The sequence below is a fragment of the Littorina saxatilis genome, linkage group LG1 (assembly GCF_037325665.1).
Source record: "Littorina saxatilis isolate snail1 linkage group LG1, US_GU_Lsax_2.0, whole genome shotgun sequence".
Lineage (NCBI taxonomy): Eukaryota > Metazoa > Mollusca > Gastropoda > Littorinimorpha > Littorinidae > Littorina > Littorina saxatilis.
This window is the reverse complement of record NC_090245.1, coordinates 79,394,827-79,512,326: the sequence shown is the minus strand read 5'-3', so window position 1 is coordinate 79,512,326 and position 117,500 is coordinate 79,394,827. Positions and strand designations below refer to the sequence as shown.

The 117,500-nt window shown below is 40.8% G+C and overlaps 4 protein-coding genes across 4 annotated transcripts; all 4 read right to left on the bottom strand.

Moving 5' to 3' along the window:
* Positions 1 to 43,181: 43,181 nt before the first annotated feature.
* LOC138980805 (uncharacterized) lies at positions 43,182 to 53,657 on the bottom strand. Its single transcript, XM_070353696.1, has 10 exons — positions 53,516 to 53,657; positions 52,441 to 52,639; positions 51,639 to 51,704; positions 51,036 to 51,210; positions 50,450 to 50,485; positions 48,023 to 48,253; positions 47,256 to 47,338; positions 46,462 to 46,518; positions 44,872 to 44,934; positions 43,182 to 44,234 (listed from the first exon to the last, which is right to left on the bottom strand). The coding sequence occupies exons 1-10, from the start codon at positions 53,567 to 53,569 to the stop codon at positions 44,065 to 44,067; spliced, it is 1,134 nt and encodes a 377-aa protein (XP_070209797.1). The 5' UTR covers positions 53,570 to 53,657; the 3' UTR covers positions 43,182 to 44,064.
* Positions 53,658 to 70,278: 16,621 nt separating this feature from the next.
* On the bottom strand, positions 70,279 to 89,567 carry LOC138980796 (uncharacterized). Its single transcript, XM_070353688.1, has 16 exons — positions 89,299 to 89,567; positions 86,370 to 86,850; positions 85,374 to 85,491; positions 84,759 to 84,988; positions 84,020 to 84,148; positions 82,847 to 83,017; positions 81,923 to 82,059; positions 80,828 to 80,933; positions 80,416 to 80,499; positions 78,798 to 78,978; positions 78,221 to 78,301; positions 77,845 to 77,919; positions 76,245 to 76,302; positions 75,684 to 75,737; positions 73,897 to 74,078; positions 70,279 to 73,230 (listed from the first exon to the last, which is right to left on the bottom strand). The coding sequence occupies exons 2-16, from the start codon at positions 86,838 to 86,840 to the stop codon at positions 72,590 to 72,592; spliced, it is 2,718 nt and encodes a 905-aa protein (XP_070209789.1). The 5' UTR covers positions 86,841 to 86,850; positions 89,299 to 89,567; the 3' UTR covers positions 70,279 to 72,589.
* Positions 89,568 to 92,401: 2,834 nt separating this feature from the next.
* Positions 92,402 to 95,521, bottom strand: LOC138950823 (uncharacterized). Its single transcript, XM_070322544.1, has 2 exons — positions 95,242 to 95,521; positions 92,402 to 94,742 (listed from the first exon to the last, which is right to left on the bottom strand). Exons 1-2 carry the CDS (start codon positions 95,519 to 95,521, stop codon positions 94,303 to 94,305), a joined length of 720 nt encoding a protein of 239 aa, XP_070178645.1. The 3' UTR covers positions 92,402 to 94,302.
* Positions 95,522 to 98,044: 2,523 nt separating this feature from the next.
* Positions 98,045 to 105,585, bottom strand: LOC138980788 (uncharacterized). The gene is made up of 5 exons (XM_070353682.1): positions 105,269 to 105,585; positions 104,669 to 104,760; positions 102,855 to 103,078; positions 101,351 to 101,499; positions 98,045 to 100,003 (listed from the first exon to the last, which is right to left on the bottom strand). The coding sequence occupies exons 1-3, from the start codon at positions 105,444 to 105,446 to the stop codon at positions 102,914 to 102,916; spliced, it is 435 nt and encodes a 144-aa protein (XP_070209783.1). The 5' UTR covers positions 105,447 to 105,585; the 3' UTR covers positions 98,045 to 100,003; positions 101,351 to 101,499; positions 102,855 to 102,913.
* Between the last annotated feature and the right edge of the window lie 11,915 nt (positions 105,586 to 117,500).

Here is a 117,500-nt window from a genome sequence, read left to right as displayed (position 1 = left end):
CGAACGTTTTTTTCATTTTTTTGGATAAATGTCTTTGATGACGTCATATCCGGCTTTTCGTGAAAGTTGAGGCGGCACTGTCACGCCCTCATTTTTCAACCAAATTGGTTGAAATTTTGGTCAAGTAATCTTCGACAAAGCCCGGACTTCGGTATTGCATTTCAGCTTGGTGGCTTAAAAATTAATTAATGACTTTGGTCATTAAAAATCTGAAAATTGTAAATAAAAATAAAAATTTATAAAACGATCCAAATTTACGTTTATCTTATTTTCCATTATTTGCTGATTCCAAAAACATATAAATATGTTATATTCGGATTAAAAACAAGCTCTGAAAATTAAATATATAAAAATTATTATCAAAATTAAATTGTCGAAATCAATTTAAAAACACTTTCATCTTATTCCTTGTCGGTTCCTGATTCCAAAAACATATAGATATGATATGTTTGGATTAAAAACACGCTCAGAAAGTTAAAACAAAGAGAGGTACAGAAAAGCGTGCTATCCTTCTTAGCGCAACTACTACCCCGCTCTTCTTGTCAATTTCACTGCCTTTGCCATGAGCGGTGGACTGACGATGCTACGAGTATACGGTCTTGCTGAAAAATGGCATTGCGTTCAGTTTCATTCTGTGAGTTCGACAGCTACTTGACTAAATATTGTATTTTCGCCTTACGCGACTTGTTTTTAATAATCACTGAGACTCGGCATGTAACCTCTACGTATTCGCCATGTGCTGGATTTTGACGGCGAGCCCAGACTTGATAACTTTTTCAGATCGGAGTGATCGGCATGGTCGTCGTAAAAACGTAGAGCTGTGTGACGGGGGCCATACAAAAAAAAATCTACATCACGACTGCACTGCGCCCAGACACGGCTACGCTTGTTTTATGCAGTTCAAAATAAGCGTAGGGAGAGCGTGCAGGTTCGCGACCTAGCAGATCCCACCCCGACCAAACCACGCTCATGGAGATCCTGCCACGTTTGGCCCACGATTGGCCACGCTCTCCGACAATTTTACAACGGAGTAAAAGCGGCGTCTCTGTGTGACCGGGGTGAGCGCCGGGGAGGTGAAATTCGAAAGGTCATAAAATGTACAGTTACTTAACGTGTTATTCAATTACTCCTTGACGTCATTGCCAACCAGTGTTAACAATCTTCAACATGTGTGGCGACTTAGTGTAATCGTGTCTACTTCCACTTACATGCTGCTTTGCTAAAGTGTGCAACAAATCTGGAAACAGTTAGACTGAACTTTGACGAGCTTCACTAAGGTTTGTGTCAAATTTCGTAACTTTTCCTGGTGAACAAAAAAGACTAAGAGAAACAGGGTTGGGTGGGTTTTTTTTTTTTTTTTTTTTTTTCTCTTTCTTTTTTTTTGGATCTCAGTTGCATGCAGGCTGCTTCAACCCTTCCTTGTTTTCTTTTCTCTTTTTTCTTTCCTTTTTTTTTCTTTTTTTTTTCTTCTTGTAAATAGGCGGTGAGCATCCTTCTTCATTGGTCTTTTTTCTTCTTTTTAACTCAAACATAGAGGTATATTACACTCACGAGACATGGACATTTTCTCTTTACAATGGAAATATTCCTTATATATTTACAAATCAAATTTTCTACTTAATATTTGAAACTCAAAAATTACAAACACTGATCCCCGACAAGTTGTCTTTCTAAACATACTAACACACATTTTCCCAATTAATATTACGTGATTTACAAAATTTCTCATCTTTTTACAACAACTTGAATTGTGTCTTGTCAAGACACAAGAGAAACAGGTTAAACAATGCGTTACTATGTGCCAAAATGCGCATCAACATTGAAAACAATGCTAAGGCCCAAAAAAAAAAGGTCTGTTTACGGTAACCCGACCGACCCTAGTTTTTTCGCGCGACCCTAGACTTTTTTTTGGCATTTGGGGAAAAAAAAAAAAATCTTGTTTTTTGGGCAAAATAACGTAAAAATATGTTTTTTTGGGAAAAAAAAAAGAAAAAAAAATCCCGACCTACCGACCCTATTTTTTTGGCCTATGTTACCGTAAACAGACCTATTTTTTTTTGGCCTAAGACTTGTTACTTTGCTGTGAGTGAAGTTTCGTGACTTAGTTTCAACTCTCGACGATTTAGTGAGAGACGCACCAGAACTGAACAGTGTCTACAGACTGAACTTTTTGTAGCTTTGCTTCGCGGGGTTTGAGTCCAGTTTTGTAGATTTATTCGGAGACAGGGGAGGGTATTGGAGACGAAGGCCGCACTCTCTGTTTTGTCATCAAATGCGCACCATCACTAACAACTTTGTCTGGGCTTTTTTTCTCTAATGTATTTTGATGCAGTTAAGTTTACTCATTTTAGCAGTTTAATGTGTCTTTTTGTTGTTGTCTTTTTTCTTTCTTTTTTCTTTTTATATAGCTTTGCTTTGAGTTAAGGTTCGTGACTTAGTTTTTCTCTCACGGAGTGCGTGACAGAGGCTGTTTAAGATACGCATCTTGCTCTCTATTTTTGGCTTTAATTAGCCAGAGATACTGTAGAAGAAAAGAGAAACACAAACACGCGCGCGCGCGCGAAACATACCCACACCCACACACACACACATACGCACACTAACACAAACGCACGTACACACACGCACGTACACACACACACACACACACACACACACACACACACGCGCACACACACACACACACACGCACACACACATACACAATAAGAATGACATAATAAAAAACACAATTGCAAGCTACAATCAACGTATTATGTTGTCAATAAGACTGATTTAACAATTTGAGACACATTATATGAGATACTGTGGATCTATTTTAACACGCCTGTGCATCTTCCAGTATAGCATTGTAAACCCATCTTTTTTCAAAATGTACAATACAGCACATATTTTATATATATATTTTTTAAATGGGTCAACCATCATAAGAAAAAAAGTAACTCGATCTAACATATAATTGGGTCACAATTCACAGCACTGAAGATAAGTGGGATTTACGTCACACGGGCCCAGATAATTGTAGGCTTAGGCTGAACAGGAGAAGAAAACAGTTCTCTCTCTCTCTCTCTCTCTCTCTCTCTCTCTCTCTCTCTCTCTCTCTCTCTCTCTCTCTCTCTCTAGCTCTCTCTCTCTCTAGCTCTCTCTCTCTCTCTCTCTCTCTCTCTCTCTCTCTCTCTCTCTCTCTCTCTCTCTCTCTCTCTCTCTCTCTCTCTCTCTCTTGATTTATCTGCACCAATCCAGCACACAAACACAAGCGTAAAGTAAAGTGGTCTCATCCGGGAGGTCTTGCCCAGAAAAAAAAATTCTTGGCCCAGATTCGGCACCCCATAATTATTATCTAGGGCCGAACGTCTTTGAAGTTTTAAAAGCACATAATACGAGGTAAGCACTTGCGAAAAGCCATAATACTCGAGCTTATTTGGCATACACTCTTCAAAAAAAGTTAAGGATCGTTTGAAAAAACGGATCTAATTATAAAAAATTGCCAAAAAATTAAACATCGACATAATAATTAAAATATTAATGTGTTTGAATTAACAAATGAACAATGAGTCTTGACCTAGAATTTTGTTTGGCAGGCAGAGTTATTTCCCTTTGTGGGACTTCTCAAAAGCTTCTGCATTTTGGAAGAAAAAGGGTGTTTTTAATAGCCCCATGAAATTTGCGGAATGCATGCCAGGGCAAAAGGTTGTGATGCACGTGCTACAACAGGGTCCTGCCTATGAACATCGCTCACCAGCTTGTGTTAAAAGGTTGACACGCTGACACAATTAAGCACAGTAGCAACATGCCCCCACGAAGAAAACTGAGCGATTTGGATAGAGGAAGGGCAATAGGATGGCTACAAGACGGTGTTGCTGCCAGGCAAGTGGCCCAGAGGCTTGCAGTGGCTCCCTCTGTCATCATCAGACTAAAACAGAGATTCCACGCAACTAGAAGAGTGCAGGAGCGACAACGTTCTGGTCGGCCCAGAGTCACCACACAAAGAGAGGATCGCTTCATTCAAAGGCAGACCCTGCAACAAAGAATGGCTACGGCAAACAACATTAGACAACGCCTACAAGCTACCACCAACACTTTTGTTAGTGGTCAGACGATCCGAAACCGCTTACACAACTTTGGCTTGCGTGCAATGCGTCCAGTCCGAGGAACAACCCTGACTGCTAATCACCGAACAGCTCGCCGAGCCTGGTGCACTCAACATGTGAGGTGGCAATGTCAGCAGTGGGCTCAGGTGTTGTTTACAGATGAGTCCCGCTTTTGCTTGGAACCTGCTGATGGTCGCATCCGAGTGTGGAGGCGTCGCGGAAGGCGCTGTTCTGAAACGACAGCGTTTTGGCGGAGGCTCTGTGATGGTCTGGAGAGGGATCAGCACACGTCTAAGGACACCTCTGTACCATGTAGTGGGCAACTTGACCGGTGTCCGCTACCAGAATGAGATCCTGCAACCCCTGGTCGTTCCAGCCCTCCAAGCGATCATCCCTCGTGCGATTCTTCAGGATGACAACGCACCTCCCCATCGCTCTGCAGCTGTAAACACCTCCATCCAGCAGGCCAGGGTCAACAGGATGCTGTGGCCAGCCAACAGCCCGGACCTGAACCCCATAGAGCACATGTGGGACGAGCTTTGTCTTAAATCTTAATCCTTGTTAAATAAAGTTCAATTCAATTCAATTCAATTCAATTCTCTCTCTCTCTCTCTCTCTCTCTCTCTCTCTCTCTCTCTCTCTCTCTCTCTCTCTCTCTCTCTCATCACTTTTTGTTGTCTTCAACTCTTCGTTTAAACATTCATAAACGAGTAGTGTTCAAAATAGAAACTAGCACTACTTTGTTCTACCTTTTGTCCCCAAAAACCCATACAGAAAGTTTCCTACCTCCCACGAAGAAGATCGATTTCTTTTAAAATGCATCCCTTCCATACCCTCGTTTCGACCGAAGACCGGAAGCCTTTCAAGTCAAGTGGTGTGTTGTTCATGCTTTGAACAGTGAGCAGAAGTTTTGGAGATGAAGTGTTATCCAGTGTGTGTGGTTTGTGTTGTTATTTTGTCCAACTCCTTACTATGAGAATTTTGTTTAAAGATGGATGGAACTAAATACAATCTTGTTTCTTTCAAATAGGAATACAGTTGCGATTGGTGGAAGTACGATGTTCTCAACAAAAATGTTGCATGTGTCCTGTTATATTTATAGTTATAGATTGTTTTGAATTTAGCAGTAAGCTAGGTAAACAGACAAAGCTGTTTCTAAACTCTATTTTCTTCGGCATATAATTTTGTTAGAATGGACATGTATACACAATTTGTTAGTTTTCTGCGATTTGAGATCATGTAAACGTTTCAACGACTGCCGACATCAAACAACATCCATGTGGACTGTACGGATATTAGTTGATCAGACAAAAGATATATTAAGAATGCAAGGACGAAACCAAACCATTACGTGGTATTTACACACTTGTATGAAAAGACGCACACACTTGAACATATTCAAATATGATCACTGACCGTTACAATTAAACCAATGTGAGATAGCCCTAGCTTGAGTATGGAGGTTGAAATGCCTTACAATCAATCATAATTTCATCTTGATTCATGTGTAACAGTCCAAGTCAAGAGTAACGAATTCTAGTTCAGATAATATGAAAGCACCCTACTGGCGGCCATACCTTTCAATGAGCCTTTACTAAAGGAACCAAAGAAGAAGAAAACGAGGAACAACAACAACAACAACAACAACAACAACAACAACAACAACAACAACAACAACAACAACAACAACAAGAAAAAGAACAAAAAAACGCATGCAGAGCGTCACACACAAAAAAGGAAATGATGGGGTGAAAAACGACGGATAAGATGCACTGAGGTAACGAAGCGTGCAGAGTACACGTCACACTGACGTCAGCGACACGTCAGCCTCACGTCAACAACGTTCCTGTGACGGATGGCTTCATTAAACGTTCAATCGCGACGAGCATACTGCTTCAAGGCACACTCTTTCCCGTGACGGGTGGCTTCATTAAACGTTCAATCGTGACGAACATACTGCTTCAAGGCACACTCTTTCCCGTGACGGATGGCTTCATTAAACGTTCAATCGCGACGAGCATACTGCTTCAAGGCACACTCTTTCCCGTGTAAACTGGTATGCTCACTATCTCAGATCTGGCCAGACTTTTACATATGATAAGAGCATCCTTCCACTCAACACATCAAAAAGCAACATTCTGGCTGTCTCATGTGCCGATGAGATTTTTTTTCTTAAATCAATTTCACAGACTGCCTTTTAAGAAATTAATTAATTGATTTAAAATGAATCCAGCTCTGCACAGAAAACACCCATGATGTTAACTGTTTGTAATTGTCCAAGTGTAGGGATGGTCTGAACTAACGTAAAAACCTGTGTAGATCTGAGATGGCAAGCAGAACAGTTTTAACGAGAAGGCCTGTGTGCCTTCAAGGTAGATGGCTTATAACGCCAGGTTTCGTGCCTCCTCTACGCTTCGCTGAACGAAGAAATTTCACTTACGGGGCGTAGTAATAAGTCTCCGATAGCGAAGAAGCAGTGGGTGGTGTGTGGGTTGTTTACGGTACGTGTAGAACTTAGTTAAACGAACACGATTCGCGTGTACCATTTAAGCCTCCGGCTGATTGAAAAATGTATGGGGATTGGGAAAGCCCTTTGACTGACTGATGATGATGACGGAGTATTTATTATCCACAATCTTTCTTGAAACTGTGTAAAGTGAATGTTTTGATTGATGAGAAGATACGTGTGTACAACTTTACAGGAACTTTATGATCAGCAAGTCCGGTAAAGTGCTTGTCCCGAATTGTGTACAGTGCATTTCAATGTTACGTCCAGCAGATCCAGTACTAACTTTCTATAGAACTGTTACTTCTGTTTTAACTCTGCGTAGGCTTTAAATCTTCTTCTTTTTCCCTTTCGCTGCCAATCAAAACTTGCGTATGTGCACTTCTGACTGCCAGGGAATATTGGAGTTCGGGGTGTAATAATTCACAAAAAATTCTAGCTCCAAACTGGCACTAGGTAGGTAAGTAAAACCTATGTTATTTTTAAGGAAAATTGAACCAAGAATCTGTTTTTAGTGTCTAATCATGGAAATAATAATTAGTTTGGCTTATAATGATGTTTAAATATGAACTTTTGAAAAATCAGTCCGGCGCATCTTCCGGTGCCTGTGGATCAAACACAGGTGGCTGTTTTGCTCGCTCCAAGAAAGGATTATAATCACCTGTTTCCAACGAATCGTCCGAAAGAAGATCTCCCCCATCCCCTGTCAGTATCCATAATCATTTGCACCGCCTGTAGCGTCAGTCCGGCTTTGTTTTTCCCTACTAGGGCCCGGTCGACTGTCACCGTTAGCCATTTTGACGAGTCGAGATTTCTCTCCCTTACCCTGTCGCCAAGGCCGAAAATAGCCTTCAGACGCAAAACCGCGTCACCATTTATGTTTATTCATGAGAATGAGGTATCCTACCAAGCCATTGGCTGCTATTTTTGTGTCAGCAGTGACAGCATTTCTGGAAAATCCCGGAACGGAGAGGACGGGTAAACCCGTCCTAAGGCGCTGCGGCTGCACAAGCGCATGACGGGTATACCCGTCCTAAGGCAGTCAAGTGGTTGGAAAACACCTTTTCTCAAATACAACAAATCCATATTGATATATTCTGTGACGTAACAGGTACTTTTATTTAGGTTTCTCTGTGGTTATAATGAATGACAACTCACGTTATCTAGGTTTTAAAATGGAAGCAAAAATCGCATTTTGTCTGTGACAGAACAACGCACGCATTCATATCATTTTCAGACAAGAATAGTTCACCTCGTCCTCATTAACTTTTTATCTCATCACAGTAATAATATGCTGTTAGATTGGATGGAAACTTAAAACTTCACTGTCCACTGATGAGCAAATTCACTGTTCTGATTCGATCTGTAAATAGCCACGGTTGTGCTGTGTGTGCTAGATTTCTTTGACGTCCTAAACGGTCTGGGGAGTGTGGTGGTTGGGGGAGGCTGTTTGCATGGGGGGGGGGGGCTCTGTGTGTGTGTGTGCGTGTGTGTGTGTGGGTGGGGGGTATATGCGCGTGTGTATGTGTTCATGCGTGTGTGTGTGTGTGTGTGTGTGTGTGTGAGTGTGTGTGTGTGTGTGTGGGTGGGTGGGTGGGTGTGGGTGCATGTGTGGGTGTCTTTGCCTGTCTGTCTGTCTGTCTGTGTCTGTTGGCGTGCGTTTTGAACTCAACAACATCACCGCCCACGTGTATGGAAATGCACTATACTGACACAATCAGTGAATTGCCAATCCGCTGCTTCTGCTGTCGTCAAGAATTTCTGTCTGTACTTTCTTTCGTGTCATCTGTAGTCTGAACTGGGCCATGGTCAGTTCGTGAGACGGGAAGATCGATGGTGATGACCTCCTTTAGAAACAGCTGCTGAAAGTTGCAAAGTTTGTACGTTTCGATTACTGAATAAGCAGCTGGATTTTATTGCGCTGCGATAGTGTGTGTGTGATAGTGCTTGCGAGAGTCGATCATGTGTGTGGGGAGAGGGGGGGGGGAGGGAGGGGTTGTTTGAGTGTGAGTGTATTTTTTGGGTTGGGGTTGGGTTTGGGAGCGGTAAGGGGAAGGTGCAGGTTCGGTGGAGGGGGTTGTGTGTGTGTTTGGATCTATGCGTATGTCGGTCTGTCGGTCTGTAGATCTGTCTGTCTGCCTTCTGTCTGTCTGTCTGTCTGTCTGTCTGTTTGTCTGCCTGTCTGCCTGTCTGCCTGTCTGTCTGTCTTTTTCTCCCTCTGTGTCTGTCTCTTTTACCGTCTCTCTCTGTCTTTGCACCCACCCCACCCTCGACCTCCTCTGTTTCCCCCACACCCACCGCCTCTCTCTATTCTGTCGTCCGCTGTCGGGCGGGGAAAAAAAGAGAAGTGAATTGATGTGGAATATTTTCAGCAACAATTAGGCTTATGTTTTTCGTCCTTGTCGAGAAAATCAGACGTAGACGCCTTTTGTCGCCGAATCGGATGACTTCGATTTTTGGCAGGTAACTCTTCAAGCACTGAGATTACAAAAGACCCTCTGGAGCCCATGACCTTCATATGAAGGTGAGGAAAAGTACCTTAGGAGTGTTTGGTCTTTTGAAGGGGGCGAGGGGGGGGGGGTAAAGATCTGGCAGGAGAGAGGAGGAGGGGGGAGGGAATAAACGAGAGAGAAAGAGAGGGGGAGGGGTAGAGAGAGAGACAGCCAGACAGGAGGAGAGGAGAGGAGAGAGGGAGGAGAGTAGGGCAGAGACAGACAGGCAAACAGACAGACAGAGACAGACAGGCAAACAGACAGACAGAGACAATCACATGGACAAGACAGACCGACAGAAATATGGACAAATGGACAGCCAGACTTTGGTTGTGCATTGAGAGAACTATAGAGATATCTTCTAACCTTATCGCATATATATATATATATATATGTACAAGCCATGGTTGATATGTACACGGACAGGACTGCGCCTTTCAAACGACGCGTACCTGCTTGAACCTCAAGAGGTATACGGTGCTACAAACGCATAACTTTGAAGTAGAGCATGCTAGACCATTCAAATTGCAGAAGATGTCAGTAAGTAATCAATCTTAATCGATCATCGGGTCTACTTGTATGTAGACATACACACTCCCACTTACACCTACACACATACGTACGCGAGGTATAGCTGGTCATTCACAACACACTCAAAGCACGTTCATGTGTTTGCGCTTATGAAACTAAGGTCGGTCGATCGACTGGTCTACAAAAAAATTGTATTAACCACAGACAGGAGAAAATTAAAGAGAATGAAAAGACGGAGACAATTCGACCATATCATAAAACACCCACCAACACACGTACATTCGCAAAGACCGGACCGACCGACAGTCCGACAGACAGACAGACAGACAGACAATCAAACAGAGATAGAAATCGACACTAGGGAGAGAGCTAGAGAAAGAGTAAGAAAACGAGAGAGAGAGAGAGAGGGGGGGGGGGGGCTGGGAAAAAGGAACAAAAAAAGGGAAAGACCGATTTTGACATTTTTGTTGGATGTCTGTCAGAGACCATCATTATCGAACGGAGGGAGACACTGCCCTGTGTCTGGTCAATACTCTTACCTTTTGGTAAACACGCATTAGACAAAGAAGGAGGGGACAGAACGCTTACACAATAAAGGTTGGGGTGGGTAGGTGGGTGGAGGGGAGGGGAGGGGAAATGAAGGAAGGAAGTTAGAGAGTATGAGAAAGGGTGTATGCAGACGAACAATAACATCTATGTGATAGTGTTTTATCGCCGAAAAACTGTTTTCCCGAGACAAACAGATAGACAGATATACTGACAGGAAAGCACGCACGCACGTATAGGTAGGTATGCACGTGCGCAAGCTAACAAACACACTCTCTCTCTCTCTCTCTCTCTCTCTCTCTCTCTCTCTCTCTCTCTCTCTCTCTCTCTCTCTCTCTCTCTCTCTCTCTCTCTCTCTTTCTCTCTCTCTCTCTTCCGGACATACACGTGCACAAACACACACACACACACACACACACATACACACACACATACATACACACAAACACACACACACACACACACACACACACACACACACACACATACATACACACACACACACACAGCAATGCAGAATGAATACAAATGTTGTATAAAATCAATTCGTGTGCTGTTGCTGCAGGTTCACAGCTAACAAGCTACCAATCTCACCCACCAGACCATTAAGTCATTATCGCGTACACCTAAATGGACTAAATTACCATAACCTGGTTGATTAGGTGCTTTCCAGAGCGCCGTGACGTTTTAAGTATTTCCTATTTGTAGTGTTTGCACGTGTTTTGAATTTGTGCAGTTTTACAAATTGTGCAAAAGTGTAATTTATGGGCTCTTTTCGTATGTATGGTACAATTTACGTAGAACGGCGCATGGGTACATGGTAGTATTATCATTCTAATTATTTTTATATTTGATATTGAGACAATATAGTACGATCTTAAAATCCCTCTTGGGTTTTCTTCTCGGGCAAACTTACGACACTTTCCTGTGCAGGTGAATTAGACACACACCCTCGCTAGTGGCTGGGCTGTAATGTCCCTTGGGAAACTTTCCCCACGTCAGTGACATTATTTTCCACGTGACATTATATATATGATTGTCAGTAGGAAAAGGTCCAGGCTCAAATCTTCATCCTTGTAAAATAAAGTTCAGTTCAGTTCAATTTTGTTCTCTCCCCCCTCCCCTCTCCCCCCTCCCCCCTCTCTCTCTCTCTCTCTCTCTCTCTCTCGCTCTCTCTCCCTCTCTCTCTCTCTCTCTCTCTCTCTCTCTCTCTCTCTCTCTCTCTCTCTCTCTCTCTCTCTCTCTCTCTCGCCTTTCCTCTGGCCTTCCATTCTTCCTTGAAAACATCTTCCTACCGTAAAACTGTTTCGTAACAATTTCAGTTCAGGTTACCTTGTACTCTTAGCAGCGTCTGTCAGTAAGCAGACATTCCGAACCTTTCTAGACAAACACACATATCTACAAATATACACCTCGCGCTTAAGTTTGAGACTACAAAGACATTAGGAGCATAAGAGCATCTTCGCCTCCTACTTGCAAACATACCGCAATTCCATATTATGTAAAATAAAATTAAAATACATTTTTATATTTAGTCAAGTTTTGACTAAATATTTTAACATCGAGGGGGAATCGAAACGAGGGTCGTGGTGTATGCGTGTGTGTGTCTGTGTGTCTGTGTGTGTGTGTGTGTGTGTAGAGCGATTCAGACTAAACTACTGGACCGATCTTTATGAAATTTGACATGAGAGTTCCTGGGTATGAAATCCTTGAACATTTTTTTCATTTTTTTGATAAATGTCTTTGATGACGTCATATCCGGCTTTTCGTGAAAGTTGAGGCGGCACTGTCACGCCCTCATTTTTCAACCAAATTGGTTCAAATTTTGGTCAAGTAATCTTCGACGAAGCCCGGGCTTCGGTATTGCATTTCAGCTTGGTGGCTTTAAAATTAATTAATGACTTTGGTCATTAAAAATCTGAAAATTGTAAAAAAAAATAAAAATTTATAAAACGATCCAAATTTACGTTTATCTTATTCTCCATCATTTGCTGATTCCAAAAACATATAAATATGTTATATTCGGATTAAAAACAAGCTCTGAAAATTAAATATATAAAAATTATTATCAAAATTAAATTGTCCAAATCAATTTAAAAACACTTTCATCTTATTCCTTGTCGGTTCCTGATTCCAAAAACATATAGATATGATATGTTTGGATTAAAAACACGCTCAGAAAGTTAAAACAAAGAGAGGTACAGAAAAGCGTGCTATCCTTCTTAGCGCAACTACTACCCCGCTCTTCTTGTCAATTTCACTGCCTTTGCCATGAGCGGTGGACTGACGATGCTACGAGTATACGGTCTTGCTGAAAAATGGCATTGCGTTCAGTTTCATTCTGTGAGTTCGACAGCTACTTGACTAAATATTGTATTTTCGCCTTACGCGACTTGTTTTTTATCTAATTGGTTTTTTTTGGTTTTTTTATATTTAGTCAAGTTTTGACTAAATATTTTAACATCGAGGGGGAATCGAAACGAGGGTCGTGGTGTATGTGCGTGTGTGCGTGTGTGTGTCTGTGTGTGTGTGTGTGTAGAGCGATTCAGACTAAACTACTGGACCGATCTTTATGAAATTTGACATGAGAGTTCCTGGGTATGAAATCCCCGAACGTTTTTTTCATTTTTTTGATAAATGTCTTTGATGACGTCATATCCGGCTTTTCGTGAAAGTTGAGGCGGCACTGTCACGCCCTCATTTTTCAACCAAATTGGTTGAAATTTTGGTCAAGTACTCTTCGACGAAGCCCGGGGTTCGGTATTGCATTTCAGCTTGGTGGCTTAAAAATTAATTAATGACTTTGGTCATTAAAAATCGGAAAATTGTAAAAAAAAATAAAAATTTATAAAACGATCCAAATTTACGTTTACCGTATTCTCCACCATTTGCTGATTCCAAAAACATATAAATATGTTATATTCGGATTAAAAACAAGCTCTGAAAATTAAATATATAAAAATTATTATCAAAATTTTTTTTTCGAAATCAATTTAAAAACACTTTCATCTTATTCCTTGTCGGTTCCTGATTCCAAAAATATATAGATATGATATGTTTGGATTAAAAACACGCTCAGAAAGTTAAAACGAAGAGAGGTACAGAAAAGCGTGCTATGCAGCATAGCGTAACCACTACCCCGCTCTTCTTGTCAATTTCACTGCCAATGCCGTGAGCGGTGGACCACGAGTATACGGTCTTGCTGCGTTGCATTGCGTTCAGTTTCATTCTGTGAGTTCGACAGCTACTTGACTAAATATTGTATTTTCGCCTTACGCGACTTGTTTTAATCTATTTTATCTATTTATTTATTTATATATCTGTTTATTCTATTTGATCATATATTTCATTTTATCATGGATTAGTGTTGCCGATTGCTGCACAGACAGCAGTAGGTTGTGTGTGAGCGCAAATGGAAAGATGCTCATATTCCATTAACAAAAAAAATGTTGACGGAAATAGTTGTGGTTGCTTACGAAAGGAAGAAGGTTTGTATAATCCACAACCTGACACGCACACTTTCAATATACAATATATATTATTATTATATAATGAACTTGTATATAACGTCTTTTCCTGAAAAGTTCAGTGACCAAGGTCATTGTCTGAGCCGGGAAACCCCAAACTACACGGTCAGTTGTAATCTATGGTTTTTCTGGCCTTTAACTGATAAGCTGTGGAGGTCACTCCAAGCGACTCATGCACCTACACTTCAACACAGCAAGACCTGCCCACACAGCACAAGTATTGAAAACATCTGTGTTTGGACATCTTTTTAAATAGTAACGAGTATGTTCTTGTGTGTGATGAGTATCAACAAGGTTGTTGGGGGATAAAGGTAGCCTACAGATCGAGTGCGTAGGGGATCAAAGGGAAACGGAAAAAGAGGGGGAAGAGGAGGAGGAGGAGGAGGAGGAAGAGGAAGAGGAGGCAGAGGGGAAAGAGAAATAGACAAAGAGACAGAAACAAAAAAAACTGTTTGGCCATATATAAATAAAAAATGTCCACCAAAATACCCGTGTGACTTGGAATAATAGGCCGTGAAAAGTAGGATATGCGCCGAAATGGCTGCGATCTGCTGGTCGATGTGAATGCGTGATGTATTGTGTAAAAAAAATTCCATCTCACACGGCATAAATAGATCCCTGCGCCTTGAGTCCGAGTCTGGAGATACGCGCGCGATATAAGACTTCATATAACATTCATATCGAGTGTGTTTTGTTTCCGATGAAACCCACACAACATCAACCAATAGGCTAGAATGAGAAATCAGCAAGTCATGAAATTGCCGGGATGAGTTATCACAGCTGACTGCACAGAAAGCGAAAAAAAAAGGGTTTTGCTACTGCCAACTGTGTATAAATGATGCGCAGAATAATTGAAACAAGTGAGCAAAACCTTGCTTGTTGACAGTGGAACAGAGCCAGGAAAGAAACAGCTGGTGATGCAAGTGCAAAGAAAACATTATAATGTGCTAAGGATAAAACATTCAGACGGGGAGAGAGAGAGAGAGAGAGAGAGAGAGAGAGAGAGAGAGAGAGAGAGAGAGAGAGAGAGAGAGAGAGAGAGAGACAGAGGGGGAGAGAGAGAGAGATATATATAGAGAGAGAGAGCGCAAGAGAGAGAGAGAGAGAAAGAGAGAGATAGGGGGGAGAGAGAGAGAGAGAGAGAGAGAGAGAGAGAGAGAGATGGGACAGAGAGAAGGTATGAAAGAGAGGCAGAGAATGAAAGAGAGAGAAGAGCGAAAGAGATAGTTAGACAGAGAGAGACAGAGACAGAGAGAGTGAGAGTAAGAGAGAGACAATGCAGGTATGAAAGGGAGAAGCAGAGAGAGAGAAGGAGAGAAAGAAGGAGAGAAAGAAGGAGAGAAAGAAGGAGAGAGAGAAGGAGAGAGAGAAGGAGAGAGAGAGAATGTATGTGCTTGCGTGCGTGGGTGTGTACGTGTAGTTGAACACATCGTTGACAGCACAGACATAACTTTGAAAATATAAGACAAACAGTCGAAGGAAGTTCCAGAACAGACGCCCCCCCAGCGACAACAACGACCATATATAGTTATAATTCGACCTCCACCACAGTTACTGACAACAATAATAAAAGTGCCTTAAATAAAACTACTGTCAAAAGGATCCCAAATATATCAACGGGAAGTCGAATTGAAAGAACGTACGTGTCAGACAACAGCACAGAGGGGGTGAGGGAGGGAGGGAGGAAGGGGTTAAAGGGAGGAAGAGAGAGGATGGAGGCAGAGAGAGAGAGGGAGAATAAGAAAGAGAACGGAGAGAGAGAGAGAGAGCGAGAGAGAGAGAGAGAGAGAGAGAGAGAGAGAGAGAGAGAGAAAGAGAGAGAGAAATAGAGAGAGAAACAGAGAGAGAAAAATACAGACATACATACAGACAGACAGACAAACAGACAAATAGACAGACAGATAGATATACAGACAGGCAGGCAGGCAGGCAGACAGGCAGGCAGACAGACACGCACGCAGACAACCAAACAGAGAAAGAAATCGACGGGAGAGAGAGATAGGGAAAGAGAGAGAGGGATAGAGAGAAAGGGGGGGGGGGGGGGCAGACAGATACATAGACAGACAGATAGACAGACAGACAGACCAGACGGACAGAAAAAATGTCTTGCTTTCCATTGACCATCTTCTAGATATCGCAACAGATCCGTCCAGGTTTGTTAATGTAAGAACAGACTTCCACTTGCACACACACAAAACATATAATAGAGAATACTACATGGCTTGCTGTGTCGTACCAGATTTACACGAGTTGTTTTTATAAATATTGAACTGCGAGCGAAAGCGAGCTGTTCACTATTTGAAAAAGCAACGAGTGTAAATCTGGTACGAAACAGCAAGCCATGTAGTATTCTGTTTATCCTACATACTGTACTTACGTGTATTTTACTGAAAATTTCCTGCTAAATTGAAGACGCTTGTTTTGGAACCTCGATCTCTTCTAAAGCCTCGTGCAATCTATTACGTCAAAGCAAAGAAACGTCACTCTGAAAGTGTGGCGTGACGTGTTAGTTCTAAAAATTCATCGAGGGTAATTAGTGAGCGCAATTTTGTTTCTATAATGACGTTTGTCTCGGTGACTTTGGCATCATAAGCAGTGGAAAAACAGGTCCCTGCCAGACTTGCTTGACATGACCTCATGTACATGATATACACACGTGTGATTTGAACGATTATTATCTCACGAGTGTCTCTCTCAAGTATGTAGGATAAAGCCTGGTAGCTACTTTCCGTGCAGAGTGGGAATTATTTTCTATATATATGTCAACCTGCGCAAAATATGTCAGCAAACAATTCTCACTCTTCGCCAAAAGCAGCCAGGTCTGAAATTATTGGCATATATACATATATGTTGAAAGAGAAGGGTTTTCTTATTCCTATGAAAAACGAGTGTTGACAAATATATATGGTGATTTTTAAAGAGCGTTGGTATAGGAAAAAATACACCTTTAACAGCTGATACTTTGACAAAAGTATTCCAAGGCAAATCAATATACTATGAAACATACTGAATAAACGAGACATAGTAGCGCGTTATACAACAACACATACTAAAATACGAAATGGTCAGTTCACTAAACTGTCTTCTTTTTTTTTTTAAACAAGAACAACGTACACACAAACTGACACAGCCAGAGACAGAATGACACGTAACAAGTGACTTTAAAAATACACTGAAACCGACAGAAAAACCGCAGACCCAAACAAAATAAGACAAATCAAGAGGTTGACACAAACAGAGAACTTGAACATAGTTAAACTTAAGGGCAGACCAAAAAAGAGAGAAGAACAAACTGAGAGGTTGACACAGAAGAAGACCTTGATAAGACCAAAACAACACGAGAAAGGAATGTGGGATCAGCAAACCAACGTCTGAAAACAATGAGCAAATCTACCAATATAATATGCCTTCACATGAAAGCAATGAGCAAATCTACCAATATAACATGCCTTCACCTGAAAACAATGGGCACAACTAATTCGCAAACGCCGAAAAACAATGAGTCAAACTAATCAATAAATATAGACAAATTCCGGAAATCACTCTGTCGGGTTTGTATAGGTTATGAAAGAGTGAGTACCCTTGCATTTGCGCAGACAAACATTGCCATGTACTTCCTGTCCACGTGATTGAGACACGCCCTCTCGCTAGTGACTGGCCGGTATTGTCACGTGGGAAAGTATGCCCACGTGACATTAATTTTCACGAGACATTATAGGCCGTTGTTAGCAAAACTAATGAATACACTGACAAGCAAGAAGAAACGACCGTTCGAAAGAAAGGCAGAGGCACAGAACATGATGGACACGCCGAGCGCACATTGGAAGTGCGACGGAAAATCACATGGACAACGTATTCAACACAAACAAAGAGGAACTCGCATACCGATACTGACATGCAGATTGATTATCAAGCGAAAGATGCAATAGATTGACTGCCAGGAACCGCCCAAGGGACAAACCATAGAGAATCAAAGACATATAATTAAACAAAAGACTGAAATCATTGAATAAATGGCGGCTTCATACAAAAGCAAAATGCCTTGGAGACGAACACAATACAGATAAAACAAAAACGTTTTCGAGAGATAAGTTCACCAGAATCGTCATATCAAAACATGAAACACATAGCATCAATTCAGGCAAAATGTTCACACCCACTCCGACAGAATGTTCACATCATATATGTAACATAAAACACACTGGCACCAGAACAAATAGTAGTTTTTCACGACACAAAACAGAGAACTCACGTTTTGACAGAATGTTTACACAACACAAAACACAGAACACACGTTCAGACAGAATTGTTACACAACACAAAACACAGAACACACGTTCAGACAGAATTGTTACACAACACAAAACACAGAACACACGTTCAGACAGAATTGTTACACATCACAAAACACAGAACACACGTCCAGATAGAATGTTCACGACACAAAACACAGAACACACGTTAAAACAGAATTGTTACACAACACAAAACACAGAACACACGTTCAGACAGAATTGTTACACAACACAAAACACAGAACACACGTCCAGACAGAATGTTCACGACACAAAACATAGAACACAGTCACGTTCAAACAGAATTTTGACACAACACAAAATACAGAACACACGTTCCCACAGAATCTTTACACAACACAAAACCACACAGCAAGCCCATCCAGATTGTTAGCACAAAACAAAACACCAACACCGGCTCAAACATCATGTTTGAATAAACATTCAAAGTGACTGACCTGCCGCGCGTCATCATGGAAGTCCACTTCAGCGTCCTCGGAGATTCCGTTGACCAGTCTCGGGACGGAGCGACCCGTATAATCCACTCCCTCAGTATCCGTTATTTGACACGCCATGATGAACGGGTAGATTCCAAATAAAATAAATATCCCCTTCTGTTATTCCCTGTGAGTAAGGTGGCAGTTGTAAAGTAAAGAAGTAAACTCGAGCAGTTGTAATATCAAGGTAGAGATGACATCAAGCCAGTTGAATCCAATGCAAGTGAAACTTCAGCTAGTCGCATTATTCCTTGTGGTTGTTGGCATGAAGGTATATTCACAAGAACAAACTCGGTTGGCACTATCCCTAAAGTAGGTTTGACATGAAATGTGAGCGAACAACGTTAGTAGAAGCTAGTATTGAAGTAGATTTGACATGACATGTGAGCGAATACCTTTAGTAGAAGCTAGTACTGAAGTTAATTTGTCATGAAATGTGAGCGAACAACGTTGGTAGAAGTACTGAAGTAGATTTGACGTGAAATGTGAGCGAACACCTTCAGTAGAAGCTAGTACTGAAGTAAATTTGTCATGACATGTGAGCGGAAACGGTTACCAGAAGCCTTACTGTGGCAGAAATGACATTCACAACAAACGACAATTGGTGCCAGTCAAAATTCAGCGGGACACTTTCTCGCTTTCGCTTTCTCTACTGAGCAAAGGCGGTTCTACTCACTGCAGTACCACAAGAAAGCAGATTCAGACGAACTTCAAAGACTGTAATCCAAGCCAAGGACTTGTGAAAGGAGGCAGTGCCAACAGCAGAAGCAGAAGACAAGAAAGTAGATTCCGATGAACATCGAAGTTTGGAATTCCGTCCCCGAATGTGGCGAAGGCTTTGCTTGTAGCTTGTTTAAACACAGGGTTATTTTATGCCGATGATTTGTGCTTCTGGGATGGCATGAAGCAAGCCACTTATCACGTCTTTAACAACTTTATGGCCAGTTTCTTTCTTTTGAACGAAGAGCCTTCGGCTTTTTCTCGAACAAAATCAGCACAGACGTATTGCTAAATCTGGCGTCTTAAATATATCTTCTTCTCCGTCTTTTTCTTCTTTAATTTAACTTATCAAGTATCTCTCATTTCATGTTTTTGTCGTACCACTCCTGAGGTTTTCAACCAGGAAATTCTACGACTGAGCACTTTCGGATACACAGAAAATGTCAGTGTTGTAGTCAGTTACTGCAATGCGATTGTATTCAATGTTTAGAGTGTTGAAATAACCGACATTGCGTCCAAAGTAATATCAGTGTTGTAGTCAGTTACTGCAATGCGATTGTATTCAATGTTTAGAGTGTTCTTCTTCTTCTTCTGCGTTCGATGTTGATGGCCGTGCTAAATCCTCAGACCAGTAGCTGCCAGGAAGTCCGCAGTGTTTAGAGTGTTGAAATAGCACATTACGTCCACAGTAACCATTAGGCACGTGGTTCACAGTTATCTTCTCATCACAGAGGCCTGTACCTGTTAACAGCAGAGACTAGCCCGACTCTTCCAAAAATTGTGTGAAACAGTCACATCACTCAGGTTCCCCTGCGGAAAGCACAAACATACGTGTTGTCTGTATGACGGAAATATCCGCCAACATTCAATATTCCACCATCAGCGAGATGGCAAGCAATTTCCCCTGGACGACGAATCAGTGTCGACTTGTTTGACAAGCATCAACACTACCTGTGCATGTCGAGAGAGAGAAGAAAAAAAAGAAATGCACAGAATTTGAGACGCATTAATTTTTGTAGAGTGAACTACAGCGATACCTGGAACGTGAGGGCCTTTTCTACAAGATGACACATGCACATAAAGGACACATGCTATAGTTCCCCTTTTCTATAATCTTGCCTGAATTATTATGCTTGTAATATTGAAAGGCAACATGTACTGCATTAGAGACATTTTCGACTGATCCTAAGGGATTTCCTTGTATCACAGGTACCACTGTACATGAAAGAGGATAGCGGCCGTTGGGGGTGCGTGGGTGGAGGGGTGTAACGCAGGAGGGAAGGGGGGGGGGGGTCCTTTGTTTTGGGCGGTGGGAGGTGGGGAGAAGGTGGAGAAGAAGGGGTAAAGGAACGAGGCGGGGTTTTTAAGTGCTGTTCGTTCCTCGTTGAATGGATTGATCCAAAAGCAGATTATGAGTTGTGCATCGAGTATATAAAAATCACATCCTCGTCCGATTTAAAAAAAAAAATCATTGTCAAGGGTTTCAAACTGTCGTTACACGGAATGTTTCAATACAATTAAAAAAACAATTATAATTTTATTTTTAATTAAATCATATTAAATAAAATAAAGAAAAGAAAATAAGACTCAAGAATTTTTTTTTTAAAGACAATAAAATCAGTGGAATGAAAAAATATAAAGTGAAAGAAAATGAAAGTAAAATAAGAAATATACAAATGTCAATATCTAAAAAAAAAATAAGTAAAACTATATTGTACAATTACAAACCCCACAGTTAATTTTATTTCTAGTTGACATCCGAGGCAAAGTTATCGCTACGGGCAGTTTGTTTGGAGAGGGAAAATAAACACGGATTACAGAACACGAACACGGTCAGCTGCAAGATGACGAAAGACGGGAGTTATGCCCCCTCACGGGGGATAACCGGTCAAATGCCGAACAGAAGCCGAATGCCGCTCATGACACGTGTGAAGGCAAGTTTTGTCTGTTTTCTAGGTATTGTTTGATTTATGTCGGGATTTAAGGTAAGCTACTGATTCAGCGATGACTAAATTTGTTTCTCGATGCATAAAAAGTCAGGGAGCGATTGATATTTGCCCGTAAATATCCTTCAAAGCTGAAAATGTCCGCGATCGAGCACCGGAAATGGCTGTTCGATGGGTTTTGCAAGTAGAAATGTGCTTTATTTCACCAAATCAGCTCGTATTTGGTGTGGGTACGGGATTCTAGAGGACGAAGGAGTCATAAGAGGTGCAAAGAAGTGCTATTTGGGAGTAGAATAAATCTTCCGAGACAGTAGACAAGAGAAGGTCATATTTGAGAGAGGAGCGCGTAGGCCGATTGTCTTTCCGACAAGCGAATGATACAGCAGATTAATCATTCGTTTTGACCAGAAACCTAGTCTCTAGTTTTTATGAATGAGTTTTTTAATTAAAACAATCACGAGAACTCTCTCGCTTAGCCTAATGGCTGTTCGATGGGTTTCGCAAGTAGAAATGTGCTTTATTTCACCAAATCAGCTCGTATTTGACATCGGTTTGGTATATATATATATATTTTCTAATCCTACCGCGAACTGGATAGCAGACGCGGTACGACTGTTGCACCACACTTTGAAGGGGATATAGCTCAGTTGGTAGCGCGCTGGATTTGTATTCAGTTGGCCGCTGTCAGCGTGAGTTCGATCCCAGGTTCGGCGGAAATTTATTTCAGAGTCAAATTTGTGTGCAGACTCTCTTCGGTGTCCGAACTCCCCCCCCCCCCCCCCCCCCCCCCCCCGTGTACACTACATTGGGTGTGCACGTTAAAGATCCCACGATTGACAAAAGGGTCTTTCCTGGCAAAAATTGCTTAGGCACAGTTAATAATTGTCTACCTATACCCGTGTGACTTGGAATAATAGGCCGTGAAAGGTAAATATGCGCCGAAATGGCTGCAATTACTGGCCGTATAAAATTTCATCTCACACGGCATCACTGCAGAGCGCCTAGAACTGTACCCACGGAATATGCGCGATATAAGCCTCATTGATTGATTGATTGAAGTAATCCCACACTTTGAAATAAATTACTTCAAAGTGTGGGGATGTGCCCCACACTCTGAAGTAAACCCATTTTTTACTTCAAAGTGTGGGGGGATCTTCCCACACTTTGAAGTAAACTCAGTTTTTACTTCAAAGTGTGGGGGGATCTTCCCACACTTTGAAGTAACTTACTTCAAAGCGTGGGACTTTTGCATCGCCTGTTTGAGCCTGATGATTTTGTCAAAAAAAATGACAAAGTCTTTTGGATGAGTGAACAGAAAAAGTGAGCGAGCCAAGAAACATAGGGATGTTTGTTATCAGGCTTTAAAGGCATATGTACTCGATGACTATACACGCTAATTGCTTTACCAACAGCTGGAGACATGCTAAATTAAGTTCCCTGCAAAATATTGTGGTCTAGGACCCCTTCAATGTTGAGATATGTTAATTTTCATTTTGATCTGGATCGTCCTATTTATAGATTTGGCAACACATGTAACGTTGATGCAAGGGAGCTAACACCGCGGCTTTGTTGACATCCTCACTTTTTCAGAGGCTAGAACAAGCTGTAATGCATGTATTATGGTCCGCGCATGGTGACATATCGTCATTATATGGTCTTATGGTGCGTTTGACATCGATTATGGGCAAACTACACTTTGTAAACACGGGAGCGCGTACATATGCCTTTAAGCAATGTCCCATTGTTGAGTATGACGAAAACTCAAGGTGACGATTTTAAAACATGTTGGGTCACGCATGGTCCAACCTTACATGGTCCAACCTTACATGGTCCAACCTTACATGGTCCAATCTTACATGGTCCAATCTTACATGGTCCAACCTTACATGGTCCAATCGTGCATGGTCCAATCTTACATGGTCCAATCTTACATGGTCCAACCTTACATGGTCCAATCTTACATGGTCCAACCTTGCATGGTCCAACCTTGCATGGTCCAATCTTACATGGTCCAATCTTACATGGTCCAACCTTACATGGTCCAATCTTACATGGTCCAACCTTGCATGGTCCAACCTTGCATGGTCCAACCTTACATGGACAACCTTACATGGTCCAACCTTACATGGTCTAACCTTACCATGTCCAACCTTACATGGTCCAATCTTACATGGTCCAACCTTACATGGTCCAATCTTACATGGTCCAATATTACATGGTCCAACCTTACATGGTCCAACCTTACATGGTGCAACCTTACATGGTCCAATCTTACATGGTCCAATCTTACATGGTCCAATCTTACATGGTCCAATAATATATATGGACCATGTAAGATTGGACCATGTAAGGTTGGACCATGTAATGTTGGACCATGTAAGATTGGACCATGCGTGACCCAACATGTTTTAAAATCGTCACCACGAGTTTTCGTCACACTCAACAATGGGACATTGCTTAAAGCCATATGTACTCGATGACTATACACGCTAATTGCTTTACCCACAGCTGGAGACATGCTAAATTAAGTTCCCTGCAAGATATTGTGGTCTAGGACCCCTTAAATGTTGAGATATTTGAATTTTTATTTTGATCTAGATCGTCCTATTTATAGATTTGCCAACAGAGGTAGCGTTGACGCAAGGGAAATAACTCCGCGTCTTTGTTGACATCCTCACTTTTTCAGAGGCTAGAACAAGCTGTAATGCATGTATATGGTCCGCGCATGGCGACATATCGTCATTACATGGTCTTATGGTGCGTTTGACATCGATTATGGGCAAACTACACTTTGTAAACACGGGAGCGCGTACATATGCCTTTAAAGCCTGATAACAAACATCACTATGTTTCTTGGCTCGCTCACTTTTTCTGTTCACTCATCCAAAAGACTGCCATTTTTTTGACAAAATCATCAGGCTCAAACAGGCAATGCAAAAGTCCCACGCTTTGAAGTAAGTTACTTCAAAGTGTGGGAAGATCCCCCCACACTTTGAAGTAAAAACTGAGTTTACTTCAACGTGTGGGAAGATCCCCCCACACTTTGAAGTAAAAAATGGGTTTACTTCAAAGTGTGGGGCACATCCCCACACTTTGAAGTAATTTACTTCAAAGTGTGGGATTACTTCAAAGTGTGGTGCAACAGTCGTGCCGCGTCTGCTATCCAGTTCGCGGTAGGATTAGAAAAAAAAAATATATATATATACCAAACCGATGTCAAATACGAGCTGATTTGGTGAAATAAAGCACATTTCTACTTGCGAAACCCATCGAACAGCCATTAGGCTAAGCGAGAGAGTTCTCGTGATTGTTTTAATTAAAAAACTCATTCATAAAAACTAGAGACTAGGTTTCTGGTCAAAACGAATGATTAATCTGCTGTATCATTCGCTTGTCGGAAAGACAATCGGCCTACGCGCTCCTCTCTCAAATATGACCTTCTCTTGTCTACTGTCTCGGAAGATTTATTCTACTCCCAAATAGCACTTCTTTGCACCTCTTATGACTCCTTCGTCCTCTAGAATCCCGTACCCATACCAAATACGAGCTGATTTGGTGAAATAAAGCACATTTCTACTTGCAAAACCCATCGAACAGCCATTTCCGGTGCTCGATCGCGGACATTTTCAGCTTTGAAGGATATTTACGGGCAAATATCAATCGCTCCCTGACTTTTTATGCATCGAGAAACAAATTTAGTCATCGCTGAATCAGTAGCTTACCTTAAATCCCGACATAAATCAAACAATACCTAGAAAACAGACAAAACTTGCCTTCACACGTGTCATGAGCGGCATTCGGCTTCTGTTCGGCATTTGACCGGTTATCCCCCGTGCCCCTGGGAGAATCAATTGATGAGCATTGTTGCCATGGGAACAGAAACACAAGTAGTAAAAGACGTCAGACTTCTGGCCAAAGAATTGCCTTGAAATTTAAGAATAAAAACACAAATAACAGATAAACGAACTAACAACTAAATACATGGGTGGGTTTGATGGGAACCTTAATCAAAGCGTCCCGCAACCGTACTTCGAGTCCCGTTCAAACCTCTATTGAAAACGCTCTTCTCCATCAAGAATTACAATGAATGGATGATCGAATCGAGATACGTACACAATGTAGAGAAAATACCCTGGTTTTAATGGCACCAGAAAGAGCTTATGGTCTGCTAATGTGAATCATACTTTTTTCGATCAAGACTTTTTAACCGAATACGCGAAAAGAATGATCTCCATCGTTGTTAGAACCCGGCATTAGCATTCTTCCTTTGTAACATACTTGGATACACCTATATCAAATACGAGGATTTACCGCTGAGACAGTCTAAACGGTATATCATTGACCAGTACTGAGAAAGACGGAAGTTCCCGTCTTACTTTCGATATCTCCATAAAATCATTGTGACTTAGCAAACATGGCAAAACACAGAATGAAGCCCTTTGCTTCACAAACTGAAGCACAAGACGAAAGTGCTCAACGTATTCTACTTACCTATTCAAGTGCACATCGACTTCTGCATTCTAAGCATTTCTTCAAGCGCAGTAATACGAATCACTCGATCGTCACGTTCGAGTTTCCCCCGACACACAACACACTTATCAAAAGGTTGGTACGATTGCCTTCAGTCGTACATTACTGAATGACGAAGTTTAAATTCCCAAGCAGAAAATCGCTACTCAGTCGAGGAAGAAGAACTGAGACGACCTTTATCACAAACACACACGCAGGTTGTAATTATTGTGTGTCACAATGATCCTCGGGAATTTAAATCCAGTGCATGCTTCCTTCACAGCAAGGGTTGCCACATAAAAATAACAGCCACACAAAAAAAAGTAAATATACCACGCGCAATGACTTCAGCCAACAGAACCAAAGCCGCTTTCTTAGTTTCACTCTTTCAACAATAACAACAACCCTCGCACAAAGAGAGAAAAGCGTTTCCAGGTACGGGAAAAAATGTAAACACAAGTCCAAGTCACCACACTTCAAAAAGCCTTCGCCGCATACAGCTGAGGCAAAGAGACACTCTGTGAGCTCAAACGGGGTGACTTTGCAGTGACCGCAAAAAAGAAGCACAGAAGGGGGAAAAGTTTCTGTCACAAACACATGGTTAGTTTAGTTTTGTCGCAGGCGGGTCTCCCATTGCATGCACTGAGTGTTGCTGTCGAAGTTGTTTCAACCCTTCTTCGCTTTGCTTCTTAACTAGGTCGCCTTACGCGGCGCACACACGCAATGCAGAGTGCTTTGCAAGCTCGCTCAACTGGCATAGTAGAAGGAAAAGAGTGAGCCAGCCAGCGACATGCATGTATACTATACTACCAAAGAGTGTGATACTACTAAGTCAGACTCATTTCTCTCTCTTGTTCTTTTTCTCTGTTTTGTCGAGAGTTTCCAGACATCCGTGCGTTTAGCTGGGATACCAGCTCTCTCTCTCTCTCTCTCTCTCTCTCTCTCTCTCTCTCTCTCTCTCTCTCTCTCTCTCTCTTTTCTCTCTCTCTCTCTCTCTCTCTCTCTCTCTCTCTCTCTCTCTCTAAAGCGGGCGGATGTTCACAGACACAGTCAGACACGCACACACACACACATACACACACACACACACACACACACACACATGTGTGTGCGTGCTTGCGTGCATATGCGTAAGCATTGTGTGTGTGTGTGTGTGTGTGTGTTTGTGTGTGTGTGCGTGTGAGTGTGCCAGTTTGTGTGCGTGTGTGTGTGTGTGTGGTCACTAAATTATATCCTTATAGAATCGATATTGTTCACACACACACACACACACACACACACACACACACACACACACAGTGACACCCACCCACACCCCCCACACACACACACACAGACACCCACCCACACACCCCCCACACACACACACACTGACACACACCCACACACACCCCCCCACACACACACAAGCACTAGCACACACACATATACACACACACTAACACACACACACACATACACACACACACACAAACACACTATCACACATACACACACACACACACACCAACGCCATCGCCACACCATTCTTCCATTACCACCGCAACAACACGTACGCCACACCCTATACACTACATAACACAAAACAAAACAACAGCACAGCACAGCACAGCACAGCACAGCACAGCACACCACAACACCAACACCAACACTAACACACACACCAACACCAACACACACACACCAACACCAACACCAACACACACACACCAACACCAACACCAACACCAACACACACACCAACACACACACCAACACACACGTCCTACACATTCGACACTGAAGAACACCCACCAAATCACAGCACGTAGTCACAACCACAATTTCACAGCCGTCAGGATCTCCTAATTCCTCGATCATTGGATCATAGGTCTGTAACGGAGCACATTATGTTTCCACCTTCTTCAGTCTTATTCCTTCCACGGAAATAACCGAAAATAACTATTTCGGGGTGTGTATGAGTTGTGAAAGAGTGAATATTCTTGCTTTTGGTATAGTAAGCTTTCTACACGTGCTCCTTGTCCACGTGTTTTGGACACTTCCCTCGCTAGTGACTGGCCAATAATAGGGAGATTTAAAGGACAGCACGTTTCGTTTTGCAGCTCGTTTCGTTTGGTGAATGAGTCACCCCGCGAAGCGGAACGTGAAACGAGACGGCATAGGCCGCAGACAAGATTTAGATGTATTCACGTTTCGTTTCGGAATGAAGGAAGGGCGATAAATCTTCAAGTGAAATTATCACGTCTGTCCTCGATCAGAATGGAAAAAAAAACCCTAGGAGGTGGTCCAGAATCGGGCATACTTTGATTATTTTCAGTCCAAATAAATCACACAGACTTTGTTTATACAAAATGACATACGAAGCCAGAATAAAAATTCGATGCGATGACCTACTTCTGCTTCGCCATTTGCTTTCTCACCATGAAGTTGGATAAATGTACCAGGATCAGCACCCTTCAAAATATTTCAGTTCACAACAGTTGTCTACCTCCAATGAACACATTCTCAGCGCTGAAAGACTGTGAAAGGGTTGATGAATCTAGCAATGCATAAAATGGCCAACAAATAAAACTGTTAGTGTGCAAAAATACTCACAAAAGTTGACGAAATATTGTTCGTTTTTTGGGGGTGGAAAACGTGACTGCGTTTTGACGTTCCACGTTCCGTTTCAGTTGACCTTCACCTTTCCAGCGAGAGACCCCCGAAATGATGACGTTTACCACAACTTCAAAACGAAACGTCCCGACGTTTCGTTTATTAAATCTCCCTAATGTCACGACCGGCACGGATGGCCTAGTGGTAAGGCGTCCGCCCCGTGATCGGGAGGTCGTGGGTTCGAACCCCGGGTCATACCTAAGACTTTAACATTGGCAATCTAGTGGCTGCTCCGCCTGGCGTCTGGCATTATGGGGTTAGTGCTAGGACAGGTTGGTCCGGTGTCAGAATAATGTGACTGGGTGAGACATGAAGCCTGTGCTGCGACTTCTGTCTTGTGTGTGGCGCACGTTATATATGTCAAAGCAGCACCGCCCTGATATGGCCCTTCGTGGTCGGCTGGGCGTTAAAAAAAAATTTAAATAAATAAATAAATAATGTCACGTGAGAAAGTTTGACTCAATAAAAGAATAGTCACTCTTTCACAACCAATGTAAAGCCGACAGAGTTAGTTCCGAACATCGTCTAATATCTTTGCTGGAACAATGTCTCGTGCTCCGTTTTTAGTGGAGCTTGATTACGCAATTTTCTGTCATGTATACATGTATTAGGCCTATAATTGGCAAACACATATTATTTATTATCATTCTCTTTATATATATACACATATACAGGTTGTCTCAAAAAAAGTACCCGATTTTCTTTCAATACTACAGACAAGTCAGTAACTTTATTTAAATCATTTTTGCGTGATATTGTAACCAGGTCATAGATTTTTTTTTCTTTTTTTTTGGCCAAGCACATCATTGTGGGGCTTTTAATCAATAACATGCATCCTTCTACAATGTATCATCATTCATTCTTCAACATTTATAAAAAATAATATGTAAATGGCAAGTATACAAGACATACAACATTAGGACATAACAGACAGACGGACATATAATATACCGTTCGCCTACAAGTAAGGCCGGAGCTTAACATAACATTCAGATTACAATACTTGACATTATGGACGTATTACCTGCTTAATAATAATACAGTCAGTTAATAATACCGTCAAACAAACAAACAAAAAAACAAACAAACAAACAAAAATCAAAACAAAAAAAACACAATAGAATTTTTGGCCCCAGTTCACAGCTTTCAGTTGAGATCTTCAAACCACGTGATCAATGTAGCCACCCCGTTTTCCAATGGCAGACTGCATCCTCATTGCCATATTGTTCATTACACTGGGGAATGTTTCCTATGGGATGTTCTGGATTTCTCTGAGAATGTGGTGGGGCTCCATCCTGTTGGAACCACTGTGTTGTCATTCGGATTTCATTGTCCCTTCTCTTAGTTTTTCCATTTCTAGGTACTGATGTTTCAATGTCTTTTTGGGTAATTTTTTTTTAGACACCCTATATACTACTGCTTGTGACTGTTTGTGTAAGGCCGTCTATTTTAGGTCACGCATTAAGGCTAAAATCGTTTGTCGGCAATTTAAAAGACACGTGGTTGATCCATTATGCATACTTGCACAGCATCCTGAACTCAGGTCAAAAATGAGTTACTTTCCTTCGGGTCTCATTCTATTCCTGACAGGATGCCTTGGTTTTCTTTCTGTGGGTAAGAAATCGATTTTTTACATATTTAGATCTTTTCGTAATGTGTTATGGATATAAGCAGATTCGCGATCGTCGATAATGATTTTTCATGGTGTTGTGTAATTTTTAAATTACAAAGGAATTGATAGACAGTTTCAACGAGCTATTGAAGGATGTATTTACATTTTGTTTGTTTGTTTGTTTGCTTAACGCCCAGCCGACCACGAAGGGCCATATCAGGGCGGTGCTGCTTTGACATATAACGTGCGCCACACACAAGACAGAAGTCGCAGCACAGGCTTCATGTCTCACCCAGTCACATTATTCTGACACCGGACCAACCAGTCCTAGCACTAACCCCATAATGCCAGACGCCAGGCGGAGCAGCCACTAGATTGCCAATTTTAAAGTCTTAGGTATGACCTGGCCGGGGTTCGAACCCACGACCTCCCGATCACGGGGCGGACGCCTTACCACTAGGCCAATCCAAATTCGGTATGTATTTACTGTGCAAACAACTCTAAAGTGTCACGTGATAATCAACTTTGGCTTCGGCGCGCGCCGGAGCAGACGCTTTTTTCTGTAACCAGTTGAGAGTGATACAACCAGATATCACGGTCTCCTTCCGACAGCAGTCTCAAAATTTCGACTTGTTTTGACCTTAGAACGATGTCTTTATCATAACTGTGAAGAACAGAACGGAGATCACTGTCGAAGTCGGCCAATCTGCAATCATTTTCGTCTCGCGAACACTGATATCAAATTTAGATCAGTGCTTGCGAAAAAACATATGGGAGATAACTCTGTATTCTTGTTTTGATAGATTCGCGCAATAATTCAGCATGCTGTCAGAGAGAAACTGGCAATAGCCGTGGACCGATGATTATCAGAATGACTTGCACAGGCGCTCAGATTGACACTTCGAGTTACAGGCTTGTACGTGGTTTAAGAGCACTCTTGCCCTTGGACACACACACAAAATAACAGTGTGACTGCTTTCTTTGCTTGCATTTCTGCTTGGACAAGAAGAAAATAGTTGTGTTGTGAACCTCACCCCTTGTAGTCGTATGGTGCTCGCGAATATGAATGTGTGCCACTTTTTGTTTTGAGACTGTCTTTCCCTCTTCAAGTAAGCTACTCGTATACTTGCTTTTTGAAGTTTGCTTATTTCTTAATAGTGTGCTCACTTGCTTGTTTGTTCTCTTTTTACTCGCAGCCGATTTCCCACCGTTCTCTGCTGACTAGCTAAACACTTTTTTCATTCAAAAATCCAACAGCATAGCAGCTCTTTTGAACAAACATGAACACCCTCTCTTTCGCAGGCTCGGTAAACTAATCACACAAGGGACTAATTCGACAAGAAAGTATTAATTTTGCTGCCCCGAAAGCATTTACAGGTACTAGCCTTCTTGTGTAAGTCCTCATGCGTATCGCCTCAGAGGTGTACTCCCGGTTGACCGTATCTCGTTTGACCGTATCTCGTTTGACCGTATTTCGTTTGACCGTATCACGTTTCCCCGTATTCCTTCAGTGGAACGGACTCATAGTGCCGTTTGACCGTATTTGCTAATACACACACACACACACACACACACACACACACACACACACACACACACACACACACACACACACACACACACACACACACACACACACACACACACACACACACACACACACACAAAACCCAACTTTCTCCCTTTCGTTAAATGGCAGGTGTATTCGCTAATAACAAACAGTACATAGATGCACAAACAGAGATAAAATGTGAATTGAAAGAGCATGCTACGTTGTTTTTCTTTTCTGTTTTGTTTTGCCAGTGACTGCTCGCACACACACACACACACACACACACACACACACACACACACGAACCTACACACACACACACACACACACACACACACACACACACCACCACCACCACAACCACCACTTTTCTTTATCCACGACGCCCCTCCCTCCTGCTCCCCCCCTCCCCCCCCCCCCCACACACACACACAGTTTATACGGACTCAGAGCCACAGTCCTGAAAACTACACTCGTCACACACAACCAAGCACCAAACGGCATGCAACTCTACCCAGAGAGTTAATCGGGTTAGAAACGTAAACGAAGGTCAAGCAAGCTGTGAAGTTACGCCGAGAGATGAATGAACAGGTAGGCAAAGTCTTATCGCAATACATATTACACACAAAGCCCTGTATGGTTCGGAAACAACAAAACGCTATTGTTAAAGACGCATTCTAATTTCTCGTGTAACTTCGTGAGCATGTTCACCACTAAACAGATCTGTCCAGGGCTTTTAATTTTTTTAATTTTTTTAATTTTTACCATGGGATAAGAACATCCTTCAGCTTGAACACACCAAAAACAAGTCGCGTGAAGCGATATTAAAACATTTAGTCAAGATCAACACCACAAACCAATCATCGCCGAGACTTCATTCAGATAGTCTCGGCTAACCATACCGAAGACCGAGACGGTTCACGCTCGCCTCCGCGAAGCGCGCTTCCGTAGTACTTACTGGACCTTTTTTCTTTCATTCTGAGCACATTTTTAGAGTAAACGTGAGATATCTATATATTTTTGAATTCAGGAGAATATGAGGAATACAATGTTTTAATCTGTTTCTGAAAAATCGATTTTATTGACAACTTTAATGAGCAAACTCATTAATTAATTTTTAAGCCACCAAGCTGAAATGCAATACCAACGTCCGGGCTTTGTCGAAGATTACTTGGTTAAAAAACAAAGGATTACTGTACTCACCAATACAAAGACGACACAAGACGATTACGAATTTTCGCTTCTGGAAGACCAAAATTTCAACCAAATTGGTTTAAAAATGAGAGCGTGACAGTGCCGCCTCAACTTTCACGAAAAGCCGGATATGACGTCATCAAAGACATTTATCAAAAAAACGAAAAACTTGACTAAATGTGATGAACACCCTGGCTGCTGCTTGTGCAGATATGGATTTATGTTTAACTGATTTCGTAACATACATGTTTAGTCATTGAATAAGCAACAAAACACCAGTCTGCACAGAAAGCAGCATAGCTGTTGATATATTTTCTTTAAGTCCAAGTCATGAAAAGGTGCTTTCATTTGCTGTAAAATCCGGGCCAGATCTGAGACAGTAGGGGTAGGGTCCGGTTGACCGTATCTCGTTTGATCGTACTGTTGATGTAGCCGCCGCCCAGTTAACCGTGACGGTAACCGAAGCGTTGTATCGTTTGAAAGTATTGGAAAGTCTCGTTTGATCGTATGCTTTTTACCTGATCGTGCGTGTACATGTTGCCAAACTGATTGAGTGTGTGTGTGTGTGTGTGTGTGTGTGTGTGTGTGTGTGTGTGTGTGTGTGTGTGTGTGTGTGTGTGTGTGTGTGTGTGTGTGTGTGTGTGTGTGTGTGTGCGTGCGTGCGAGCAGTCACTGGCAAAACAACACAGAAAAGAGAAACAACGTAGCATGCTCTTTCAATTAACATTTTATCTCTGTTTGTGCATCTATGTACTGTTTGTTATTAGCGAATACACCTGCCATTTAACGAAAGGGAGAAAGTTGGGGTGTGTGTGTGTGTGTGTGTGTGTGTGTGTGTGTGTGTGTGTGTACCCCCGTTTCCACATGTTTGGTTGCCTAAATCACCATAAGGCAACCATCCACACGTGGATGGCAACCTAAACTCTGGATGGCAACCTAATTGTGTGGATGGTCGCTTCATTTAACACCGTTAAATTGACTTTTTTGACGGAAAGAATGTCATAACAATGTTCAAAATGACATTCTTTCCGTCCTCTATAGGCGACGAAATAGGTCAAATTTTGTGCATTTTTTAGTGCAAAATTCTTCGATGCCGGAGCGAGTACTGCACCCAGTGCTGTTGTAGTGCAAGTGCACTAGAAAGGCACTACACCCAGTGCCGCCTCTTAGGTAACCATCCACACTTTAGGTAGGTGTGCGTGTGTAGGAGGGTGTGGGTGGGTGTGATTGAGTGTGTGTATGTGTGGGGGGTCTATGTGTGTGTGTGTGTGTGTGGGTTTGTGTCTGTGTGTGTGTGTGTGTGTGTGTGTGTGTGTGGGTGTGTGTGTGTGTATGCCTACGTGTGTGTGTGTGTGCGTGAGTGTGCGTGTGTGTGTGTGTGCGTACTCGCGCGCGTTGTAAACATAGGTTTATCTCTTAGACAAAGCTTTCCTTTGAATGTCAAGCTTCGAGGTTAAGCTGAAACAAGTCGCGTAAGGCGAAATTACTACATTTAGTCAAGCTGTGGAACTCACAGAATGAAACTGAACGTAGTCCGCCGCTAGTGCAAAAGGCAGTGAAAGTGACGAGCCTGCCAAAAAACAAAGACCTTTTTTTTTCTTTCCCCAAATGCCCAAAAAAAAGTCCAGGGACGCGCGAAAAAATAGGGTCGGTCGGGATACCGTAAACAGACTATTTTTTGTGTGTGCTTTAGAGTAGGTCGGACAAAGCCGAAGGAAGAAAGGAGGAAGTACCCTACCAGGTCCCGCACATGAACAAAATGACGTCAAAAGCCAACAATTTGCTATTCAGGGTCAGTCATGGTCATTACCGTGTGCCGACCTACACTGGTGTGGAGTTGAGCCCGTAATAATGGACAGTGGTCGTATATTTGTTATAATTATTAGTAGGAGTTGGTAAAGTAATACTGTTCCTAACTTCAAACAATTTAACCCTTCACAAAACTTTGCATGGAAGATGTAAAGAATTGCAGCACATAATTATGGCTGATAGTCATGTACGTAGAACCAAAGTTAAAAATCAGAACGAAGGTTAGACGATGTGAAATATATAGTACAAACTGTATTAACTGTATGACACAACGGTTCTCAAACACAACAACAAAACAAACAAACAAGCATAAACAAACAAACAAGCATAAACAAACAAACAAGCATAAACAAACAAACAAACAGAGATCATTCAAAGAAACTAAGTTGAAGTCAATGTGCTCCATGCATCTTTAAACCCTTATCTCCAGTAGCAATGTCTGTACTGATGAAGTACACACACTAAAGTACACATACTTATCTCTTGGCAAAATTAATGTTATGTCTTTATGGTCGTAGTACTCAAACTAAAGTCCACATACTTATCTCTTTACAAATGTAGCCATCCGACGGCAGCTGTGTACGCCAGAGCTTGGAGAAAACGGGGGCTGGATGTAGGAGCTCATAGCTACTTGTGTTTGTGACAACATGTCAGTGTTTAAAGGTACCATCCCTCCCGTTGATACGATCCTGTTGACCGCCACAGGCCTGTCTAGGCTTTCACATGGAATAAGAGCATTCTCTCATTTTGGACACATTCCAGAATTCAGTAGCATGGCCGTGTTTTGTGCATTTAGAGAATACTACATGGCTTGCTGTGTCGTACCAGATTTACACGAATTGGGTTTTTTAAATATTGAACTGCGAGCGAAAGCGAGCTGTTCACACTATTTGAAAAAGCAACGAGTGTAAATCTAATACGAAATAGCAAGCCATGTAGTATTCTGTTTATCATACATACTTTACTCACGTGTATTTTACTCAAAACGTCCCGCAGTCAAGAAGACGCTTCTTTTGGAACCTCGATCTCTTCCATAGCCTCGTGCAATCTCTTACGTCAAAGCAAAACAAGTCGCGTAAGGCGAAATTACTACATTTAGTCAAGCTGTGGAACTTACATAATGAACTTGAACGTAGTCCGCCGCTAGTGCAAAAGGCAGTGAAAGTGACGAGCCTGTTTGGCGCGGTAGTGGTTGCGCTGTGCTTCATAGCACGCTTTACTGTACCTCTCTTCGTTTTAACTTTCTGAACGTGTTTTTAATCCAAACATATCATATCTATATGTTTTTGGAATCAGGAACCGACAAGAAATAAGATGAAAGTGATTTTGAATTGATTGGAGAAATTTAATTTTGATCATAATTTTTGATTTTTTTAATTTTCAGAGCTTATTTTTAATCCAAATATAACATATTTATATGTTTTTGGAATTAGAAAATAATGAAGAATAAGATGAACGTAAATTTGGATCGTTTTATAAAAAAAATTTTTTTTTTACAATTTTCAGATTTGTAATGACTAAAGTCATTAATTAATTTTTAAGCCACCAAGCTGAAATGCAATACCGAAGTCCGGCCTTTGTCGAAGATTGCTTGTCCAAAATTTCAATCAATTTGATTGAAAAATGAGGGTGTGACAGTTCCACCTTAACTTTTACAAAAAGCCGGATATGACGTCATCAAAGACATTTATCGAAAAAAAAAATCATCCGGAGATATCATACCCAGGAACTCTCATGTCAAATTTCATAACGATCGGTCCAGTAGTTTACTCTGAATCGCTCTACACGCGCACACACACACACACACACACACACACACACACACACACACACACACACACACACCACCTTATTCGGACAGGGTACAATGACTCAGTCATTATAAAAAGGGCCAGAGTACGTTAGTCACTAATGGACACTGTGGCCACTGGTGGCCATTCTGCATTACTCAGTCACTTCAATGCCAAGTGACGGTATTGTCTCCCTTGTTTGTTCTCATGAAAGGAGACGATTTCTTCGGTAGTAAAAGGGGCTTGTAGGTCGATGAAAATCTCACTCGAAGAATACATTCACATACACACACAGACATAAAACACAGGTGCGCTTAACATATAGTCAGGGAGGGGGATGCGTGTGGCATGTAAGTAGTACATTGATTTTCTGACAGGTTGTTCGTAGCAAATGTTCTCACTCTATTTTGCCAAGCATACGCAGGTTTTTTCGTTTGTTTGGGATAACCATGGCAACTTCGACGTCCGTTCAGTGGTAGCTTATTTTGAGAGGTATTTGGTACGTTAGCAATCTTCTTCTGCGTTCGTGGGCTGAAACTCCCACGTACACTCGTGTTTTTACACCGTGGAATTTTACGTGTATGACCGTTTTTACCCCGCCATAGGCAGCCACACGCCGTACGTTACTCACTAGTGGACACTGTGGCCACTGGTGGCCATTCTGCATTACTCAGTCACTTCAATGCCAAGTGACGGTATTGTCTCCCTTGTTTGTTCTCATGAAAGGAGACGATTTCTTCGGCTGTAAAAGGAGCTTGCAGGTCAATGAAAATCTCACTCGAAGAATACATTCACATACACACACAGACATAAAACACAGGTGCGCTTAACATATAGTCAGGGAGGGGGATGCGTGTGGCATGTAAGTAGTACATTGATTTTCTGACAGGTTGTTCGTAGCAAATGTTCTCACTCTAATTTGCCAAGCATACGCAGATTTTTCGTTTGTTTGGGATAACCATGGCAACATCGACGTCCCGGTTCAGTGGTAGCTTATTTTGAGAGGTATTTGATACGTTAGCAGGGGCGGACGAGGGGGGGGGGTTTCTGGGGTTTCCGGAAACCCCCCCCCCAGCCCCCCCCCCCCCCCAAATTGTGGTTTTTGTGGGGTTGTTAATCAGTGACAAAATCTGCTGCCTGAAACTGGTAATGATCATCCTCAGAATGCATCAGATTGTACCATTTTGCATCCTTATTTTCAAAATTTTACGGGGGGGCATGCCCCCGGACCCCCCTAGCAAGCTAGGCGCTTCGCACCGTCGGCTCGGCGCTTCGCACCGTCGGCTCGGCGCTTCGCACCGTCGGCTCAGCGCTTTGCACCGTCGGCTCGGCGCTTCGCGCCTTCACACCCATTTCTTCACAATATACTTTTGGAAACCCCCCCCATAAAATGAACTGATCCGCCCCTGGTTAGCAATCTTCTTCTTCTTCTGCGTTCGTGGGCTAAAACTCCCACGTACACTCGTGTTTTTACACCGTGGAATTTTACGTGTATGACCGTTTTTACCCCGCCATACGCCGCTTTCGGAGGAAGCATGCTGGGTATTTTCGTGTTTCTATAACGCACCGAACTCTGACATGGATTACAGGATCTTTTCCGTGCGCACTTGGTCTTGTGCTTGCGTGTACACACAAAGGGGGATATGCCACTAGCAGGTCTGCACATAAGTTGACCTGGGAGATAGAAAAAAGATCTCCACACTTAACCCACCAGGCGGCCGCGGCCGGGATTCGAACCCTCGACCTGACCACCCTGCCACAATCAACATCGAATCCATTTAATATGTTATCCATTTAAGAATATCGAAATTAGTTTTTTTCGGCTGCACACATCACATGCAGCTATAAAGCCGGCTTTCAGTTTATCTCATATAAACTCCATACTGACTATCCCCCTTCCCTCCAAAATGCCGCCAAACAAACTTTGGACCTCAAGTTCCACGTATGGAGTCTTATTCCTGATGAAAAATTGTCTTTTGACTTTGAAAGTTGCTTCAACGCAAAATCAATCTTTTGTTCTCATTCAAGGGAAGTAACCGCATGGTGATTTTTAAAATTCATCGAATTTGGGGGGAAAATCTACGTAATTTCATCACAAATCTACTTCAATTGCAAGATCTTGACATCCTTTTTTTCGTCTTCATAATTGGACCTCTTGAAATTGGCGCGGAAACCTCAATCTGTAGTTTATTTTGGCAGCAGCCTGGCTTACATACCTATATAATACGCTGTACCCATCATTAACAGTGATTGCACTGGTATTTGTTCAAACCGGTACGCAAACTTTATGATGCAAACAGTCCAGAAACAAACGGTAGGCTGTTCATTGGAACCAGTAAGAGTCCGACTCGGAGTGCTGTGTTTTTTTTTTACCAGCGAAACAAACCCGGTAGTTCTAAAAATTAACTCGGGTACATGTAGGTCATACCAGCAGCCACTATGTTCCAGTATTGTTCTCGTTTGAACCGGTAAAATACCAGTAATTACTGGTTAACGCCAATACAGATAAAAACAAGTCGCGTAAGGCGAAAATACTACATTCAGTCAAGCTGTGGAACTCACAGAAATAAACTGAACGCACTGCATTTTTTAAGCCGCTTGTGCAAAACGCAGTAAAACTGACGAGCCTGTTTGGCACGGTAGTGGTTTCGCTGTGCTACATAGCACGCTTTACTGCACCTCTCTTCGTTTGAACTTTCTGAGCGTGTTTTTAATCCAAACATATCATATCTATATGTTTTTGGAATCAGGAACCGACAAGGAATAAGATGGAATTGTTTTTAAATCGATTTCGGAAATTTAATTTTAATCATAGTTTTTACATTTTTAATTTTCAGAGCTTGTTTTTAATCTGAATATAACATATTTACATGTTTTTGGAATCAGAAAATGATGAAGAATAAGATGAACGTAGTTTTGGATCGTTTTTAAACAAAAATAATTTTAATTACAATTTTCAGATTTTTAATGACCAAAGTCATTAATTGATTTTTTAGACTCCAAGCTGAAATGCAATACCAAAGTCCGGCCTTCGTCGAAGATCGCTTTGCCAAAATTTCAATCATGAAAAATGAGGGTGTGACAGTGCCGCCTCAACTTTTACAAAGAGCCGGATATGACGTCATCAGAGACATTTATCGAAAAAGACAACTGGGGATATCATTCCCAGGAACTCTCATGTAAAGTTTTATAATGATCGGTCCAGTAGTTTACTCTGAATCGCTCTATACACACACACTCACACACATACACCACGACCCTTGTCTCAATTCCCCATTTATGTTAAAACATTTAGTCAAAACTTGACTTAATGTAAAAGCAGAGTGTACATGACATAGTGTCGATACAGTGGAACCTACACTACAAACACCCCCCAAAATCAAATTCACTAAATCAAGGTGTGTGTGTGTGGGGGGGGGGGGGGGATCTGTGTTGTAGGTTCTACTGTAAACTTAATCTGTTTTTATTAGGGGAATAAACTGCCTTTTCAGTCATGTACTTGGTTTTGTAATCAACAGCCTCATCAGACAGATCTCCCCTAAAAAGCATCTGCCTAGTTTTTTTATGACACGCACAGTCAAACATGCCCTGGAGACCACCTGTCCATGAAGACCACCTGCCCATTGAGACCACCCCAACAGGATCCCCTACGAATTTTATGACTATGTAAATCACTTGTCTAAAGTTACCACTTTTGCTCAGTCTCTAGGATGGTCTCTTTGGACAGGTTCGACTGTAGTACTGAAGCCGCATCGCGGCATGTCATATATCAAGATGCATTTAAGATGGGTCTTTGCTGGGATCTTTTTAATGATCCTTTGATCATAGGGCATTATTGCCTTGGAAAAATACTATTTTACAACCTCACAAAGGAACCAGCCAAATATGGTTGTGGTGGAGGTTTGTCGCAAGTGTCTAATTTTTGACTGGCGTTTCCTGTGCATCATATGTAGATATTGAGTAGAAATGTGAGTTCCCAGGAAGTCAGCTTGCCTCCTACAGGCAGTGCAAGGGTTAACAAATATTTGTTAAACATATGAAAAAAAATTCCAAACATTTGTAGCTAGGAGCAATAATTCTGCATTATCACTTCAGCATTTCATACATAGTTTTACTTTGTAAACAATTTGTTTCAAGTGACCATAAAAGAAACAAGTCAGTTAGTTTTCACGCAGTACATATTATATTGGTGTAAAAGGGCAAAGGATGTGCATTGCACTAATTCTCATGTAGGAATCTGGTAACTTAGTACTTGAGCCCTTTTGACATTTTTAAAACAATTCAATTAGTGAAGGGCAATTAGAGAAGCTTACCTGTAACTTTTCTCCCATCTTAAAATATTCATTCAAAAAGCACAGTGAGCTTTGATTAACGTCACCTGTAAGTTGTGATGTGTGAACAATGTATGTGATTTGATTATTGTTTGCTTTGTAGTGACAAGATCTGTTCAGCTTTACATAAGCTATGTGCAGTAAGCATCAATGCAAAGAACACACACAGACACATACATATACTGAACAAACACTCGTTGTGTATGTGTGTGTGTGTGCAGATGTATTTGTCTGTGTGTGTGTGTGTGTGTGTGTGTGTGTTACTTGTTTTTGTTTAGGACTGTCACTTGTGATAATTTTGCCTGTTTTTACAGTTTAACAATTCATCCAAATTTTGACTGTTGTAAGGAAAACATTTGTGATTTATTTTTACATGTGAGTGTTTATTTCTGCTTCGAGTACGAGACCACATTATACAAAGTGTTGCTGCAAAAAGTTCTTTACAAATTGCTTCATACACAGGTACCCAAGAGCAAAACATCATACATTATGGTTCACAAGTACACAACTGTGCGCCACTTTTATTTTGTCAAATGTAAAAAATGTAATTGACATTTTGAGGGCACACAATCTTCTGTAATTATAATATTCAACATTTGTAACACAAAATCCTATGCAATTTTACGAAGACTTTTTGGTGAAATTGGCCTCAATTAAGGGAATCATTTGCTGTATTTATATTGGACACATTTACTTCAAAATGCTCAGTAACTAAGGCACTAAGTGAAATGAATTGGAATGTGACTCCTCTGAGACAGACAGGGTTCAGTTCAAAAACATATTCAGTGATGTAAGCACTTGAAATATTAGGAATCAAGTCTTTCAACTAGCAAGTGCGAAACTAGATCCAACACTGCAATTTACAGTGGTACCTGCGATGAAAGGACACCCTTGGGACCAGCAAAAATTGTCCCTACGCATGACAGGCATATTTTGGTACAGATAATACACGAAGGGACCTCAGAATGATTTCCTCTCATTTGAGGGGCCGCACATCGCAGGTACCACTGTAGTTCAGTTAGGGCACAGCAGACATATTTTTGACAATAGATATATGTCCTCGGTAATCGTGGATTCAAATGAAGTCACACATGTTTTTAAAAATCCCCACACAGCCCTATTGAAATGTTGCTCTGTACCAAATGATGTTCTACATCAGTTTGCTAGTACAAAACCATACACACAAAAAAGAGAATGTTTATTTATTTATTTATTTATTTACGAGGATTTATATCGCGCACATATCTCACCACACAAGGCGACTCAAGGCGCATGTTACCTATTAATGCCGTGTGAGATGGAATTTTTTACACAATATATCACGCATTCACATCGGCCAGTAGATCGACTGCCTTTAGGCGCTGCATCCACCTTTCACGGCCTATTATTCCAGGTCACACGGGTATTTTGGTGGACATTTTTATCTACGCCTATACAATTTTGCCAGGAAAGACCCTTTTGTCAATCGTGGGATCTTTAACGTGCACACCCCAATGTAGTGTACACGAAGGGACCTCGGTTTTTCGTCTCATCCGAAAGACTAGCACTTGAACCCACCACCTAGGTTAGGAAAGGGGGGAGAAAATAGCGGCCTGACCCAGGGTCGAACTCGCAACCTCTCGATTCCGAGCGCAAGTGCGTTACCACTCGGCCACCCAGTCCCTTGTCCTACAGGCTAAATATTTCGCCTCTTAAATTAAGGACAAGATATAGGTTATATGATCAAATTTTACACCCTTACGGCTTTTGACGAGATACACAAGTGTATGCTTGTTTAGATGGTATCAGCCATCTGCACTTATGGCAGAATGAACGAGGTCTTTTATGTACCATTATGGTGACACGGGGGTGGGACATGGCTTCCGTCTCTGGGTCGATCTGCACATAAAGTTGACACGTGTCTGTCCCAGCCCGAATTCAAACCTTCGACCTTCCGATCACAAGTACAGTGCTCTACTAACTGAGCTACCGGGCCCCCCACAAAGTACACAGCATCAGTACATGTCACTGCATGCATCTGTAGCATACTAGCTGGTGTGTCAAAATTGAGGTGGGATCAGCAGTATGAGATTCCTAGTTATAGCTATACATTTACAAACAAATGAGGATAAAGTAATCTCAAAAGCATTCTCAGTGTTAAAAATATGTCAGCATCTAATTGATCCATAGAGAAGTACCCAGAGGTCAAAGGGATTATATATAACAAGAAAACTGTCTAAAAATCGCCCAAAGAGCTATAAAGTTAAAGTTCCAATATCCCAGAGTTTAAAGGACGAACCAGGTCCAGTGTAAATAGACTAAAAAAACTTCCTTGTTGTCTTCCTTCAGCTTTGTCTGTACTATTTAAAACAGCCATGAGAAGAGATAAACATAACAAGTCGCGTAAGGCGAAAATACAATATTTAGTCAAGTAGCTGTCGAACTCACAGAATGAAACTGAACGCAATGCCATTTTTCAGCAAGACCGTATACTCGTAGCATCGTCAGTCCACCGCTCATGGCAAAGGCAGTGAAATTGACAAGAAGAGCGGGGTAGTAGTTGCGCTAAGAAGGATAGCACGCTTTTCTGTACCTCTCTTTGTTTTAACTTTCTGAGCGTGTTTTTAATCCAAACATATCATATCTATATGTTTTTGGAATCAGGAACCGACAAGGAATAAGATGAAAGTGTTTTTAAATTGATTTCGACAATTTAATTTTGATAATAATTTTTATATATTTAATTTTCAGAGCTTGTTTTTAATCCGAATATAACATATTTATATGTTTTTGGAATCAGCAAATGATGGAGAATAAGATAAACGTAAATTTGGATCGTTTTATTTTTTTTATTTTTTTTTACAATTTTCAGATTTTTAATGACCAAAGTCATTAATTAATTTTTAAGCCACCAAGCTGAAATGCAATACCGAAGTCCGGGCTTCGTCGAAGATTACTTGACCAAAATTTCAACCAATTTGGTTGAAAAATGAGGGCGTGACAGTGCCGCCTCAACTTTCACGAAAAGCCGGATATGACGTCATCAAAGACATTTATCAAAAAAATGAAAAAAACGTTCGGGGATTTCATACCCAGGAACTCTCATGTCAAATTTCATAAAGATCGGTCCAGTAGTTTAGTCTGAATCGCTCTACACACACACACACACACACAGACACACACACACACACACACACACACACGCACATACACCACGACCCTCGTTTCGATTCCCCCTCGATGTTAAAATATTTAGTCAAAACTTGACTAAATATAAAAACAGAGGACAAAGGTGGGGGCTGTAGTTAGGGTGTGGGTGGTGATGTTTTTTTTAATGATAACTTGAAAGGGATGTAGTTTTGAAAGGGTAACATTGGTTTCAAACCTTCAAAAACTTTGCCGTCAGATGGGTTACTTCCTTTGCCGACCATATAAACCTAAAAATGTAAACATGGCCGGAACACAAAGGTGTAATAATGACTTTAAGATCTTTTTTTCAAGGCAATCAGCCGGAGCCTGCTATTTACACTGGACCTGGTTCGTCCTTTAAACTCTGGGAACTTGTCTATCAATTCTTTTAGTTCATGTTGCCTAATATTGCTCCTTTTCCCCACTGCTTCTAGAATGATGGCATCCTCCTCTCTGGTCCACACTGTAAAGAAGAGGACAGGATGGTAAGACTAAAATTCATTTCTAACAGTAACACAAAATTCAAATAATAAATATCATCTCAACAAGTCTGCCCAAGCTGATCTCTGTTGATAAGTTCTTTGAAGCAACATTAAGTCAATCTGTCAAACCTGAATCTAAAACCTAAAAGTCAATCTTAAACTTAACTCATTGTCTCCCAGGTACAGATATATCCATACCCACTGAAATGGCTCTATCTGACCAGGTACATATAGAAATATCCGCTCAGACGGTTAGCTTGAGTAGCTTCCTGTAACGTCCATCTAATGCCTGCATTCCAGCGTGTTGATACACAGTTACTACAATTCTGAGTGACCTGCTGCAGCACAGCTGGTCTCTGCTAAAAAAAAACACCCACTTAGTCAACATAGTTGGGGTAGAAAGTGTTAAAGATCAATACTGAAAACATATGGTTAGTCAACACCTAAACTGGCAGGCTGAAAACCGAGACAGGTAAAAATGCACTTGTCTCCGTGAAGCATGGCCCAGTTTTCTTTTATTTTGGCCCAGTGTTTGGAGCATCTATCTGTATTTTTGATTTCAGAAAATTATGAAGAAGAACAAATTCAATTGTCATGAGATATTCAGTATTATAATACCTCGGGGTTTCTTAATCAGTGGTTGCTCCTCTCCTTCTGACTCCTTTTCTATAGGCAGATCAACTGCAAAGAAAGGGGGTTAAAGTGAAAACCTTCTATGAGAATTCAATAAGAGCAACATATTTCTAACTAAAATAAAAAAAAATAAAAAGTCACATGAAGTGATATCAAAATGTAGTCCACATGCCAATTAACTCAAACCTAACAGATTAGTACTGAAAACTCCCAGTTTAATGGGTCATCACTGAAACAGTTTATAAATCTTGGCTGACTGAAAACCGAGACAAGTATCACTGGTCTCCAAAAACCATGAACCAATTGTCTAGAACTTTGAGCCAATGTTTAGAGTATGACATACCTGTGAGCAAATACCAAAAGCACAAGAATTACCTTTGGAGGCAAAGACAGTCAAACAGGATTTGACATTTTAGAGATTTTAGGACAAGGGGGACTTATACATCATCAACCTGTCACACTCACTCCTGATTGACTGATCTTTGTTCAAAAACGTACAAAACCTGGACCCGCCCAACAATTTTGAAGTACCGCGTCACATGGATATGTATATGTGCATGTCCTTGATACTGGGGAACAGTTATGGGACAAGAGCACTTAAACAGGCTTGTCTACATACACAAGACCTGTTTTCAATCATGTTCCAAAGGGGCGGGGATGTAGCTCAGTCGGTAGCGCGCGCGCTGGATTTGTATCCAGTTGGCCGCTGTCAGCGTGAGTTCGTCCCCACGTTCGGCGAGAGATTTATTTCTCAGAGTCAACTTTGTGTGCAGACTCTCCTCGGTGTCCGAACACCCCCGTGTGTACACGCAAGCATAAGACCAAGTGTGCACGAAAAAGATCCTGTAATCCATATCAGAGTTCGGTGGGTTATAGAAACACGAAAATACCCAGCATGCTTCCTCCGAAAGCGGCGTATGGCTGCCTAAATGGCGGGGTAAAAACGGTCATACACGTAAAAGCGGTGGGAGTTTCAGCCCATGAACAAACAAACAAAGATGTTCCAAAGACAAAAAAAGGAAGGTTCTCGAGCATCTATTTCATCACAACACATTGACAATTTGGTGGGAACGACTGTATGATCAGTTAGTGTGCTTTGCGTACATTACAGAAGGAAACGAAACCAAGTGAGATCAGAAAATCGTCTGCATTTATCGCCGATCATTGACATTTATGACAGATCTATTGCTCAATTAATTAATTTATACTTTCCAACATACAAAATAATGTTGCTGTAAAGTGTGTGCCCTTGTACTTTAAACAATTCATTCTCTCTGAAGCTCTTATGGAAACGAAAGTAACTTTCGACAAGCCTTTTTTCAATTCCATCTAAATCTGAAATAACTAAGTGCTATAATATTTTCAGACAAAGTTGTCATACGTCACATGAAACCATCAACTGAGTCCAAGGCTTTGTGAGAGCACGTTTATAGACCGGCAAAGTTAATAGTCACTGATTTTGTAACTAGCTGTTATGTTACCCAGTATCGGGGATGTGCACATATTTATTTGATTCAGAAAATGATAAGGGGGAGAGATAATTGACAGGTGATGAGAAATTCAGTATTACAGTACCTTTCCTGGATCTCTTGGCCAGATGTGGGTTTTTAGCATCACTTAATGTCTTGTCTCCTAAAAAAAAGATCAGATAAGTCAAAACTTAACTAATTGTAAAAATTTACAAAGATGCACCAACACACACACACACAAAGGGAGGACAATGTAGCACAACACATCGCTACAGTGAAATGAGCGATATCGCCTTCAAAGTCTTGAAGTAAAGGAAACAAACTACAAAGGCTGGGTTATGAGTTTGGCCATAATTGAGCAAAAGAAAGGGTAATTCTTTCAGAAACATAATAAAGATGACAGAGTTAATTCTGGAGTTTGTCTTTTCTGCCAAAATGATGGAAAGTTTATAAAGGTTGGAACCTATTCAACAGCTGATATAGAGCAATACTCTTGACAATGTGTGTTTCAGAGTTAGTAGCATAAATCTATCTGCATGTTTGTGTCAAGTACCTTGACTCTTAAACAAGTTGTCACTGTTAGTGTTAATGACAACCAAATAGTCCCTATTACTCTGTCACTGTTAGTGTTAATGACACCCAAATAGTCCCTATTACTCTGTCACTGTTAGTGTTAATGACACCCAAATAGTCCCTATTACTCTGTCACTGTTAGTGTTAATGACACCCAAATAGTCACTGTTACTCTGTCACTGTTAGTGTTAATGACACCCAAATAGTCACTGTTACTCTGTCACTGTTAGTGTTAATTACACCCAAATAGTCACTGTTACTCTGTCACTGTTAGTGTTAATTACACCCAAATAGTCCCTATTACTATTTTCCTCACAGGCAACTTACCTGCACCACCCTCTGAAAGGAGATTCAAAATGCCTATGACGGTGTCTTCTTCCACTTTTGCCATCTCCCGCAGATCTATGACACTGCAAAAGAAAATGATTACCCAATTTAGTCTGTGGATTCACTTTTTTTTTTAACCTTCTTTGGATATGCTTGAAAATGAAAGATATCATCAGCTGTGATAATTTCTCATGCTGTAAAACTTGCTTATGTGTTGCCCACTTTTTTACTTTTCAAATGTGTTTTCTCCTCAAGTATTTTATCTTCATGTGAATGTGCATCAGGGTGTTATGGCAAAGAAAATTGTAAACAAAGCGCCAATACAACAAATAACAGAGGTACGATGGCCACATAAAGTTGTAAAGTCTTCAAAAGTAGTGCATTGACACTGAACTGCACTATCTGTAGTTATGAATATTTAAAGCATTTTGGTTAACCACCCCTTTTACACCCTCTTAAAATAGGAGAAAATCTGCCCGCAAACTGACATAATTGCAATATTGTAACATTGACCAAACAGGACCATGAGTTATTATACAATTACAAGTCATCTGATCTATACAGTTCATCTTTAAAGAGACATAACATTAACACAGATAACACTTTCAGCACTATTGGCTTTAGAACAATTATACTTTTTATAGTAAAAAAAAACAAGCCGTCTTTAAGGTTCAAGAGTTAGCAAAAACATTTTGACAAGATTACTTTGACATGAACACAACAGGTTAAACAAAACACCAACAAAGAGAAAAAACAGGTACACAAACCTGTCTGAAGGCTCATTCTGGCTTGGCTTAGTGACCCCTGGTTGAGCAACGCCTGGCTGAGCGACTCCCGGCTGAGCGACTCCTGGCTGAGCAACTCCTGGCTGAGCGACTCCTGGCTGAGCGACTCCCGGCTGAGCGACTCCCGGCTGAGCGACTCCCGGCTGAGCGATGCTTGGCTCAGCGACTCCTGGCTCAGCGACTCCCGGCTCAGCGATGCTTGGCTCATCAGGACTACATGCAAAGCAATATCCAGACATGTGTCACAGCTCAGTCAAAGAATAAATATACTTTAAAACATATTTCAAACTTTTATTACCTCTACAAATCTGAGAAAATGTGATCTTCATGAGGAGGTAAGCTTAAAGAGGACACAAAATCTGAAAAACAAAGGTCTTAACCCTATTTGGACTACATTGCCTCACAGCAGTTGTTTTTCAGGCCTACACAGTCAACTCAGATTTAATGAAAACACTGGTAGTCCTTTCTTATTCAACAAATTCAAAAATGTGTACAGGTAGGGTGCAAACACGACCGTGACCAGTACTGGTGCTTGGTTGTTCATCATGATCACCAATGTCACTTTCTGGTTATTATTTTTTCTTACTCAAGCCTTGTTATCTTTCACTTATATCCCTCTCAGCTTCAAGGAGAGGGCACTAAACACATTTGAATTAGTAAAAAGTCGTCAGCTTCAGCGGGCTTTGCCCCCTGACCCCCACAAAGGGCGCTGCCCCTTGACCCCGCATGGGGGCCTATAACGGCCCCCTGGACCCCCGGCTTTATTTCAGCTGAAACTGCCATTGCTTTAGTACCATGCCTGAGAACTGACGAGTCGGTTCCTGAGCCTGGGGGCACAGACACTCCCCAGAAGCTGCTGATTCCTTCATTTTATTGAAAGATTCAATTCAAGGAACGTTGCTATACTGGAAAAAGATGAATGGAGATCAGTTTTAGACTCGGAAAGACTTGAATTTTGGCAACGGCGCTAGTCACTGATGAGAGCGACTGATCGTAGCAAGAGATCAGTTTGCCGGTCTCAGAGATTCTGTCGAAGCAGAGACATACGTCAAATAAACTCGATGCGAAGCAGGCTTATGTTAAGCCAAACACAATATGGTGTTTTTTGTTTGTTTCAATGTTCCTTTGTGTTCTGCATTTTGTTAAACTAATGCTGCCTCAGTCTAACCGGCACGGGACACGTTGCTTGGTGTACTGATTACCAAAATGCTTTGGAACAAAGTAGAATAGAGCAAATAAAAGGAAGGGACAGTAATGAATAACAATTATAAAAAAAATTAACAGATTTATAAAAATAAAAAAATAAAATAAAAATCATGGCAGGATTTGAACCAACGACCTCAAGAATCTGAGATTAAATCTATACCAATTGAGCTATGGAGCGTATCTGCTGGAGTATGGAAAACTGAGGTCTATTTTGTGAGATATCGGTGACTGCCCGTTTCTGAGCCTGAGGGTTCAAGCACCAACTTGTCGGATCCCGAGCCACTCCGTTCTGGTTTATTCGGCAGACTGTAATCCCATTCTTTGTCATTTTTAGGCTCGTCTTTAGTTTACTGTCACTGTCGAGTGAAAACACGCTGAGGCCATCCAGTAATGCTAGTCACTGAACATCATACATTTCTGTGCTTCAATCTGAAACAAAACGTGCTCAAATTTGGTCAACACAAGTACCGGAAATTGGCAAGCCAGTGATGGCCTTGACATTTAAACACATGGATCAGGTAGCGTAATATAGGAGCAAGATTTTGGACCAGAGCAGAGTAATCGTAAAATTGCAATTTTCAGTGCTAAGTGAAAAATGTTGTTACCAAAAACTATCTGGTAACAGGGCAGAAGTGTTAAATTGCAGGGACTTTAAAGGCGGGTTCCAATGTAATGACAGGAGATAGTGGCTTTTTTAGGATTTTGATGTAAGTGTGACTGACAGCTTATTACATTTGCCAGTCATTATTCATTAGAAAGGAGTTACCTTACTAAAGCCAAAAGCTGAATTGCACAAACAAATCATATCAGAGCTTCGGTCTTCTGCCTCTTAGTCATAAACGCAAGGAAATATGAAAAGAAAAAAGGAAATAAATACATATACACATAAATCCATCTTCTACTGAAAATGTAAAAGTCAGATGAGAACTGCATGTTTCCCTGTTAAAATGTCATCCTTACTTCAGTTTTCTTCAGTGGTGATAACTTCAGCAGTTGACTGACACATGCAATTTTGTGTGTGTGTGTAAAACAGCCCACTGATTAGCCGTTCCACTGTTTCACCTAGCTTTCTTATGACGCAGACAGAAAATCTGCCAGTAAACTCAGACGGATCTTTCCAAGACCACAACAAAAATGCAGATTTATTTATTTGGAGGTTCACACCTGTTGTGCAAGTCAGCTATTTTAATCAGTGACACTCACCTAAGCAAAGGTGTTCTTGCTTGCGCCTCCTGGTTTCTAAGCCAGGCAGAAAGAAAGAAAGCAAATGTATCCATTAAGCACAATGCTCTGCTTTTAAGGCATTTGTACATTAACTAAAAGAATTGAAGAATAACAAAACATTAAACACCTGACTTAATTGTAATCTTGCTGACTTGGTGTTTTGAACAGGACCAGTTTCAATACCAGCACACAACTATCTAATCTATACAGTTCAGGACAACAAACAATGTTGGTTTAAATCCACCCTCTTTAGAACTGCCCTTTAGAATAAACAAATTGTTGAGTAATACATATATTTGTTTGCAACTATCAATGTTCCCAGTAGATTACAGTTGACTTTTTACATTGACACTTTCTCATACATGTGACAAAATGCCGAGCAAGAGAAAACGCATAACCCGAACAACATGTGAAGCAGCAGAAAATGGCATGTGCACCTCTGTGCACTGCACATAAAGTTAATTTTTAGTGGTGAAGTGCAGGGATGGTCTTATTTAATGTGCAAACCATGACAGGACCTGCCAACCCTCTTGACTAAGCCGTCATTAAAAAGTCTGCTACTCACAATTTGAACACAATGTGCTCCTTGTTGTCCAATATCCTTTTGAGGTCCTGTCGGCCATAGCTGTTGGGATTTTTTAAAGTGGCAACTCCTTCAGGCCACCCTTTCACTTCCATAGAAGGAAGTTTGCTGTATGGGCAGCGCATGTGCTGGGCAGCTGGTTTTCCCACAGCCTCACCTGTTTCAAACATTTTTAATTTAACAAAATCTCATGACCATTTGTGTGCGTCTTTAAACGGCTTAACAGACTATGTCAAAGAACACTGGTAATTGCCAGCCTCTTGATGTCAAATCACATCATAACCCACTGCAGCTGGGAGAAGTTGCTAGACAAAGCATGTTGCTTGCACATCTCTGCTGGTAATGAGACATGTATGTAAAGTGAATGTGAAACAGAAGATTAATTAAAAGAAATGAATACAATGTGGCATTTACTGCAAGAAAGTAATCAAACGTTTCCTGATTCTAGTGTCTTGATTTTATTACAGCTTCTTCAACTACTGTGCTTAAAAGACAGGTCTGCTCGTTAAAACTGTTTTCCTTATTTGAATATTTCAGACAAAATGCATAAAAAAAGAAAGAGAGAAAAGATACGCCCACACATACGATAAGCCTTGTTGAGTACGGCCTGGACCTGACGGCGCAGCTCTTGTTTTTCATCCTTCTTAGCTCCTATAAAAGAATTAGTATAAACTGTTAATGCAAAAACAACAACAATGAAACCTTTCCTCTTGACTCACAGTTTCACAGACACGCTCTTGATTTTTATTTTACTTTGGGGGTTTTTCTCCCTAAATGCACCCACCAATTCAGATTCCAATGGATTGTATGCACGGTTTGCACACATTCTATAACACTGTCAGATTTTAGTCTAAAATTGAAAAAAACACATTTAAATCCTCCTTATACATATAATATAAAGTAGTACAGTAACAATACTTGCAGTACTATCTAAAAACATTTGCTATGTATGACCTTTGAAGATGTATTTTTTCAGTTATTTGTTCTCGCAACTGCCCAGGGGCAGCACACAACTGCTGAAACTGCCATTGTTGTAACTTCAACCTGTATATTTTTGGCAATGTGACGATGTACAGTCTTATCGCTGTTTTGAATTGAAGGCTTCAAACTCGCAATAAGCAAGTAAAAGCTTCTGCAGACATTTTTTTTTAACTTTTTCTGCAATAAAACTGTTTAATTTTACTCTAGCATTCTTCCTTTTTCGAGATTTCTACAGAAAAACTGTTAAGCTTAGAAAACATAAACAATGTTGATGCAGCAGATGATAGCAAGATTTTCCACTGCATTTGTGTTTCCGCAGTAAAACAGAATATTGTATTGTCAATATCCTCATAGGAATACGAGGAATAGTCAACTTCAATATGATTATGAAAGATGATTCACATACCTCTATCTCCATCAGCAGCTGTGGCTTCAGACAAGTTTTTCTGCTTGCGCTCAGACTGGGCGACTAAGCTGGTCAGATCTCTTGGATACTGAAGGCGATCCTCGATAAGGCACATCTGAGTTGAGGCAGCCCTTCGGTGCTCCCCATCCAGGATCAGGTGGAAGGAAACAAAGCCTCCCATCTGCTCAACTACTTTCCTCTGAAATCAATGCACATTGTTGCTTTGATCAAAAGGAGAAAAGTACAATTTTGCATTTGATTTACTGATTTAGGGAAGCTTACCCAGTACATGAATGTAACATATTATTAATTATTATCCAACATCATCATGGAACAACTGCAACTCAACAGTGCATTTACTATCTCAAACAGAATGAGGCAGAGCGATGTTAAGATATCAAATAACCAAAGGGAAGTAATCGCTCTTAATGCATACAACATGTGTAATAGAGTAAGCGAGAGTTGTACGGAACCTTGAAAGTCGCTTGTTCATTTCAAAATTCAATGCTTGTTATTCTCTCAGGTGCCAGGAGAAAAGGTTCTGTACAACTCTCGCTTACTCTATTACACATGTCGTATGCATTAAGAGCGATTACTTCCCTTTGGTTATTTGATGTGCATTTACTGATTTAGTGATTTACAACAATTGTTATTTGTTCCAGTTCAAGTGAAAAATCAGAGCCCCGTTTCTCATCCGTGAAATATGATGAGTGAAGATAGGAGTAGGAAGTAGAATTTGAAACACCAACCTGATCACAAGACTAAGACTGTACAAGGGCGGATCTGGGGGGGGGGTTACACGGCCGGGTTACGTAACCCCCCCCCCACCCCCCAAAAAAAGAGGTAATTTATTGGCTCAGGATGCACCAGATAGCTCTATTTTGCTTCTTTGGATAAAAAAATTTCCGGGGGGGCATGCCCCCGGACCCCCCTAGAGGCTTAGGCGCCTTCGGCGCCGTCAACTTGTATCTTCGCAGTCATTTTGTAACCCCCCCCTCCAAAGTGAATTGATCCGCCCTTGACTGTAAGACTAAGAGAGTACAATAATTACACATACTACAATACAAATTCTCACCACATTGGTCATCTGGTCAGTCAGAAGGTTGGCATAACTCTGCCTGTCTTTCATTGTGGAGGGTATGCCCCTCTCTGTTGCTTTCTTTCGGAAAAGCTCTTTATCTTCTGGCGACAGTTTAGAAAATTCCTCCTTCGTTCTCTTAAAATAATCAGCATTCCCTTGAAAAGAATAAACAAACACAATTTTGTTTAGAGGTGTTATAAATTCCAAACTGTGTTTCAAACATCAATTAACATGTACAAAAAAACAAAAAGAAGGTGTAGACAGGAGTTCCTGCTTGCCTGATAAATGAAGTATATGAATATGAACTCCACCAAACTGTCATTGTAGAACCATGTTAACAAAAAAATTCAGTATTAACTGTTGTACGTATACATGTATAGGTTAATTACAAGTACAACACAAGTGATTTTTTATATGGCTTGTATTTCAGTCAAGACCCAGCAGATGAATATCATAGGGATCCACGAGCCTGTGGCAAGCCTGTGATATATATATCAAATAAATATCAGAAGTTGTGAAAGAAACAATTGAAATTCAGCAGACTTACTTTCCTCTCACATTTTTATATAATTATGAGGAAGATAAACATTGTGATTTCTGACTCAAACAGCTCGTTAGCATGGAAGAGAACTAGTGAACTTGCTAGACATATAGTGATGTACTGTGTCCTCAGTGCAACATGTATGGCAGTTTTGCACACAGCTCACCTTCATTCTCCAGCCATGTTTTGGTCTTCCGGAACTCCGTGAGACAAGTGGCGCGCTTCATTCCAAGCATCCGCTTATTCTTTATCTGTAAATGGAAATGTACAATCTGCGTATGCAAATAAAACAATGAACGGGAACAAACCCTACCACACTAGTAAGACAAGCACTATACACCCCTTCACAGCGAGGACATAAACACCATCACAAAATTCAAACACTTGCCGGCTGCTTGAGGGCTGTCCGAAACTAGGATTTTCGTCCTGAGAATGGACGGCACAAACCATCAGAAATCTAAATAGTAATCAGCAAACTTGCAGTGTAAAGTTGAAGGGATTTAACTTATGATAAAAGCACCAACCGATCCTTGAGCCATGTTCTACAATTTTGCTTTTTGCGAAGTGATCAAAGTATGGAAGTTCCAAATATTGCTTCGTTCCTGGGGGTCTGGAACCGGAACTCAGCTACGGGGGAACTTCAGTATGCGCATGAAATACACAGTGGTGCGTCGCGCGCTTCACGCTCTCTGTCCGCGGCCCCCACCCCGCCCTCACTCTCACTCTCTCTCTCTCTCTCTCTCTCTCTCTCTCTCTCTCTCTCTCTCTCTCTCTCTCTCTCTCTCTCTCTCTCTCTCTCACACACACACACACACACACACACACATACTCTGACATATAGAGAGACATCACTACAATGGCATTTCAAGTTTATGTTACGTCAGTGACGCGGATAAATTGCCGGTTGGAAGGAAGTGGTGGTGGTGGGGGGGGGGGGGGTTACTGAGTGTTTGTGACCGGCCGGTGACCGAACTAATATCAATAATTCCGCCATAAGACGGCCCCGTAAGACAGTGACTTCTTGTCTCTCGATCTTATGAACTCGGTCTGACATCTTCACCAACACTGCTGGCGACCCAGCCAGCATGATTCTGCGTGACGCATCGACGAAAATACAGTTTAACGACCTCTCTGCTTAGAGCAATTTGGGTCAAAGATATCAGAGCCGAAGCTCTACGATGTGTGCCTGGGTGAAGATGAGCAACAACAAAACAAAAAAACAAAAAAAAAAAAAAAACACTTTTACTTTCCGCAATGGAAATGCTGGAAGAACAGGATTTAAAATCAATTCCTTGCAGGGGATACACGATTGTAGAGATTTATTCTTTCATTCCGAGGCAGAAATGCTTTTGTATTCAAGAAACGTGGAACGTTGCTATTCCGGAAGGGAATTGATTTGATTTGTTGGTACTTTAGAATAAAATTGTGAAAGTGGCATCCGACTGATCATGGCAAAGGAGTGAGTGTCAGACCAAGGAGGGTCGTGGTGGAGAAGCCGAGGCACCCTCTACGTACTTGTGGATTCGGCGGCTAGTCAACTGGCGAAAAGCAAACCCGGTCCTCCCTAGGACCTATACTGGCCGGTTAAAAACATATGTACAGGGCTGCGACTTTATGTCGGTTTATTCATCAACGCCTTTATGGCACCCTCTGTCTACAGAGGCATGGGAAGGGGGTCAGGTGAGGAGGCCAGAGATGTGTCTCTGTAACCCCCTCTGGGGTGGGGGTGAGAAAAAGAGGATAGGCTATTTACACTGTCATACACAGTCGTTCGCATACTCTCGCACAGCTACAAGGCCACCCTCCTCCTCCCAAAAGAGACGGACGTCTCAGATATGGTAGGCAGAGGCTGGCTGTCTAATCTAATATATACACCTAAGGTGACACATGGAGTATATGAATGTAACGTGGCATTAACTATAAGCCTAGCGCACGGGACACACGCGACCTCGGCCCCGCCGGCGGAAACACGGCAGGTGGGCGAGTGCAGCGAAGGAAATGATTTGTTCATAATAAAAATAATAGTAATAACAATAATAATAATAATAGTAAATAATTAAAGAGTAAGGAATAACTTACAAGTGCACGGGCCACACGCGATTTCGGCCCCGTCGGCGGAAAACACGGCAGGTGGGCAGGTGCAGCGAAGGAAGTGCGTGACGCATGCGTTATTTCTGCGTTTTTCATGCGGGGATGCGTACGGCCTCGTGACACCTTCGCTTCGCGCGCGTTACTTTTCGCCAACTTTTACGCAGATTGTCGCATTCGAAACGACTTCACCACGCAGTGTTTAGCACGCATGGATTCAATGAAAAGGTGATTGCAATTTTTGTTTTTCCTAATTTTATACCGTGGGTTTATGCATTTACTTCATGAAATAATTTATTATATTTTATGTTATTAAAAAATATTTACTTTTAAATGTTGGTTATGAATAGTTATTCTTCTTCAAAAACTTCTTTTTTATTTTTTTTTAGAAAAAAAATTGCATAAAAACTTTCAATCCGTTATTTTTCAGTTTATCTTAAGACAGTTTCGGTTAAAAAAAAATGCATTTAAAAGTTTAATAAAAATATTTTTATTTTATGTAATGGTTTTCCCATTTAATTTTTATTTAATCATTTTGTTATTACTAACATTTATTTGCTTAATTGTTATCCTGATTGTTTTTATCTTAAAATAAATATGATTACTTTAATTTGTATTATCATTATAATTGTTTTAGCATGTAATATAATTATTGTAATGGGGATTTGGTATTGTTGTAGGAATCAGCTTTCCACAAAATAATGTCGTGGAAAAATCTAGGCAAAGCATAATAAAAATATTATATGAACAGAAAAGATAACTGAAATCTATATGAACACGTACCCATAACAAAACGATAAAAACATTTAAAAAATTCAGATTAAACAAAAAAATGTAAACTAAAGTAACTTTGAAACTAATTATCTACTCAAAATAAAGGCTGATGTTAATGGTTACATAAAATTTGTTCTCAGCATATTTTCATTTTATTTTATTTTGCTTTGGAAGAAAATCTCTGTGAAAGTTCAATTTCAGGGGAGACAGTTACCTTGACTGAAAAGAGCAATTTATTGAAGTTATTTCCCTTGTCTGTCAGACAATCTCTAACTTCCTGTTGGCAAGAAGTCTGTCAAATCCACATTGTATCGGCGTTTTTTTGCTTTTTCTTCATATTGACTTGTATTTTTGACTTGCTTATTGGATGCAAGGTAATCTTATCCTTCTCTCTGAAATGAAGATTGACTTCTTTCAAGAATAGGTAAGTTGATCAACTGAAGGAAAGATTTGGGAATTTGAATTTTTGATAGCTCGCGGCTTCGGCTTCCGAGTTTGATGGCAGAGAGAATTTCTCACACTTTCGATTTTTTTTTCGCCTAGAAGAACACTGTTCTATTCATTCATGTTTGTTTTGTCTGAAAGATGGATGAATGAACTAACTTTTCCAAAAACATAAAGTTGATTGATGCAGTGGTTTGTTTTTAAGGAGTTGTGGAAGAGTGAAAATACCATCCGAATCCCGATTCGCGGGTCGCTCACGGCACCATAAAAACTGAATTTTCGTTTATCATTTTATGTCTCATTGTCTGTTTCTTGGTGAACTTTGGTTGGTTCCTAATCTGGTCGGGTCATTGCGGCAGCAGTTGTCAGGAGCTTTAGTAGTAATACTAATAGGCTCTTCATAAATCTGTTTTTTTTTAATTTGTATCTTTTTATTTTTCCACAGATGTTCAACTTTCAGTTCCGCATACCAGACATAGACTCATAGTGGAATATTCTGTGTCTGAGTCTCGGAAAAGAGAAAAATTACCCTTGTTCCCGAGGCATGCATAGACTAGAGAGGCAGGCAGAGGCTGTGTCAGCGTGTGCAGTGATAAAGTTGAAAAACAGATTTTTTTGAAATAAAAAAAATAAAAAAATACATCACAGAGAAAATAAATATATACTAATTTAGTGAAATTGAGATGCTTATATTTAATAATTAATATTCCAGTTTTGATGTTTGCGTGTTACTGTTACTGTTAGTGTTAGGTTTGGGAATCAATGTGATCCTATTTAACTTCCAAGTATTTATTTTTTCAGAAAGCTTTGACTTGAGTATGACGGTGCTCACTGCTTGTTTGAACTGAAGGTGAAGAAAGCTGAGATGGACAGTGACCTTAACACCGCCACCGATGCCAGTAACGCAGACTGTCGTTCCGTCCCGGCAAGGTGAAGATGAACAGGTATGGCTCCATAGCAATGAGTGTCTCATTCAGAGTCATTGATAGTGACACTGACAGCGTCTTTTTGTTCTGTGACTTTGGCTTATTTTGTGTTTTATTCTTTTAGTTATAACCAGATGTGTCAAACAAATTCAGCTGATCTCTTTTACTGTTTTAGTGAAACAAATGTATTGTTTCCAGCAAAGGGGAAAAAAATCGGGTGGGGGCGGTTGGTCGATTTTATTTTTATATTTAAATTTTTATTTTATTTTAATAGTTTTATTGATGTTTGTTTTTAATTAACACAGGCATCTCATTGATGAGAAAGTGTGAACTGTGTCCGCGGGATGCCAGAGAAGAGTAACTTTTCATCCAAAGTCTGCAAAATTGAATTTAAAATTTAACCTTTTTGATGAATATTTTTGAATGAATACAAAAAGTTCTAGTGTTTGGAGGAAAAGTTAAGGTCAGTTCAACTTTAAACAATGATTTTTAGTGTGTGTTTGTTCTTCTGTCTAAAAAAAAAAAAAAAAATAAAAATCTGCTTGAAGTAAATACACACAAAAATTTTCATCTCCAACTGCTGAGTCCCTACATCTTTTTACCCCATCAAATGCCACTCTGTATGCCCCTTTAAAAATTGATTGCAATATATATATTCCTCATCTTCTCCTGAATTCAAAAATATAGAGATGTCACGTTTACTTTGAACATTTGCTCAGATTGTTTTTTAGTGCTGATGGTTTCTTTTCAGGCTGACAGATTGTCTAAAATATGTATTGCTTCATGTAAATGTCTTTTTGTTCTTCTTTTCTTCCATTCAGCGGACACAAGACTACGAGCAGAGCAGAGCGGCAAGATAAACATCAGTTCTTGCTGCTGGAGAAGGTTCTACAGGAGCAGATGGACCTGATGCGACTAATTTAGTAATTGGTCGCCAAAGAATCATGGTGGAGCCAGAGCCTGTGCTACTGTTCGATGGAGTCATCTTTTTACTGTTGAGTGTGGAAGATGTTGAAGGCACATGATGGATCTGTCGAAGGAGTGATCACTGGTAGGTGGCTTTGAATGCTATTGTAATTGTTGAAGCAGACCAGTCATGCCTGTGCTATTTTCCCCAGATAACTGTAGCAAGATCTTGTGAGAGTGACATGTTATTGTTAGACGCGCGCTCTTTAGGCTTTAAATGTTACCTTGAGTGTGTGCTTTTTGGAGGATGCCAGATGTCATCACGGTTCACGGGTGTATCTTAACTGTTCATCAGTTCTCAGTCATGACCAGTTTCCCATTATCCTGGGAATTCATGCAAGGTTTATGCGTATTGGTCACATTTGTGAATTTAACCAACACATTTTGATGATAAAACTATGCTTATGGGTACGCACAATGATGGGCCTCTTTTTCTCATGTGGGGTGCGGAAAATGCATGCACCACTTTGTTTTCTGTGATCATTGCATCTGTGAGAAATAATGCAAATATTGCTCTGTGGCCAGAGCTGCCATCTGCTAGGTTTTCAGGGATGTAACAGAAATTGCTACGCTGTTTCCTCAAGTTCAAAATTGCAAGTGCTACACTCAAGCAAATAATCACAAACATGCAACAGTGCCTTCTTGTGAGTTCTGATTCTCACTTTGTGTAGGCATCGGATTATGGGTCAGAAAAAAATTGTCCACACTGAATAGTATCACGGTTGACGCTCTCTTCTAACTATGTTTGTGCTTTCCAAATGAAGATTTGTGAGATAGTATTGAATGATTGATGCAGGTCACCTGAGGTGTGTGATTACATTTTATGACAATGCTACACTCAATCACCATTTGCTCTTCTGAAAACATTTTTTTTTAAAGCAAGTGCGATTATTGATTTTTTGTTCCAGGTGACAGTATGATGCTTCCAGATTGAATTGTTTGTATGTGAAGAAGAGCTGTCTGAATATTTGATTTTTGGAATTCAGTTGGCTTGTTTTGTTTGTTTCAGATCCATGACCATGAGCTCGGTGTGGTTGGTGGACATGAACTAAAGACGACTACTGATGCTGTGATGACGAAGGTGTTCCATAGGCTACACGGTTGCTGACAGGGGGCTCTGGGGGAGGGCAGGGAAAGAGACCATGGTGTACGCTGCGACTAAAAGCCATCGACAGTGAGTTGTTTTTCATAATTTGTAAAATCATCCTGGTCCTTTTAGGAAGAAGATAAAATCCATGTCTACAAAACAACAAGTTATTTCTGTCTCAAATTTTGTTCTTTGGAATCAATTTTAAATTTGCCATGTTTTACATGTGAATGATAGTTGTCAAAGCTTTTACGCTTAACATTAAATTGCTAGAAGCCAAGTTCCTGAGCTCATTTGTCAGTGTCATGGATTTTCGACTACATACGAAATAAGGATGTTAGCAAACGGTATGATGTCGTCACATATGCGTCTGCACGTCACAGTACATGTATTATGAATTTCCGAAGGCCCCCAAAGAAAAAGTCATAGTAAAGGTAACTTTAACCACTTGACTGCCTTATGACGGGTATACCAGTCATGCGCTTGTGCAGCCGCAGCGCCTTAGGACGGGTAAACCCGTCTTCTCCGTTCCGGGATTTTCCAGAAATGCTACGTCACTGCTGACACACAAATAGCAGCCAATGGCTTGGTAGGATACCTCATTCTCATGAATAAACATAAATGGTGACGCGGTTTTGCGTTTGAAGGCTATTTTCGGCCTTGTCGACAGGGTATGGGAGAGAAATCTCGACTCGTCAAAATGGCTAACGGTGACTGTCGACCGGGCCCTAGTAGGGAAAAACAAAGCCGGACTGACGCTACAGGCGGTGCAAATGATTATGGATACTGACAGGGGAAGGGGGAGATCTTCTTTCGGACAATTTGTTGGAAACAGGTAGATGACAGTGATTATAATCCTTTCTTGGAGCGAGCAAAACAGCCACCTGTGTTTGATCCACAGGCACCGGAAGATGCGCCGGGCTGATTTTTCAAAAGTTCATATTTAAACATCATTATAAGCCAAACTAATTATCATTTCCATGATTAGACACTAAAAACAGATTCTTGGTTCAATTTCCTTTAAAAACAACATAGGTTTTACTTACCTACCTACTGCCAGTTTGAAGCTAGATTTTTTTGTGAATTATTACACCCCAAACTCCAATATTCCCTGGCAGTCAGGAATGCACATACCCAAGTTTTGATTGGCAGCGAAAGGGTTAAAACAAATATTAGGGTAGGTATTTTTTTTTTACTTCTCTTCTACAAGGATTACAATGTGTTGTAATTTCCTAACTCAAGTATAGTTGGTGTGTTGTAAAAGCGTATGGTGTGTATGCAAGTTTGTGTGTCTGTATGATTTTTAGCAAGTTTACAGGCGTCAGGAAATAAACTTGAGACTTTTCTCAAATCAGTGATAGTTGTTTGATGATCTAAGTTCATGTTATTTTTTGTTTTGTCATGCAGAGGCTGTTCCGTGAAGCTGTACGGGTGCCACAGGTCAAGACCTTGAAGACGGCCGTTCAAGACTGGTTTTTGGAAGCCTGTGATAAAAGAAAGAGACAACAGGCCATGGAAGAGCCTTCATGATTTGGTTTGCAGTAATTGAACTTTGTAATCTCTGTAGGCTTATTTACAATGCTAGTTGCAAAAATTTGATGAATGTAAGATTTGACTCGCCTGAGAAATTGCTAGTGAGTAATTGTATTTCACAGTTCAGGTCTGTGTGGCTGATGGGTAATGTACAGAAGAATCTGGGGTTTTGTTGGACATTATTTAAGCTAAGCTTTAAACTTCACACTCTTCTACAGATGATGTTCAGACATGATGTACCCTTTTAGGTTGTGTCAGAACGACAGAAGACTAAACTGGAAGTGCTCAACTACCATTACTATCAGTGGAGACGCATGGATGCATTTGAACTTTTCTTGTGGGTATCCCATACTAAAAATATAGAATACATGATTCTGGAAAAGCTGTTCAAGGGCACTTACACACTATATTCGATTTTTAATACACGACTCAAACCTTCAGGCTAAATTAAAATGAATAAAATACAAGTATAAAGAGTTCAGAAAAGAAGAAAACAAAAAGTGAACAAATAGAAAGAAAAGGTTTTAACAATTCCTTGTCATTTATGGGAGTCGAACGCAAACAACCTAGGCAGCTTGAAGGAGACAATGCATGATGCGGGTTTTTGTTGTTCTTTATTATTTTTTGGAGTTGAGTTGAGAATTTAGAAGCGAGACTAGAAATATAATTTTTTTTTTTTTTGCTGTTAAAACCGTTATGATTGGATTTCTATAGATGTAAGTCTTGGTGCACCTGATAAAAATTTAGCCCTTGAATGCAGGCAGTGTAAGGTAAATGAAGCAAAGTTCTCTCCGAAACAGAAAAAAAAATGCATTTCAATTATATTGATCCTCGCCACCTTATTTTGTTTGCTGAGCAGCTGGCCGCTGGAGACTTGTCTATCATTTTGTGAGTAAGCTGCGTGTTTTACATCCATTTTGAGATGGCAAACCTATGTTTTACGCAGTCTGATAAGTTTTTTTTAATTTATGAGTTTTATGTCATGGTTTTTTTTTTAATTTATGAGTTTATGTCATGTTGGTGTGCTTATACATATCAGTGGAGAAGGGGCATTGAATAAGTGTTTCTTTTTGATATCATTGTTCTGAATTTTGACTATTAGCTGGCATTTTACCTTTTGTTTCATTATTGTAGTTGTTACTTTTGTGTAGTGAAACTTGATAACTCACTGCTGCCCATGTCTAGGTTGTGTCAATTGTTTTTTCTTCACTGAACGTACCACTGATTATCAATGATGACATCAGGGTTTTGTTCTGTTTTTTCTCTGGCATTTGAATTTGCTTCAAATCATTGTGAACTTTTTTTTTCCATGCAAAGTTACTGGTATATGTGAATATGTTAACACACTTCAAATCAAAACCTGAAATGTCTCCTTTTTAAAAGTAATTTTTTTAATTTCTTTTATTTAAATGGTACACATTCATATGATTGTCTCCCTTTTTTTTCCTTTTTTTTTTTTTCCTTTTTTTTTTCTCTTTCCTTCTCTTATTTTGTTTTTTTCTTTCTTATTCTTCGGTTTGTTCTTCCTTTTATCTTCTTATCCTCTTTCTCTTGCTTGTTCCTTGTCCCAGTATGCTTTCACGCCGCCCCATCTAATTATTTTGTGCTCCATCCACATCTGAATTTCGTTCAGCTGCCTTGTCCGAAATGTGTGTGGGGCACATATGTATGTTTAATGTCAGGGGTCGACACTAACTTATTTGGCCTGGGGCCACACTGGCCCCAGAGATGGAAATTGCTGGGGCGGAAAACAAAAATCTGGGGCCCACTCTCAGTATTCACGTGCGGCAATGCATTCAGTTGTCTGTTTTTCTTCATCGTACTCCGTCGCGATATAACCTTCGTGGTTGAAAACGACGTTAAACACCAAATAAAGTAAGAATTCATCATACTGAAGCCAGGGAAATTTTTTCAACCATTTGACATTGAAATTACGACAGCTCTTCGCGCTTTTGGCTGCATCGGTCTCCTTTTTTCGTTTCTCTCCACCCTGTTCTTCATCTTCATTTCCATGTCTTTTTACACCAGGGATGTGTCGCCACATTTTGCGTTTGGCATTTGAAGGCGATACTTATCTCTCACGCTAAAGAGCGCAATCTGGGAGTTATTTCCCTTGCGGCATTGTCCTTCGACGATTTCAATGTTGTTGTTTTTTCTTGACTGCGGCATTGATCGTAACGCAAATTTCAGTGACGACTTTGACTGGCGATTTTTAGTGATTGGCTCTGGCATTGTTGGAATTTATCCCGGGGCGGAGTGGGCCCCAAGCTTCGGCAATGTTTGGGGCGGAACACAAAACTCTGGGGCGTTCCGCCCCCCGCCCCCGCTAGTGTCGAACCCTGAATGTCAATGTTCATGTTTCAAGTTCCTTGCTTTGTGAATTGCATACCAATGTTTTATGCAGTCGTGATAGATTCTAAATGTATGTGTTATCCTAGTTTGGTGTACATTGACTGGATTTCGATCCCTGGAGAATGGGCATTAACTAAGTGTTTGTTTGTGATATCATTAGTAATCTGAAGTTCAACTATTAGCTGGCTTGTAGAACTTTTTTTCTCTTTTTGTTGCTGTTCTGTATTCAAACATGTTGATACAACTCACTGCTGCCTATGCCTAGGCTGTGCCAATTATTTATTTATTTGTTTACATCAATGTGATATAGTGACGAGTGTACATCAAAATTCTCTCTTATAAGTTATACTGGATTCTTCACTGCATGTACTACGGCGTATCGATGATGACTATCAGGGTTTTGTTCTATTTATTCTTTGTTCTGCCAATTTGAATTCTGCTTTGAATAGTATTTTGATCATTTTTGTTTCCGTGCTGCTGGTATGTCAAAATGCAGTGAAATTAAAACCTGGAAGTCACAATGGCAATAAGCGAGATTCAAATCTCTCCTTTGTTTTAATCAATTTATTTGACTGCATTTTTGTTTTAGAACTTGTACATAATTATGATCATCTCTGTTATCGAACCTGCACGCTTGACCTTTGTCTTTCTGGATCAATACAATGTTGTGCACTGCCCATTATTTGTTTGTGAGTGCGTAAAGCGGTTGTGTGGTCTGCGTAAAATTGTGTAGGTCAATCGTGACATCTGCGTGGAGAGTGTGTCAAATGCGTGAGAATGCGTAAAGCAATTGTGACATCTGCGTGGAGAGTGCGTCAAATGCGTGAGAATGCGTACAGCAATTGTGACATCTGCGTGAAGAGAGCGTAAAAAGCGCGTAATGCCTGAGAATGCGTCAATAATTCGTGACATCTGCGTGGAGAGTGCGTAAGATGATCAGGACATCTGCGTCAAGAGCACGTTAAATGCGTAAAGCAATCGTGTCGTCTGCGTGGAGAGCGCGTTAATAGCGTGAGAATGCGTAAAGCAATCGTGACGTCTGCGTGGAGAGTGCGAATTTGTCTTGGTGTCAAATAAGCGTGCGCCGGAGGTGCGTATGGTCTGCGTAATCTGAGGGAAAACGAGTGTGTCACGCATGTATTTCGCTTTGCAAAATCGCGCGCGTTACGCATGCGTCCAGTGCAGTTGTTACGCAGAGTTTGGCGACTGCGACACGCATTCGCTGCGCAAAATTTTGCTGGCTGGGGACTTGAACCCGAGTTCCTACCGATGATGTTGTGAAACCGGCAGTAGGCCTACAGACTGACTCGGGGGCCGTATCAGAAGCCATTGCATCAATGTACTCAATTTTAATTAGTACTTGTCACGGTGAAGGTGGATTTGTTTTGAACCGAAGCTAGAATTGAGTTTGAAAAGAAAAGTCGGACCATATTTTACTCGCCGCCTTCGTCACTCAGTGACTCCGTGGGCTACTGGTGTGATCGACTGACTGACTATTAGGGTTTAACGTCCTCTTAGACCAACTGGTCTATATTGGGACGTTGACGATGTGGTGTGATACTTTGATTCGAACAAGCCCGCAGTGGCTGTTTCCTTCGACACACCAGCATTGGGTTTGTCTCGTCAAAGTATCGAAATACGATCATGATAATCATGGCGCAGACGAGAAATGATGCATGCGTGTCTTCCGTGTTTTCCAAGCCCTCAGTGAGACTTTCGCTGTGAACGTGGGATCTTTTTCGTGCGCATGTGTGCACTGACACGGGGGTGTTCGGACACCGAAGAGAGTCTGCACAAAGTTGACTCCGAGAAATAAATCTCGTGTCGCCAATTCAGTAAATATAGGTCTATGATGAAGGTGACGAGTCAGCTTCTGCCACCAAAACATAAACTGAGTGTCACAACACCCGCGTACCTCTGTCAGTCTGCCTTCACAGCCGGCCATCATCACTGCAGTGGGTCAGCTGTGCATTCCCATGTCGACCTTGGAACTGTACAATACTGTGACATGCCGCGTAAAAAGACAAACTGACTAAAATCACAAGCAACTATTACAATAGCCGTTAATGCATTTCTGATTTTCGGGACGATATGTATGCTTTGAACATATAACAATACCAACTGCCATGTAACTTATCATATGTGTTTAACTGTGTTACTGCTGCAATTTACTATCCGAGTATAAGTATCAATGCTTTTAATTTGTCATTGTAAATCTGTGTTTGCCTGAATAAAAAAAAAGTTGGAAAAAAATCACAAGCAACGATTAACTCCAGACTCACACAAATAGGCTACATACACACGCAGTGAACGGAGACTGAAATCATTGAGACATTGTGCGCTTATTGTTTACTTGTTACGTCACTGCCTGTGTTTGTCAACTTAAATGCATAACATCTTTCTTTTTTGCAACTTGCAGTACCAGGAGACAGGTGGTTTCAACCCGCTCTTTCATCCGTCAGTACGACGCCGTCCAAAGTGACGGTCACGGTCTAAATAATAATAGAACGGGTTTTTTTTATAACAATTTTTTAACAAAGGGTGGGGGGTGGGGATTGATGATGTCCCGGTGTCCCTGATTCAATCACATATGACAAACAACATAGGCTTTCATCACTCTCATTGTTGTTTGACGTCAACAAGTTAAAGCCCCATTATGTCTCAAGTGGTTTACAATACGATTTAAATCTTCTAATGAAAAAAGCAGTTCTAACCTTATGGAACACACTTGCAAAAGTATTTAATAGCATTAAATGACTGAAACAGTTCGTTTGAATTGCTTTGGTGGCGTAAACCACACACCAGATTGAGTGGTTTATCTAAACCCTGAGCCATCCGGTGAACCCGAGTGATCCACTTTCCTTGTTTTCACGATTTAGTCGTCAGTTTGTGATTTCAATGCGACTGGCTGTATCTGCAATAGTACGTTATTGTGTACCGTGCTGATTCTAAAACGCAACAAACGGCTGCGAGTCACTGACACGAACTTGTCGGCGGCGGCTGGCTTCAAGGGAAAGCGAGCGCTATATATGCAGAAAAACATACCCTCTGCTTTGAGACACGACCTTTCGTGACTCTGCTTCTGGGCTATCTTTTTTAAAACTGTCAAAATTTCGAATTGTACTGATCTTATCTTGATGAAAACAGAAATCGTTTGTGATTTAGGGACGGATGTTTGTGTTACAAGCTGTCAATTTATTACTTAGGTTTTAAAAGTTAGTTCTTGCGCCAAAATGAGGCGCCTGGTTGTAGATCAGACGGTCCTTCTGAATCTGTTATCACTAAGTGAAATTCTGTGATTTTACACGACTTAGAACGGTCACGTTATAATACTCTTGAGTCTCCGTTACCGTGTTCAAACATGCATCCTCCGAAATCGTAGTTGGGGCCAGTATGTCGGCCCGGCTTCCCGGCAGTCAGTCAATGGCAGGGTAACGGTCACTCATACACAAAAAAACTTGAACCCACGCGTGCGCGCGCTATTTAACAAGGACTGATTAAGATTTAGAGAGAGAGAGAGAGAGAGAGAGAGAGCAAATTAAATCACACCAAATTAGTAAAACAGTGAAATCTACGATACAAACGAGGTTTTTGGCTTTCCCCCGGCCAAACGGCCGCCAGCACTGAATTGCCCGAAAAGGGATTACATTCACATATCAGTATACACACATATTCGTATAGGAAAACAAGATGAAAACGGAATCATAGAAATGTATACACAATAATAGCTTACCCAGCGTTATGTAGGTAGAGTTGTGGAAACTGAAGTTCTGAACAAGTACCGCAACTACATTGACGGTAAGCACGCGGGCGCGGCAGTGCAGACTAGTAATCACCCCCATGCACCTACACTCCCCGGACACAACCACACTTCGAGTCAAGCTGTGCACATGCTATAGTAGAAGAAATACCCATTTCCAAGTGAGGCTGAGCTAATCAAACTCAGTCGAGGGGAATAACTTCAAGTTTTGTTTTAAATCAGTGAAGTTTCCTTCCGAACTACAGTTAAAACCGCAATGATCTGAGTCAATTGTAGTAAGATTGCCAAGAAGACGCACATGGGTTTTTTTTCGGTGAGCAAGTTCAAGCTCTCAACTTATTTGAGTTCTGGCCTTAATAACAATGCAACTGTGACAAGTAGGCCCTATGCATATTGGGGAGACTTCTGGGGTCATGAAGACAAAGAGTCGACTTTGACCGAATCAAAGACTGAGAACTTGAACTAGTGGACAGAGTATGTTTTGTTTGTGGTTTACTGTTCATTCCATTGAACTGCCAATGCCATTTCTGCAAAACAAACCTGGAATCACACTTTTCAGATTCCATATGTGTTATAAACTTTTGTTGTTAAAACCATTAGTCAAAATAAAATACATTTCGTGCTTTCATCTGTACTGAGACTGCGATGTTTAATAACCGTGGCTTTGTCGGTAAAAAGGCTTTTGGTTTTACCATATTTACGGCATACCAAGTGATCAAATAGTGCCATCGTAACGGGAAAATTCCTGCACTGTGGTAGTTTTTAACATAGAGGGGGGAATCGAGACGAGGGTCGTGGTGTGTGTGTGTGTGTCTGTGTCTCAGTATGTCTCTGTGACTACGGTGTGTGTGTGTGTGTCAGTAGAGCGATTCAGAGTAAACTACTGGACCGATCTTTATGAAATGTTTCATGAGAGTTCCTGGTTATGATATCCCCAAACGTTTTTTTTTCATTTTTTCGATAAATGTCTTTGATGACGTCATATCCGGCATTTTGTAAAAGTTGAGGCGGCACTGTCACACCCTCATTTTTCAATAAAATTGATTGAAATTTTGGCCAAGCAATCTTCGACGAAGGCCGGACTTTGGTATTGCATTTCAGCTTGGAGGCTTAAAAATTAATTAATGACTTTGGTCATTAAAAATCTGAAAATTATAATTAAACATTTTTTAAATAAAACGATCCAAAAGTACGTTTATCGAATTCTTCATCAGTTTCTGATTCCAAAAACATATAAATATGTTATATTTGGATTAAAAACAAGCTCTGAAAATTAAAAATATAAAAATTATGATTAAAATTAAATTTCCGAAATCGATTTAAAAACAACTTCATCTTATTCCTTGTCCGTTCCTGATTCCAAAAATATATAGATATGATATGCTTGGATTAAAAACACGTTCAGAAAGTTAAAAAGAACAGAGATGTAAAAAAGCGTGCTATCCTCCTCAGCGCAACCGCTACCGCGCTTTTCTGGATTGTTAATTTCACTGCCTTTGCCACGAGCGGTGGACAGACGATGCTACGAGTGTACGGTCTTGCGGAAAAATGCAATGCGTTCAGTTTCATTGTGAGTTCGACTGAGCTTGACTAAATGTTGTATTTTCGCCTTAGTGACTTGTTCTCTCCGGCAGCGCATATTTTCCAGGAAGAGACGGCGTTTTCCTTGAGCAAGGCTTCTATGGTAACTTTAAGAGCTGTTTGGAGTCTGGCATTTAAAAGAAATATTGAACGTTTTTCAACGTCACTTGATTAAATAGCTCTAAATTTCCCCGGCAGAGAGAGAGAGAGAGAGAGAGAGAGAGAGAGAGAGAGAGAGAGAGAGAGAGAGAGAGAGAGAGAGAGAGAGAGAGAGAGATTATAGTTTTTGTGTGTGCTCTTTTTGTTGTGGTGGTGTGTGTGAGTTCATTGTAGGCTCCACTGCACAGAAACTGCCTATTTAAGATCAATATTTGTGCTAAATGTACAAGAAGAATGGATGTCAATTGTCCTCTTTCACTGTATGAGTGGCATTTGAGAGAGAGAGAGAGAGAGAGAGAGAGAGAGAGAGAGAGAGAGAGAGAGAGAGAGAGAGAGAGAGAGAGAGAGAGAGAGAGAGAGAGAGAGAGAGAGAGAGAGAGAGAGAGAGAGAGAGAGAGAGAGAGAGAGAGAGAGAGAGAGAGAGAGAGAGAGAGAGAGAGATCCAGTCGGTACAAATTTACCTTCATTTTTCAGTCCAACATTTTGATACAGAGGTACACGGTACACACACACACACACACAGAGTGAAGTACACACACACACACATTATCGGTATACAAATTCATTTTATTATTGATTTCACTTGCAGTTCATCTGCAACTATGTTTTCAAACACAACATTAAACTCATTTCATCCATGATTCAAACATGCTTCGCACGAGTCCGGCGCACCATTGATTAAGTTACCAATACATTTAAAACAAATCCTTCTTTCAATGTTTACTGACAAAAACTGTAAAAAAAATTTTGGTGACCATTTACATCAAATGCAACAAACATACTAGCTGGAAAAGGAATCTCAAAACTCATTCAAAATCCATTCTTGGAAAGACAAACTGAGGCAGAGCGCTGTTTAGAGATTAAACAACCTAAGGAAAGTACGTGCTCTTAATGCATGCGACATGTGTAATGGAGTTAGTGAGATATACGGAACCAATCTCCTGGCACCTGAGAGAATGACAAGTATTTTGATGTTATTCTCTCAGGTGCCAGGAGATTGGTTCCGTATATCTCACTGTATCCATTACACATGTTCTATGCATTTAGAGCGCTAACTTCCCTTTGCTTATTTGATAATTATTGGAAAGGTCAAAAACAAAAACAAGAATTAGATGATACCCTTATTAGTTACATGGTTATTCAATAAACACACCATATACTTTGAGAAATGCATTGTACACAAATAAAGATGAACTTGTTCGTGAACAAAGTCAGCATCCAGACAAACGCCAGTCAAAAATTAGATATGAATGTAAACTGCAAGAAGAATACTTTAAAACTGTATTGTTTATTTTAGAGTTGATTAAATACAGAACAGAATACAAAGGGTTAACAGTAGCAAAAACAGGAATTTTGCATTTTATAATAATAATAATAATAATAATAATAAAATGAGCATTTAATATAGCGCAACATCATAACTTTACAATTATGCTCTTTGCGCTTGACACATTTAAAATTAAAACACAGTTACACAAGCATTTACATCTACATTCATAGTCAACAAAACTTAATTAAAAGCATACACCATCAAACATACGATAAAAAAAAAATTTCTTCCACTAAGTAATAAAAACATGAATAAATAGGTAGTAAATAGGACGCCTTGCAGCTCCCTGGCCATATGTTTTGCCATTGCTGTTGTTTTATAGTGGTTATTTATGCTGTCTGTGGGACAAGGTCCTACACAGTTAACATGCACACAGTAAAAGACCACAAAATTATTGCTATTTCTGGCCACTAACGCAACATTTACTAATTCAGTAACTGTTTTAATCATAGTATTTTACAGAATCATCTCAAATCAAGATTTGGACATAAAACGCAATGCAATTATTTACAGTTTTTTTTCTGTTCGAGAATTATTTTATGACTGTATTTTAAGGATATGTACAAACAGTATTTCTTTTGGGGGCTGTATGCGCCCTAATAAAAACATGAACAGAACCGCAAAAAACAAAAAAACAAACACAATCGACAAAGAAAAATGTAGCAGATGAAAAGATGCCACAGCCGCCGGCTACTCCAACCCAAACTGCTCAGGGTGAAAGGTGCTGCAGCAGACGTTGTGGCAATGTCGAGGAGAGGGATGATCGTGGCAACAGCAGATTCAGTATTTGTGTGCATGGGAGGCTGTGAGTGAGTCTCCGACTGGCTTGATGGCATCGCAGCAGTAGTCTACGTCAGGTGCTCAAGCCGCTGTTCCACTGTTGGCAATGGTGTCGATCACAGCGTCTGGCAGATCGAAGGCAGGGGTCTGTCACCAGCGTTGAGCTTTTTGCACAGTGGCAGCGACCCCTGCAGATGCCTTCCTCTTGGGCGGCATACTGTAACTGAAATTAGCTCACCTAATTTTGTAATTGTATGACGAAACAAATGGGAGCATTAAGAGGCATGAAATTCTTGATCAAGTCTGAGCGGCATGTGCCATGCCCGCTTATAAGCTTGATCACGACGTATGAATTGAAATTGGTCACCATCATATTGTTCTTGTTTTGAATAATATTTGAAAAAGATGTTCGAATATATAGTCAATAAAAAACTCATCCTTTGCTATCCTGTTGTCATGCATAACGTGATGTTTCTCTGGTACAACTGAAAATATAGAGTAAACTTTGGCTGCTTGAACGAAGACAAAATCACCCACCACACAGTACACTGCATCCATACAAACAAGCTCAGAATATGTGCCCAATTAAATATTTTAAATTTTCCTTGGCCTTGCATTAACTGACTACATGTGTATTGTTTACATTAGTGGAAAGATCGATAAGCTTTCCTGGTGAAATTGGCACTTGCATGCCTCTTGTGTAGTCAATCCAGAGAGGTGGATTCCCAAACCTACAGTATATTATTTTCAATACACCATATCATCGTCAATCTCACTGAGCTCCTCATCTGTGTCACTGTCACTGTCTATGCCCTCTTGTATCAGATCAAGCAGATCTTCTTTTTCATCTTCTGTGATCTGATCTAGCACCTGATCACATCCATCCAGCACTTGGGTTGCACCAGACAAAATCTGTAAAACAGGTTTGGGGTGAATTGTCAAAGAATCTTTGCAAACACTGGCAGAGGTGGTCTCTAGATCTCTCATGCGAATTTCGCACTCCCACAGATGGCGTGTCAGCAAAGCTTGGCACCCAGAAATATATTCTACACTACACTGAAGGGTGCTCCTGAGGTCATCCTTCAAAGCAGTCAATTTCGTATGTTTGTCACTGTAAAAATTGTGAGCTGCCTTGTACTCAGAGGACAGGAGCACCAGTTCTTCTTGGGCCCTGTCGAGAGTGTCCTCCAATTCTATCACTCGAGAAGACGAGGCACACAGGATGCCCTGACTACTGGAGATCTGTTCCAGCGTCACCAGCTGTCTCAAGACAGAATCTGCAGGGGCGGGGACTGCTGCGAAAATGTTGTATTCGTCGACAGCCTTCTGGAGACGTCTTGTCAAGCCTGTGACGTTGCCGTTGATTTTTTTCCAGATGTTTTGGCCCTCTGAAGACAAACACACAGAGGAACAAATGTCTCATGTAATTGCCCCACAGCCCATGTTACAATTACACTTGGGTTGCACACGAGAGCTCTTTATTCCAGTTTTTAAGTACACTTCACTTAACTCCTAATTATCAGTGAACATTTTAAGAGAAACATTCACAGTTGACTAACAATGCCTGTGTTTTATTTGTATTTGCATTGTTAAAGCAGCAGATCCACCAACACGAAACATTGCATGGGTAAACTATTCACGGTAACAAATACTGCCCAACCTACCTCAAAAGACCCCGCAATTTTAAGATTTCCTCCTTTTTCAAAACACTGTTTTCTCATACTTTGTGTTGACAATCTGTGTAAATGTTCCCCCATTTTACGACCTGATTTTCTCTGATTGTTGGAGGTCTTTAAAGGGGGGTTACATTGCAATGGATGCATTATTCTCTGGGAAGTGCTCTTATTAAAGCCTGTCCTTAACTGGGTGAAGTTGATATTTTGAGAAGCTGGCCACATGGCATTTTAGCACTGAGTTTTTGGTAAAAAAACCTTCACAAAGTCAACTTTGGGCTTAATTAAGGACCGTCTTTAATGATACAAGCAATTCCAACTGTCCTCGTTTGAACTAAAGGCTAACATTGTTAGGGGAGACAAAAACCAAAGTTCATTTACTGGAATCTGGAATTTTTGCGAGGTTGAATCGTCTCTCCGCTGCCAGCGTCCTCATCTTCTCCATCAGCTGTTCCCTTTTTCGCAAAACGGCGGCTTCGACACCTTGCTTGTACAAGTCACCCTCCTTTGTCCAGCGCTCAAAGCCATGCCGGCTTTCAACTAGAATCAGCTTGGCACAAAGTCTGCAATAACATTAACAATGTTGAATAATGAAAACAAACACATACAACAAGTACATGTAGTAAGGTATAAAACTTCCTCAATGTGTAATTTCTGCAAAGTTTAACAGTAGAATCAATATAAAAAAACAAAATAATTTTGTATTGAATAATTGTGAAACAAAAAAAGCAAATGCTTATACAACTCGCCTTTGTCATGTCCCACAACAGTGGAACCTCTCTTTTAAGATCCCCAATTGGCACACTCTCTCACCTTTTCTGTTGATAATCTCTGAAAGTTTATCCCATCTTTTAAGACTCCCTTCTTTTTAACCCTATTTGGACTACATTGCCCCACATTTAAAAAGAAATCCACAGCGCTCATATGTGGTAACACACTTGCGGAAAACCAGCAAGCAACAGTAACAGCCTTGGCACTGAAAACCAAACTGAACTCATCGCTTCACGACACTAGCCGCGCCGGTTTCTCTCTGACTGGATGCTCCCCGTTGGTTTGCCGAGTCTATCAAAACAGGAATACACAGTTAACTCCCAACCGAGATGAAAGTGATTGCAGATTGGCCAACTTTTACAGTAATATCCGTTATGTTCTTCACAGTTATGAAAAAGACATCGTTCTAAGGTTAAAACAAGTCGAAATGCTGAGACGGCTGTGGGAAGGAGACCGTGATATTGTTGCATCACTCCCAAATGGTTACGGAAAAAAGTATCGTCTGCTTCGTCGCCAAAGTTGATTATCACGTGACACTTTTGCCATATTAAGAGTTGTTTGCACAGTAAGTACATCCCCGAAAAATAGCTCGCTCGAAACTGTCTTACAAATCAATTCTTTTGTAATTTAAAAATTACACAACACCATGAAAAATCATTATCGACCATCGCGAATCTGCTTATATCCATAACACATTATGAAAAGCTCTAGGTATGTAAAGAATATAGTGGATAGTAGCCTGATCTTGAAAATGAGCAGGGTAACCGTAAAATTCCGGTATTAGCCGGTGAGTGACGCATTTTGCTACCAGAAAAGTCTGGTATCCACCCAGAAAAAGTTGAAGACCTATTTTGAGACATTGTCAGGTTTTCTCTAGGTCTTTAAAGGATGATTCCTCTGCATATGAAACCCCAACCCAACTGCCCCCCCCCCCCCCCCCCATTTTTTTTTTTAAACCAAACAAAAACAACAACCTTGAAGTGTGCAAAGTTCCAAAAACGCCCCAGATAATGTCAATGTTACATAAGTAACTATGAATCGAACATGACCCCACTGTGACTCCAAGATGTAACGAGGGTCTATCAAACTGGGGTCTAGTTGGTAGATTGTCAAACCCGAGAGATGTGCAAAGTTCTAGCTTAAAATATATGCAAGATAAAGTCAAAGTTTAGCTTTTATTAATCGAACATGACCCCGCTGTTACCCAAATATTTGATGAGGGTCAAACCACACTGGGGTAATGATGGGAGATCATCAAACCCTAAAAGTCTGCAAAGTTTCCAAGCTATCGCTTGAGATACCTCAATGTTATTTTATTTGTCCATTAGGACTAACACTGAGCTTGTAAGCCGTAAAACAAACATGATAACAGGCATGAAAACAAAAACAAACATTACTTGTCAAGGTTTCTGGGCCCACCGGTATGGTCCAGATTGCCTTGGGATCTTTCCCTGCAAAAGAATGAAGTCAATAACGTTATTATGTCAATATCATTACAATTTCCTGCTGCGGATATCAATTGGCTGTAGATCAATGAAAAATTGATACCCACAACATGTTATGTAACACAACAATAAAATTAAAAAAACGCAAAAACAATGGAATGTTTTCCATCAATCATGTGATTAAGTTTCAACTTAAATTATAATTTGATGGGAAGTTTCCAATTTGTTTTGAGAACAGCAGCGACATTCTTTTTTTAAAGTTTGATGGACATTAACCAAACTTTATGACCATACATATATCGTAAAAACATTATTTTTTAAGTCTGAGTGATCCAGCGGCAAACAGTGAACACCCCCACAAAACAGCAACAACCTGCTGGCTTGAGTGTGGCCTTGCCCTTGACAGATGAGAAAGACCAACCACATTTCAACAGGTTAACCAAATATGAAATCACACATAAATTCTTTAACTCGCTTGACTGTCCGAATAAAAATATGTTTACAGGAACTTACACTTCCCTGAAGTAGTCAAACAGCAGCAGAGAATAGTTGTCCTTCCAGCCACGGCTTTCTGCAATTAAAGAAGACTTGCAATAGAATTGCATGCACTGAATCAGGAATGAGACCTAACCAACACAGAACAGATACCAGTTAGAAGCAGTAACTATCTCAAGATGATTTGCAGAGAGCGCAGGTAGCATGTCAAAACATTGTTAAAAACAGGTACTTTGTATCTTAGAGCTTTTAAATACCCCTGAGGACGATACACATGCCAAAATATTGGGGTAAAAAGCTGGCTTGTTTTCTTTGTCTTCTCAAAAAATCAAGAAGAAAATCCAAATAAAGAATTTCAGATGGCTTTCTACATATATCAAAACACTTAACAGTTGAAAACCAACCAGTGTATCTATCACTTTTTTTTTTTAAACCTTTGAGAGATAAACTGAGGGATCACTAATATAAGTATACATAAGTATTATATATGTTGTTGTGATACACAGCTGTGTGATAAAACCTTCAAAATCAATTGAGATTTCCTTATTACAAAGTGAATACATGTATACGTAGAGGTTACATGCCGAGTCTCAGTGATTATTTAAAATAATGACCACTATTTTTTAATAATCACTGAGACGAGGTGTGTAACCTCTTTATTCCTCTTTTCTTCAGTTATTCAAAGAAAAGAGGAGTTCTTGTGCGAAAGTTTGATCGAATCCTATTCACTCAACCAGTCAACCTGCGCAGGCGATTGATTAATGCGCGGTTGTATAGTTCCGTGAAAATCATTCAATTATGTTAACATTTCTTGTCAGTTTCCCTGTTTTGGACTAAAATCAAGTACACAGAAATGTTGTTATTCTTCTGGGGTGGTACAGATATTGTGTGTTGTGTTCATGTTTTGGTATCGCTTAGGATATGTTCTTTCGTCAAATGGGACTAGCAGACGAACTTTTGTACCTGTGTTCCAATGTTAAAAACTGTATGAAGTTCAGTTTTCTGGGGAAAATAGTGTATGAAACCGCTTAGTTTATGTTCTTTAAATTGATGAGATGTGTGCATTTGCTTGCGTGTGATCTGTTTATAAAATGAAATATTGTTGAAAACTGACCGTCGGATTGCAGTCTGTTGTCGAAGAAACTGAGTCAACAGAAATTTGAAAGGGGAACTACTCTTGTTGCTAGACAAAGTGTGAGAGTTACTTGCCTTGGGAATTTGCTTGTGTTGAACGTTTGTGCACGGCAGATCTAGATTCAGAAAACAACCGAACTCATGGATTTTATATTGAGATTCATGTGTTCAAGCCGGTAGTTGTTAAATTTAAATGCGTAATGTTTGTATTGTTTGCTCCAGAGATGTATATTTCGTACATTAGAGCGTTCGGAACTTTTCAGTCAGAAAAGTAGTACCGACACAGAACAGCTTCTCAACCCATTGCGCTGTCGAGGATTCAGGCTGTTGCTGGCTCGTTATTTGTTTGGTTGCTGGGTGTTTATCGAAAAATAACTAGCTCTACAAGTTTACAGAGGTAAAGAAGCAGAGGGGGGAATAATAACAAATATTTACAAAACAAAAACACATTGTGTATATCTCATTCGCACATTTGTCTGCATACCTATGGCAAGCTGCTTCCTATGACATGATTCGTATTCTGCCTGTCGTAGTTGACTGATTTGATCTTCAGTCATTCCTGTGGAAAAACAATGAGAAATGAAAACACTGAAAGATTGTTGACCCTTACTATTGTATTGTGACTCATTCATAATAAAGTTTCATTTCAGGTATCCGTAATCTTACCTTAAAGGAATGTTTTAAAGCAGCATTAAGATTCAAAATTACATGAAAAATGGCATAGCTATGTGAATATTTATGTTTGTGGTTCTCACTTGCGAATATGAAGAACACCCCCCAAGACAAGAAGAAATCAACAGCAGTAAAAACATTATTTATGTTCTATCTATACTGTAATTCATTCAGAACAAAATGCTTACCTTTACGCAGATCCTTCAAAGCCTTCTCGTTGGAAGTGCAAGTTGCATTTGCTTTGAGCTGTTTCTGGGCAAGATATGTTGCTGAAAAAGACAGAAAGGGAATTAGAAAGAAGCCATAAAGGAAATAACAAAGAACATTATATTCTCGACAAGTGCATTGGTACCAAGAAAGGGACACCCTCCAACAACAGGACATCTCCCAACAAACGACTGTTGTTCTTCCCTGTGTCTAATAACATGGTCAAAACACTCCTATTGTGAAAGACCACGTGCGATGCAAGGACAATTTCTTGTTCTCCACAGCATCCTTCCATCGCAGGTACCACTACATACCACTTGGACATATTTTGATGTGGTTCACGTAATTATGTATACACCGCGCCAAAAGTCATACATGCAAAACCAAACTTTGAAAAGTTTAGTAAGACTAATGATCTTTCAGTCATAAACTGAACGTTTATTTCTTCACAAAAACTATTCAGCGTCACAGCCTTAGACATTAGGGCCCTATTGATTATTTCTGGTGTATTGCAATGCCTACGTATGACCCCTATATCAAAATGATTCATACACATACCAAGATTTTTTCGCAGCCTTTCTGCATAATGCAGCAATGCAGCTGTCAGGAGGTCTACCCTGCGCTCAGTTGTCATTTGCTTTGTTATAGTGCTGAATTTCCTGAGGTAGGACCACAGGCGCTCCAGAGTTTCGCCGTCCGTCAATCCAATGCCTGGTGTTCTGCGTGGTGCGTACTCTAGCTGAAAATAACACATTTACATCAGAAAACGGCATAATAACACACAAGAGGAATGAGAAGTCCAGTACTTAGTATTTCTTTTCACATGAACGGATATACATTTTTGTTTACAATAAAAAACGCTGGCGCTGGACCCGAGTACTCTTCAGACTGGCTCGCTCCCCCAGTATGAAAGTTTTTGTCTTGTGCATGTGGATTTTAAAAAAAAAAAAAAATTATTCATTTTACACAATTAAAAAAATTATTTGAGTAAAATAAAACATTAAAACGTTCATAATAAACAATAGTAAACAAGAATTAAAAAAAAAAAAAAATAGACCGCCCATGCCGGGAATCGAACCCGGATCCCTTTGGCCACCAAGCCACCACCTTGAATCACTGACACAGTGTCCCTGTCGCTCTCTCTCGTGCTCTCTGTCTCTCTTTCAGTCTCACCGAGACCAAACCTGCACTGTAGTTTCTTTGCCGAGACCAAATTAATCCCCACCCGCTGGCTGGCTCGCAAATTGTCTCGCATGCGATACGCATGCTTTTCATGACACACGCGTTCGGCTGTTCTATCAGCTCAATGGCTGGCTGTAGCTCCGATTGAATTCGTCCAACCGTCAAGAACTTTTGTGTTTTTTGGGGCATTTAGGTCCCAGGTAACATTATGAAGTTTTAATACGATCAATCGGACCTATTATCAAGTTAGTGTATCAACTTTTGAACGAACTGCGCAGCTATTTCCCAGCAATAAGCTGTTAAGTCGAGACAGACAGATACACACACAGACACACAATTAAAGTCTGCTGGACCCTAGTACTGCGTACTCGGGGATAATAATCATATTAGAATCCAGGAAGCTGATTATGGGGATAGCTTTTTGTTTGCTAAATAAAAAATGAATGAAAGAAAGTAACCAAAACTAAAAACAAAATCTGACATATGTAATTTTTAAGTATAACATACACACACACACATGCCTGGCCAGACCTATAACACGTAAAACTAAAATCATAGTGTCTTTGCTATTTTTTCTTATTCTTCTTCTGCGTTCGTGGGCTGAAACTCCCATTTACACTCGTGTTTTTTTTTTGCACGAGTGGAATTTTACGTGTATGACCGTTTTTTACCCTGCCATTTAGGCAGCCATACGCCGTTTCCGGAGGAAGCATGCTGGGTATTTTCGTGTTTCTATAACCCACCGAACTCTGACATGGATTACAGGATCTTTTTCGTGCGCACTTGGTCTTGTGCTTGCGTGTACACACGGGGGTGTTCGGACACCGAGGAGAGTCTGCACACAAAGTTGACTATGAGAAATAAATCTCTCGCCGAACGTGGGGACGAACTCATGCTGACAGCGGCCACCTGGATACAAATCCAGCGCGCTACTGACTGAGCTACATCCTCTCCCATCTTTGCTATTTCAATATTAAATAAAAATATAATCAACCTGGCAAATCATCTTGTGCCCAAAGGAGTGGAATATTGGCAACACAAACTTGACTTTGTCTGCAGTCAGGGGCCCGTGGGATTTCTGAAATAAAATTGACTTGTTAGTTATCAACACACATCACGGAACACAGCATAAAACGACATGATATAACAATTCTATTGCAAAATGTTGTTGTACTGTGCACGGAAGTTCACTATAAAAGCATACAGAAAACATTTGTTAACTGTGATGAAAAGTAATACATTTCACCTAACTTTCATAATCCTTTTCAAAATCTGCCACTCAAGTGTTTCTTACCTAAAAATGTCTGTGAAACAAACCCAAAAGGAAACAGTAAAGAAAAAGAAAACTCAAGCTCTATGCAAAAAGACTCTTTAAAGTAAGACAAAAATAAAACACGGTCAAGTACCTTCATGTGACTTGCAAGTAGACATGCAATGTCATACATGATCACCAGCTGCTTCTGGGGATGTTCAGCTTGCAGTGACTTGAGGAGATGAACAGGGTAGCTCAGCCTGGGCACATACAGGTTTCATTAAAAAAATCTTACATTTGCCTCATCATTGACATTATTCAAGACATAAGTTACATTTTAACTCATGTGACAGTATTCTCTGGTAAAAGTATCTACTAGCAAATCCAAAAACTAAGTTTTGTGTTAATATGAGTTTGTCTGTTCACTTAAAAGACTGTTGGGTCGAAATATCTGTGAATGTATTGTTTTGTCAATAACAAACGTTTCAACAACCTACCTTTCTTGTTTTTTGATTCTATAATCTAGCAGTCAGTATCTATATGGAAAATGCCCACAACACTGCATTTAACATTGAAAAATCTTGACAGAGAGGGGAAAAAAAATACTCATGTGTGTTTTTATGATGCACAGGAACATTCAGTTGACTAAACTCCAACTATAATAAAGCAATTCAATCAATATGAGGCTTATATCGCGCGTATTCCGTGGGTACAGTTCTAAGCGTAGGGATTATTTTATTTTTTTTAATGCAATTTATATCGCGCACATATTTAAGGCGCAGGGATTTATTTATGCCGTGTGAGATGGAATTTTTTTACACATTACATCACGCATTCACATCGGCCAGCAGATCGCAGCCATTTCGGCGCATATCCTACTTTTCACGGCCTATTATTCGAAGTCACACGGGTATTTTGTTGAAATTTTTATCTATGCCTATACAATTTTGCCAGGAAAGACACCGACCTGATATGAACCTTCGTGGTCGGCTGGGCGTTAAGCAAACAAACAAACAAAAAAAGGAAAGACCCTTTTGTCAATCGTGAGATCTTTAACGTGTACACCCCAATGTAGTGTACACGAAGGGACCTCGATTTTTCGTCTCATCCGAAAGACTAGCACTTGAACCCACCACCAAGGTTAGGAAAGGGGGGAGAAAATTGCTAACGCCCTGACCCAGGGTCGAACTCGCAACCTCTCGCTTCCGAGCGCAAGTGCGTTACCACTCACCCACCCAATTTAACTAACCTCTCTCCATGCTTCAAGTTCAGGAACAGTTTGGGGAACTCGTGTCTGCACGCCGCTCCAAACACACCAGTCTCATCCAGTTTTTCAGTTCTGCTCTTGGACCGTGAACAGTTTCCAGCTCGGAAGTTACTACACTCCTGCAAATGTTACACAATTGATAAGAGATCTTCTGTTTCACAAAAGCAATCACATCTAAGTGTGAAATACACATCAGCATCCACATGTTTACAAAGCACCTTGAAAACTGGCTGTGGTTTATTATTACCATGAATAAATACATGGTGCTAAGTTGTCACAACTCTGTTCTGTGTGGATACATGTGTGAAGAAATGTGCTAGAGAGAGCTTAAAGTACACAATGGAATGCCTTTGTCAAGATCTACAACAATGAGAGAATCAGGCCGTAAAAAGGAGGGAGTGTCATAATGTAGCTTAATTTACAGATAAATATTTAATCTGAAAAAGCAAGGTCTAAAAAAAAAGGGGGGGGGGGGGGGGATGGGGGAGTCTTAAGAGGAGGTTCAACTGTTACGTGACCTCCACTCACCAATGCACATTCCATGTCTTAGATGCATACCTGCTTTAGGTACGGACTATCAATAATACCAACACTCATCAAGATTTGTACAGGTATTTACAGACAGTGTAGATCCTGGCTTATCATTACAATTGCACCCAACAACACATTATTATATTAAATGACATTTCTGTGGGATTTCTAGCAGTATAATGTAATGTCATCTAGTGATGCAAAAGCCATAGTTCAAAGAGGCACCACTGCAAAACAAAGAAAAATGATCTTAATTCCTGTTGTCATCTATCTAAACCCAAGGCACGATCAAACACACAAGTTACTACCCACTGAGATGAATCTAGTTGCAAATGATATTGTAACTAAGCAAATAATAGAAGATTAGAAACGTACCTCTCCATCTCTTTTACTGCATGTGTTAGAAGCACCAATGAACTCATCTACTTTGTGTTGATCCATAAAGTACAGCCCCTGGTGGTGTGGAGTTTCAGATCCCTTTCCAGATGAAGCCTTTCTCACCAACCCCATATTTCCATCAAAGGAATATATGGGCCTCTCAACCTCCTGAAGGGGAAAAAAAAGGACACAAACATGATCATAAATCCTCAATTGCAGAGAACCATGTCTTCTCCTCCTACTTTCATGTTTTGACAAGAGTACACTTTCACTTGCATTTCTCTCTCCTACGATGGAGGCAGTCATACTCCATTTCTGGAGGAGGCATGTTGGGTATGTTCTTGTTTCTGTAACCGATCAAATTCTTGTAATGGAACCAGTACCACCATGTATTCCAAGCATATATATTTGCTTTTGTGCTTCTGTATACTATACACTAAACTTGTTAAAGCAAAAGCGTAATAATTGTTAACAAATTAATTTACAGGTCCCTTCTTTGATGTTTGAATTTATAATTTGAGCACATTTTACCTAAACAAATCCTTTGATTAAACAAGAAGAGCAAACGCTCGATCGAGTCACTTTCGCAGTTCTGAATATTATATGAGGCATCAGATGGACAGGAAGAAATTGCTATTCACAACACAATGAGTCACGTTCACATAAAATTTGAGCCCGGTCACTTTTATAGTTTCCGAGAAAAGCCCAACGTTAAGTTGTGTGTTGCCGAACAGAAAAGGCTAGTTATCTCCCTTGTTTTTCTGATAACGTTCGTAAAAGGCTACAGATGTAAATACTTTGATGTAAAGAATAATCCTACAAAGTTTCAATCACATCCGATGAACTTTGTCAAAGATATAAAATGTCTAATTTTTCCTTTGACGCTGACCTGTGACCTTGAAAAAGGTCAAAGGTCAACGAAACCATCGTTAAAGTGTAGAGGTCATTGGAGGTCACGACTAAACAAAATATGAGCCCGATCGCTTTGATAGTTTCCGAGAAAAGTCCAACGTTAAGGTGGTGTCTACGGACGGCCGGCCGGCCGGCCGGCCGGCCGGCCGGACAGACTAACACTGACCGATTACATAGAGTCACTTTTTCTCAAGTGACTCAAAAATGCAATTTACCAATATCAGAACAACCAGGTTTGATTTATATAGATTTACTTACAAAACAGGCAGGGCAGGCTGTGCCATCATCAACAGTTGGGTCTATGTGATCCAAACGGTCCAGTTGGTAACAGTGATGCATGAAGTGGTCACAAGCATCTGTTACCAAGGCACGGTACAACTGTGTTACCTGCATCAGAGTTTAAAACAAAACCCACAAACTCACACCACTGTCTGTATTACTATCAATACCACAAAAGAATAGAATTTACAATGGTACTTAACACAGCACACAAAGAAACATGCCTAGTCAATCAGTGCATCTGTATTACCATGAATTAAACTCCTACCACCCCCCCCCCCCCCAAAAAAAAAAAAAAAACAACAAACCTGACCAATAGCATATTTACACTTTTGCAGTCTTGACCATATAATGTCATCTATAAGACATTCTGTGATCGCTTCACAAATGCATAATAGTCATAAAACTCATATCAACTAGCCCCAATGATCTCGCAGAACATGTTTAATCTTTGTGAACCAGCCAAAGGTACCCTCTTAGTCTTAATCATTCCATAAGGAATTGTCGCACTTTCTTGGTCTATGGCAGTCGCATCAGTTCCCTTGATGCAATCTATGGAGCTGTGTTCAATCAACGATTAAGTGCCAAGTGTGTCATCTGCTGTTTGTTTTCCTGCAAGAAGCTTGCACTAGTCCCAGTAAAAGATTACATTTTTCAAGACAGTAACTAAAATCTACAACACAATCATGATGGCTATATTAAACTGGTATCTACCAACCTCCCTTGAATTCATTTGACGAAACATGTCCAGTTTGGAAGCAATGGCATCAACAAAGCCTTTGACTGGCACACGACACTCTAAAAGTAGAGCTCTGTACCAATCCATCAGGTGTAGATGGAAGGCAACCCGGGGGCTTTGAGGGGATGCTGGCCATAGGTTGTGGCGCAGGAGGGTAGCTGATTCACTCTCGCAGTCACAGAATTGAACCCACACCGGGCATGACATCCCTGGTGTGAATAAAAGAACAAACACTGAAACAGGACTTGAAAAATCATTAATTTAAACAATCACATTTGTTTCATCACTAATAAAAACTGAACACCGGCCCCGCATACCCCAACACAAACGTGCAGGTCACTGCACAGACACACACCTTTTACAATGTTCACAAAGCAATAACATTACAATTTTATTGTGCAGTATTTTCATTAATTGATTTTGATCACTGTCATAACAGGACAATGTAACTGTCAGGCAGAAAATTCTAAAACAAGCAAAGCAGAAGTACTTGATCAGGTCCCACATATGAACTTATTTCATTAATAGCCTAAATGGCAGTCGATTAGCCTCAATAAGAGTGCTGTAAACAAATTATAAAAAAAAATAACATACCGTTGACATTCACAGCAGAAACAAGGGTATTCCTTTGTGTAGAACAGCTTGTGTGGGTTGCTCTGACAAGGACAGGAAATTCGTCTGGTTGGAGCTGGAAGGGTAGAAACACCTGACCCTGAAAGTGAGTAACTAAAACATATATATTTTAATTTTTATGGATAATATGTACGCTGCATACAAATGGAAAGATACTATTTTCCTCAGTGTTTATCATTTAATGTTGGCCATCACACTTTACAGGTTGAACTTGCACAAATAAAATACACAAAAGACAATTGAACACATACATGTAAATGAAGAACATGTTGCTGACTCCTGTACCAGAGTGTGACAAAAAAACTTTACCTACCTACCGACCCTACTTTTTTTGGTCATGTTACCCTAAACAGACAATTTTTTTTTTTTGGCCTAAGCAATTCTTTTAATTGGGCCTTGTTGTGCATATATGTATATGTTTACTATTACTTACCCGAAAAACAGCACTAATCCACCCCTAATGGGCCTAGCCCTATCACTAGTTCTAGTATCAGCAATACCAAGCTTGGCTTTTTAGATTAATTCTGGAGCACTCACACTATCAAGTATCATTTCTCTATTTCTCTATGAATGGTCATACCAGAACTGCCAGAATGCAATCGCTAACAATGCAAATATTGCCCAGTTGTCGGCCGCTATGATTTTGGTTACTTCGCAAACTATGGCCTCAAAGAAAGAACATGAAACACTAGTAGATCATTACATGTGTCAGACTGAATGAAACTGTTGAAAGAGAGGCTTCTCAATCTCAACCTCATATAGCTATACATGCATTGAAATTGTACTTATTCTTTGGTTCATTATTTTGATTATTCTCAAATGATAGTGATAGTGATACAAAGATAATATACTGGTCAATACTTACAAGACAATATATAGTTATAAACCAGAGCCACTAAGCAGCTTTTATTCCAAGATCCAACAAGGCTTAAACAATATTTGTAATGCTTGCTTTACCTTCCATATTTCTGGGCAATGTAAAGGTGAAAACCGATGGTACTCCTTAAGGTGATCCCTACAGAAGTACGCATTGCTTCCACAATCCAAGCATCGGATGACATGGAGGACATGTTTGGAACACACTGAGCATGTGAACTGACTGGGTGCCAACATCTCTGTCCTGACTGTCAGGAGATCAGCCTTATTGTTCTCCCACTTGTTGAAGCGCTGCTTCTTCTTGTAGGAATAACTTCTCTTGCTCTTCTCCTCAGCAATACTGTGTGGCTGTTCTTCGTCTGCAGGGAACATTGGAACTGGAGGGGCTGTATCCTCTTCCGATGTGCCAGGAGCTGATTCATCCACAGACTCTGGGGAACAGAAAGGCCCGGTTCTCTTTTTCCAGACCCATCTCCCAGTTTCATCATTCTTCTCCTTGACCCTCTTGTATTTGTCTGGAACCACCAATTTCTCATATTTCCGTTTAGGCATAATGAGGACTCTGGCGAACAGAAAGAAAAACAGACCAAATGTGGATTTTCTGCTACTGAGAACTATTGTGCAGTCAAATGTAATCTATGAATGTCAATGGCCCAGGAATCATCAACTACACATTTCATTATCTTACCCAATGGCCCAGGAATCATCAACTACACATTTCATTATCTTACCCAATGGCCCAGGAATCATCAACTACACATTTCATTATCTTACCAAATTAAAACTATTTTAACTGACACTGACAGTAACACAACAGATATATTTGCAACAGTATTTAGAATTGGGATTAAGACCCCCCCCCCCCCCCCCCCCATCTTATTTTATCTCACACCAATGCACTTTAAAAAAACATTCATGACTATTTATGACTTTCCGGGGCTACGAGGTTTAAAATAAAGGGATGAGAATCATGTACAGAAATCTGTACTGTGAACGCTACCCAAAACCTCACCTATACGGCGTGTATGACCTTGAGAGCTTCAGTCAACGCTCGAAGTTTGTAGTGATAACATCCGGTTTGCTCTCTCAAGACTATATTTTGTCTTCAAGAGAGATCAAGGAGAAAAAATAAACGGCCCGCCGAAGATTCGACCTCCAACCTCAAGACTTTGATCGTGTCGGATGTCCTAACCGCTAGGCTGCTGCGCCAATTGAGAAAAAGATGGGAAAACATTGATATGAACTCATGTTTTGTTATTCTTGAAGCAGCATGATTAAACATATTCAGTATCCGTCCACTGTTCAGTTCTAAGTGAAAACATGTATAAATTTTTCTGTGATGTCTTTTTTCAACTGCACAGAGCTTTGGACAGATCTATCAATTACCGTTCTTGTCATTTTCTTGCATGTTGTAGAGATATCGCAACTATCTGCATGACGCGAATGTCGTGTAGCATGACGGTGTAAACATGTACTGCGATTCCGTGAGACATGTTTGCACATAAAGGCAAATTTGAATTGCAATTTTTATGTTTTTGCAACGCATGAATGGCAATTCAAGCGTAGAATGATATAAAGTTATTCTTTTTTTTCTAATTTAGACAACACTGGTGGATTGGCCTAGCGGTTAAGACATCGTCATCGGCCCCAACATTTCGAGGCCCAAGGGCCTTGAGTTCGAATCCCTGCTAAGTCGTTTATTTTTTCTGCTCGATCCTTCTTGACAAATATGCTCAGCTCTGAGAGAGCAAATCGGATGTTACCACTGCAAAATTCAAGTGTTGACTTCAGACGCTCTTAAGGTCATACACGCCGTATAGATGGGGTTTAGGGTAGCGTTTGTTGTACTAAATTTTGTACATGATTTTCAGCCCTATCTTTTCAAACTCGTAGCCCCAGATAGTCATAAATAGACCACAGCTTTAAAAAAAAAAAAGTGTTTCTTTTGCCAGCATCATGCATGCGGGTATTCATGCGCCCTGAAACTTTCGCTGTGACTGTGAGCTATGAATCTATATCCAAAACATGTGCGCACATCGGGGTGTTTGGACACTGAGGAGAGTCTTCAAAGTTTTGGAAATGATCAGAATTTTCACTGGCCAGCCAGCGGATTATTGGCAATCCCCTGCCGCATGTGACTGTAAATTCGGACGATACAATACATGCACCGAAATTCTCCCACAAATTGAGACATGGAGGAGGGGGTTGGGGGAGCAGGTGAATGAGGGGGTTGGGGAGCAGGTGAATGAGGGGGGTGGGGTGTGTGTGTGTGTGTGTGGGGGGGGGGGGGGGTTGCAGGGGGAGGGGATGAAAGAATGGAGGCAGGAAATATAATATCTTGATCTTGTGTAGAATATTGTGGTGGGACTTAATGAGCAGGGAGTGGCAGGTGGGGGTAGCTGGAACTAAAACCAAAACCGCGAAAGTGTGGGTGTGTGTGGGGGGGGGGGGGGGGGGGGGGAGAAGGGGGAATAATTTGGATCCCAGGAATGGCAGGATACCGACAGTACCAAACCGGCCAGGCTTCCGCCAAACTTGTGAATGTCTCTCTTCGAAATTAAAGAGATACATTCATTTAAGAGTCTTCTAAGTGAAGCTGATTTGTGTGAACATTCTAGTCTATATATATATATTTGAGTATTTCCATTTTACTCCGAAGGTCGGGAACACGATTGACTAAAAGACCGAGGGGTTACCTCCCTTGTACGAAAAATGATTTTGCGAACAAAGTTTGTTTATGAGTAAAAGTAACCTTTATCTTTACAAATCAAACCGCAAGAGTGGAATAAGGGTTCCACAGTTTTATTCACCACTAGATCTACTTTGGAGGCGATGGTAATCAGTATGGAGTTTATTCAGTGACTGAATGAATGAGGTCAGCGAAGCGAGTCAAAAATGCAAATGTTCGGTACTGTGAAGTTTGTAGCTCTTGCTTATGCAACTTAGGTTGTCAGTTGAAAACGTACTACTTGCAACTACAATCATGATTAATTAAGGTTAATACACTTACCGTTATTGATAAATAATCGCCTGTTGAACTCAAATGTCGAACACAAAGCTGAATCGAACAGACACCATAACCGGAAGCCTTATGGGAAATCTATTCCTCTTGTTCGAGGCCTAAAACCGAAACCAGATTTGAAGACTGCGCTCTGATTGGTCCTCCTCGCGACTGTGAGTTGGCATTGAAGTGACTGAGTAATGCAGAGTGGCCACTGGTGTCCACAGTGTCCACTAGTGACTAACGTACTCTGGCCCGGTTTTCATATGACTGAGTCATGTACCCTGTCCGAATAAGGTGCACCCACACACACACACACACACACACACACACACACATACATACACACATATACCATGACCCTCGTCTCGATTCCCCCTCTATGTTAAAACATTTAGTCAAAACTTGACTAAATGTAAAAACGTCACTCTGGCAAGTGTAGCGTGACGTGTTAGTTCTAAAAATTCATCGAGGGAAATTAGCGAGCGCACATTTTTTTCCATTATGACGTTTGTCTCGGTGACTTTGGCATCATAAGCAGTGGAAAAACAGGTCCCTGTCAGACTTGCTTGACATGACCTCATTTACATGATATACACACGTGTGGTTTGAACGATATTGTTATGTAATGAGTGGTCTCTCTCACGTATGTAGGATAAAGTGGATTTAGCAAACTGATATCAGTATCACTCCGAGAGACTGCTTAGGATTTTTGAGTCACTTGAGAAAAAGTGACTCTATGTAATCGGTCAGTGTTAGTCTGTCCGGCCGGCCGGCCGGCCGTCCGTAGACACCACCTTAACGTTGGACTTTTCTCGGAAACTATCAAAGCGATCGGGCTCATATTTTGTTTAGTCATGACCTCCAATGACCTCTACACTTTAACGATGGTTTCGTTGACCTTTGACCTTTTTCAAGGTCACAGGTCAGCGTCAAAGGAAAAATTAGACATTTTATATCTTTGACAAAGTTCATCGGATGTGATTGAAACTTTGTAGGATTATTCTTTACATCAAAGTATTTACATCTGTAGCCTTTTACGAACGTTATCAGAAAAACAAGGGAGATAACTAGCCTTTTCTGTTCGGCAACACACAACTTAACGTTGGGCTTTTCTCGGAAACTATAAAAGTGACCGGGCTCAAATTTTATGTGAACGTGACTCATTGTGTTGTGAATAGCAATTTCTTCCTGTCCATCTGATGCCTCATATAATATTCAGAACTGCGAAAGTGACTCGATCGAGCGTTTGCTCTTCTTGTTATATGTGTTTTAGTGCAACGCTAAATTCTTAGTAAATGTGATACGGTCTAGTGTTGCTAGTTTTAAGTGCAATTCTTATTTCTTAGTAAATGTGATGTATTTAATGTCTGTAATCGCCTGACACTTCATGGCAATGTTCCTTGTTTTTATAAGGACAGTAAAATTATGAGTCTTGAGTCTTGAGTCTCACAAATTGTAAGCATAGGCGTCACTTATAAAGTTTGATTCAACAACAACAGTTCCCACTGTGTATATGAAGAAGCCAGGTTGTTGACTTTGGACGCGTGTTTAAAGTTGAAGGAGGTTTTTATCCTGTGTAAAAACTTGAACAGATCTGTGGAGGGGAACAAGCTCGCTTACACGAGAAAGAATATGCCTTTAAATCCTCATCTCCCGTAGTAATGTCTTTATTGCTTTCAGTTCAAAAACTAAAGGGCACATACCTATCTCATAGAAAATGACTGAGGCACGCGGCAGCAGTTGTATACACCAACAGACGGGCGCAGTGGCCTAGTGGATAAGACATCGGCCTTCTAATCGCAGGGTCGTAAGTTCAAATCCCGGCCGCGGCGGCCTGGTGGGTTAAGGGTGGAGATTTTTCCAATCTTCCTGGTCAACTAATGTGAAGACCAGGACAGTCCTGCTAGTGCCGTATCCCCCCCCCCCCCCTTCGTGTGTAAACGCAAGCACAAGACCAAGTGCGCAGGGAAAAGATCCTGTAATCCATGTCAGAGTTCGGTGGGTTATAGAAACACGAAAATACCCAGCATACTTCCCCCAAAAGCCGCGTATGGCTGCCTGAATGGCGGGGTGAAAATGGTGAAAATGGACACGTAAAAGCCCACTCGTGCAAAAACATGAGTGAACGTGGGAGTTTCAGCCAATGAACGAAGAAGAAGAAAGAAGAAGAAGTGTACACCAGTGCATTAGAGTGACGGGAAGCATGGTGTGCGAAATCAAAGCTTTAGGAATGTATGCCATCTGTTTATAGAGGAATTTATCTTTAACGACAGACAGACAGACACACGCACATACACCACGACCCTCGTTTCGATTCCCCCTCGATGTTAAAATATTTAGTCAAAACTTGACTAAATATAAAAAGCGTGCTATCCTTCTCAGCGCAAGTACTACCCCGCTCTTCTTGTCAATTTCACTGCCTTTGCCATGAGCGGTGGACTGACGATGCTACGAGTATACGGTCTTGCTGAAAAATTGCATTGCGTTCCGTTTCATTCTGTGAGTTCGACAGCTACTTGACTAAATGTTGTATTTTCGCCTTACGCGACTTGTTTGATGTTTCTGGAGGGAAAGGAAGCCTCTCCTTGAACGAAAAAGGTAAATTCGATAGCAAGCTGTATAGGCAATGAAGAGATGAGGGGGTGAGATGTGCGATTTCTCCTCGGATTTCATGTTGATACAGATGCAACCCCCGCCCCCCCCCCCCCTCCCTCCCCCACCAAAAAAAACAACCCTAAAAAACGTTTGGGAGGTACATGCTTAAGCCAGGGGGGGGGGGGGGTGCGCAACCCCTATAACACCCCCTCTAGTCCGACCCTGGTGTGTGTGTGTGTGTGTGTGTGTGTGTGTGTGTGTGTGTGTGTGTGTCTGTTGGTGTGTGTGTGTTGGTGGGTGGGTGTTAGAGAGAAAGAAAGAGAAAGAGAAACGCTTGTTAAAAGCATTCATGAGCGATTTTACAAATGTCTGGTGGTTACATGCATTACATTTTCTTTCCAAGAAAAAGATAATAGATCTGACAACAGCAAGACTAGTTATAGAAATAGAGATTACACAACCATCGAAACAACACGCACACCAACACTGAAAAGAGTCGTTGCAAAGTCACAAGTTACATGAGTCAATGTTTCATTTCATCTGGTGTATTCTGAAAGATTATCTTTGAAAACAAACAAATAAACGATGACGTAATTTGAACTACACAGTCCGGATGTTGTGGGTCGTGGACGACCCATATGGAATTACGTAAGGAATTTTACGCTGTTTATCCTTATTCGGATGACGTGGGTAGTGTACGACCCATACTCTGCAAAGAGGCAGAAAAACGTTTATCCCTCTTCTGATGGCGTGGGTCGTGTACGACCAATTCTCTGCAAAGAGGCGGCAAAACGTTTATCCCTATTCGGATGACGTGGGTCGTGTCCGACCCATACTCTGCAAAGAGGCGGCAAAACGTTTATCCCTATTCGGATGACGTGGGTCGTGTCCGACCCATACTCTGCAAAGGGGCGGCAAAACGTTTATCCCTATTCGGTTTACGTGGGTCGTGTACGACCCATACTCTGCAAAGGGGCGGCAAAACGTTTATCCCTATTCGGTTGACGTCGGTCGTGTCCGACCCATACTCTGCAAAGGGGCGGCAAAACGTTTATCCCTATTCGGATGACGTGGGTCGTGTCCGACCCATACTCTGCAAAGGGGCGGCAAAACGTTTATCCCTATTCGGATGGCGTGGGTCGTGTACGACCAATTCTCTGCAAAGAGGCGGCAAAACGTTTATCCCTATTCGGATGACGTGGGTCGTGTCCGACCCATACTCTGCAAAGGGGCGGCAAAACGTTTATCCCTATTCGGTTTACGTGGGTCGTGTACGACCCATACTCTGCAAAGGGGCGGCAAAACGTTTATCCCTATTCGGTTGACGTCGGTCGTGTCCGACCCATACTCTGCAAAGGGGCGGCAAAACGTTTATCCCTATTCGGTTGACGTGGGTCGTGTCCGACCCATACTCTGCAAAGGGGCGGCAAAACGTTTATCCCTATTCGGTTGACGTGGGTCGTGTACGACCCATACTCTGCAAAGGGGCGGCAAAACGTTTATCCCTATTCGGTTGACGTGGGTCGTGTCCGACCCATACTCTGCAAAGGGGTGGCAAAACGTTTATCCCTATTCGGTTGACGTGGGTCGTGTACGACCCATACTCTGCAAAGGGGCGGCAAAACGTTTATCCCTATTCGGTTGACGTGGGTCGTGTACGACCCATACTCTGCAAAGGGGCGGCAAAACGTTTATCCCTGTTCGGTTGACGTGGGTCGTGTACGACCCATACTGTTTACGTTGAATCCTTCTTTGGAAAGTATGGGTCGTACACGACCCACATCATCCGGACTGTGTAGTCCAACGCGTGATCCGGTGAAGGTTAAAGCTTGCAGAGATCAGTGGTGGTGCAAATACATGTTTTGTGTTCTCTCTTCTTTGATGTCCAAATAAATCAGTGCAAAGTGCAAACCCACTTCGGTCATTTTACCAATGAGACTTAATTTTATCAAGATCAGCCCCTACTCCCAAAATCCTGAATTTTGGTCCCAGAGTTAAGTTTACACAACCTTGACTTGCCTTCAATCTAAATCGATACAAGAACGTTTCGCAAATGCAAAATACAAACACAACTTAAAACAAACATAACATTAAATCGTTTCAGTTCGCTTTATATTGCCAAAGTGAACAATAGATCTTCCAATTTCTAGCCACAAGCATCGCGCCTTGAGCAGATCCCGTTGTGTTTTTAGAGGAAGGAAGCAGCTGGTGTGTTCACCAAGGTTATGACGTTTTTTTCCCCAGAGGCAGCTCGTTGAAAGTATACACAACCTTGACTTGTTGACTTGTCTTAAATTTAAATCATTACAAGAACGTTTCTCAAAATCAAATGCATAATCAAAACATTATTTAAAACAAAAATAAAATAACACCGTTTCGGTTCGCTTCTTGCCACAGCTAGAGGACAATATCCTTTCAACAGAGACTTCCCGTTTCTAGCCACAAGCATCGCGCCTTGAGCAGATCCCGTTGTGTTTCTACAGGAAGCAGCTTGTAGTTGGGATTGTTCACCAAAGCGTACACAGCTCTGCCAGATGCGGCTCGTATCAGTTGTGGGCGGATGTTGGCCAGCTTGTACTTCATACAGAGTCTCAGGTAAAGCAGAACTTGGTCAGTGCTCAATTTGGTTGAGCTGAATACTCGTGCTGTTAACGTTGTGGCTTCTCGATTTCCTGAGCCTGAGGTGAACACGTTTCGGTCAGAGTCGAGAGCTTCGCATGACTGGTCCTGGGGTGCCGTCTGTATTTCAATTGCATTGACGGTGATCTGCGCTTCGATGTAGGTCTCAGACTTGCGTCGAATGTGCTCCACTTGGTATTCGTCAGCAAGAGACAGGATCGGGTCCAGCAGGCTATCTGCATCATTGGAACATGTGCACGCAGAGAGATAGAAAGACACACAAACACACACAAACACACATGGAGGCCGCGCGCGCCAGCACGTACGCGTATACACACACACACACACACACACACACACACACACACACACACACACACACACACATTTTATATTATATATCTTCTTTTCTTTAGCTAAGGCAATCTAACACACACAGCAGACAAGGAGAGGCAGAGAGACAGGCACAGCTCGAGAAAAAGAGTCGAGAGAGAGAACGAGAGTCTGACCTTTACATTTGACACACTGACTAAACAAAGATTCTCAGACAGAGAGAAAGACACAAACTCAAACCGTGCCCAAACGGCAAGGATTGGTATTGCATGAAAACACACACACACACACACACACACACACACACACACACACACACACACACACACACATGCATACAAGCTCCTGTCACACCGCACACACACACACACACACACCATAATCATCAAAAGCCACACTGACCTGGAATCTGTTTCCAGCAGTGGACAGGATGGAGCTGCTGCAGAAAGACGTCCATTTGCTTGATCTTTTTGCCAGGCAAGGGAATGACTCTCTTGTCCTTTTCCGTAAAGTCCGAGCTGAACATACGATCAAACACAGGCGAGGAAGCTTTCAGGAACGACTTGCAGAAATGGAGTTCTCTTCCGTCGACCACAAACGTCACATCCGATACATCTTCTTCGGTTTCAAATACAGAAACTTTTGCTTTTTTTTTGGCTCGCACAGCAGACTCCTTGGACATGTTGGTTGATCGAAAACGTGTGTTTAAAATACACAGCAGGCAACAAATGCGAATACGGGTTAGTGGTATTCAGAGCAAAATGCCTTCCGTGCAATCGTGACTGTTCACAAAGTCCGTGAATTCCAAGGTAATGTGACACGTGTTATACTGCTGTGTCGCGGGAAATAACGATCAACAACAAAACAAAACAAAACAGGTCCGTGGTGCTTTGTAAATTATGAGCAGTTTTTCTAGACTCACAAAAATTTTTTTCACAATATCAGCGTCTTTGGGGTTTTGTGGTAGAATTGTTTGTCTTGGCATATCGACGTTGCAGTTCCGGAGCAAACGATACAAACGTGCAAGCTGAAAAATCTCACGACCTTCAAAGCAGACGACAAGCAGACATCTTCATTTCCTTCCAAGGGAGAAATCGTTGTTCACAAAGTCTTGCAAGACTCAAACATACTTCTGCATGTCTTTCTTTTCGTATTCAACTGCTTGGCAGCAATAAAATGTCGATGGTTTTCTCAACATGTTTGGTGAGTCAAAACGCCCACAGATCAAAGGTACTGGGATTAACACAGATTGAATAAGAACAGATCTCTGGGATGACGAAAGCTGAATCGACGTCATATTCAAGGTCGCGGGTTGAAAAAAGGAACATTTTGCGTACCAGTTCAGTTTCGCCGTCAAGTGAAATTCTGTCTGCTACAAAAAAGTACTTTGATAAATGGGTTGAAGGCACATCAGTTTATTTTCCAGTGATTCTTTTTCAATCAAATTTATCTGATTACGTGTTGAAGCAAGAGAGGGTACAATCGTCTGCTTTTAAAATGCTTCAACCAAAATGCCTGGATCTAGTTTGCCAAACACTCACCAGAGAAATAACTCCAATACTGTTGCCGAAGGCACAGAATTGTGTGTATGTGAGTGAGGTATGTTTCGTTCTGTTCTTTGCTTGTCACACCTATCTCAAGAAATGATCGTCGCACAAGACGGGTACCCTTTTATTATTTAAGGCTACGTTGGGCCAGTTTTGTCAATAATTCCTTCATACATGTGTATGTTGCACATTTTGTTAACGACACCCATGAAACGTTCAGTCAGTTTTTAATTCAGTCAAGATTTGATTGAATGTATAGTGCGGCAGGCTGAGAATTGTGTATGCGCGCGTGTGTGTGTGTGTGTGTATGCGCGCGTGTGTGTGTGTGTGCGCGCGCGCGTGCGTTCGTGTAGAAAGGATGTTAAACAAGAGGCGAAGCCTTCAAGGCTCACGTAAGAAATCGACAAACAGTAACACAAACTCAATCACTCCGTCACACATACACACACACACACACACACACACACACACACACACACACACACACACACACACACACACAGTAAGCATAGGTGAAACTATGCAAGAAAGCGAGACCCTGGATCTGCCAAGAAGTCTCGGTTCGCTCACAATAACAATGACCGAGACTTTCAGTAATTCCTTTGCGTGACGTCTAACCCTCTTACGTCATAATGTGACGTCTTCAAATAGTTTCTATCACACACGTCGAACACTTTTGACCGAGACTGACGTAATCCATAGACTCGGAAATGTTAAAGTTTCTACCACAGACATACACACATACATACGCACGCACGCACGCACAGACAGACAAAGTTTATCATCGCATAGGCTACACTCACTGGGCGAAAAGTGGCGTTTTGTATCTTACAAAACTACTCAAAATCCCAACAAAACTTCAAGTTTCAATGGGTTTATCACATTTTGGTGTTCACGACAACGCCAGATTTTGATTGGATTTTGTTGAAGTTATCGCAGCGAAATTGCCTGGAATTTCAGCGCGTTTTGCGACGGTCAAAACATCATGTTAAACCATGTTACAGCATGTCTGTAACATGCAAAAATTCCAAGTTTTGATGGCATTAAAGCTTTGGTTTAACGCCAAGTAACATCATGTTATCGTAGACTTAACTTACAAAACTGCTTGTTTTGGTGGTGTTACAGCTTGCTTGTAATGTGATTAACATCATGTTATCGTAGACTTAACTTGCAAAACTGCTTGTTTTGGTGGTGTTACAGCTTGCTTGTAATGTGATCAACATCATGTTATCGTAGACTTAACTTGCAAAACTGCTTGTTTTGGTGGTGTTACAGCTTGCTTGTAATGTGATTAACATCATGTTATTGCTGGTATAACATGCAAAACCCCATGTTATGTTGGTGTTAAAGCTTGCTCAAATGCCTATTAACTCCATGTTATGTTGGTGTTAAAGCTTGCTCAAATGCCTATTAACACCATTTTAGTTGGTGTAAGGCTTGATTATTAATGTAAAAACCATGTTATGACGTTCACATAATTGTTTTCCACTGGATGGAATTTTGTGGAAAAGAAAGCATGTTGTTTGGGAATTGTGTGCGGGTTTCATGCTTGGATATTGCACTATGCTGACTTGTCACAGGTCAATTTACATTTAACAATATTAGTTTTCAAATGCATCATCCTTCACACATTATGTAAACATCTTTAACATTAAAACTTTGGTTGTAAAATGATTGCACTTTATTCAAACAGGACAAAAACAAAAATGCTGATTCACAATGTACAATAGCAAAGGACTATTTTGAGTGGAGACAGTGTTCATCCACACTATAGATGCCCTGTGAAAACATTGGCCATAGATATATGTGAATTACTTCCCTTGGGTATGAACATTTATGAATGATTAAATGGGTGAAAGAAGGCCACACAAAATGAAAATCAGTAAATAACAAAATCACTTCCCTTGTGAGTAAGAACAGTCATACCATGTTCCAACTTTTTGCTAAAAATTCGCCCACAATGTGACCTTCAAAGTTAACAAGAAGAGCAAACGCTCGATCGAGTCACTTTCGCAGTTCTGAATATTATATGAGGCATCAGATGGACAGGAAGAAATTGCTATTCACAACACAATGAGTCACGTTCACATAAAATTTGAGCCCGGTCACTTTTATAGTTTCCGAGAAAAGCCCAACGTTAAGTTGTGTGTTGCCGAACAGAAAAGGCTAGTTATCTCCCTTGTTTTTCTGATAACGTTCGTAAAAGGCTACAGATGTAAATACTTTGATGTAAAGAATAATCCTACAAAGTTTCAATCACATCCGATGAACTTTGTCAAAGATATAAAATGTCTAATTTTTCCTTTGACGCTGACCTGTGACCTTGAAAAAGGTCAAAGGTCAACGAAACCATCGTTAAAGTGTAGAGGTCATTGGAGGTCACGACTAAACAAAATATGAGCCCGATCGCTTTGATAGTTTCCGAGAAAAGTCCAACGTTAAGGTGGTGTCTACGGACGGCCGGCCGGACGGCCGGACGGCCGGCCGGACAGACTAACACTGACCGATTACATAGAGTCACTTTTTCTCAAGTGACTCAAAAAGGGGTAACTGAACTTCATGTTTGGATGTCATGGAGTCATGGAGTCCAACATGAAGAAATGTATAAGAACACAAGAATGTATGCATGACAAAGAACAAATGTTTATTTTTGAATGTTTTATGTATGTTATTATTACGGACACAAAAGCTCAGCAATGCAATTTCTCTTTTAGAGATTAATAAAGTTATTTTATTGTATTGTATTGTATTGTATGTCAGTAAATTTTGAAAGCCCTAGATTCATAAACATCTGAAAACTGCTCAACGTCTTTGCATCACGGCACATTAATAAAAGTAAGAGTTAGTAAGACTGGCCTAACTGCTATGGTGAGGCAGTAATAACTCGTTGATGAAGAATTATTTGAATTCTGAATTTCGAACAAACAAATACAGTGTCCTTCCAAACACCCTTTTCAGGCCTCCAAGAATAAAAAAAATAAGCTGGTCTTAAAAAGGAGGAAATCTGCTTAATATCTAGGTAAATGTACAACAGGTTGTGAACAGAAAATCCAAAAATGTAAGGTCTGAAAAGCGGGGAAGTTTGAAAAGGGGGGAAGGGGGGGACCTAAAATGTGACGATCATAACAACCATAATTTATCTAACAAAGTTCATTCTGAAATCTTCTTCAGCGTTTGATTATGGAGAGACTAAATCCTCAGTTCAGATGTGGTCTTAACTCCTTGTCTCCCAGGTACACACAGTCACTATGTACATTGCATCTGTTATCATTCGGCACATATCTGCATCCTGCTTAGACTGTTAGCTTCAGTCGCTTCCTGTAACGTTGATCTAACGCCAGGATTCTAGCCTGTTGATACAGTTTCTACAATTCTGAGTGACCTGCTGCAGCACAGCTGGTCTCGGCTTAAAAAATCTTGGTCAACATAGATGGGGTACAAAGTGTTAAAATAAAGCGTCCTTCCAAAGTTGATGACAGGTCCCCAGAGTATTCACAAAATTATATGGTACTGGAACTGGAAGCCTTGCACGGCGACGAAAAAGATGTCCACGCCTACATGAAGAAGCATCCTTCACGGCTTCAGCGGAAACAGTCGGCTGGGGATGAGGACAGCACCTATGTAAAAAATATAGACAAGAACAAAATATATGTCAATGGGAAAACAAAGAAACAAGTAGAGAAGGACCTCCCCACCTTTACACAGTGAAAATGAAAAACACATGTGAATGTACTTATGTTTTAAATCTCCCCCCCCACCCCCCCCCCCACCCCCAATTAAGACCAATTATCCAAGATATTTTTCAGTCCTCAAAGGAGAATTTCACTGTTCTCACGGAACCCTGAAGAAAACTGAGCTGTGCTAATATATTACATAACTGCAAACATCCCTCAAATTCAATATTGCAAGCCACTATACATTTCTCATAAAGGCACTTCATGCTCACGTGTGAAAACTAACATAAGTTTACAAGTGTGTATCTACTTATAATAATAATAATAATAACGGGCATTTATAAAGCGCCTTATCAGAAGTTCAAAGCGCGTGACAACAATACGTGTATAAAAAATTCATACAATCACTGTCAGATTCAAACAACACATCATGCACATCTCACATCCCCAGACTCTATGCTAAGGCCAAAAAAAAAGAAGTCTGTTTACGGTATCCCGACCGACCCTATTTTTTTGCGCGACCCTAGACTTTTTTTTGGCATTTGGGGAAAGAAAAAAAAAATCAAAATTTTAAAACAAAGTTTGTTTTTTGGCAAAATAATTTGATGTTTTTTGGAGAAAAAAAAAATCCCGACCTACCGACCCTATTTTTTGGGCCGATGTTACCGTAAACAGACTATTTTTTTGTTTGGCCTAAGGAACTATCCGTAATGTTGTTGGAACAAGTGAGTTTTCAAATTGGACTTAAAAGATGAAATGTATGGAGAGTGACGTAATAGAAAGGGGAGTGAATTCCATAACTGAGGGCCATGATATGAAAACGTGCGGAAGCCATGAGCCTTGCGTTTAAAGCAACCTTGACGGAGAAGTCGAGCATCAGCAGAAGAATGAAGGGTGCGAGAGGGAGACCAGTTCCGAAAGATAGGCAGGTGCCGATTCAGAGATGATCTTGTAGCAGAAGCAGGCAGCTTTATACCTAATACGTTGAGACACAGGAAGCCAGTGAAGTTCTTTCATGAGAGGAGTGCTGCAGAGTGTTGTACTTTTTGCAAGGGTTGGAGAGTGGAGTCAGGGCAGCCTATGAGAAGGGATTTGCTGTAATCTAATCTACACAGAATGCAGGATGTAACGAGAGTTTTAGTGGCATCAACAGTCAGAAATGTTCTTGTGGAACCTATTCTTCTAGTTCTAATGTAGTACCTGTTTGTAGTGAACTCACCAGCAGGAGTATTGCATACATAATTACGCATTACTGAATTAAAGTAACTATTTTCAAAGCTTCTCGCTTACCTTGGAATAGTGTCAAGCAGCTTATGTTGTGTCTAGATCAGCAATCAGATCTTCACACTCAGCCTGCACTTGCTGAAAACTGGACATGCCTGTATCTCAATCAAGCTGTTGTTGCGGAGACAACGGAATCATGCTCAAGTCAGGTCCAACTGAAACAAGAAGGGCAAAGCCCATACGACTCACATGCTTGACCTCGACCTTTAGGGTAACTAAACCTAGCAATGACATCATACACTAAGAACTGCTTTACACATTTTCCCTACCAAAATACATGTGACCTTGACCCAAGGTCATCCAAGGTCATGCAACACAAAGCTGTTAATTCAAGACATAGGAAGTACAATGGTGCTTATTGGCTCTTTCTACCATGAGATATGGTCACTTTTAGTGGTTCACTACCTTATTTTGGTCACATTTCATAAGGGTCAAAGTGACCTTGACCTTGATCATATGTGACCAAATGTGTCTCATGATGAAAGCATAACATGTGCCCCACATAATTTTTAAGTTTGAAACAGTTATCTTCCATAGTTCAGGGTCAAGGTCACTTCAAAATATGTATACAATCCAACTTTGAAGAGCTCCTGTGACCTTGACCTTAAAGCAAGGTAAACCAAACTGGTATCAAAAGATGGGGCTTACTTTGCCCTATATATCATATATAGGTGAGGTATTCAATCTCAAAAACTTCAGAGAAAATGGGAAAAATGTGAAAAATAGCTGTTTTTTAGACAACATTTATGGCCCCTGCGACCTTGACCTTGAAGCAAGGTCAAGATGCTATGTATGTTTTTTGGGGCCTTGTCATCATACACCATCTTGCCAAATTTGGTACTGATAGACTGAATAGTGTCCAAGAAATATCCAACGTTAAAGTTTTACGGACGGACGGACGGACGTCCGGACGGACGGACGGACGGACGGACGACTCGGGTGAGTACATAGACTCACTTTTGCTTCGCATGTGAGTCAATAAAAGCATATTGTTAGCTGATAAATGATTTGATCAAGCAAAACCATGCGGTATTTTTTTAATAAAATATTTTGTATACCCCGCTAATGCAAAAATAATGTACTTATTTACTATCAGCATTAATTTTAGCTGGTCATTCAAACCAGAGCTTGTTCTAGAACTCCACAAGAACAACAATGGCAGTTGGCAATGGCACTGGCAGAATACAGATCAAAACAATATTAGTATTAGCCTCACCAAGGGTTGACTTCCCATCAAAATGAATGACGGACTGAATCAAACTTCAGAGACATTACAATTTTTCACAACGATTTTTTCAGCAAACAGCCATGTTTTAATACCTGTACAAATGTATCAGTGATATCACTATGAGTATGACAGTATGACAGTGTGGTAAGCTTACCGACGATTCGTTCAGTATAGTCTTTCTATGTAAGTAGTGGTCCAGTGAACGATACCTTCCGCCTGTGGTTCGAGACAGAGATTAAGTTGAAACTTAATTCGAGAAGCCAAACACTGACGAATACTTACGTATTTTGAGCAAAACCCACGCACGTCGACCACAAGTTGATGTCTGCTGGAGTACGTAATCATAACGTAGAGGACAACAGTTTCACTTGGCTGGCTTCGGTTATTCCCACCTGTATCTGTTCCTTGCTGTTCTCCAAGAGACACCATGGTGCAGCAAGCTGAAGGGTGTCCTGTCGTATTTCCTCGAAGTTGTAGTCAGGAGCAGGAGGTGGGGGGCGACTGACCTGCAGCAGAATTCAAATCAATTAGTCAAGTCACTATGACATATCTTTATTGTTATCCCCACACGACGGGCGCTGTGGCGTGGTGGTAAGACGTCGGCCTCGTAATCGGAAGGTCGAGGGTTCGAATCCCGGCTGCGGCCGCCTGGTGGGTTAAGAGTGGAGATTTTTCCGATCTCCCAGGTCAACTTGTGTGCAGACCTGCTAGTGACTTATCCCCCTTCGTGTGTACAGTAGTCCCTTCCATTTCCGGCCCCTTCGTGGGCGTGAACCTACCCGGAGCGGCCAGCTTTCCCATGACTAATGAGTTTTCCTTCTATAATTGACTCTTAATGGCCGTTAACCTGTCTGACGCGGTCAACGGTCACTGATTTTTGCCCTAAGGTGCCCCTCTTACTCGACAGGAGCGGCCACTTAACGGCCACTTGTCACTTTCGCGGGCGAGCGCCTGTGGTGTGTGTGTGTGTGTGTGTGTTGTGTGCACAGACGGCACAGCACGAGCAGACGACATGAATACTTACGCATGCGCAAACTGTAAATACAGACATGCGCATACATGTACATTTACGGCAGTCACTTCCGGATCGATCACAGCTGATGTGAGTTTGAAACACTTGTTTATCTGACACTCAAATACATATATAATAATCCAAACAACACACATAGAAACATACGAAACAATAGCTTAGCCAGGACGATCGAGTTAAACACGCAAATAATTAAGATGTATAAACGAAAGCAAAACTAACAGAGACAATGAATCGGCGGCTCGTGGATGATCGCTTTCTTTTCTTCATGAAAACTTGATCGTGTTTTTTTGGGTTTTTTGGAGGAGGAGGGGGCCTGTAATGAACGGCCACCTGATATTTGCGGTCACCTTTGCAATGACTAATGGGTGACCGGATATGGCAGGTACTACTGTACACGCAACCACAAGACCAAGTGCGTACGGAAAAGATCCTGTAATCCATGTCAGAGTTCGGTGGGTTATGGAAACACGAAAATACCCAGCATGCTTCCTCCGAAAGCGGCGTGTGGCTGCCTAAATGGCGGGGTAAAAACGGTCATACACGTAAAAACACGAGTGTACATGGGAGTTTCAGCCCACGAACGCAGAAGAAGAAGTTATCGCCACACCAACCCTAAATTTTTCCTACCATACTGTATTTGTTATCCGAGAGAGAAAAAATCCATGTTGCAGACTCAACTGGAAAAATTCCCTTCTCCATCATCTAGTGGACAGAGCTCACATGATTTCAAACAAATCTTTTTTTAAAGTCACATACTTTGTGCGACAGTGTTAGTTTACTATAACTGTAATTTATAAATAGCAAATTAAAAAATATCACTTATCAGATAATCAGCTAAATGCCTGGCAGATGACCCTCATTCAAAGTGAGTCGTGGCTAAACCATGAAACTAGAAAAACAGGTTATACCACAATATAAATCTCACACTGACAGCGGACAAAACTGAGAAAACACCCAGTATACATGTACCGGTACTCACAAAAGAGTTACAAGTAGCATATTATCACTATCAGTATCACTAATAGCATACTATACTGGGCAAATAACAGCAATTTTTACTCACTGGGGGTTTCCTGGCTGGAGTCTTTGGTGCTTCTACTGACTTCTGTAGCACATGGTTGGTTGGCAGACTTCCTGGAATGAGTGCTCGCTTGCCTGTAGGCCCAGCAAAAAAACATGCAAAGAAAATGTTCAAAATGCTGAGTCGAAATTATAAGTTAAATTAACTAAACAGACCTATACATTTAGATCTATTGAAATAGAAACAAGAATTAGTAAAACACACTACTGCAAATCTGTCAAGAATGAACAAGACTGACTCAGTGACCGAGTAAAACAACAAAAGAAATCTAAGTTCTAACCCAGAAGTTTACTAGAATATATTCAAAAACACATTATCACAAGAACAAAGAGTGTTTTTTTCCCCCATTACCTAATAATTATAGCTCAGAATTACGCCTTTGTCAATGTATGATTCAGAATACGATTGTGTTATTTTTTGTCTGCGAGCTGTAAAAGTACTAGTTACTACAAGTACTAAGCTTCATACTGATTGATTGATACTACTAGAGCTTCGTCACTTGAAGCATTACAAGCAAAACAACACAGCACAGACAATCAGATGAAAGCTTATTTTCGCTATATTACTAGTTTTTTTACGTACCGTATTTGAAGCATGTTTCTTTGAAATGTCGGGAACATCCTCGCATTCTTCGGGTTGAAAAGCTTGTCAGCACGGTTGATTTTGTGGAAGAGCAGCTCTCCATTCGGCATCCGCTTTTCCGTTTGGTATACCATGGAAAGTTATAAGCGTTGAAGATCTTAGTGAGCTCACGCTGCATCCAGGCATACAACAATTTGCACCGGGCATCTTGAAATCATGGTTCACTTCTCTGGCATCATCGAAAAATGGCGAAACGGAAGTGACTTTTTTCGGAATGCAGCTTTCTTCCGGTTGTCAGCACTTACCGCGAGCGCAGCGAGTTGATCCAGTCACAACTATGCGCCGGCATAGACCACTGATCTAACAAGAAAAATGTTCATTCAAAATGAACAGCGTCGATGCAATGTCCACCAAAGATTTATTTTGGGAAGTGTTAAAGGTTAGGGTCAAAAGTTAATGAATTGCATGTTGTGCTGGATATATATAAATTGTTTATTTCAGTCAATGCTTGCCATAATTGATCAAACAGCCACAAGAAGAAAAAAAATGTTAATTAAAAAATAGAGCTTGTTTGAAACAGGTAGAAAGGAAGAGTTGATATTGCAATATCTGTACGTGGGAATGTGGTGAAAAAGAGTGCTAAAAGTAGTAAGTCAGTCTCAGATCCATTTCAAATATTTATTGCAGAAAAACAAAATACAAATTACAAAAAAACACAGAACCATTACCAGGTGTCATAGGAATGTTTGAAAACAATAGTTTTAATTTTACACTGTAAATACAGGAATCAGAATTAAACACCTCAAACTGATTGGCACATGCATAATGAATCACCTGGAATTGCAACAGGGAGATACTGAAGTAATTGGAAACAAACATCTGAAATTGACAGAGAAACAATTGAAAATATAGTACCAGTTGACATGAGCGTACAATATTTTAATGGAAGTGCAATTTTAGCACGAAGCATCCGCAGGAGGATGCACTAACAATTACATAGTGCCACAAAATGTGTACGGACATTTCACAACCGTGCATTATTAGCACAGAACACATACATGGGGGCGCACAAAACATTATTGTGACAATAATTTACACGAAACATTTCACAGTACATTTTTATGCATGGTGCATCTACTCAGTACAGGAGGCAGGGGCGGATCAGTTCATTTTATGGGGGGGGTTTCCAAAAGTATATTGTGAAGATATGGGTGTGAAGGCGCGAAGCGCCGAGCCGACGGCGCAAAGCGCCTAGCTTGCTAGGGGGGTCCGGGGGCATGCCCCCCCGGAAAATTTTGTAAAAAAGGATGCAAAATGGTGCAATCTGGTGCATTTTGAGGATGATCATTACCAGTTTCAGGCAGCAGATTTTGTCACTGATTAATATCCCAAAAAAACACCATTTAAAAAAAAAAATTTTGGCTGGGGGGGGGGTTTCCGGAAACCCCTGAAACCCCCCCCTCGTCCGCCCCTGGGAGGGTGCTCCAACAATGATGCATAGTGCCAACATTTAGCGCAAACTTTTGACAAAAGTGCATTATTACCACAAAGCGCATACAGCGATTATATAGTAGCAAGTTGCACTAAACATTTGAACAAAATGCATTTTGTTCAAATGTTAACAGCACAGCACCAAGTTTTGCATAAGTGCACAACAGCACTGACCATTTCACAAAAGTGCATATAACAGCTGTGACAATTTTACAAAAGTGCATTGACCATTTCAGGCAGATGGCTAACATGCAGATTTCGCTTTGTCTGTCTTTCTTTGAAAAGTAGGCATGTTCAAGATCGATGAAGTCATGAGCAATTGGGTTAGATGACAGAAAAGATTCAAAAACGTCAGATTCAGTTAGATGACAGAAAAGATTCAAAAACGTCAGATTCAGTGTTTTGGGCACTGTTGAACAGGAACATTCTCTCCTGTTCAACAAATGTGGGTTCAATTCAAAAGCAACATTGTCACAGATAGGCTAGTGTTACATTTCTGTAAGTTTCAAAAACATCTTCCATGTGTTGGTTACTGTTGAACAGAGGCATATTTTCCTGTTCAAAAAAGTCTGACACAAATTTTCGTAGTTGTGGGTTAAGGTTCGATCTATACCGTCATTCAAACGAATCGTAGAACCGTCATTGTCACAGACAGTGTTACATTTCTGTTTTACATTCAAACGAGTCGTAGAAGTAGTAGTAGTAGATTTGCGTTTGGTTGTTTTTATATTTAGTCAAGTTTTGACTAAATATTTTAACATCGAGGGGGAATCGAAACGAGGGTCGTGGTGTATGTGCGTGCGTGTGTGTGTGTGTGCGTGTGTGTGTGTGTGTGTGTGTGTGTGTGTGTGTAGAGCGATTCAGACTAAACTACTGGACCGATCTTTATGAAATTTGACATGAGAGTTCCTGGGTATGAAATCCCCGAACGTTTTTTTCATTTTTTTGATAAATGTCTTTGATGACGTCATATCCGGCTTTTCGTGAAAGTTGAGGCGGCACTGTAACGCCCTCATTTTTCAACCAAATTGGTTGAAATTTTGGTCAAGTACTCTTCGACGAAGCCCGGGGTTCGGTATTGCATTTCAGCTTGGTGGCTTAAAAATTAATTAATGACTTTGGTCATTAAAAATCTGAAAATTGTAAAAAAAAATAAAAATTTATAAAACGATCCAAATTTACGTTTATCTTATTCTCCATCATTTGCTGATTCCAAAAACATATAAATATGTTATATTCGGATTAAAAACAAGCTCTGAAAATTAAATATATAAAAATTATTATCAAAATTTTTTTTTCGAAATCAATTTAAAAACACTTTCATCTTATTCCTTGTCGGTTCCTGATTCCAAAAATATATAGATATGATATGTTTGGATTAAAAACACGCTCAGAAAGTTAAAACGAAGAGAGGTACAGAAAAGCGTGCTATCCTTCTCAGCGCAACGAATACCCCGCTCTTCTTGTCAATTCCACGTGCACTGCCTTTGCCACGGGCGGTGGAGTGACGATACTACGAGTTTACGGTCTTGCTGCGTTGCGTTGCGTTCACTTTCATTCTGTGAGTTCGACAGCTACTTGACTAAATATTGTATTTTCGCCTTACGCGACTTGTTTCTTTTAGATTCCTGTCACTCATACCAGCAGTATTGATTGAGGTACATAAATCTGTTGATGTACAGGGATGACTTGTTTGTAATGAATCCTTGTTTCCTCCACATTGAGTTTGCATTGCAGTTGGACAGAAATGAACAGGTGTTAATTGATAAACACATTGATAATGGCTTTTGAGAAAATCAATCAATTCTGCAAAGGAATTAACTTGATGACATCAAAACTGCAGCGCCATTTGAAGAATGGTTACCATTTCTGTTTCTTTGATGGGAATCAAACAAATAAAAACTTTGACTATCCAAGTTACCATGAATGCTCATTTTCTTTCCAAGCACCTAGCCAATGGAACACACTACCTCTCCCCCTCCGTCAACAACAGTCCCTCGAATCATTCAAATCTGCACTTAAGACATTCCTTTTTTCCAAATAATCCATGCATTCTACACTGCCCACCCCATCCCACCCTGAATAACTACAGGTACATATTTTAATGGTTGATGGTGTGTGTGTGCTAGTGACTTTAAGTCTCCGTGTGTGTGAATGAGTGTATGTGCGCCTTGAGTCGCCTGTTGGTGAGATATGTGCGCGTTATAAATATTCGTATTATTATTATTATTATTAGTTGACCGTCCTGAAAAGTAGCAAGGATATAATTTGAGACGATAAACGCCTGATGCAATACATCCTCAAGGTCAGTCAACTCAAAACCTTCATCATTCGCAACATCAGTAGGCAACACAGCGGGATTCGTATGTCCAGAAATCATGTCGAAAAAATATTCCATTTCAAAAGCATGTCCAACCACAGTTGTTGGCAAGTGTTCGTGTCCGAGGTAGCCTTCAGTGTGTGTATATGTATTCATGTGACAGAGAGCGTGACCTCATTCTTCAATCCTCTCTCTCTCTTCTTTCTCATTCGAACGCACACACGCAAGAACGTAGCCTACGCGCGCACACACACACACACACACACCCCGCTGACGCACAAACCACGCACTCACACACTGACTGTCGGCAAGCATATCTTTTTGTTACATTTAGTCAAGTTTTGACTAAATGTTTTAACGTAGAGGGGGGAATCGAGACGAGGGTCGTGGTGTATGTGCGTGTGTGTGTGTGTGTGTGTGTCTGTCTGTGTGTGTGTGTAGAGCGATTCAGACTAAACTACTGGACCGATCTTTATGAAATTTGACATGAGAGTTCCTGGGTATGATATCCCCATACGTTATTCATTTTTTTGATAACTGTCTTTGATGACGTCATATCCGGCTTTTCGTGAAAGTTGAGGCGGCACTGTCACGCCCTCATTTTTCAACCAAATTGGTTGAAATTTTGATCAAGTAATGTTCGACGAAGCCCGGACTTCGGTATTGCATTTCAGCTTGGTGGCTTAAAAATTAATTAATGACTTTGGTCATTAAAAATCTGAAAATTGTAAAAAACAATATTTTTTTTTAAAAACGATCCAAATTTACATTCATCTTATTCTCCATCATTTGCTGATTCCAAAAACATATAAATATGTTATATTTGGATTAAAAACAAGCTCTGAAAATTAAATATATAAAAATTAATATGAAAATTACATTTTCGAAATCAATTTAAAAACACTTTCATCTTATTCCTTGTCGGTTCCTGATTCCAAAAACATATAGATATGATATGTTTGGATTAAAAACACGCTCAGAAAGTTAAAACAAAGAGAGGTACAGAAAAGCGTGCTATCCTTCTGAGCGCAACTGCTACCCCGCTCTTCTTGTCAATTTCACTGTCTTTGCCGTGAGCGGGTGACTGACGATGCTACGAGAATGCGGTCTTGCTGGGTTGCATTGCGTTCAGTTTCATTCTGTGAGTTCGACAGCTACTTGACTAAAATTAATGTTGTATTTTCGCCTTACGCGACTTGTTTTCTTTACCTTTGCTTATTGTGTTTTCGATATTTGTGTTTATTTTTTGCTTGACTTATCTGTTTTATTTTAATGTTTGCTATCCACATCGTGTGATAAATGTTTCTTCTCAGTCTCTGAGTCAGTTTAGTTTCTGCACGCCGCTTTGGTACTCCTTGTTTTTCTAACTGGTGTATTGTGCGCGATTTGCGGATTTATTTTTACATTTAGTCAAGTTTTGACTAAATGTTTTAACGTAGAGGGGGAATCGAGACGAGGGTCGTGGTGTATGTGCGTGCGTGCGTGTGTGTGTGTGTGTGTGTGTATATATTCTATATCTCTGTGGTGTAGAGTGATTCAGACTAAACTACTGGACCGATCTTTATGAAATTTGACATGAGAGTTCCTGGGTATGAAATGCCCATACGTTGTTTTTTTGTTTGTTTTGATAAATGTCTTTTATGACGTCATATCCGGCTTTTCGTGAAAGTTGAGGCGGCACTGTCACGCTCTCATTTTTCAACCAAATTGGTTGAAATTTTGGTCAAATAATCTTCGACGAAGCCCGGACTTCGGTATTGCATTTCAGCTTGGTGGCTTAAAAATTAATAATGACTTTGGTCATTAAAAATCTGAAAATTGTAAAAAAAAATAAAAATTTATAAAACGATCCAAATTTACGTTCATGTTATTTTCCATCATTTTCTGATTCCAAAAACATATAAATATGTTATATTTGGATTAAAATCAAGCTCTGAAAATTAAATATATAAAAATTATTATCAAAATTAAATTGTCGAAATCAATTTAAAAACACTTTCATCTTATTTCTTGTCGGTTCCTGATTCCAAAAACATATAGATATGATATGTTTGGATTAAAATCACGCTCAGAAACTTAAAACAAAGAGAGGTACAGAAAAGCGTGCTATCCTTCTTAGCGCAACTACTACCCCGCTCTTCTTGTCAATTTCACTGCCTTTGCCATGAGAGGTGGACTGACGATGCTACGAGTATACGGTCTTGCTGAAAAATGGCATTGCGTTCAGTTTCATTCTGTGAGTTCGACAGCTACTTGACTAAATGTTGTATTTTCGCCTTACGCGACTTGTTATTCCTTTCATATGCTGTTGAAGTGTTGTGGGTGTTATTGTCTGTATATGCTATGTTGCGTCTGTGTATGCCTACAAGAATTTGCATTCGCTCTCTGCCAGTACAAGTCCAAACTTTAGTGGGTGTAATGTGCCTGTGGTCTGCTGGCAGTCGAGCACAGATAGTTTTCAAACATTCCTCCAGTGAGCCGCCGCGCGCTGCGACCTGAGTAAAGCGCTTCTTTGGTCTCTGGCAACGTTGAACTGCGCTGATATGCCCAGCGACGTGCGGACAAAGTCATCGCTGTATTCACCCTCTCTGGATAACTTGCACATGTCAAAACAGTTGCAGAAACACAAATCTCAAAACTGTTAGGCTTTTTCTCTTTTTTTCACTTTTGGCAGCGTTCACTCTAAATGTGCTGCCTAAAACGGACTCGTTTCTGTTCACAGCCAAAGCTTTCACACAAAAATTGCTATGACAGCTAAGGCCGCATTTGTTACATTTTAGCAGTGTTGACCCCAAGTTTCTACTTCAAACAAAAAATCAATAGCAAAATCTCAAAGTACGTGCGAGTCCCCTAAAATATGGACCACCTTCAACAAATCGAAGAAAAAGAAGCTAAAGGCTTTTTTCATTAATTCATTAAGAAGCTTGCTGGAAATAACCTATTACTAGCCCTCGAGATCAGTTTAAAAAAAAAATAACAAAAAGTCTTCTTTTCGTGCAAGTTGATAATTTTACTTATTTTCACTCTGTTTTTGATAAGCTTCTTTAGTTTCCTGGTGTTCTTCAAATAATGCTCTCATCAACCCGAAACAGATCAATCTAAAGCATTATTTGAATTAGTCTGACTTGTACACTAAGTTGTATCATGCTATTTTGAAGTATAGGGGGCTTTTTTTTTACAGTGATTCGTAAAGGCCGCTTCACTGGTCCATATTAGGCGCCCAGGCTCCTAATATGTACCATTTGTGATTTTGTATGTATTTAATTTTTGCTGAATGTCTATCAAAGCTATTTCACTCTAATTAGGCCTAACGGCCAACCTAAGAGAGAAGGACTACCAAACACAAAATAAAACTTCTTCGCAAGAAAACAAGCTAGTTATCAGCATGAAACAAAAAGTGGTCCATATTAGGAGCCCTTCCTAACTGTCTGTGTCTGCGTCGAAGATGTTACCGTGAATGTGTTTTTAAAAGACATTAATTTTGTCAGGGCGGCATTCAAACCACACGCACCAGACACGAACCGACGAACAAAATACTTCTGACAACAACTTAAATGTAAAATCAACAAGAGTACTGTAGCAGGGACCTGTATTAATATAGGTCTATGAGTGTAGTAAGATTCCAAATTGTATTCAGACCAAAACAACAATCATAAAACATACATGGGATTTTTCATATATATATATATATGTGTGTGTGTGTGTGTGTGTGTGTGTGTGTGTGTGTGTGTGTGTGTGTGTGTGTGTGTGTGTGTGTGTGTGATGATGATAACTAGTTTTAACGTCCTCTTAGAACTGCAACTGGCTTTAGGACAGGTAGAGTTAATATGCTTTATGTGGGGACAAGACACTGAACAAACATGCAACCAGAGAACACATATGGTCGTGTTATAATCATATCTGGAAGTCTGTTGCGATGTTTCAAAATGGGGATGGAAGTGAAGATTGTGTACGCGGAATATGGTTGGACTGGAGCGGTTTTGTAGGCTTATTTTTTTTATATTTTTTATGTGGAATATTGTTATATTTGTGGCTGAATAGGTAAGTAAATACATAACTGGAAAAATAATACAATGAAGAAGAAAAAGCTCGGCGTGAGAGAGTATTGAGGGGTGGGAAGGAGGAACAGAGATCAGGGTTTTTAAAACAGATATCCTACTTACTTACTTAGGCCATTATGAACCCCCAGGGGAGCATAGGCCATCGACGACAATTCTCCATCCGACACGGTCCTGGGCTGCCCTTTCGATCTGGCTCCAGGTCTTCCCCTGCCTGTTGATCTCTGCTTCAGTGTCTCGTCTCCAGCTGTTGCGCGGCCGGCCTCTCTTCCTTTTCCCTTGTGGATTCCACTTCAGGGCTTGCCTCGTGATACTGGATGCTGGCTTTCTCAGGGTGTGCCCTATCCAGCCCCATTTCCTCCGGAGAATTTGCTGCGCCGCTGGTTTCTGGTCAGCTCTCTGCCAAAGGTCTTCATTTCGGATTCTGTCCGTCCATCTGATGTTTAGGATGCGCCTCAAGCAGGTGTTGACAAAGATTTGGATCTTTCCCAGCATGGTCTCTGTTGTCCTCCATGTCTCACACCCATAGAGAAGAACAGACTTGACATTTGAATTGAAGATCCGAAGCTTCGTCCTTTGGCTAATCTCCTTGGAACTCCAGATCTTCTTTAGCATGACAAAGGCTCCCCGTGCTTTCCCAATCCTTGCTTTGACGTCCCTGTCCGAGCCTCCTTGTCCGTCAATGATGCTCCCCAGGTAAACAAAGGACTCCACTTCCTTGATGGGCTCCCCATTGATCATCACCGGATTGTCGGCTGTGGTGTTGGTCTTAATCAATTCGGTTTTCCTCTTGTTGATCTTGAGTCCTACACCGGCTGATATTGTCTCCAGGTGAGTAGTCTTGTCTTGCATTTGGGCATGGTTGTGGGAAAGGAGGGCAAGATCATCCGCAAAGTCGAGGTCTTCCAGTTGATCGAAGAGTGTCCATTGTATCCCATTTCTCCTGCCTGCTGTTGTGGTCTTCATGATCCAGTCGATAGCCAGAAGAAATAGGAATGGTGACAGTATACATCCTTGTCGTACCCCCGTTTTCACCTCAAAACTGTCGGATAGCTGGCCAGCATGTGCGACTCTACACTTCATATCCTGGTAGGTGCCCCGGATGAGGGAGATGAATTTCTCTGGAATGCCGTAGTGCCGCATGAGTTTCCACAGTGACTCTCTGTCCACGCTGTCGAAGGCTTTCTCATAATCAATGAAGTTGATGTATAGAGGAGACTTCCACTCCAGCGACTGCTCCACTATGATGCGTAAACTGGCAATCTGGTCAGGACAGGATCTGTTCTTCCTGAAACCTGCCTGTTCATCCCTGAGCTTGGTGTCAACTGCCTCCTTCATTCTATCCAAAAGGATTCGGTTGAGAACCTTCCCTGGCACGGACAGCAGCATGATCCCTCGGTAGTTTCCACAGTCTCGAAGATCCCCTTTCTTTGGAATCTTGATGATGATGCCTTCTCTCCATTGAGGTGGCACCTCTTCCTCCTCCCAAATCTTGCCAAACAGACTGTGGAACAAACTAATAGATGTCTCCATGTCTGCTTTGATGGCTTCTGCCGGTATCTCATCTGGCCCCGACGCTTTTCCATTTTTTAGTGACATTATGGCTTTCTTGATTTCCTCCTTTGTGGGCTTGTCTGTGTTGATGGGCAGTTCTGTCTCTGCTGGTCTGATGTCCGGTGGTGCTGCAGGGGTGGGTCTGTTCAATAGCTCCTTGAAGTGTTCCGCCCATCGCTTCATCTGATCGTCTGTCGTTGTTATTGGATCCCCGTTCTTGTCCCTCACTGGTTTGTCGGTCTGCTGGGGATGGAAGTGAAGATTGTGTACGCGGAATATGGTTGGACTGGAGCGGTTTTGTAGGCTTATTTTTTTTATATTTTTTATGTGGAATATTGTTATATTTGTGGCTGAATAGGTAAGTAAATACATAACTGGAAAAATAATACAATGAAGAAGAAAAAGCTCGGCGTGAGAGAGTATTGAGGGGTGGGAAGGAGGAACAGAGATCAGGGTTTTTAAAACAGATATCCTATTTCAGCCTTATATATTGAGAGACACAGGGTGTATGCTAGCTTCCATTGAAGCGTGCAATGTTTATCTAAAAAAAACAAACTCATGGGGTTTCAGTTTGTGTTCGTTGACAAGGGTGTGTAGCACAGGAGCTCCTGTGGTGTGTAGGTTGCGGAAGTCTTGTTGGAGTGATTGGCAGCGGTCAAAGAGGTGTAAAAAAATATAAACTTTTCACATTCACAGAGACGGGGAAAGCACTTGTGAGCGCATCCATCCGTGCGATTGCTGCGACGTAATTTAAAGGAGGGAGGTGGGGAGTGAAGGCCTGTTTTGTTTTGTTTGTCGGGGCAGAATAAGCCAACCATGAGCATTGCCTTCTATTTTTAATTCTGTTTCCCAGTGACGCCAGATAACTTTGGCCATTTTGTGTTTTGCTCCCGTCTTAGTTAATTTTATGTCATGAAATGCTGCTTGATCTGTAACAGCCTCTTTTGCTTCTCTGTCAGCCATATCACTGCCTCTGATCCATGTGTGAATGATTGATTGATTTGTTTTTTGGGAGATCAAAGATGAGTTAGAGTGCAGCCATTTCGGCTCTTTAGTTTTAGATTCGATTTGTGTGTGTGTGTGTGTGTGTGTGTGTGTGTGTGTGTGTGTGTGTGTGTGTGTGTGTGTGTGTGTGTGTGTGTGTGTGTGTGTGTGTGTGTGTGTGTGTGTGTGTGTGTGTGTGTGTGTGTAGAAGCAGGAAAATATAGCATAATAATAGCAAACTAAAGAAGGGGAAGGAAAACGAAAAGGAGGGTAAAAACCACGCACTTCTTTACTCAAACTTCATAAAACCGACTGTAAAACTAACACCGGCTATTCTCCTTTCTCAATCATTATCAAAATCGATCCTAAAACAAAACAAGTCGCGTATGGCGAAAATACAACATTTAGTCAAGCTGTCGAACTCACAGAATGAAACTGAACGCAATGCAATTTTTCAGCAAGACCGTATATTCGTAGCATCGTACGTCGTCAGTCCACCGCTCGTGGCAAAGGCAGTGGAATTGACAAGAAGAGCGGGGTAGTAGTTGCGCTAAGAAGGATAGCACGCTTTTCTGCACCTCTCTTCGTTTTAACTTTCTGAGCGTGTTTTTAATTCACACATATCATATCTCTATGTTTTTGGAATCAGGAACCGACAAGGAATAAGATGAAAGATGATTTAAAAAATGTAATTTTGATCATAATTTTTATATTTTTAATTTTCAGAGCTTGTTTTTAATCCAAATATAACATATTTATATATGGTTTTTTTAATCAGACAATGATGGAGAATAAGATGAACGTAAATTTGGATCGTTTTATAAAACAATTATTTTTTTTACAATTTTCAGATTTTTAATGGCCAAAGTCATTAATTAATTTTCAAGCCACCAAGCTGAAATGCAATACCGAAGGCCGGCCTTTGTCGAAGATTGCTTGACTAAAATTTCAATTAATTTGATTGAAAAATGAGGGTGTGACAGTGCCGCCTCAACTTTTACAAAAAGCCGGATATGACGTCATCAAAGGTATTTATCGAAAAAAACAAAACGTCCGGGGATATCATACCCAGGAACTCTCATGTAAAATTTCATAAAGATCGGTTCAGTAGTTTGGTCTGAATCGCTCTACACACACACATGCACACGCACACAGCAACAACTTGCTGAATTTGTATACAACTGCATGATTATACGCAATAATGACATAACTACAGATACATAACAATGTTGTAATCACTGCTCCATGGACGATATTTCTTCTTGTCTTTACAAATATCCACGTCGTGTCTGATAAACCCTTTACTGTGTTTTTATGACAATTAAATGAGTTCTGAGTTCTGAGTTCTGAGTTCACACACACACACACACACACACACCACGACACTCGTCTCGATTCCCCCTCTATGTTAAAACATTTAGTCAAAACTTGACTAAATGTAAAGAGACAGTATGTATTGCATCTAAACACGAGCTAAGTAAAAAATTATCAGAAAAGGTAGAGCAAGAGAAATCCCAAAACTCAAATTCGAGTCACTGCAGTTCGTACTGTACAAGTTGAGAAAGTTGCAAGTCCAGTCAGTAGCCACCATCTCGGACGGATGTTTCGGGGAGGGGGGGGGGGGGGGGGGAGTAGAACAAAGACCTATCTGTGGTCCGTTGCCGCTTCGAATTCCTTACAGGTCCCACACACATGGGAAAACGATTAACTCGGCCAGTACCCCAGCAAAAGTGGAAAGGAATATAGAAGAAAACTAAAATCTGACCGCGCTAAATAGTCAGCTGAGAATGACCTACTTTCTCTGCTCAACGCACGGGCAATGCAG

What these genes read in the sequence shown, in the direction of transcription:
- LOC138980788 (XM_070353682.1), bottom strand. Translation starts at nt 105,446, where the DNA reads ATGCAGCGTGAGCTCACTAAGATCTTCAACGCTTATAACTTTCCATGG. An exon ending in AGAAACATGCTTCAAATACG is followed by an intron (nt 104,761 to 105,268) that starts GTACGTAAAAAA and finishes CTGGGCCTACAG; the next exon opens with GCAAGCGAGCACTCATTCCA. An exon ending in CTCCAGCCAGGAAACCCCCA is followed by an intron (nt 103,079 to 104,668) that starts GTGAGTAAAAAT and finishes ATTCTGCTGCAG; the next exon opens with GTCAGTCGCCCCCCACCTCC.
- LOC138980796 (XM_070353688.1), bottom strand. Translation starts at nt 86,840, where the DNA reads ATGCCTAAACGGAAATATGAGAAATTGGTGGTTCCAGACAAATACAAG. An exon ending in GTCAAATGAATTCAAGGGAG is followed by an intron (nt 84,149 to 84,758) that starts GTTGGTAGATAC and finishes ACTCTGATGCAG; the next exon opens with GTAACACAGTTGTACCGTGC. An exon ending in GGCACAAGATGATTTGCCAG is followed by an intron (nt 78,979 to 80,415) that starts GTTGATTATATT and finishes TGTTATTTTCAG; the next exon opens with CTAGAGTACGCACCACGCAG.
- LOC138980805 (XM_070353696.1), bottom strand. Translation starts at nt 53,569, where the DNA reads ATGAAAGACAGGCAGAGTTATGCCAACCTTCTGACTGACCAGATGACC. An exon ending in CTGACCAGATGACCAATGTG is followed by an intron (nt 52,640 to 53,515) that starts GTGAGAATTTGT and finishes CATTGATTTCAG; the next exon opens with AGGAAAGTAGTTGAGCAGAT. An exon ending in AGCTGCTGATGGAGATAGAG is followed by an intron (nt 51,705 to 52,440) that starts GTATGTGAATCA and finishes ATTCTTTTATAG; the next exon opens with GAGCTAAGAAGGATGAAAAA.
- LOC138950823 (XM_070322544.1), bottom strand. Translation starts at nt 95,521, where the DNA reads ATGTCCAAGGAGTCTGCTGTGCGAGCCAAAAAAAAAGCAAAAGTTTCT. An exon ending in CTGCTGGAAACAGATTCCAG is followed by an intron (nt 94,743 to 95,241) that starts GTCAGTGTGGCT and finishes CCAATGATGCAG; the next exon opens with ATAGCCTGCTGGACCCGATC.